This window comes from Urocitellus parryii, chromosome 9, assembly GCF_045843805.1.
Source record: "Urocitellus parryii isolate mUroPar1 chromosome 9, mUroPar1.hap1, whole genome shotgun sequence".
Lineage (NCBI taxonomy): Eukaryota > Metazoa > Chordata > Mammalia > Rodentia > Sciuridae > Urocitellus > Urocitellus parryii.
Genome location: NC_135539.1, coordinates 7,969,171 through 8,105,561, shown reverse-complemented (window position 1 = coordinate 8,105,561; position 136,391 = coordinate 7,969,171). Strand labels below are relative to the sequence as shown.

General features: G+C 54.1%; 8 protein-coding genes and 1 non-coding gene across 17 annotated transcripts in view; 4 read left to right on the top strand and 5 right to left on the bottom strand.

The window, feature by feature from the left end:
• Positions 1-621, bottom strand: part of LOC144256898 (serine protease 29-like) — a 5,783-nt gene extending 5,162 nt beyond the window's left edge. The window contains exon 1 of the mRNA XM_077802675.1: positions 601-621. Within this exon, the coding sequence (XP_077658801.1) occupies positions 601-621 (21 nt within the window). The remainder of the gene's footprint in view (positions 1-600) is intronic.
• A 2,064-nt stretch (positions 622-2,685) lies between these two features.
• On the bottom strand, positions 2,686-9,741 carry LOC113180400 (serine protease 29-like). Its single transcript, XM_026385297.2, has 6 exons — positions 9,694-9,741; positions 4,322-4,382; positions 3,988-4,168; positions 3,546-3,811; positions 2,924-3,090; positions 2,686-2,850 (listed from the first exon to the last, which is right to left on the bottom strand). The coding sequence occupies exons 1-6, from the start codon at positions 9,739-9,741 to the stop codon at positions 2,686-2,688; spliced, it is 888 nt and encodes a 295-aa protein (XP_026241082.2).
• A 3,384-nt stretch (positions 9,742-13,125) lies between these two features.
• Positions 13,126-14,580, bottom strand: LOC113180401 (mastin-like). Its single transcript, XM_026385298.2, has 5 exons — positions 14,520-14,580; positions 14,156-14,336; positions 13,662-13,936; positions 13,402-13,565; positions 13,126-13,296 (listed from the first exon to the last, which is right to left on the bottom strand). Exons 1-5 carry the CDS (start codon positions 14,578-14,580, stop codon positions 13,126-13,128), a joined length of 852 nt encoding a protein of 283 aa, XP_026241083.2.
• Positions 14,581-48,566: 33,986 nt separating this feature from the next.
• On the top strand, positions 48,567-63,016 carry Ube2i (ubiquitin conjugating enzyme E2 I). Of its 4 annotated transcripts, none has more exons than XM_077802358.1 (7): positions 48,567-48,590; positions 53,445-53,521; positions 53,693-53,776; positions 55,037-55,109; positions 58,482-58,591; positions 58,688-58,767; positions 61,269-63,016. In XM_077802358.1, the coding sequence occupies exons 2-7, from the start codon at positions 53,456-53,458 to the stop codon at positions 61,330-61,332; spliced, it is 477 nt and encodes a 158-aa protein (XP_077658484.1). In that variant the 5' UTR covers positions 48,567-48,590; positions 53,445-53,455; the 3' UTR covers positions 61,333-63,016. The 4 variants fall into 4 exon arrangements, with proteins under 4 accessions (XP_077658484.1, XP_026241304.1, XP_026241306.1 ...); XM_026385519.2 differs by lacking the exon at positions 48,567-48,590 and adding an exon at positions 49,171-49,333; XM_026385521.2 differs by lacking the exon at positions 48,567-48,590 and adding an exon at positions 49,543-49,651.
• Positions 63,017-73,051: 10,035 nt separating this feature from the next.
• Baiap3 (BAI1 associated protein 3) lies at positions 73,052-81,481 on the top strand. Of its 4 annotated transcripts, none has more exons than XM_026385372.2 (33): positions 73,052-73,182; positions 73,366-73,453; positions 73,644-73,724; positions 74,033-74,071; positions 74,508-74,567; positions 74,693-74,759; positions 74,845-75,040; positions 75,374-75,418; positions 75,525-75,602; positions 75,701-75,803; positions 76,027-76,134; positions 76,223-76,318; positions 76,426-76,529; positions 76,618-76,738; positions 77,210-77,334; positions 77,411-77,501; positions 77,633-77,689; positions 77,764-77,861; positions 77,965-78,016; positions 78,135-78,265; positions 78,437-78,560; positions 78,638-78,781; positions 78,868-78,960; positions 79,047-79,238; positions 79,325-79,393; positions 79,490-79,569; positions 79,646-79,754; positions 80,072-80,143; positions 80,277-80,357; positions 80,426-80,546; positions 80,612-80,735; positions 80,817-81,022; positions 81,099-81,481. In XM_026385372.2, the coding sequence occupies exons 1-33, from the start codon at positions 73,052-73,054 to the stop codon at positions 81,200-81,202; spliced, it is 3,390 nt and encodes a 1,129-aa protein (XP_026241157.1). In that variant the 3' UTR covers positions 81,203-81,481. The 4 variants fall into 4 exon arrangements, with proteins under 4 accessions (XP_026241157.1, XP_026241156.1, XP_026241155.1 ...); XM_026385371.2 differs by having other exon boundaries at positions 73,964-74,071; XM_026385370.2 differs by having other exon boundaries at positions 73,587-73,724; positions 73,964-74,071.
• Positions 81,482-82,045: 564 nt separating this feature from the next.
• On the bottom strand, positions 82,046-84,295 carry Tsr3 (TSR3 ribosome maturation factor). The gene is made up of 6 exons (XM_026385488.2): positions 84,139-84,295; positions 83,844-84,057; positions 83,434-83,627; positions 82,777-82,953; positions 82,591-82,654; positions 82,046-82,365 (listed from the first exon to the last, which is right to left on the bottom strand). Exons 1-6 carry the CDS (start codon positions 84,248-84,250, stop codon positions 82,200-82,202), a joined length of 927 nt encoding a protein of 308 aa, XP_026241273.2. The 5' UTR covers positions 84,251-84,295; the 3' UTR covers positions 82,046-82,199.
• Positions 84,296-84,382: 87 nt separating this feature from the next.
• Positions 84,383-97,292, top strand: Gnptg (N-acetylglucosamine-1-phosphate transferase subunit gamma). 2 transcript variants are annotated; one of them, XM_026385228.2, is made up of 11 exons: positions 84,383-84,457; positions 84,528-84,585; positions 84,659-84,726; positions 93,544-93,598; positions 93,669-93,752; positions 93,828-93,921; positions 93,994-94,108; positions 94,180-94,262; positions 94,332-94,463; positions 94,541-94,622; positions 94,706-97,291. In XM_026385228.2, exons 1-11 carry the CDS (start codon positions 84,391-84,393, stop codon positions 94,801-94,803), a joined length of 936 nt encoding a protein of 311 aa, XP_026241013.2. In that variant the 5' UTR covers positions 84,383-84,390; the 3' UTR covers positions 94,804-97,291. The 2 variants fall into 2 exon arrangements, with proteins under 2 accessions (XP_026241013.2, XP_026241014.2); XM_026385229.2 differs by lacking the exon at positions 93,669-93,752 and having other exon boundaries at positions 94,706-97,292.
• A 15-nt stretch (positions 97,293-97,307) lies between these two features.
• On the bottom strand, positions 97,308-134,100 carry Unkl (unk like zinc finger). 2 transcript variants are annotated; one of them, XM_026385223.2, is made up of 15 exons: positions 134,018-134,100; positions 132,687-132,896; positions 123,671-123,847; positions 122,650-122,783; positions 120,240-120,375; positions 118,814-118,931; positions 117,484-117,568; positions 116,492-116,577; positions 114,733-114,795; positions 108,688-108,865; positions 100,034-100,126; positions 99,644-99,871; positions 98,551-98,747; positions 98,195-98,449; positions 97,308-97,463 (listed from the first exon to the last, which is right to left on the bottom strand). In XM_026385223.2, the coding sequence occupies exons 1-15, from the start codon at positions 134,098-134,100 to the stop codon at positions 97,308-97,310; spliced, it is 2,199 nt and encodes a 732-aa protein (XP_026241008.2). The 2 variants fall into 2 exon arrangements, with proteins under 2 accessions (XP_026241008.2, XP_026241009.2); XM_026385224.2 differs by lacking the exons at positions 108,688-108,865; positions 114,733-114,795; positions 116,492-116,577; ... (5 more) ...; positions 132,687-132,896; positions 134,018-134,100 and adding an exon at positions 105,292-106,799.
• On the top strand, positions 110,692-110,764 carry Trnaa-agc (transfer RNA alanine (anticodon AGC)). The gene has a single exon. It is a non-coding gene; the product is annotated as a tRNA-Ala (tRNA).
• Positions 134,101-136,391: the final 2,291 nt, after the last annotated feature.

Sequence of the window (136,391 nt, the reverse complement as noted above, 5' to 3'; positions counted from 1 at the left end):
ATCATATTTTGGAATCCCTGGGCCAGTGCTGCCCTGTGGAACTTTCTACAATAACAGGCAACATAACTGCTGTGCAGGCTTGTCGCTACCGCAGCATATAGATGTTGCGGAAATCTCAGTCCTTGTTCCCGTTGTCAATCCAATAATGAGGACATGGTTTTGAGAAAAAGAAGCTTTATTGCTTTGCTAGCCAAGGAGAAACACAGGGGACTCCTGTCCTAAAGGCTGTGATTCTGTCCATCATCAGGAACAAGGTGTTTTTATAGAGGTGATTCAGAGAAAATGAGATTAGGGAGGAGAGATGAGGAAGGAGAAGATCAGGGAGGAGAAGTTTAGGGAAAGGAAGATTGGGAAAAAGAAAAAAAAACTTTTAAGTTTCAAAGCCACAAGGGATATAGTCAAAGCATCAAGTGAACCCCTGTTACATAGATATTGACTGTTGGAAATGCAGCTCATGGGACTGAGCAACTGAAGTTTTAACTTTGGTTAACTTGGAATGAATTTGGACTAAGCAGCCACCTGTAATAGTAGCTCCAGTCAGTCTCCTTGCTGGCATCTGGCAGGATGTGTCCCTGGCTGTCATTCTGAGGAGCAGCATACCAAGAGCACCATTTCTGGCATGTTGGGAGTGCTGGTGAATCTTGTCTCCCTGTCCTGTGTCTAGGTTTCCTCCTGAGCCCGAGAGCCCAATGCTTCAAGAGGAAGGACTTGGAATGCCATCCCAGGTGCCTCGAGGCCAGCCCCACACAGGAGTCCAGCAGGGCAGGTCTTGAGCTCAGAGACAGATTGGATTGAACTTGGTCCCACCCCCCCAGATCTTGCTCACAGAATCTGACTGGTAGAAAACTCAGGGAGAGGGCTATTAAAGGGGCCCTGAGGGACCTTGGAGCAAAGGAGTTGGGGACACCAGACAGAGGTGCTGTGGTCACTCCTCCAGGGGTGCAAGACGGCACAGAAGGTCAGGGACCAGAGGATTCACCCCTTTCTCCCAAGAAGGGGATATGAAAAGCATCGAGGGAGTCACACCCATGGGGAGAGAAAGGGCAGGATCTGCAAAGCCTCAGCACCCGGGTACCCATAGGACTCTGGGGCTTCGCTTCCTCCCTTTGCCGATGACATCATGCCATCTGACCTGGCCTGCCATCACAGGATTGGGCTCCCATAAAGACTTCCCCTTGGCCTCCCACCCTACCTGTCCTGCCAGGATCCTGGAGCCTGGAGCTGGAGAGGGCTGGGCTGGGGTGGAGCCTGCCTGTGGATGGAGGGCCTGCAGGTAGCCTGCAGGTAGGTGGACAGGACCATGGGCTCTACAGGTTCAGGCAGACTGCCACATTGACTGGGTGACTGCCCACCTCCCTGGAATGCCCTCTTCTCCCTCACAGCCCTGCCCAGCTGCAGATAAGAAATGCCACCTCTCTCCTGCCTCCACAGCAGGCCAGGAGCCCTCCAGACTCAGACCTCCCCTTCCAATGCTTCTTCCTCTCATGAGGCCCAATTGACCCCATCCAGCAGCCTGGGATAAATCTCTTCTGGTATTAGTTTAGCTCCTGACAGGCCCAAAGACCACAGGATCCCTGCATGCCGTAGAGCATGCGCCCTGTCACTGTCCCCTGTGCCTTGAGTTTCTTCCTCAAGAGACTCCATTTCCTGGCAGTGACCAAGAAGTGGGTCCTGCAGGCTGGCCTGCCTCCTCTGCCTCTCTCACCAGGCCAGCTTGGAATCTGCAGGAGGGGCTGCATGACTGGCCAAGGATGTAGGTGCTCCCACCCAGCCCCTACTCTCTAGGTTCTGCACAGCGTGGCCAGCCCCGCCCTCCACAGCACGCCCAGGGTCAGGATTGCCCTAAGTGAGGGAAGGCCATACCTCATCAGCCTTCCCCTAGGGCATTAGGCAAGGGGATGGTTGGTGGGAATTCAAGGTAACCACAAGGCTTCAGGAGTAACCTTAAGTACATGATCTGGGTGCTGAGCCGTCCCAGGCCCCATGCAGAATAAACATGGGGGACAGAAGACAGGGAAGTTCTGGTCTGAGCTGGCCCTCAGCTCACTGTCCCTGGTTGATTCTGGACAGGGCCAATCTCTTACCACCACATGGCTCAGACTCAGCATGTCCACCCCACCCCACCCTGTGCATCATGGCCTATCTGGGCTCCAGGATACAGTTGGCAGGCTCTGCACATGAGGGGACAGAGTGACAAGATGAAAGGAGCCCAGAGTTGGGGACAAGGTTGGAGCACCAAGTCTGGAGTGTGCAGACCTAGGGCATCGAAGCCCCACTGGGAAAGTACAAGCATTGTCTCCTTGGCAAAACATCCGCTGAGGATTTCTCCCAGAAAAAGAGGAATTACGCTCACACAAAACCCTGACAGCAAATGTTCGTATAGCATTTTATTCATCGTGGCCACAAAGCACAAACAGCTCGAACGTCCTTCAACTGCTAGACACTAAGCAGAATGGGCACCTGTGCCCTGGAGCACAAGCCCCTCCCCAGGTCCTCTCATTAGAGAGACTGCACAGCAAGCCCAGGCCCCACCCTGCCCATCAACCGCTTGCTGCCAGGGGTCAGAGTGGACCTGGGCACCATAGGCTCAGGGTTAGGGACTGAGGCCAGAGCAGCACACTTGAGAGGTGAGCTGGCTTCTCCTTGGATGGCTTGGCTGACCAGCAGAAGGCCAGTGGCCTGCCCTCAGGTGTACCTCCTCATCTGCTGCTGGATCCATGGCACGAAGGACTGGACCCGAGCATAGACCCCAGGAATGTCACGGAGGGCACAGCCTTTGCCCCAGCTGACCACTCCCACCAAGCTCCAGGAGCCTGTCACCTTGCACACCAGGGGCCCTCCAGAGTCACCCTAGGAGGAAAAGGAGTCACTGGGTATTGGCCCCAAAGGTGAAATGGGGGTGGGCAGGTGGAAAAGGACTTACATAGCAGGCACTGCGGCCCTCACTGCCCGCACACAGCATGTCATCCAAGATGATTCTCTGGTCCCTGTGTCGGTGCCTGCTGGCGTTGTGGTACTGTTGCTCGCAGACTGCATTCTCCACCACCTGCACCTCCACCTGCTGCAGGCAGAAGGGTGGGGGTAGGGAGCCTGGGAGAGGAAAGGGGGTGTGGCAGCACAGGTGTGGCTAAACCCCACCCTTGCCCAAGCCCCTCTTCATCCCTGGCCTCAGCTCCCTCCTGTCACACACTGTGTGGGGACGCAGCTCACCAGGACCATGTCCACCTGAACCCTGGCACTCCACACAGGCACTCTACAGGCCTGCAATTGGGGCACCAGAGAGACAATGAGCAACGCGTTCTTCTGGTGTTTCAAAACCAAATGTTTCCCTTCTCAAAGCACTGAGCTCTGGGCTCAGGCTTTCCCTGTGCAGGTGCTGAGGCTCCCAGGAGACCGCGGTGGGTGGGAGACGATGGGAGTGCCCTGGGTTCCTCGGCCACTCCCTGGATTCCCCCAGAAACCCAGCACCACGCGGCCTCCAACAGTTCTCAGAGCAAGTGTAGGTCCCACGCAAAAACCCTTCCAGCCACACCCTCTGTATGTACCAAACATGCTGATGGCGCCCCAGCCAGTCACCCAGCACTGGTCCCTTGGGGTGACACTATCAGACAGGGAGGAGAGCCTGACGGGCTTGATGTTGGCAGAGCACACTGCAGGTTTCTCCAGACGCAGCAGGGCCACGTCTGAGCCCAAGAAGGCATTCACATAGTCAGGGTGGACGATGACTCGGTTCACACGCAGCAGCTTCATGTCCCCATAAAGGAAAATGTTCCCAGCCTGGACCCGGAAGGCTGATGGGTCAGCATCTTTCCTGGAGTTGGGAAAGAAACCATGGTGGCAACACACTCTAGGTCTCCTGGACATTGCAGAAGGCCAGCAGGCCTAGGAAAAACAAGCGGCCCCACATGTGCAGCCCAGGCCCTGCCCACACCCACTGGTTTAGCCCCCATATCCAACCCAGAGCCAGGCAGAAGGGAGGAGACTCACCGGCCAATGCAGTGGGCAGCAGTCAGCACCCACTGTGGGTGGATGAGGGAGCCCCCACAGATGTGCACCCAGGCAGCCCAGTAGTAGCTGTAGACCCTCAAGCTGACCTGCCACGGCCACCTCCCTTGGGGGGCATTGTGGCCACCCACGATGCCCACCAGGTCGTTCTGAGAGACAGGTGCTAGAAGCAACAGGTGAAGGTCAGGGAGCCTGGCGCACACAGGCCAAGATCCCCAACTCGGGCCTGAACAGGCCGTGCACATGTCCCCAGATCCTGGGGACAGTGCTCAAAGGCGCTTGAGGAAGGGACAGGGTCAAATGGGTCAGGACTCACCCGGGGTCCCAGCACTGGAGGTCCCCACCAAGAGAAGGGTCACAAACCACAGGCTCAGCATCTGCAGAGGACAGACACAGAGGGTGCTGGGCTACCTGAGGCCAGGGGTAGAGCAGGCCAGGGCCAGCCACAGCAGTCTACAGGGACAGCACCCTACCTTGCCAGGGCTCCTGGGCTCCCTCCTCCCTGGGCCTCTCTATCCTTTATCCTCCAGCCACAGGAAGTGGGCAGGGGGCTTGTCCAGTGCTCTGCTTGGAGGAGGGGCAGAGAGGAAGTGGCATTTGGCCTGAGATGCAAAAGGGGCTGGTGACCCAAACACGGGGTTCTAGGTTCTTGCCAGGGTCTGGGTCAGCCAGAGTCAGGATTACTCGGACCTCACCATGATCTTGGAAGAATGTCCCTAGAGGCTGGGGTGGGAGAAGGGCTTGTTGGCTCAGGGTTGGTGCTGAAAGAAGGGCCAGCACCTCCTGAGGTCGTTCAGCACCCTGGCAGGGGACAGGGTAGGTCAGCAGCCTTCCCCAGACATGGAGGTGCTCACTACCAGGTGGCCAAGCTCCCTGGGCTGGGAGCATCTGGGGAGAGGAGGCACGTCCTGGGGAGCTGCTGCTCAGGCTCCTCTGCTGGGCCTCTGTCTTCTGGCACCTCTGTGCCAGGCCAGGCTCTGCTCCTGTCTGGGCTAGTGCAGACCAATCTCTTACCACCAATCTTTCCTACTGGCCACAGGAAAGCTCAGCAGGTGCACTGCCCGAGGCCCCTGAGGGACAGCCCCACATTCAGGGTCAGTCCTGAGGCCCCCATGCACCATCCCCCTGCATACTCCATGACAGACTGGACCTCTCTCTGAGTGGACAGTCCCACTCTGTGGGGAGCCAGCAAGCTGGCCACCTCCTCTCTGGCCATCTCACCCAAGCCCTCAGGCCTCTGCACCCAGCAGGAACCAGCTCCTCCTTGCTCCCCGAGGTGACTGGGACGGAGATTCCTGTCCCTCTCATGACTGGCTGGCCCTGAGCTCCAGATGCAGGCAGGCCTCTAGGGTGGCTGGTGATGCAGGTCACAGTGGCTGTGAGTGACAGGGCTGGCAGTGCCTTGGGAACAGGGACAGTTGCAGAGGGGACCGTGGATACCCATAGCTGGACCAAGGGTCACCTTAGCAGGAGGCATAGGACTGAAGGCCTGAGGCAGGCAGAGGGCCCTGCACAGGACTGGGTGATCCCCGAGAGCCCCATCACCTGGGCCTGGGGGCTCTGGGTCTTGGCTTTCAGAGACCCAAACTGAGCACAGTAGAACCATGCTGTGTCCAGGCAGGGTCTCTGCTGGAATTGGGGCAATGGAGTCCTGGCATCGAGGAGGTGGGGCCCTGGGGTGTCCAGGGAGGCTGAGCTTCACAGGCTATCAGAACCAGCTGGCAAGAGCAGAGAAGGGAGAGGGGCACGTGTTGGGGAAAGCCTCAGGTGAGGCCTGGAGGGAGCACCCAGCCACCCAGGCCCTCCTAAGGGCAGCTGCCATCAGTGGAGAAGGAAGTGGGGCCAGGGATGTGCCCTTGGTGCCCTCCTGGGACAGTGTGGCCCCCCTAAACAGTGACACCAGGGCCATCTCCCTCAGAGAAACACTACACATCCTGCTTCTATTCCAGGCATGGGGCCTGGGCCACTCAGCATGGAGGGGTCCACCTGCGGCCCCCACTACTTGATCAAGACAATGGTTAAGAATCAAGGACTGGGACAGGATATCTGGTCACCCTGATAGGGTCAGGACCAGGCTACCATGAGCACATTCAGCGATAGCATCAGAGAAAAAACCAGGGACCCGGGGGCTCCAGTTGTGTGACCGTTAGGACTGGGGCCAGATGGGCTGTGGCCAGGATGCCTGGGCTCAGGTGAAGGATGTGGCCACCCAGGCAGTGTTGCAAGAGGGCTGCTTGGGCAGAAGGCTGGACAGAGGGATCCAGCACAGGGGCACCAGTGTCTCTGAGCCGAGGGCTCTGAAGGCCTAAGGTCATGGAACCCAGGGAGGAAGGGCCTGGAGCCCAGCCTTGGAGGCCAGTTCAACTCCATCAGGATAAACCAGCTTCCTTGGCTAGAGCTGGGGCTTCCCAGGACCCGAGAGACTGTCCCCAGTGTTTCTGGGATCCTTGGGACCATTTTCTGTTGCACATGGCGTGACAAGTCAGGGTGGGTGTCATCCACTGCCCCTCTGGTGCCCCTCGGATGGAGAGGACAGGCAGGATGCAGGGAGCTGGGGGTGGCTGCAGGGGCTGGAGCTGGCGTAGAGATGTCGCCCAGGCTCTGCGGAGGCCCACCACAGGCAGAAGGGCCAGGTGGGGAGTTAGTGAGAGGCAGGGACAGGGTGTCCTCTGACAGCCTGGGCCTCTCCCAGAGCCAGCCGGCTCCCTGGTTGCTGTAACTGCTGTGGAGCCAGGGCCTGTGCGCTTGTCCCTCAGGGTTCTGCTCTGTACAATCTCTGTGATCTGTGACTGTGGGCATTGTTTCCTTCTCTTGTACCCTGAACTTTTCATGAAAGCCAGCCTCATCCCTGGCAGAAGTACAGAGAGAGGCCACGCCTCCTTCACCTGCCAATCTCACTGAACACAGGTGTTTGATGGGTCCCTTTCTCATCAGAGCCCTGGGGCTAGCGCACCCTGGGAAAGGAGGTTTCCACCTTCCTGCCTCCACAGGACAGAGGGCTTTAGGAGCCCCGAGTGGCTGGCGCTCTTCTCCTGTCGGCAGCTCCCTTATTGAATACCTGAACTCTTTATATATTCTGGACACTATGTTCCTTCCCATGTATGGCTCATCCCCATGTGAGTCTTTGTGTTTCAGTTTTAGACTTAAAGGTGGCTAAAACCATCAATTCTTTCCTTTTATCTGTTTTTTGTTTGTTTGTTTGTTTTTGTTTTTGTTTTTGTTTCTTTGGTACCAGGGATTGAACCCAGGGACCCTTGGCCACTGAGCCACATCCCCAGCCCTGTTTTGTTTTTTAGTTAGAGACAGGGACTCACTGCGCGTTGCTTAGGGCCTCGCCGCTGCTGTCCTTTTATCATTTTTGGTTTTTTTATTCTTTCATTTAAATTTATTTTTTATTTTCTTTCCAGTGCCGAAGATTGAACTCAGGATCTCACACATGCCAGGCAAATGCTCTACCACTAAGCCACCCCGCTGGCCTAGGTTTTGTGCTCTTTTTAAAACAATCTAGGGATGTAATTCAGCATTGCATTGCTTGCCTACCATGCGCAAGGTCTTGGGTCTGATCCCCAACACTGAAAACAAACCAAAAAAATTATTTTTTGTTTACATGAAAATGAAGATAATTCATAATATCCCCCTGTAATGTTCTTTTTGTTTGTTTGTTTGTTTTTGTTTTTGTTTCCTTTTACAAAATAAGACCTTCAGTGTGGGAAGCACTGGCGAGTGACACTGGCCAAACTCCATCTTCCTAGTGTGTCACGTACAAATATGTAACAACAAATCCCACCAACACGTACAACTGCAATGCACCGATAAAAAAGAGAAACTCTCAAAAAAACAAGAAATTCCGCAGGACTGGAGCCTGTGGCAGTGGGTGGCAGGAGGCCCGTGAGGCTGTTTGTCTTCCACCCAGCTAAGCTCTCTGCAGTGCTGCTGGGGAGATGTGCCACCTTCATACGCCCAAGCGCCGTTCCTCTGGGAATTGCTGCTGGGTGGGCTGCCTTCCTGATAGCCTTCCTCCAGATCACCCTGGGTATCGGGGCCTCTACCTCAGAGCCAAGGGGACTGGGAGTTGTGCTTTCCACTTCAAACTGACTTGAGCGCGGTGTTGAGTTTACTTCCACAGCTGGCCCAACTAGCCCAACAGCACAGATGGAAACAGGGCTGGAAACAGGGCTCATACAGAGAGGCTGTTTCTGCTGGTGAGGCTGCAGAGCAGGGCTGAGAGGACGGATGCTCATTTTCATGTGAGCAGATAGGTTTGATTTCTTTCTTTTTTTCTTCTTTCTATTGAGGATTGAACCCAGGGGTTCTCTGAGCTAAAGCCCCAGGCCTTTTTATTTTTTAAATTTTCAGACATAGTCTTGCTAAATTGCTCAGGCTGGCCTAGAGATTGCAATAATCCTCCTGCCTCAGCCTCCTGGGTCACTGGGATTACAGGTGTGCACCACTGTACCTGGCAATACATTTTATTTTTTATGACACATGTAAAATTTATAGATCTTACAATGTACAATTTACAAATGTAAATTTTATAGATTTGAGTGAGCAAAAGCAACTTTCTTTAACAAAAAGGGGAACAAATCCCATTGGTGATGACATTGTAAACAGAGTCATGTAACCCTGTGATTGGTTATAATCCCGGTAGTCACAACAGACATGCCATGTGCTCCTTGATCTCCATTCCTCAGCCTGTGAGAGGGCTGTGAGTACAGGTAACCACGCAGTATAAACTGTAGTCCTTGCCTCATGACCTCTTCCTGTCCAGAAGACAGCCCAGTGTTCTCTATATAACTTCAGCAGGACTGAGCCTGTGGCAGAAAAAAAGAAACAGCAGCTAGGGATGTAGGTCAGTAGTAGAATGTTTGTCCAGCATGCTGGAATCCTTGGGTTTGATCCCCAGTACCACAAAAAATAACAAGGAGATGCAGAGCAGGGCCAGCCAAGCATTTTTATTTCCTAAAGTTTTCATGCCAACCAAATACAATTTATTCAAAAATTCTCTTATCAAATTGAGTCTTATAACCAAAGATTAATTCTCTTTTTTAAAAAATATGAACTAATCGTTTTTTGTTTGTTTGTTTATAGTTGTAAATGGACAGCATGCCTTTATTTGTTTAGTTTTTTTATGCAGTGCTAAGGATCAAACATAGTGCCTCATACATGCTAGGCAAGCGCTCTGCCACTGAGCCCCAGCCCTAGCCAGATTAATTCTCTTTTAATCAACAGTTTGGTGTAACAGTCTACTTGCATAAAGCTGCCCTAAACACGTAAAGACTCAGCTGTCACACTTTAGGAATAATCGGTAGCGATCCCTAATATCGGTAGCCCGGGACGCTGAGTCTCCCTGTCCATGGCCACCCACATGGGACATAGTTAGGCCAAGCTGTCTGGCTGGCTGGCTCCTCTGTGAACCCTCGCCTGCTCTGCCAGACTTTTTTCCAGGTGGCATGCAGTCTCCTGGTTGGGAAAGCACTGTCAGTCCCTCTGCAGTGTCCCAGGCACCCTGGGAGGTCTAGGAAGACTGCTGCTTGGTCCCGGGCAAGGACAGCCTGGCCCCTTCCTGGCCTGGCCTACACCTTCCCCTGGTTTCTCAGCTGGCCTATAGCTCCAGGTCACCTGCCCCACGTAGGGCAGAGGCAAGGAGGTGGCAGGCCCTGAGGGTCCCTGGCCCAGAGGAAGGGCTACCTGCATTTCACCATTAAGTGGAACGTTTGCTGCAGGCTTTGGTGACATCCTGCGAATTTGTCAAGACCTTATCTTTATCCAAATATGTGGTTGAATGTGTCAACCAAAATATTCCAATCCTTTTCCTCATCTGTTGGGTATATCCTATGCCATTTTCCTCTGCTCTGTCCCTTGGTAAATTGCACAATCAGTTCTCTCCTGTAAACCCCATGGTTGGGATCCTGATGGCACTCAGGTGGCCCAGCTGATTCAGAATGCCACCTGCACTCACCAGTGGTTTTCCGGAAGCCTCCTACCCAGCCCCAAGGTGTCTCCTATGCTGGGCTTGGGGCTGGCAGCTGGGCAGCAGATGAAGCTCTCTCCCTTGGGGCTGGAGAGTTTCCCAGGTCAGAGGTGCCCAATGAGAGAAGCATAGAGGACCTTGCTGGAGCAGTCCCTCCCCAGAGACCAGCAGGAGGCCCCAGGTTATGAAGGGACAGGAGGGACACAGAGGTGAGCCCCCACAGCTAGACAAGGGCAGAGCACAGGCTTGGCATCTTCAGTGGGGCTCAGCCATCCCCCAGCCCTCTGCTTGCCCCCACTCCACAGACCCTTGCACCCTAGGAGGGGTGGACAGCGAGTCACTCCTGCTGCTCAGGCAGTAGCCAGTGCCCTCAGGGGCCGACGCAGGGTCCCCACATGTGTTCCCACTGGCAGTGATCTTTGTCCAAGATCCTGACCTGTCAGGGCCACTCTCCTGAAGGTCAAGACCCCACGATGCCCACAAACCCCAACACTGGGCCCTGCCCAGAGCTCACCACTGACAGCTGCCCTGGTGCCTCCCAGGACCCAGGGTGAGCCCGCCAGCCACATGTGGGGTCACCACTCCTCCCAAACCAGTGCAGGCTTGGAGATGGGGACAGGTCCCAGGACAGCGGGAACATTGAATGGGGCCAGGACCCACAGGCACGGAACCCCAGGTGCAGGAGAGACAAGGACACAGTGCAAGTGGGGCCTGGTACCAGCCCTGGAAGCCCGGACAGCGGCATCCTCCACACAGAGCCACCAACAACCCCAGCCCCAGAGAGCCCCAGGGCCCAGACGAGCCACGTGGAGCCCAGAACACCAGAGGACGTGGGAAACAGGCCCCATAGTGAGAGAGCCAGGTCTGTGTGAGCTGGAGCCAGGGACCCACTTCCTACACTCTTCCTGCCTCTCCAGGGGCACTAGACAACTGCCCTTGGGAGAAGAGGGCTTCCTGTCCCTTCAGCTGTCTCCTGGGGCCTAGGCAGCAAGGGCTGGTGAGATGTGAGGTGGGGGCCTACGGTTTGGAAATAAGCTTGGGCAGGTCTGCTCCTCAGAGCCCCAGTGGGCTCCACGGCTCTGGGGACAGGTCCTTGCCAGACACTGAAAAGGAGCTGAGGAACAAGGGCACTGCTGGCTGGCACCAGGATTCCTTGGTGGCCCTGCCTCCCCTGGCGATCCCATTCTTGCCATCCTGGGCCCTCGCCCAACTGTGAATACCTCCACCCCCACCCCAGGAATCCTGCACACAAGGCTCCCCCATTGGCCATGTCAAGTCACTGACCCACAAGACAGAAAGTCCCCACAGGGGGATTCCCCGAACTTAGCACCAGCATTCAGTACCATTCTGCGGCAGACCCTGCCTCCAGGGCAAGAGCCTTGGACACCCATGTGTCATGTCCAAGGGTCCAGGAGGCCCAGACCTAATTGTGGACTCAGGTGCTCAGCAGCTTCTAGGGACATGTGTCTAGTTTTGCAACCTTAGAAGAGCTGGGCCCAGACACAGTGGCACAGGCCTGCCATCCTGGGAGGCTCAGGCAGGAAGATCACAAGTTCAAGGCCAGACCCTGTCCCAAATTAAAATTTAAAAATAAAAAGGACTGGAAATGTAGCTCAGTGGTAGAGTGCTTGCCAAATATGTGCAAGGTCCTGGGTTCAATCCCCAGCACCACAAAAAGAAGAAAAAGACGTGGGGGTTGGGGGGGGTGAAATGAAAACTGTGGACTTTTTAAAGTTTATTTGTTTTTTTAGCAGCTTTATTGAGATAAGACTCACACCATCCACCCACTTAGTGTGTAGTGCGATGGGTTTCAGCACATTCGCAGGGCTGTGCAGCATCTCCAGGGCTGATTTTATAGCATTCACCCCCCCCAAAAAAAAATGCCTGTGCCCTCCAACCCCCCACTAATCCCTACCCCTGGCAGCCACCCTCACTGTCTCTGTGGGCTTTTGAGCATTGCCCCACAAGGTCTTCTGAGACCCACTTCACTCACTTGCTTGCTGCAGATCTGTGGGCTTTTACCTGCGTGGTCCCCTCCCAGTCCCAGGAAGTAGGGGAGGTCCCCCAACCTGAAAGCCAGCTCCCAAGCTTGGAGTCACCTCCTGGCTGAGGCTGTCCCAACCCCTGCTGTGGTCTCAGTGGCTTACTAACTCTGGGTCAGGGTCCAGGTGTCCAAGGACATTCTAGTGAGGGCCCCTTCCTGGCTCATAGACAGCACCTTCTTCTCCCATGTCCTTTAACGAGCTTCCTGGGGTCCCTGTTACGAGGGCACTAATTCCCTCTCTCCCTCCCCAGTGCTACCACACTGGGACTAGGGCTTCAGAATTCACTATGAACTTTGCTGGACTCAGCCATCAACCATGGGAGAGGGTTCCTCCCAGATGTCAGTGGGGACCCGACCCTCCCACTGAATTCAGCTAGATGCTGCCCAATGCAGACTCTGGGTAGGAGGTTGTAGAGTACCACAGTGAAGTCAGCATTCCCATCTTTAGAACTGGAATGGCCGCTTGGGTATCTTGACACCACTGGGTGGGGACTGCAGTGCCGGGTCGGGTAGGTCCTCCAAAGCCAAGCTCTGCCCAAACAGCCAAGTGGATATGCAGCCCACGACTGTTCCCACTGTGGGTCTGCCTCCCTTTGAAGGCCAAGGATCACAAGGTGAATTGAGGCTATCAGAGCCTTCCTCTTGCCAGCATTGTGGCCTTGGGAACACTGACCAAGGACGGCCACTCTGCTGGCTCACCATTGTCCACCTCTGGGCTCCAAGTCCAAACAGAGATCACTTAGACAATGCACATTTTTTTTTTTAAAGAGAGAGAGAGAGAGGAGAGAAAGAATTTTAATTTTTAGTTTTTAGTTTTTGGTGGACCCAACATCTTTGTTGACAATGCACATTTTAATGGGAGACAGGGTGAGCAGGAGGCCTGGGTCCTGCCACCCATCCACACCCACTACACTTTAAGAGATACCAGCTCAGAGTCCCTCTCTCCCGGGATTCAGGGAAGTCCAGGAAACTCTGGGCCAGGAGGGCAGGGGTCTCAGTGCTGAGAAGAGTGAGGAAGTTAGGGAGAATGTAGAACTGGGGAGAAGCAGGGGCATCACAAGGAAGACGGGGGTCACCACCATCGTATAGCCCTGTCCTGGCCTATCTAGCATCCAGGAAACTGGGGGACATGGTGATGGATCCAGGACACGTAGCTCATCACGCGGGTGTAAACCCCAGGTAGGTCGGCATGACCACAGCTATGGCCCCAGCTCACCACCCCAACCTGGATCCAAGTGCAGTTCCACAAGCAGACGAGGGGTCCTCCAGAGTCACCCTGTGGAGAGGCCCGACTCAGTACCTCCAAGATCCCCTGCCTGGAGTGCCTGGGTCCCCACTTCATTGACCACTTGAGGACAGAGACAGGGTGGGTGAGCCTCACCTCGCAGGAGTCCCGGCCCCTGCTGCCTGCACACAGCATGTCCTCCTTGATGACCCTCTCAGAGATGTCTGGGAAGGACATGTTCTGGTACTTCCGGTCACATTCCTGGCTCCCCACTATGGGGACCTCCACCTCCTGCAGGTGGTAGGGCTCAGGCAGTGGTGCTGTGGGGAGGAGCCAGGTAAGCACCTGGGGCTGGGGGCTCCCACCTCACCCCAGCAATGGAGATAGAATGGACACAAGGCCTCCCTGATACCCACTGTAGTCCTTGATGTTGCCCCAGCCAGTCACCCAGCATCGCTTCCTCGAGGAGACCCTCAGGGAGGCAGCTGGGAGGATGACGGGGTGCACCCGCTCAGACAGAGCCATGGGGACCTCCAGCCGCAGCAGGGCGATGTCCCCACCTCCACTGACAGACAGGCTCTCATTGTACTTGGGGTGGCGGACAATCTCAGCCACCTTTGCCAGCTGGTCATCTTCATAGAGCCTCAGCTGCCCCACCTGCACCCTGAAAGCACAAGCCTCCAGCTCCCCCCTGGAAGAGGGGAGCAGGAGCCCCTCAGGGAGGCTGGCCAGGCCCTCAGGGAAGCCAAGCTCCCCAGCAGCCCAGGAATCTGGCCACACCCTCGGGGCCAAGGCTTCCCTGCAGCCCAGGGAGCCCCCCCCCCCAAATCCTGCCTTCCACCCCTGGCCCCTTGGCCCCCTCCTGGTGCCCACCCGCACCCAGCAAAAGAAATGGGTGGGGCCCACTCACGGCTTAACACAGTGGGCAGCTGTCAGCACCCACTGAGGGTGGATGAGGGAGCCTCCGCAGACATGCTCCCACAGTCTCCTACCCATGTTGTAGAACCTCAAGCTGACCTGCCACGGGAACCTCCTGGTTGAGACAGGGCAGCCCCCGACGATGCCCACCAGCTCCAGTCCTGGGCGGGGGTCTGGGGAGGCATGTGGAGGGGCTGTCAGGGACCAGACAAGGGTCTCCCCAGGGCTCAGGAGGCAGCAAGGCTCCTGGCAAGTGAATGATGCCCACACAACCCCAGGAATGGTCCTGTGAGCCCTGGGGGTGGGGACAGGTCCTGGGGCAGGAAGGCATGGAGTAGGGTGGGGTTAGGACTCACCAGGGGTCAGGGGAGTGGAGCCCCCCAGGCAGGGGAGAACCAGGAGCAGCAGCCACAGCATCCTAGGGACCTGAGAACTCCTGGGCCAGGAGTATTGAGGATGGACTGGGATGGCTGGGGCGGTCCTGCTCCCTCCTTGGGTGTCCCCTCAGGCCCCATTTATCCCTCTGCCACAGGATGTGGGCACTGACACACCAGCCCTGTGGGGGAGGGGGCTGGGGGAGTGCTGTGGCCAAGCACTTCTCCAGAAGCTGGGGCCAGGTGGGGTAGGCCCTGGCATATGCCCTGCTCCCCTTGTAGCTGAAGGACACAGACCACGAGTGTGGGAGTGTGGCATTGGAAAGGGAGAGAAATACCGTGAAGGACAAGTCAGAGGTTGGCTCCTCAGGCACTGCCCTTCTGTCCTCAGCGGGGCTGCAGAAGGACCAGGGATACTCCAGCTGTGGTTGTCTCCTCCATAGCCTGGAGGGACTCCTAGCCATAAGCTCAGACACGGGCTGGGGACCTCAGCTAAGGAAAGGCTGTTGGAAGGCCTCCTTGTTATCCAGAGGTCTGTGGAAGGGTCTGTGTGGGTGGGAGGCCCAGGAAGGTGGGCCCTGGCATGCTGACCTCACAGTGACCTCCACAAGCAGGTGAAGATGAAAGAAGAGGGACCCAAGCTCTGTTTGCCACCTCCTTGGGGGCCACCTGGGCAGGACACTGACTGCAGCCAGGACCAGGACCCCTACCCCCCACCCCTACCCCCCTCTGGCTTCCAGCACAGCTGGGTCCCTCCTGTGGGCTGAGCCAGGTGGTGGACAGCACTTAGGCTGGGGAAGCAGGACAGAGACTACACAGGAGGAGAGAGTCTAGGCCTGCCAAGACCCTCAGGGCATTCCCCAAACTTGGAGGGCTCAGGCCTGGGCCCCCAAAGAGTGACAGTTGTCTCCGATGCCTGATGCCTTCCTCAGGCCTCTCTGTGTCCCTAGGCTAAGGTCTGTGTATGGTGGGTGGGTCTCTGGGGGACTGCAATGTCATGGTTCCTGATCAGAAAAAGGGAGCTGTGGGGTCTCCTGGTCTTCCCTCCCATGAGCCTTCTGTGATCCCAAAGCCCGTGCAACCCTGGCTTAAGACACCCTGAATCTGCTTCTACAAGAGTCTGGGAATATGAGGACTTCTTGCCAGGTGTGTGGGGGGTGTGCATTTGAGAGAAGACAGACCCTGAGAGGAAGGGAGGACATCTCTCCTGGTTCCCCAGGAGGCCGTGGGCTCTTCAGGTCCAGCATGGAGTAGCTCCTTGTTATGGGCCAAATTTTGCCCCTTGCCATTGGAAGACAGAGACACTTGTCTGACAGGTCTCTCTGGAGCCCCCTCCCATGCCTGCAGGTGACCCTGGTCCACTAAAGCCACACATCAAGTGGCTTTCAGCCTAGAGGGATCCCTAAATGTGGCAGCAGAACAGATGCCCCCTGTCTGCACACATTGCCATGCCCCTGCAGGCTCTGGATCTCCACAGCCCACAGGAACACTGGGGCTTCAGGCTGAGGACCCAGGCCATCGCCCTGTCCCCCGAACCCTGCCTGCCTAGGTGGCCACTCCTCCTCTTGGGCCTCAGACACTAAAGGGCTGACCACAGTACCCTATGGAAGGGACACTGCCTCCCCACACTGCCCACAAATTTCCATACCCACGAAGAGACCTGCGATCGGCATGGGACACCTACAACAGGGGATGTACACTGTCAGCAGAGCAGCTTCAAATGCTGAGGAAGACACTTAGAGCCTGGACTGTGCCTCCCCAGAACAGCGGCTCAAGCAGGAGGCAGCACATTCTCAGGCAAAGCCAGTGTCAGACCCATGAGACAGCCAAATGAAAAGACGGTTTCAGAAAATGTTGCAAGAGATACAGTCAGCAAAGGAAATCAATGATTAAGGCAAAGGCCACTGTTATCTTCAGAAAACTGGTAGCGCCCAAGAAAAAGAGAAAGCCCTGCCCAGTAACCCAGCACCAACAGTCTAGATGGTATCCATGTGGTGGACGGGGGAGGTCCACGCATGTATTTCTCCAGCACAGAGGCAGGGAGGGAAGAAAGTAAACACAGAAAACAAGTGAATCTACAAAAGAATAAGTCAAGGGGGTGGGAGCAGCCTCCGTGGGTCAGTGGCTCTAACACAGTCCAAATGCAGCCCACAGGTGCATACAAGAGAGGACCCCAAGTGCACTGTTTAGAAAGGAGAGACAAGGACAGGTGTTCACCAAGAGAGCATAAAAATGTTCAGAAATTGATTAATTGATTAATTAAATTAAAAAACTTGCTCCCATCAAAAACCACTTTAGAAGGCTAAGTGGGTATGTGCCAGGCCCTGGGCTCCATCCCCAGCACCAGAAAACAAAGGAGCAAACAAAAGCACTGAAAGGAGGCCTCCAGCTGCCCATGGAGAGAAGCCTCTGCCTCCCAGTGGCAGCCTGAGAGGGCTCCCTGGAAGCCCACACACCCACACAACAGGCAAATCCAGAGGTTCAAACCTTGGTGTCCACTTCAAGGACACCCAGGAAACCCACCAGGCCATCAAGGGTATGCGGGTCCAGAAAGCCACCAAGTGTCCAAAAGATGTGACTTTGAACACACCCAGGTTGAGTCCTATGGGGTCCAGGTAAATTCGCCCGCACAGGAGTCCCCTGCAACATGCAGGTAGGTGATCCTCAGTGAAAAGGAACAGATTGTTCTTCAACCAGGAGAAAAAGATCCTGGAAGAAGCCAGAGAAACAAAAACAAAAATAATAAATTAAAAATAAATAAATAAAATAATTAAATAAGTTTAGCATAAAATAAATGCAAATAGGGCTGGGGATGTGGCTGAAGCGGTAGCGCACTCACCTGGCATGCGTGCGGCCCGGGTTCGATCCTCAGTACCACATACAAACAAAGATGTTGTGTCCGCCGATAACTAAAAAATAAATATTAAAAATTCTCTCTCTCTTTTTTAAAAAAAAAGTATTAGAATCCTTGTAAGAAACTCCAAAATTAGAAAACAAAGACTCAGTTAAAGAAATGGTGCCCGACACTTCCTACAAAAGAAGTCAGAAATTGGCAAAACAAACCCTGAGAGTTCTGAGCATCAGTAGTCATGATACTCCAAGTTACCAGTGATGAGTCCTGCTCCCTCACGTGTTGAAGAACACTAGAGAAGCAAGCCGAGGCAAGCACATAAGGCAGGGTTTATTTAAAAGGGGTCACATAGACTTCTCCTGGCAGGGAGAAGGGGGCCATAGCTGGTATCCTGGTATCCTAAGAAGTGAGAGTGTTCCGTTCTTTTATAAGTCCTAGGCTTCCTTTGTTCTCCTGCTCTCTTCCCCTTATCTCTCCTTCCTGCAAACGGGTCTAGACCCCAGGAGATGCTTGGTGGGATGGCCAAAAGGTGAGAAGTAGGTGGGCTGCAGGGGCCAAGGTGGAGTGATGGGGCAGGAAGAAGGCATAATTAGAAACTCCTTGTAGGGAGGGACAGTCCCTGGAACAGGTTACCTTAGCCAGAGGTTGGAGCCAGGGGCTGATTTTCTTGATAAGGGTGGAGGGAGGGCTCTGCAGGAATTAACATTTCAATCCCTCCATTCTTTGGATCAGACCCTAGCCTATCTGCCTGTCTAATTCTGGCTTCAGCCACAGGACAGAGAGTTGAAGTGGGCACAAGCCTGTTAAATTGGTGGGTTAAGAAGCTGGCAACCCAGCCGGGCACAGTGGCTTGGGGGGCTGAGGCAGGAAAATATCAAGTTCAAACCCAGCCTCAGCAACTCAGTGAGACCCTGTCTCTAAATGAGATACAAAATAGGGCAGGGGATGTGGCTCAGTGGTCAAGTGCCCCTGAGTTCAATCCCTGGTACCCAAAGGGGGGAAAAAAAAAAGAAATCTTATAAAGATCTCAGTAAGTGTGAAAAATTAATCATCAATTCATTATGTAAAATATAAAACTCAGTGAAAAGGAAAGAAAAAAAAATTTATTTGCCTGGTAAAAGATAACTATAAAAATCAGTCCTGGGGCGAGAACAGTGTCCATGCCTGTAATTCCAGTGACTCAGGAGGCTGAAGCAGGAGGATAGCAAGTTGGAGGCCAGCCTCAGCACACAGCAGGCCCTGTCTCAAAAATTTTTTTTTAAAAAAGGTCTAGGGATGTAGCTCAGTGGCAGAGCACTCACCTATTTGCATGGATGAGGCCCTGGCTTCAACTCCCAGCATCACAAAAACAAATACAAAAGATAAAACCCAAGCCAGGCACAGTGGCACATGCCTGTAATCCCAGTGATTTGGGAGGCTGAGTCAGGAGGATCATGAGTTCAAAGCCAGCCTCAGCAAAAGCAAGGTGCTGAGCAACTCAGTGAGACCTTGTCTCAAATAAAATACAAAATTTGACTGGGGAGATGGCTCAGTGGTGCTGCTGAGATAAATCCCTAGCACCAGAAAAAAAGATAAATCCTAGAGGAATCATTATCCCAAATGGAGGTTTGGAAGCATCTTTTAAAAAGACAAAAGAGAGGACTAGGGCTATAGCTCAGTTGGTAGAGTACTTGCTTTGTGTGCACAAGGCCCTGGTTTCTAAGCCCCAGCACCAAAAACAAAAAAGACAACACAGAGTTCCATCTCTACTTTATTCAATGTTTTTAGAGTCCTAACAAGGGTAATGAAAAGAGAAAAAGGAATAAAAAGATTAGATTTGGAAAGAAGATTTTTAAAAGGCTGTCATCATCTTCTTACAGAAATCATGTTCAGCAAGAGACCAAGCACTGGGCTGAGGCTGGGGCTCAGCGGTAGAGCACTCGCCTACCACGTGTGAGGTGCTAGGTTCAACCCTCAGCACCACATAAAAATAAATAAATGAAGTAAAGATATTAAAAGAGAGAGAGAGAGAGAGAGAGCAAGCACTGTTGACAAAACCTCTGTCCTCGTCCCTGATGCCAATAAAAAAACAAGGACATGGTTTTGAGGGAAAGGAAGGTTTGTAGCTTTGCTGGCAAAGGAGAAACACAGGGGACTCCTGTCTCAGACACTGTGATTCTGCCCATCAGTGTGAACAGGGGGCTTTCAAAGAGGTGACTCAAAGACTACATTCCACTGTTCTCTGTCTGGAGGTGTAATTCACTTGTTAATTTGGGAGATAGTCATTTCTGAGATATTCTGGTGCCAACCCCAAAGTCTGGTGAGTGTGTGCTCAGGGACAGATAAATCTACCTAGGATGGGGAAGAAAGTGAAAGGGTAAAGTTTCTAAGCTGCAAAGCCTGAGTTAAAATGTAAAGGACCAGGCATTGTAAACCTGCTTCTAAACTGCAAAGCATGGGTTAAATTCCTGAGGCAGTTAGGACAAGGCCCTACTGGCCATTTAGTTGATTTATGGCCTGGGATCCTGTGTAACTCCTCACGTAAGCATTCAAGACCCTGTGCTGCTTGTCACGTAGACATACAGGGCCCAAACCAATCAGTTTAAATGTAACCCCCTCCTTAGGAATGACCTATCACTCCAGCTCGCCCTGTTCCCGCCAATGAATGTACTAATCAAGTCTAGGAGTTGTTGTTTGATTTTCCCGAGGTGTATGGTGATTTGTTAAAGGAGACTATGATGTATGCAAAGCCCCCGCCCTCCCCAAAAAGTGTACTTAAGCATTGTTCAACCCCTGCTCTGGGCTCTGGGCTGCTTTTCCTTCCTGAGTGAGCCTGGAGCCTCAGCGCGCTGAATCGGGATCCTCAATAAAAATCCCCTTATGCTTATTGCATGAAGCCAGTCTCTTGTGGTCTCTTCCTCCGACGTTTCGCTAGTCCCTTACAAAAGGTAATACTAAATCCACTGCGATTAAGGACAGGGAGTGATTAGGGAGAAGCAGGGAGAGAGGAAGAGAAAGAAACATGCTCATTTTAAAAATAAATAAAAACCACTGTGATTCTGCAATCTGAATACGGGGTAAAAATAGGAGTTCATAATCCACTTGAATCAAATGTATGAAATATGATATATCAAGAGCTTAGTAATGTTTTGAACAACTAATAATAAAAATAAATATAAATAAATAAATAAATAAATTGCAGCGGTGCACGCCTGTAATCCCAGTGGCGCCTGTAATCCCAGTGGCGCCTGTAATCCAGCAGCTCGGGAGGCTGAGTCAAGAGGATGAGAATTCAAAGCCAGCCTCAGCAAAAGCAAAGTGCTAAGCAACTCAGTGAGACCCTGTCTCTAAATAAAATACAAACTGGGGCTGGGATGTGGCTCAGTGGTCGAGTGCCCCTGAGTTCAATCCCCAGTACCCCCAAAAAAATCAGTTGTAGTAGCAGAGCAGCAAGGGCTGCAATCAGAGTAAAAAGTGGACCATTGTTACAGCCTCAGAGGGTGCAGTTGGACACTGGGCACGCCAGAGCAGTGGGTGGACCAATGGACCCTCTGAATGCTCTGCTCTGACAAGGATCCCTTCCAAGTGCCATGAGCATGTACAGGTCCCCAGACACACTGGGATTGAATTTGGGGCCAATCTGAAGTCCAGCTTCCTATGATGCAAAGAATACAGAGTGGTGTGACTGGATATGTGGCTACTCATGGGCTCCCCAGCACAAAACGGAGGCCACACAAGAGACACTCATATTGAAACCAGAATTAGACAGTCAGTGTAGATAGGTAAATCGAGTCAGGTCAGATCCAGGAGGCCAATTTTGAGTGAGTCTGGGAAGTTGGAGACTGTCCCCTGTGGGATCTTATCAAGAACCTGCCCCAGCTCCAACCTGTTGCCCAGGTAACCTGTCCCAGGAATTCCCCCTCCCTACAGGAGCCATAAGGTTGTTAATGTGTCCTTGCCTACTCCATCCTGCCCTTCCCCCTTCAGCCCACCTGTTTCCCACCTTTTGGCCTTCCCACCTAGCATTCCTGGGCCTAGTCAAGTATGCAGGAAGGACAAAGATTAGGGGGAACAGACAGGAGAACAAAGGAAGCCCAGGACCTATAAAAAGAACAGAACACCTCACTTCTTGGGATAACGGGATACCAGCTATGGCCCCCTTCTCCCTCGTGGGAGAAGTCTATGTGACCCCTTTTTAAATAAACCCTGCTTCATATGCTTGCCTTGGTATGCTTCTCTAATGTTCAAACTTCAACATGTGGGAAAGCAGGACTCGTCACCGATAACCGGCAATGCGGTATCAATATCCTGTGCTGGGCCCACCGCGGCCATTGGCCCCATCCTATGCTCCCTGGCCCTGCTGAGCCCAGCCTTGCAAACACAGGTTAATCAGACAAACATCAACCATGGGCATCACCAACCTGAGCCCCAGCCCCAGACCTCCTTTGTACCACAGCAGGCCAAGGAGCCACGATGACCAGGAGACAGTCTAAGGGTAAGGGCAAGGACCCAGGAACTGGCTCAGGACCAAGAACAGAAGCCTGGCCTTTCTCCTCCTGTTCTGCTCTTCCATTCAGAAAATTTGGGGACAGTTAAAGAGAAGCGCCAGGAAAACAGGTGGTACTGCCATTTACCAGTGACCAGTCCTGCTCCCTCACATGTTGAAGTATAACATTAGAGAAGCAGGCCGAGGCAAGCATATAAAGCAGGGTTTATTTAAAAAGGGGTCACATAGGGGCTGGGATTGTGGCTCAGCGGTAGAGCGCTTACCTAGCCTGCTCGGGGCCCTGGGTCCGATCCTCAGCACCACATGAAAATAAATGAATTAAATAAAGGTATTGGGTATCCAACTACAACTAAAAAAATAAATAAATATTTAAAAAAGGGGGGCTGGGGATGTGGCTCAAGCGGTAGCGCACTCGCCTAGCATGTGCAGGACGCTGGGTTCTATCCTCAGCACCACATAAAAATAAAATAAAGATGTTGTGTCCACCGAAAACTAAAAAAATAAATATTAAAAAAAATTCTCTCTCTCTCTCTCTCTCTCTCTCTCTCTCTCAAAAAAAGGGGGGGGGTCCATCACATAGACTTCTCCTGGGAGGGAGAAGGGGGCCATAGTTGGTATCCCAAGAAGTGAGAGCAGTCTGTCTTTTTAAAGTCCTAGGCTTCCTTGGTTCTCCTGTCTCTTCCCCTTATCTCTCTGCTTCCTGTGTACTAGGCCCCGGAGATGCTTGGAGGCATGGCCAAAAGGTGAGAAGCAGAAGCAGATGGGCTGCAGGGGCCAAGCAGGATGGGGGAACAGGGTGCATTAATTAACAACTTTTATAACTTCCTTGGGACAGGTTCTTAGCAACAGGTTGGAGCAGGGGAAGTCTTTCTTGATTAGGGTGGAGGAAGGGCTCTGAAGACATTAATATTTCAATCCCGCTCCAATTTCCCAGACCCTAATTGGCCTCCTTGCTCACTGGATTTGCCTACCTATATTGACAACCTCTTTTAATTCCGCTTCACTGAGACAAGTTGTAAACCGCCATGCCTCCCTGCCTTCTCCCCCACAGCCCAGCAGGCTGGCTTGGCTTGAGGCTTCTTGTCACGAAAGCCATCCCCAGACCCAGGCTTCCCAGCAGGGAGCCCCATAGGCCTCCTGGACCCACTGCTTTGGGTGACCAGTGGACAATGGCACAGGTGTAGCTGGACACAAAGCCTAGGCCAGCAAGGGGGTGTTGGCTGGACAGGTTGACTAAGTGAGGGCATGTGGGCTGTGGCTGCAGATCCCAGGCATGGCCTACCCACACTGCCCCTCTCTGGTGGGAAAAGGCCTGGCTCTGAAGGAATTCAGCCCCTGCTTCCCTGAGAGACGGCATTAGGCCTGAGGCAGGGGCTGAGGGTTCAGATCACACCACAGGGGCGCAGGGCACTCATGCTCAGGACCACATGGGAGGTCTCCCGTGGATTGTAGGGGTAGGAGCCCTGAGCCAGGGTTTCAGACAGCGGTGGCAGAACCAAGCACCCCACTATCCACCCTGGAGGCTCTGCTTCCTTCCAAGGTCAAGAGCCACTGCACATGGATCACAGGAGGAGAAGCTGCAGTTGGAGTCAAGACACTGGTCACCTGGACACACTTGCTGGGCTGAGCGCATCCCTGTGGCCCTATCTCAGTTCTGGCCCAAAGAAGCCTGGCTTGCCATGGTCAGGAGTGTGTGCAGCCCTGAAAGCCCACCCAGGGCCTCACTCCAGGCCATCCTTCGTCCGCACAGAAGTCTCTGCAAGCTGCGCTGCACCCAGGAAGTCTGTGGACCTGGCTCCTATCAGCCACCATGGGGGCTATTCCCTTACCCAGGAGTGGGCAGAGAGGGGAGGGGGCAGAAGGGAAGCCACCAGCCAGGCTGATCTTCGGCATCTCCTTTCCCTATTGGAGCCCTGGACCTCCAGACGGGAGCACACAGGCCCAGGGCATCCTTAGCCCCCTCTCAGCTCCATTCTGCCTCCCTTAAAGGGCCTGAGCCGAAAGACCCCCAGAGGATGGCCCCACATGGACAAATACACTCAGCCACAGGAAGAAGGCTTTGCAGTTTAATGTGATCCAAGGAGAGCAGAAGGCAGGAGACCTTGCAAGTCCTTCCCGGACACCACCGTTGGGGCCTCCCCTGCCTCTCTCCTGAGCACAGGAAGTAGATGAGGCTGAAGACAGTGCTGACATGGAGCAGGGGTGGGAAGGACAGCTGGGTGCTGGCTGGAACATGAGTGACCTGAAGGAGCATCACCACAGAAGGCTGGGTCTCCTCTGCTAGGCAGACCTGGCCCATCTAAGGCCCCGGGAAAGCAGGGAACGGGGTGGTGGATCCAGGGCACCTAGTACTTACCTCAGGGAGGTTGTCATGACCACAGAGGTTCCCCCCCCAGCTCACCATCCCCACCTGGACCCAGGTGCAGTTCTATGTGCAGATGCAGGGCCCCCTGGAGTCACCCTGTGGGGAGTGAATCTGATGGATCCCAATTCCTGGGCCAGGAGGGTACAGAAGAGAGAATCTGGGGTCTCACCTGGCGAGGGCCACAGACCTGGGTCCCAGCCATTAGCCTGTCTTGGTTTTTTTTTTTTAAGAGAGAGTGAGAGAGGGGGGAGAGAGAGAGAGAGAGAGAGAGAGAGAGAGAGAGAGAGAGAGAGAGAGAATTTTTAATATTTATTTCTTAGTGTTCGGCGGACACAACATCTTTGTTGGTATGTGGTGCTGAGGATCGAACCCGGGCCGCACGCATGCCAGGCGAGCGCGCTACCGCCTGAGCCACATCCCCAGCCCAGCCTGTCGTTTTTGATAAACTGGTGAGGAGTGTGGAGGGAAGGCGAAGCCACAGCTCAGACCACAGCTCTTGTTCCCCTTGACCTTCTCCTTCACTTCTGGCAAGTGGAAGGGCAAGGGCAGGGGCTCTGCTGGGAAAAGCAGGGTGGGTCCCAAGTGGGGAGGCAGATGGCCTTGCTAGAGGCCCACAGAGGGGATGTACAATTGGCTCAGAGCTGGGTCTCCCCCACCTTCATCTGGGGGTAGAAGAAGAGCCTGTGGGCCTCTGGGGCAGCATCCTCTGGAGACCACCCTCAGGAAGGGGGGAGTCACCTAGGGCTCTCCCTGGGGTGCACATGGGTGGGAATGAGGCCAGTCACACATTCCCACACATATTCACTTAAGGGACTGGACAGCTGGGGGTCTGGGGCAAAGGACAACCTTCCTGAGTTTGGGGTTCTTTTCTACAAAGTAAGCAGCAGTATCACCAAAATAAGGTTGTGGGGAGTGAATCAGAAGCACATCAAGTGCCCATTGAGGGGTTAGCAGTGCCCCAGAAGACATGTCCTCCTTCTCAGCCACAGTACTGTGGTTGCCCCTGTTTGGAAATAGGGTCTTTTCAGATTTCATTGCGTTAAGATGAGTCACACTGTGGGAGGGTGGGGGACACAGGCAAGCAGGGTCAACTTGACGGAGGCAGAGATCAGGGGGCCGCAAGCCTGTTGGCCCCTGGATTGCCAACAACACCAGGCCCCCCCACCCTCCCCAACCCCCAAACCCCGCCAGCTGTGAGAGAGCATGCTTCTGCACCAGCTGCAGCCCAGGACGCCCAGAGGTCTGCAGCCCAGCTCTGTATGCTGCTGCCACAGAGAGGATCCCAAAGACACACTAGGGGGGATTTCCACTACAGCTACCTATACCCATGTCCCAACTGCCATCCCCACCTAAGCATCTCTTACCCTTTACTTTAGATTCTGCTATTGCCCCAGCAGTTCACCCAGCACATTGTCCCCTGGGAGACTCTCAGGGAGGCAGCCAGGAGGATGACCAGGTACATCTGCTGGTCATGGGGACCTCTAGCTGCAGCAGGGCGATGTCCCCACCTCCACTGACAGACAGGCTCTCATTGTACTTGGGGTGGCGGACAATCTCAGCCACCTTTGCCAGCTGGTCATCTTCATAGAGCCTCAGCTGCCCCACCTTCACCCTGAAGGCACAGCCTCCAGTTGCCCCCTGGGAGAGGGGAGCAGGAGCCCCTCAGGGAGGCTGGCCAGACCCTCAGGGAGGCCAAGCTCTGCAGCAGCCCAGGAATCTGGCCACACCCTCAGGGCCAAGGCTTCCCTGCAGCCCAGGAAGGGGCCCCCAAAATCCTGGCTCCCACTCTTGGCCTCTTGGCCCCCTCCAGGTGCCCATCTTACTGAGCAAAGGAAATGGGTGGGGCCCACTCATGGCTCAACACAGTGGGCAGTTGTCAGCACTCACTGAGGGTGGATGAGGGTGCCGCAGTCCGGCTGGGCAAAATAACCGGGAGGTGACAAGCAACTTGAAGGATGAAGCGGGAACTGTTTTATTGTGGAGGAACTTAGCGGGAACTGAGCGGGAACTCAAAGTAGCGGGAACCCAAGGTAACGGGAACCGCTTTATTGCGGAACAGCAGAGGTGTATATATACCTAACTGATTACACACAGCTTGACTCAATTAGTTTCATCTAGATACAGCAGTCAACCAATAAGGAATCCCCACCATCTTAATGGCTCCGTGACATTGCCTCACAAACCACTCCTGCTGGCAAACTGCCAGGCGCCAACTTGACTTGATTTGCGGTCCCCAACATCCCCCCACCTTTTGTTTTATTAAACAACAAGTGTGTGGTTTAGGGACCGTGCCTGTTTTAGGTTGTCCAATACTACATATGGTCCTTACCCGTCATTGGATGGTCTGACCTCAAATCGTCAGCCTCCTGGCTTAGGTTGGTACCATTGTAATTGGATCTCACCCGTCTTTGACTACCGGCCCAATATATTTAGTGACCATAGTGGTTTACCATAAACAACCTGCCACAAGCAGAAGGAGGAGGATACAAAATGCCATAATACCAAACCATTGACGGCTCCAAGTAAGAAGCCCTTGGAAAAATTGTACCACCGATGACACCGTCAGCAAAGATACCCTGGTACTATTACAATTTGTTGTATCAATAGATTAGTTCATAATGCATATAAGTGATACATAGTCCAGGCAAGTTCTGTAAGCAGCTTAAAGCAGAGGAATCCATTAATATGTCTATTTCTTCCTAAAGTAAATCGACTCTTTGAGCATTACTTGTTGAGTTACATTATTCATTGATGCATCAGTTTCTACAGTTTGTGTGATAGCTGTCGCAGAAACTGCAACAGCAGCAGCAGAAACAGCAACAGCTGTGATGATGGTAGCTATAATTCCGAAGTCTCATTTGATTTTCAGTAATACTGAAAATTCTTCTATTTTTGTCTTAAAGTAGGAATTCTGGCAATAATGGCTAAAGAAAATTGTGTAGCATTCCAGCAGGCACTAAGAAAACAATTTTCTGAACAATTTAGTACATTATCCTGAACAAAATTATTAAACATAATGAAAAGGAAAGGTGAAAGTAAACAAACAGATCTGTTAACCTCCTTTTTTGTTCACATTTTAAAGACATCTTTACTTTCATCTGTTTACCTAATTTAAATTAAACTGTTTAAATCACGTGAATAAAAAATATTTGGATCCATTTTTTTTTTAATTTTCCATGAGTGTTCCTCATAAATGATATATGGACATACACACATACAGACATACAACACATAACACAAGTGTGCACACATAACACAATAGTAGAGGCCTTGTAGCTTTTCACAGGTGAAATCTCCATTGCAATGTTTAAAAACTCCACAGTTGATCAAAAAATAGAACAGATCAGAAAAACATTAACCTAGGTCTGTATGAGCTCAAAAAATAAAATTGAAAAAAGCATCCTGGCTACCACTTGGGTTTGACTCTTCTTTTGATATCTCATCCTTCTTCCTGTAACTTGCATATGGGTTTAAAGGTATTCCCACAAGTAAGCTTCAAGGTTTTTTACATTTGAAATAGGCCTCAATGGTGCTCATTATTCATTAGCCTCCAGGTGTGGGAGAACCTTTGTCACAGATGTAAGGATAGCTAAACTGGAGTTCTGGATATCAGCTGTTATGGATTTGAGCCAAATCATCTTCTTTTTGGTCTGTAGAAGTTGCTTTAGTTAGTCTCTCTGGAATCCAAATCGGCTGCTGTTCTCCCTGTGGAAACACACAAACAGACCCCCGGCTCCAGACAATCACTGGGTCAGGACCTTTAATGATAATAACTGTAAGCTGATGCAGCTGTGGTGAAAGCTGTAAAATACCAAAGCATCTGAAGGTAAATACTATCACCATAATTGAAAACTGGAGTTCTGGATATCAGTTGTTATGGATTTGAGATATTGCTAACTGTGGGGAGCCATTCTCACACGTGACTGGGTGACTCCCGGTTTGGGTCTGAGGCGTTCTGGCTGTGTCGGAGCTTTCCCGGCCCTCTCCTGATGAGAGAACCCGTCCGTGTGGGGGTGTGACTGACCACTGACCCTGGGGACCCAATCACTGACCCTGACCTTGGAGTGCGGCCCCCCCTCAACCTTCATTGGATGGAATTCTCCCCTGAATTTCTTGTTCCCCAATAAAAGGCTACTCCCTGGCGTGCTGGCTCTCTCTCTCCTGCTAGCCCTGAGTAATCCTTGCTGCCCTACTGGTGGTTCGAGGTGGGAGCCAGAGAGGGGAGCCAGGATGATGCAGCTGTGGTGAAAGCTGTAAAATACCAAAGCATCTGAAGGTAAATGCTATCACCATAATTGAAAACTGGAGTTCTGGATATCAGCTGTTATGGATTTGAGATGTTGCTAACCCTGCATTTATAAAGCTCAGAAGGCTTCAGAATGGCAGGTTGTCCCCCCCCCCTTTTTTTTTTTTATAAAGCAGGGCCAATCCTGAAGTGGACCCTGGGGGGAATTTCCTTTGGAGGCTCTTTTCCACCCTCTCAAGGAAGGTGATAAGATCCTTGGTATCTGTCCCCTGGCAACCTACAGCCCCGGAGAGTGTCCCAGACTCGAACTGCCACCGGGCCGCCCGGGCTTGGGCTCGTGGCAGTGGTGTCCTGCTCCCCGGGCGGGGGTGGTGGGGAAGGGCTGGTGACCACTGCTGGCTGGAAAGTCCCTGCTGCGCCTCGACCGGCTTGCACACGCGGCATCTGCTGCACCGCGCCGCGCACTTCACACACCCTCTGGTGAGGAAAAGTGGTTAGTAGCAGCCTTTTGTTGTAACTCCTTCCCTGATAGTCCTTCCTCTTCTGAACTTTCTTCCTCTTTCTGACTAAAGTTCCTGGGCTTTTATCAACGTATGCCCTAACTGTTCTGTTTTACTGGGGTGCCTCCTTCCTTCAGCAATTTACTTAACACCCTTTCGGTTTGATTTTTACTAACTTCTGATCCCATATTTCTGTAACAACACAACACACTAAGATAAAATGAAACAAAATAAAACGAAAACACACTATATCAATTTTTCTATTTTCTTGAAATGGCCAGCCATCCTCTAGCCCTATCTGTTTCCTCAGGGGCGAGCAGCTTTCCTCCTGTCCTATCTATTTCTAGGGACGGGCAGCTTACCTTGTCATTTACCCCCGAGTGTCCTGGAGTTCCCCGTATGGGCCACCATTTGCTGGGCAAAATAACTTGGAGGTGACAAGCAACTTGAAGGTTGAAGCGGGAACTGCTTTATTGCGGAGGAACTCAGCAGGAACTGAGCGGGAACTCAAGGTAGTGGGAACCGCTTTATTGCGGAATAGCAGAGGTATATATACCTAAGTGATTACATACAGCTTGACTCAATTAGCATCATCTAGATACAGCAGTCAGCCAATAAGGAATCCCCACCATCTTAATGGCTCAGTGGCATTGCCTCACAAACCACTCCTCCTGGCAAACTGTCAGGCGCCATCTTGACTTGATTTGCGGTCCCCAACATGAGGGATTCTCCACAGACGTGCTCCCACAGTCTCCTACCCATGTTGTAGAACCTCAAGCTGACCTACCACAGGAACCTCCTGGTTGAGACAGGGCAGCCCCTGACGATGCATACCAGCTCCAGTCCTGGGCGGGGGTCTGGGAAGGCACGTGGAGGGGCTGTCAGGGACCAGACAAGGGTCTCCCCAGGGCTCAGGAGGCAGCAAGGCTCCTGGCGAGTGGATAATGCCCATGCAACCCCAGGAATGGTCCTGTGAGCCCTGGGGGTGGGGACGAGTCCTGGGGCGGGAAGGCATGGGATGGGGTGGGTTTGGGACTCAAGGGGGCCAGAGGAATGGAGCTCCCCAGGAAGGGGAGAGCCAGGAGCAGCAACCACAGCATCCTGGGTGAAGGGCCAGGCTGGGGCCAGAGAAGCACTGGCTCCCAGGGTCTGGGGCCCTCAGAGTAGGGCTGCTTCCTCACTGGACTGGTCCTTCTGCCACCTCCTCCTGGCAGCTCTGGGAGACATTTGTTTTTCATCAAAGGAAGTAGATGGGTGGAGCAGCCCCCGGAAAGGGTGCCGCAGTCTTGGCTGGGCACAAGATCACGAGCCACTCACACCTTGTAGATTCAAACAGCAATTCTTTATTCCCGAACTCACACCGGCCCTGTACAAACACGTTCAGGGAAAATCTCAAATCTGCCCGCACAATTCACGTCCCAAATACTTTCTCAATTCCATGAGAACTCAACGGGAACTCAGGCAACAGGAACGCCCTATTCCCAGCAGCAATAACCTTAAACCTGGAACTTCCTTAAACCCAGATTATCTTAAACCGGGAATGCCCTAAACCCAAGGAGCGGGATACTTCCTCAAACCTGCAGGATACACCTTAAACCTGGATCCACCCTCGTCCTTGAGCAGGGTCACCTTTCTCAAACACACATGCAAGGTCACAGCGGATTTCCAAGGCAAGTCCATTTAACATGGGGTATGCTGGCAAGGAAATTTCGATGTGTCATTCCTACTTGGCAATGGCCCTCAGCAAGAGGGTACTTTGGGGAACAAAGACAGCTCTGTATGAAGGAGACTGGGGGCAGCTGGGCTGCGGAGGAACCTAAAGGTTCCTGGAGGAGCCCAGCCTGCAGCACAGAGGTGCCTGAGCCGGAGAAGGTGGAAAGACTTGAGGAGGGGCCCTGTGCTCAGGGCCAGCCGCATTGACAAGGACGGCTCCTCCTGGTTCTGGTTCCGGGCCAGGCCCCTCCACATCTGGCCTGAGGTGCCCACTGTTCTTGGGAATAAAGGGTTTGCGCTGGGGACCTTGAACCCTCCATGTCCCCCCAGCTGGCTGAGGCTGGGGCTTGAGCTCAGGGAGTGGGGCCACAGCAGGAATCAGAGGAGCAGAGGACAGACTTCCGAAGCAAGGAGCAGTGTGGGTGCTATATCCCCTCTCTGGGATCCTTCCTGCCCTGGGGGGTGGGAATGACTCAGCCTGAAGCTGTCTGCAGCCTGAGGAATGAGGGCTCCAGGTCTAAGTTAATGAGTCCAAGACCTTGAAGCCCCATGTGTTCCTGTTCACCAGGGGCCCTCTGCTCCCTGCACTGGTGTCCCCAGAATGTTAAAATGCCACTGGATTTGACATGACTGTACTGAGCCACCCTGTGGAGACCCATCCTCACCAGTCATCAGCTCCCTCCTGAAAAACCAGCCTCTATCTCAGAGCAAAGCCTGTCCAAGGAAGGGACATGGCCTTTGTCCTTGGAAAAACCCACAGAGCACTCCTAAGCACATTCCCACCCTGCTAAGTTATTTATCTACAAATAACAGAGAGATCTGCTGCTGCGCCAGGTGTCCCTGACTCAGTCAGGCTAGGTGGGGACCCATAGCAGCCCCCTAGCAGCCACCAATCAGCATGAGTCAGGGAAATACCTGGGATGCCAGATGACCCTCCCAGTAGTTTATGGTGGTTGATAACATATTGGGAAACCATGTAGTTCAGCACGTACACCCCTCTTGGCTCAAACCAATCAGTTCAAACGAATACCCCTTTTGTACTGACCAATCACCCCTACCCAACTTGTTCCCAACAGTGAATGAATGTGCTAATCATGTTTTAGAGTTGTTATTTGATTTTCCCACGGTGTGTGATGATTTGCTATGATGTATGTGAAGTCCCTGCCCTCTCCAAAGAATGTATAAAACTGCTGCAAACCCTGGGCTCGGGGCCTCTCAGTGTCACCAGTTGCTGTGTGTGCGTGCAGAGGACCGAGCTAGCTCGCAATAAACACCTCTTTGCTGCTTACGTCGATCTTGGGTCTCTGGGGGTCCCGAATTCGAGCATAACACTCCAATTCCCCTGGCCTTGTTGGGCACAGCCTTGCAAACAGGTTAATCAGACAACGATCAACTGTGGTTGCCACCAACCTGAGCCCCAGCCTGAGTCCTCCTGCAGCAGCGACATTGCATCACAAGGAGCCTACAACCCCCAGGGAGACACTGTGGGGCCCTTGCAGCTCGAGAATACAGGAAGACAGGGGGCCTGACTTGACTAAAGTGGGAGCCTGACTTTCTCTCCCTGTTGGGTCTTTAGCACCCTCCCTGCAGGCCAGGTTAAAATGGGGAATTTGGGATCAGTTAAGAGACCAGCCCTGGGAAAGCAGGGGTGTTATGCTCGAATTCAGGACCCCCAAAGACCACCAGAGACCCAAGATCGATGTAAGCAGCAAAGAGGTGTTTATTGCGAGCTAGCTCGATCCTCCGCACGCACACACAGCAACTGGTGACGCTGAGAGGCCCTGAGCCCAGGGTTTGCAGCATTTTTATACATTTTTTTGGAGAGGGCAAATGTAAGGGTCCGGCGAATCATTGGAGAAAGAGACCACAAGAGACCAGCTTTATGCAATGGGCAGGAGGGAGTTTATTGAAGAGGATCCTAATTCAGCGCGCTGAGGCTCAAGGCTCACTCAGGAAGGGAGAGCGGCCCAGAGCCCCGAGCAGAGGTTCAAGCAGAGCTTAAGTACACTTTTTGGGGAGGGCAGGGGCTTTGCATACATCAGAACAAATCATCATGAGGCAGGGGAAAATTGAACAACAACTCTAAGACGTGATTAGCACATTCATTGGCGGGAACCGGCCAGGCGGGGGTGATTGGTCACTCCTAAGCGGGGTACACATTCAAACTGATTGGTTCAGGCCCTGTATGCTTACATGACAAACTGCACAGGGCCCTAGGCTAAATGGCCAGTAGGGCGTTGTCTTAACTATCTCAGGAATCTGGGTGTAACAGAGGAATTTAATAATACCTAATCTTTTACATTTTAATTCAAGCTTTCCAGCTTAGAAACTTTACCCTTTCACAGGGACTTCACATACATCATAGCAAATCATCACACACCGTGGGAAAATCAAATAACAACTCTAAAACATGATTAGCACATTCACTGGCGCGAACAAGTTGGGTAGGGGTGATTGGTCAGAACAAAAGGGGTATTGGTTTGAACTGATTGGTTTAAGCCAAGAGGGGTGTACGTGCTGAACTACATGGTTTCCCAACATGTTATCAACCACCATAAACTGGGAGGGTCATCTGGCATCCCAGGTATTTCCCTGACTCATGCTGATTGGTGGCTGCTAGGCGGTTGCTATGGATCTCCACCTAGCCTGAGTCAGGGACATCTGGGGCAGCAGATCTCTCCTGTTATTTGTAGATAAACAACTTAGCAGGGTGGGAATGTGCTTAGGAGTGCTCTGTGGGTTTTTCCAAGGACAAAGGTCACGTCCCTTTCTTGGACAGGCTTTGCTCTGAGATAGAGGCTGGTTTTTCAGGGGGAGGGTATTAACACCCAGCTGCCTCCCTAGCAGGCTGGCCCAGTTTCCCATGATACCACTGGTTATCCATGACAGTGAAGTCCTGCTTCCCCACATGTTGAAGTTTGAACATTAGAGTGAAAGGGTAAAGTTTCTTAGCTGGAAAGCTTGAATGTAAAATATTAGGTATTATTAAGTTCCTCTGTTACACCCAGATTCCTGAGATAGTTAAAACAACGCCCTACTGGCCGTTTAGCCTAGGGCCCTGTGCAGTTCCTCACAGGGCCCGAACCAATCAGTTTGAATGTGTAACCCGCTTACGAATGACCAATCACCGCCGCCCGGCCGGTTCCCGCCAATGATTGTGCCAATCACATCTCAGAGTTGTTGTTCAATTTCCCCGCGCCTCATGATGATTTGTTCTGATGTATGCAAAGCCCACCGCCCTCTCCAAAAAGTGTACTTAAGCTCTGCTTGACCTTTGCTCTGGGCTCTGGGCTGCTCTCCCTTCTTGAGTGAGCACAGAGTCCCAGCGCGCTGGAATGGATCCCCAATAAATCCCCTTTTGCCAATTGCATGGAGTAAGTCTCTTGTGTGGTCTCTCCCTCCGACGCTCCGCCGGACCCCTCTTACAAGAGAAGCATGCCGAGGCAAACATATAAAGCAGGGTTTACTTAAAAAGGGGTAAGGAGGGAAAAGGGGGCTGAAAGTGTAAAGTTTCTAAGCTGCAAAGCCTGAATTAAAATGTAAAAGACCGGGCATTGTAAAGTTTCTAAGCTGCAAAGCCTGAATTAAAAAGTGAAAGACCAGGTATTGTTAAGTTCCTCTGCTACACCCAGAACCTGAAATTCCTGAGATAGTTAAGACAACGCCCTACTGGCCATTTAGCCTAGGGCCCTGTGCAGTTTGTCATGTAAGCATACAGGGCCTGAACCAATCAGTTTGAATGTGTACCCCCCCCTTAGGAGTGACCAATCACCCCCGCCCGACTGTTCCCGCCAATGAGTGTGCTAATCATGTATGAGAGTTGTTCAATTTTCCTGAGCCTCATGCTGATTTGTTCTGATGTATGCAAAGCCCCCGCCCTCCCCAAAAAGTGTACTTAAGCACTGCTTAGCCTCTGCTCTGGGCTGCTCTATCTTCCTGAGTGAGCCTGGAGCCTCAGCGCGCTGAATCAGGATCCTCAATAAAAATCCCCTTATTGGGGCTGGAGATGTGGCTCAGCGGTAGCGCGCTCGCCTGGCATGCGTGCGGCCCGGGTTCGATCCTCAGCACCACATACCAACAAAGATGTTGTGTCCGCCGAGAACTAAAAAAAAAATAAATAAATATTAAAAATTCTCTCTTGGACACTGCTACATCGATGTTCATAGCAGCTCAATTCACGATAGCAAGACTGTGGAACCAGCCTAGATGCCCTTCAATAGATGAATGGATAAAAAAAATGTGGCATTTATATACTATGGAGTATTATTCTGCATTAAAAAATGACAAAATCATAGAATTTGGAGGGAAATGGATGGCATTAGAGCAGATTATGCTAAGTGAAGCTAGTCAATATTTAAAAAACAAATACCAAATGACTCCTTTGATATAAGGGGAGTAAACAAGGACAGGGTAGGGACGAAGAGCTTAAGAAGATTTACATTAAACAGGGATGAGAGGTGGGAGGGAAAGGGAGTGAGAAGGGAAATTGCATGGAAATGGAAGGCGATCCTCAGGGTTATACAAAATGTCATATAAGAGGAAAGGAGGGGTAAGACAAGTTAATACAAATGGAAGAAATGATTTACAGTAGAAGGGGTAGAGAGAGAAAAGGGGAGGGGAGGGGAGGGGAGGGGAGGGGAGGGGGGATAGTAGAGAATAGGACAGACAGCAGAATACATCAGAATCTAGAAAGGCAATATGTCAATCAATGGAAGGGAAACTGATGTGATACAGCAATCTGTATACGGGGTAAAAGCGGGAGTTCATAATCCACTTGAATCAAACCGTGTAATATGATGTATTAAGAACTATGTAATGTTATGAACGACCAATAAAAAAAAAAAATTCTCTCTTTAAAAAAAAAAAAAAAATCCCCTTATTCTTATTGCACGAAGCCGGTCTCTTGTGGTCTCTTCCTCCGACGTTTCACCGGTCCCTTACAGGGGCCATAGCTGGTATTCTGGTATCCCAAGAAGCAAGGTGTTCTGCCCGTTTTATATGTCCTAGGCTTCCTGTGTTCTTCTGCCCTTTCCCTGTCTTTCTACTTCCTGCATACATGACTAGGCTAGGCCCAGGAATGCTCGCTGGGATGGCCAAAAGGTGGGAACCCGGTGGGCTGAGGGGGGAAGGGCAGGATGTTGCAACCCGGGACACATTAACAACCTTTTAACTCCTTGTAGGGAGGGGCAATTCCTAGGACAGGTTACCTTGGCAGCAGATTGAAGCAGAGGCAGGTTCTTGATAAGGGTGGAGGAAGGGCTCTGAAGGAATTAACATTTCAATCCCTCAGGGGGCAGTCTCCAAACTTCCTGGACTCACTCAAAATTGACCTCCTAGATCTGACCTGACTCGATTTATCTATCTATACTGACTGCCTGTCTAATTCTGGCTTCACCTGCATACCATCACCAGGGATAAGTTTTCAGGGGCCCTCAACCATGAACAACCTGCAAGACACAGTCCTTTGTCCAATGGCTGCAACCTGGGGAATTTATTTCATAACTAAAATCTCCCTTCCTCTGCAGCCCCTGGTCAGTGCTGCTTAGACCACTAGGTCTGGGTGTTCCCATTAAGGTTCCAGGGACAATTTTGCTGCTTAGGTTTACAAATGAGAAAAAGACATCACACCAAGGAGATGGGGATTGGAGTGCCAAGGAGGTTGTGAGCACTCTGGGCTTACCCACAGCCTGGCTGTGACATTTGGGAAAATCTGCCTTCTCTGACCCACTGGTACACAAGAAGTGACAAGAAAGCAGTGAGGTGGTGAACCCCTACACCCCTTCACAGAGTTAGTTCAGCTTGAAAAGGCCAATGTTGATTTTCAGGAACTTTTAATGGAGTTGTTAAACAGAAGCCAAGAGTGCAAATTAAACCACATCAACTTATAATTAAAAACATTCAATTGAAAAAGAGGCAAAATGGGCTGGGGTTGTGGCTCAGCAGTGGAGCGCTTGCCTTGCACCTGTGAGACCCTGGGTTCAATCCTCCACACCACATAAAAATAAGTGAAATAAAGGTATTGTGTCCGACTACAACTAAAAAATAAATATTAAAAAAGAGGCAAAAATACAATAGATTTTTTTATTCATTTATTTTTTGGTACTGGACCACTGAGCCACATCCCTAGCCCTAGTTTGTATTTTAGTTAGAGACAGGGTCTCACTGAGTTGCTTAGTGCCTTTCCATTGCTGAGGCAGGCTATGAAATCTCAATCCTCTTGCCTCAGCCTCCCTAGCTACTGAGATTACAGACATGTGCCACCACGCCAGCAATAGATGAAAATTTAAAGTCATAGGAAGAAATTAACAGCAGGATGACTGTAGCAAAAGAGAGATAAGCAAAAAGAAAGATATGGCAGCACTTCCTCCTGCCTGCTGGTGTCCAGAAGAGAGAAAAGAAAAAAAATTTTTAATTAATGGATTCTCCTGTCCTGTTTCATATTTTTTATTTCTCTGGGAACAGTGGTTGCAGGACCAGGGAGTTTCTCTTCCTGGGGAAACAGGGAGCTAAGTGTATAGTCCTGTGGGGCCACTATAAGGACCCAACAGAGCTGGTCAGGTTCCTTTACTGGGTAGCAGAGGCCCTACCCGGCTACCACTGGAGACTTTGAAACTGCCTGGTATCATAGACTACTCTGGTCACAGGGACTTCCCAGGCCAAAGGTAGCCTTTGTGCTTTGCCTCAAAATTAATAGGGGCCACCAAGAGATGAATGGCCCTGCCAATATGGCAGCACTTCCTCCTGCCTGCTGATGTCTGACAAAGGGAACTCAAAGTGCCCAGTATCTCTTGCATGTCCTTCCAAGGCTGTGGGGACAGGAAATCCATATAATGTAAACTTGTTGGTTCCTAGATTAGGACATGGACATACTTTTGGACAGCCACTGTTCCCATGATAGTGAAGTAGGTACCATCATTCTGCTCGTGGACAAAGAGGCACAGTCACCTGAAAGAGAATTTAGCCACATTTGTGGATGTTGGCTACATCAGGTTCTCACCTGGGAGCACTACAGAGGAGGGGAGGGCAGCTGAGCTGACTCAGTACCACTTTGGAATGTGAGAAATTCTGAGCACTGTATCTCAACACTGGGAGCCTTTCCCTGGCTCCTTCCCTCTGGGTCTTGGGTCAGGTGGGACTGAGACACCAGTGAACCACCTCTCTTCCAGTGCTCCCTCTGTCTGTCCACCAGGGGTCCCTCCCCTTCTTCTACAGCCCAGCTGGCTGCCCAGCTCCTAATTCCCTCTCCAGGGCTACTCTCACCCCTGACCCCTGTGTGGGACAGAGAGACACTGCAATACTGGAGTCCAAGTGTACAGATGGGACCATGGCCTGAGTCTGTAAGGGTGGTGCAAAGGTGAAAATTCACTTTCCATATTCATAAACCCATTTCCATTTTCTTTTCTTTTTTTTTTTTTTAACACAATGCCTTTATTTTTATGTGGTGCTGAGAATCGAACCCGGGTCGCACCCGTGCTAGGGGAGTGCTCTACGGCTGAGCCACAATCCCAGCCCCACCATTTTCATTTCAAGCTTCTGGTCTAATCCAACCAACTCAGTCCACCCATCTTTAGTTAATGTCCAGTGAGGCACTGGCTGGTTAATTCGTTCCACAAATCATTACTGACCACCCAACACGTGCCAGCTACTGCTCCTGGAACTGAGAGTACATTAATGTCCCTGCTTTCCTGGAGCTGAGAAGAACATGGCCCAGAGAGCTGAGCCACCTGTCCCTCCCAAGGTTAACAAATGATCCAGACAGACTGCACCCCCCAACGGCGGCACTGAGCGAGCATGTGTGCACACACGCATTTATCTGTGCAAAAGTATAAGCCATTTCTGTAGTCTCTTAAGTCCACTTAAGAAGCTTAAGTTTAAAATGTCGGCCTTGCAGGGAATCTACAGCGCCTATAAATCGCGAGCCCAGGGTTACCTGCACTGCATCAGGGGAATAGGTGCGACCTGCAGCCACGCCCCGGCCCCGCCCCTCCCCAGGGCTGTGGCACAGCGCCCCCGTGTGATCAAGAGAAATGACTGCAGGTCCATGGCCATTCACTGGAAATATTAGCCACTGGTCAGTGCCCGCGGCCTGTCCGCGTCCCAACAGGACCACAGCCCACTCTGCAGGTGCGGCTCCGGTCTCAGACACCCGGTGTCCTTGGAAGGGTCTTCGCTGGCTCGGCGCAGAGCTCCCAAGGCCCTGTTGGCCCCGTCGTCCACTCCAGCCCCACCTAGCCCGGATGAGGCCACCAGGGGCGCGGCAGAGAGCGGAAGCTGCAAGCATCCTCTGAGCATGACACGTGGGTGGTCATCAGGCACTGCTTTGCTAGCCCTCCCCAGGAGCCCTTGCCCAACTGGTCATTCAGTCCTGGAAAATGCCTCAAGCGGTTCCTTTGACAAATCTCCGTGGTTTCCTTCCCCTTGAGAGTATGTCTGCTCCTTTGCAGGCTCCTCTGTTGGGCTCTGGGTGCCCTCTGAGAGCCAAACCGACTGGCTCCTGGATGTCCCTTCATCCAAGCCTGGGCACCTGCACTGCGAGCCCACCCAGGTCTATGCTGTCAGCAGTGTCTCTCAGCACCCAGAACCCAGTGTGCCTCAAAAGAGCTCTGACCCTGGCCCCTGCAGACCTCGTTACCTCCATCCTCCAATGGCCCCACTGTCTGCTTTCCACCAAAGTACAGAGGCTGAGAGAGGTGTCACAGAGCCACCAGGCTGTCATTTGAGTAAGGGAGGGCATGCAGGTGGAGGGGACAACACAAGCAAATGCGAGGAGGTAGGAGTGGGCAGAAGTGCAGGGACCTGGGAGTCATCTGAGGGCTGCAGGAAAGAGGCTGGGCCAAGGCTCTGGCAGGGTACAGGGCTGTGGATGTACAGGGAAGGGACACATGCACAGCCTTCTCCCATTCTCCTGAAGGAGCGCTGGGCAGCAAACTGTCCTCAACCCTAAAAGAACACAAACCCGGGCTTGGCCTGAGCTCAGTACTTGGGCAGGGAATGAATGAAAGGCTGGCCAGGTAGGAGCAGACAGGGGGTCACACCCCACACACGAGGATGCTCTTGGTCAGCTGAGGAGGATGCAAAGACGCACAGCTCTGAACCAGACAAAATCAGTGCCCAGGGCCTCCTGCAAGGGAGTGGAGGACCTCCCAACTCTTGCAGGTGACCCCTTTTCCTCTGCCGTGCCCCAGCCAGCCAGCTGTTTCTCACTCCAGCTTCTCAGTTCTCTGTTAGCCAAGACTGAACAGAACTAGAGACATCTGTGGTGGACACAGAGTCCAAGGCAGGACCACAGCCAGGTTCTGAGCACCCAGCCTGATCCTCACCATTCTTCAGCAACACTGGCGACTTGGCAGTTTAATAGTGATGAGCATGTTTGGGGGTGGGAGGGGGTTAGGGCACAGAGTCCTTGGGCAAACCGAGGGCACTCTGGACATTGTACCTGCTCTCTGGGCCCAGTGATACTTGTGATGAATGGGGAGGTTACTTGTCTCTACATGGAAGGAAGGGGATATTGCACCTTCAGCCTGGCCAGCCTCCCTGCTTAGGATGTTACAAGGACAGAGATAGAGGGCCCAGCCCACTGGGGTTAGAGGCTTCCCTCTGAGAAGGCACCATAGGGCCAGGGTCATAGCTACCTGTTATATCTTCTGAAAGTTGGCCTGGCCAGGTGGGGCTGCAGGACAGGGGTGTAGCCCTCATGGGAGCAGGAGGATCTGGATCTGGCGTGGAGAGGGGCAATGTTGTTCTTGTGGGGCTGCAGCTCTGTGCATGTTCTGGATATTAATGTGTTATCAGATGACAACAAGTTTGCAAATGGATCCTCTCTGCACCATGTTTCTCATGCACCCATTTTTCATTTTGTTGAAATCCAATGTATCTAGCTTTGCCTGTTGCCTGGGCTTTCAGTGCCATCTTCTTCTACTTTGAGCTGGTTTTTCCGTGTGGTGTGAGTAAGGGTCCAATTTCACTCTCCTGGGGCTGGGATTGTGGCTCAGTGGTAGAGTGCTCACCTAGCAAGGGCGGGACCCGGGTTTGATCCTCAGCACCACATAAAAAAATAATAAAGGCATTGTGTTGTGTCCATCTACACCAAAAAAATAAATATTAAAAAAAAAATTCACTCTCCTGCATGTGGATCTTCTTTGTTGAAGCCAGACCCTTCTCAGAACCCTGTGGGTGGGTGCAAAACCCTGTCCCAACTGCCTGGGAAGAAACACCCAGGGGAGGGGGTCCTGCCCCTCTTCCAGGCAGCCCACACTCACTGTGCCCCTCCCAAGGGGATTAGGCCAAGGGCAGGTGCAGTAGCTAGAACCCTCCCCAGGACTTTACACCCACTGATTCTGCACAAACTCCTCACATACACACCCCACTGATGTTTCCCCGAATCAAGTCCCTTGTCCTCTGAGAATGTGTGTGCAGGGTACAGGTGCTCACCAAAGGCTGAGGATCCCATATCTAAGGTGGCCCCCTGCCCTCCTCCAGCCCAACACCCCTTCCTCTCTCCCACCAGTCTCCACATCCCTTGCAGCATGAGGGTCTTTGGGCCTCACACCATTGTCCATAAGGAAAAGAGTTCTCTATGCTGTCTGGAACTCAGTAACCAGAGCTGAGGGCCAGTATCTCTTCTATCCCCTTACCACACACAGAACAGGAACCAGAGCCTTGACTTGCTTCTCCTGCTCCATAACATTCTATGGCTCCTCATGGACCATAGGATCAGGTCTAGGCCCTCCACAATCACTCACCATGTCCAGTCTACCTCCCCAAACTACATCCCTCATGACCCCCCAAACCAACCCTGCCCTCTCTTTGACTACAGTTGGTGCTGGACCCTCACTTTCCCTCCAGAAAGCCCCACAGACACTAGCCCAGGACAGGCTCAAATGTGGTGCATGTTAGAAATGCAGGTCCACTCAGGCCCAAGGGCCCAGAGACTGGATGGGGTGTTGCAGTCAACCTGCTGAAGGGACAGTCCCCAGGCCAGGCCCATCCAGGGACCTAGCTCAGTCTGGGAGAGACTTGGAAGCCTTCCATTTGTGGGGGAGGGCAGGGAGCAGACCGACTTAATCCCTCTTCTGGCCCTGAAAGACCCCAGCCCAACAACATCAGGCCTAGTTGCAAAACCACCAAAGCATGTCACAAACCTACGCAGGCACCAGAGGTATTTTTCAGATAATTAGTTAGGTGTAACCGGTTGGGAAAGGACAAAGGACCAGGTCCCTAGGCATGCCTGAATGAGCAGGAACAGGAGGACCAGAGTGCAAATATGTAGCTTTTATGTGGTTCTTTTTTAGTAACATACAGTGAAAAACAACTTTGCCCTTTAGGTAATCTATATGCTGGGTTTAAAATTAACCAATAAGAAACCTATTGTTTATCGTGCATGAAAACTGCCCCTTTACCCTATAAAAATCTCTGTATCCCCAAGCCCGGTGTGCCAGCTCACCGAAGCTCCGGCTGAGGTTCTGCTGAGCACCCGCAGGCGCCTGTGTCCCCCAATAAATCCCTCTTGCTTTTTGCAGCCAGTGTTTTGTGTGATTCTCCTTGGACAGGGAAACGGGGGTCTTTTCATTTGGAGGTTCCACCGAGATAAATATCAGCCCCTCCCCCATCCCGTCCGGATCCCTGCCCAAGGACCACCTGGCATCACTGGGAGGTAAGCTGGCCAGCTCATGTCGTGTCTGTCGTGTTGTCTGGTGTCACTTTTATGTCTGTAATGTTTAGAACTCTTGGCTGATACTTTGTTTCTATGCGCTGCATCTGTACGATTACGCGTAGTCGCTCTGTATTCTGGGCAGCTTGAGAAGGAGTTGACGAACTCGGACTTCTCCCCTGCCACCCTGGGAGACGTCCCAGGGATTTTTGTAGGCAACGGTGGAGCTCCCGCTCCATCTAAGCCATCTGTAGGCAACGGTGGAGCTCCCGCTCCATCTAAGCCATCTGTAGGCAACGGTGGAGCTCCCGCTCCATCTAAGCCATCTGTAGGCAACGGTGGAGCTCCCGCTCCATCTAAGCCATCTGTATCTGTAGGCAATGGTGGAACTTTCGCTCTACCAAAACCATCTGTTTGGAAGTTTCGCAGCGCTCTTTCTCTTTGGTCTGATGGCAGTGTTATTGTGGTTATTGTGTTATTGTTTCTGTCTCTGTATTCAATCCCTTCATCTGAAACTAACATGGGGGCAATCAATTACGATCCCTTTGAGTCTCACCCTCGACCATTAGCAAGAGAACTAATCTCCCAATCTGGTGTTGTCAGACCCAATCTGAGGGGGATGCTCCCCCAATTCGCTTGTCTGAAGGGAAGGCAACCAGTCGGCTTGGGTCCAGCACCCACTTTCATTTTTTGACAATCTGAAAAGGGAATCTATGTCTTTGTGTGTGTCTTTTTGTCTGTGTCTCTGTTAAGTGTGATGGCATTGTTTTAGTTTGACCAATGCAGAGTCCCAGATTCCAATCTGCCTTAGAGGTGTGGAGATAACTTTAGCTAGATTTTAACCTAAATTGTGAGCAAGATTAGGGAAGCAGTGTTTTCTTTTCTTCCTGTAGTTGGCCTGAGTGCACCCGCTGCGATTAAGAAATGCCTGCTGGGGATCAAAGAACTTTGATATTTCGCTTTAACTTTTCTCAAAACCCTGTCCTCATTATTAAATTAGCATTAATTGGCTTCGGGGATGGGAGCCAAACTTTCAGTCATAAATTCTGTCCCAGACTGAGATTCTACACCGAGGTAAGTGCATGCACCCCATGTCTGTTTGAGGTGCATCTTTCTCTCTCTTTCTTTCTGGAGGATAAGGTGGGCACCCGACGGCTACTTAAACGCAATTAGTGCAGCCGCCACTCTTCAAGACTCGGGTGAAAGGTTTCTCGGCCTAAGCAGCTCTCAATCACCTGTTCAGTACAGAGCAGGCATGTTGGGTTCTGCAAAAGCCGTTTCCAACTTTTCTGTCTGGGCCTGGAGAGCAATTGGCGTGAGTACACAGTGTCCGGAATCCCGATCTGCCTCGGATGCGTGGAGGTGGAGGAAAGAGTTTGGAACAACTGAGGAATTCTGGTCTGGGCTACTCTCAGACGAATTCTTAAGGTTCCTTTCTCTTGAGCCCCCTTCCGACAGCCCCCAGGGGTATCTAGGGTGATCGGTAGATGAATGGCACTGAGGGAAAGCCCCAATCACATTTGCCTCCGTATGGGCCATGCAACACTCCCAGCCCCGCATCCATTCCTCCTGGATGCTTCCCTTCCTTCGCAGGTCAGAAATGTTAGCAATTCAGGTTGTAGGACTAAGAAAGACATGAGATAATTAGTAAAATCTGCCCAGGTTCTCTAAGGTACATAGGTAACTTTCAATAGTCTGTTTTAGCCACTGATAAGAGTCATGATTAAATGGAAGTTCAAAACCTAGGAGAGATTTTTTTCCTTATCTGGTCTGTTTTAAGGTTATTATAGATTGTTTCTTGGGGATAATCTAAGTTAAATGTGTGTCTAACAAAAATTAATTTTTTTATTGTAACAATCTGGTATCTGAATGGGTTTCTAAAGTATTGCACTATCTTGCAGTTAAAAGTTAGGGTTAGGTAATTGTTTAGTTTGTGATTTCAGATAATTCATGCCAGAGAACTTAAATACTTAGAATAGAAAATTAAAAGAACTCTACTTCCAAGCTGGCAAGTAACTCCCAATCATTCAGTTTTATTTTTTATCAGTTTTTGAATTGGGTAGCCTAAGGAGATTTCACTAGGTATACAGTGCATTGATTTGGGTAAAGATAGTAAATTATGATTTGGTATCTGTTTCTCTCTGTGTAAAATTTTTAAAAAGTGTTAAATTAAAACGTTGGTCTGGCTTATTGAAATGACATTAATTAGAAACAGTCTTGGAAATTTTCAAAGCTTAATTTTGATATACATGGTGGTGTGTGGTTCTCTTTTAAAATTTTTCAGGCGATTTAATGTAACTTAATATTACTTTAAAAACTTCAGAACAAAGAAAGTAGCTTAATGATCCTGAAGAAACTCCTTCTGATGGTGTCTTTTATATTATCAAGAAAGATCCTATTTTCAGTTTTGTGTGAGCAAATTTTTCTAGTGTAAAAAGATAAATTGTGACTTATGGTTAAAATACCTTAGGCATAAAGTTTCTGCTCAGAATTCCGGTTTTCCCCTTCCAGACCTCAGCCAGGGTTTAAGCTGATATGCAAACAGAAGCAGCTTGGAGCTCAGGCCCAAGGAAAAAAAAAGGGTAAAAGTGTCTTTTTATGGGAACTCAAACCAGATTAAACCAAAGAGTAAATTGTATGGCATTTACTAATTACTGGCCGGTCAATTTTTCTAGGACTTTTGCCTTTTCTTAGATTCTATATTTTTTGAGCTCATGATTTTGTTCCTACAGACAAGTTAATGTTTTTCTGATAAGTTCTATTTTTGATCAACTGGAGTTTTTTTTTTGAAACATTGCAATGGAGATTTCATCTGCGAAAAGCTACAAGGCCTTCACTATTATGTGTGCACACTCTTGTTATGTGTTGTATGTCGGTATGTCTGTATGTGTGTATGTCCATATATCCTGCAGTGATATGACAAATGAGGAGCGCTCATGAAAAAAAATTTAAAAATGGATCCAAATATCTTTGATACACGTGATTCAAATGGTTCAATTTAAATTGGGTAAACAGATGAAAGTAAAGATGTCTTTAAAATTAAGCTTATAAGTTTTTCTAGGTGTTCAAAAAGGCCCTAATAAAATGTTGATATCTATGAAATAATCTGCTTAGATTAAAAGGTTTACAGGTATTGTTTCAAAATGTGAACAAAAGGAGGTTAACAGATAAAAAGAAAAACTAAAAGGTTCTAGATTTCTGGATAAGAGTCTATATGGTTAAATAATTAAAAAGTTTAAGTAAATGATATAAAAAAGGTCTGTGTAAGTTTTTGAACAAGTAATCTTAAAGAAATTAAACAACTGGTTAAACAAGTGCTGTTGTTTTAAAGAATTGTGCTATGTTATTTCTTAAAAGGCTAAACTTGGTTAATATAAAAACATCAATGTAATTGGTGCCATTAATGTGTTCATATCTTCCAGGTATACAAGTCTGTAAGGCAGAAGCTTTAGAAAGAGCATTATATCAAACTGGTGTTCTAAAATTGTGTGGTAATTTTAGGCTTAAAAAAAAAATGTTGAAAATTTATTTATACCATTTGTGCTCTATAACTGTACTTATTATCAATAAGTTATGTAAAGTTCCATACATTTAAATGTATTTTTAAGTTAATGAGAGCCTAATCTATGTAAAGGTTTTATTGCAAAACACAAAAGTACTTTGCTCCTTTTCTACAAAAAGTTAAAAGCTTTCAGCCTTTCTTTAATTCATGTTTTAGATGTGATATTATGTTGTGTTAGCTAATATTCATGTAAATTTGAGGAACAATTTATGTAGGCTTTATAAAATGATGTCTAAAAAGCAAAAGATTAGCTTCAGAACTATAGTATTTAAGACTTATGAAGAGCCCCGCCTTACTTGAGATAAGGCTCTATGTCCCATCTCGTGTGAAAGTGACTATGAAAGAAGTAGGCCAGATTTCATTGCATTTAAGGTTGTGTCCAAAAGTTGGTTTTTGTCACGATTGCCAGGACCTCAAACAGGGAATTATAATGTATAACTCTGCCAAAATTCAAGGTAGCTATTACATAGACTAAATATGTTTTTATCCTAGTTAGTTTTGTTTTGTAGTTTGCTTTTAGATGGTCTAAGGATTGCCTGTTAATGTTTTAAAGAGGTACTGCTTTAAGAACTCACAACTTGGGTTAATTTAAGATAATGAGTTAGCACCTACAGGAAAGAGATAGACATTAAGGCCCAGTACTCTTAATACAAGGCTGTTAAAGTTTATTTGCTGGATGTTTAAGATTAAGTTTTAAAATTAAAGTTAAATTAAAGGGCCAAGAAAACCAATATTTGGCTCTTGCCCTCTGAGTCAGTCTGAATCAGGGATAGGGTACTTCTCCAAAGAGCTAGCTCTGCAACTCTAGGCCACATAACCTCCTGATCAGGGAGATTAATGAGACCAGTGGAGGACAGAAGCCAATCAGTGCATTTGCTGTAAAGAGGAGGGTCATCAAAGAAGGGAGACATCCCTGATGCTTCTGAGGGAAGCCACGTGGTCAAGCAAGGCCTGGACCCATCCTAGCGCAAATGGCACTAGCAGAACTGAGAAGCTGCTGTGAAGTTCCCGAGGACTCCCAGGAGAGATTCAGCTGACTGTTAAATAGGTAGTAACAGAAGTCAGTTTGACTTACTTCATCTTAAACACTTAGCAAAGACAGTTGAAGAGCCAAAACACAGCTATTCCTGGACATTTTAAATGATAATAATAGTTAAATGTAACTTCCAAAAATAAGTAAACTATAACTATCAAAAGGAACTGCCAGAATAGTTTTTAGTTTAAGGCCCACAGATATTTCTGACCTACACAGGTAGGCTTGGTGTTTGCTAGTATGGTTATCCAGCCCTAAGTAACAGAATTAGATTTCTCTATTAGACACAGGTCATACTAGTAAAAGGATTTTGCAAGATCAGATAATATTAAATTATTAAACTGTGTCTTAAGGGGAAGGACATCTGTAACCCTAAAAGTTAAATGATATGTTTACAATCCTGGTAACTGGAGGGAACTTATGTACAGTGACACGTTCCAGCTGCTGCAACACTTATTCAGTACTCGTGGTTTTTGTTTCTCTCATAGAGGTACCCATCCCCAGATGACAACCTGTTTTTCCCCAACCAGACCTCAAATGGAACTGAAAAGGGAACTCATGTCCCCCCATGTCGTCGTTCCCCCTGTCATCGAGCCCCCTCATGTTCGACACCCCTTTTCAGCCTGAAGCAGCCAGAACGAGCCATCGCCCCTTTTCACTCCTTCTCCTTACGGCAATAAAGTTTCTAAAATTAGGGTAAACAAAGCCAGAATAGATAAGTAAATCAGGTCAGGTTGGATCTAGGAGGCCAATTTTAAGTAAGTTTGAAAAGTTAAAGACTGTCCCCTGAGGATTACTGTTTACCAAGATGTAGAGTCTGCCCAAATAGGCCCACAACTGAGGGAACCATGATTGGTTCCCATGTTTCCAGACAAAGGGGGGAATGAAAGACCCCAGCCCAACAACATCAGGCCTAGTTGCAAAACCACCAAAGCATGTCACAAACCTACGCAGGCACCAGAGGTATTTTTCAGATAATTAGTTAGGTGTAACCGGTTGGGAAAGGACAAAGGACCAGGTCCCTAGGCATGCCTGAATGAGCAGGAACAGGAGGACCAGAGTGCAAATATGTAGCTTTTATGTGGTTCTTTTTTAGTAACATACAGTGAAAAACAACTTTGCCCTTTAGGTAATCTATATGCTGGGTTTAAAATTAACCAATAAGAAACCTATTGTTTATCGTGCATGAAAACTGCCCCTTTACCCTATAAAAATCTCTGTATCCCCAAGCCCGGTGTGCCAGCTCACCGAAGCTCCGGCTGAGGTTCTGCTGAGCACCCGCAGGCGCCTGTGTCCCCCAATAAATCCCTCTTGCTTTTTGCAGCCAATGTTTTGTGTGATTCTCCTTGGACAGGGAAACGGGGGTCTTTTCAGCCCCAACTCTCCTTCCAGCCCGGCAGAGACCCACAAGATCTACAGGATGGCTGGGAGCACAGGGGAGCCCTGCACAGATGGCTCATGAGAGTGAGCACTGGGCCAGAGGTGAACCAGCGGACAAGGGACCCGCGGTCCATGCCCTGGGAACTCTGGGGAAGGAAGGAGAGGGATAGGGAAGGAGACCACGAGGAGGGAGGGAGAAGGGACGGGGATAGAGAAAGGAGAAGGAGAAGAGCAAGGAGAGACGGAAGAAAGGAAGAGAGTGAGCGAGTAAGTTAAGAGGGAAGACAGCGGGGAGGAAGGAGGCGGGAGTGAATGAATGGAAGCAGCGGAGGCAGGCCGCTCCCGCTGTCCGGGAGCACATCTCCGTCTCAGCCATCCCAGGAGTCTGGTGCCGAGCTGATCCTGGCGGGGCTCAGACACTTGTCCCTACGGGCGTCCTGCGCCCAGCCGACTCCCAGGGGCCGGGATGTCCCGCACGCGGCGGCCGCCCATTGGACGTGAGCGGCTGGTCAGCAGAGCCACGGAAGGCTCCGGCGGACTCGAGGCGCGGAGCGGGAAGGGTCCCGGTGGACGCGCCCCTCCCCCACCCGGGGCAGACAGCGGGTTAGGGACCGTTCACACGTCTCCGCCCGTCGGTGTGCGTTTGTTCGGGCTTTTGTACGGGCTCAGCTCATTGGGTGGATTCGCGGAATGCCCCACCCATCGCCCCGAGCTGGCCAATTGCAAGGCATGTCACAGGGCACTGAGCTCCGGGGATCGTCACCGTCCTGCGACGATTCGGGGGATACTTAGGCCTCAGCGGTCGTTGTCCCCCGGGTCCGGGCCCTGACCCCAAGGAGACCTCCGAGGCCCATGCCCCGGGAGGTGCCCGCCGGGCATCCGGGCAGCCCTTGGGGGTCTCGGCCTTCAGCTCCCCCCACGGCTCGCCGGTGTGTCCTCGAGTGGACGCACGCACTCCGAAGGGGAGTTTGCAGACGCTCCCTCGCGCCGGGGACGCGGCTCCTTTAAGGGTACGGGCGTCCGTGGCGCCGCCTGCCGAGAGAGGCGGCCCCTGCGCGGACTTCCCGTGCGGCCCCGGACGGCGGGAGCGCGGCGGCGGGGCGCGGGCGACAAGAGACTCGCGACGACAAGGGCGGTGCGGGGCGCGGGGCGGCGGCGGTGGCGCGCGGGGCAGGCGCGCGGCGGGCAGCCCGGCTCAGGCCCCGCCCCGCCCCGCCCGCCGGGGTCCTGCGCTCGGGGCTGCGCGCGGCGGGCGCGGAGGGAAGTCCCGAGACAAAGGGAACGCCGCCGCCTCTGCCGCCGCGACGCGCCGGGCCGCGGCCGCCCAGGTGAGCGCCGCCCGGCCCTGCCGCCGCCGCCGGCCCGCGCCCCCTTCGGCCGCCGAGTGCCGAGCCCGCCGCGGCCTCCCCGTCGGCGAACTCCCTCCCGCCGGGGCCTCCCTGTCCACCACCTCCTTCCCCCGGCGGTCTCTCTGCCTCTCTGTCCGCGAACTCCCAACGCGGCCTCCCTGCCTCCTCGTCCGCGATCTTCCTCCAGATGCGGCCTCCTTCCCCCAGGTCGCGGCCTCCCGCTGCCGCCGGGGTCACGGGCCGCTGCCTCTCCCCGCCCACGGCCTCCTTCCCGCCCGCCCTGCGGTTCTGGGCCACCCGGGTTTGCGTCGCGGTCCACGGGGTGTGCTCTGACCCGACGTCCCGACATCAGACGAGCTGTAGTTTCCCGGCATCCCCCTTAGTATCCGCGGGGCTGCTGGACGGAGGTGGACACTGGTAGTTGGGTGAGCGGGACTCTGGTAAGGCCGTGGTCAGTGGGCCGCGTCGACCTGCGCACCTGGCGGTACAGCAGCTGCCTTAGTTTGTATCCTTGGAGCCAAAGCTTAGTTCCTCCCTCTGGGGAATTGCCGAACCTGTCTTTAGGGTTTTGTTGGTCATTCCTGTGTACGTTAGAGGGTTGGTGCTGTAGCGAACCAACAGGAAACTGGCATAGAGCCGAAATTTACGATGTGCTTCCATAGAGGTCCTCTTTCTGGGGTTTGGAGTGATGGGTGTCTGGCTCCTCTCGGGTTTTGGAACCTTGCTCCAGAAATAGCTTGGGTCCTGGGACAGATCTGATGTGGCTGGGCCTGAGGGCAGAGTGCATGGTGCATGCAGAAGTGCGTCTGGATGGAGAGCCGCCGCCAGAGGTTTCTCCGTGCATGCCATAGTACTACGAGCCCTTGTTACACGCGGGCAGGTGGAGTCTGGGGGAGGTAAGCACCTTACTCAGCCTGTAAGTAGCTCTGCTTTCCCCGCAGTCCACTGTGAGAGCTCCAGGAGAGATGAGGGCAGAGCTCTCATCTCCCCACACTGCATGGGTTTTGTGCCTTGCTTGGTCTTTGATAGTTCTGGGTTATTTTTGTCTTTGTCTCAGAAAACTTTCCTGCTCTATATAGTTAATAACATTTGCTGCTCATCAAGTGATGCTGTTAATTTGGGGAGACAGGTCTGAGTTTAAGTGGGAGTTTGAATGAACAGATTTGCTCTGTGACAGATTGGGTGCTTTCTCCTGGACACCAGGAGGCCAGCAGGAATGGAACTCCCTGTCTTGGGAACCAGGCCTCATTTGGGTCAGTAACTCCCGTGGGCCCACCCCTGATGTCAGGGTGCTCTGGGGCAGAGGACATTAAAGAGGCAGCCAGGCCTTGGGAAGAAGCACAGCCAATCTCATTGGACCACCCCTCAATGCCTTCACACCAATGACTATCACAGTTGGGTACTGGGATAGGTGCCTCTGTGGGTTCCTTTGTCCTGTCCTGGGAGCCAGAGAGGTGTCCTGTGATGGAGTCCTGGCAGCTGTCAGACCCTTGATTTGCTCCCACCATCCCTGCTCCTCCTCTGTCCCTCATGCCCTCCTAAGCAGGCTCTCTGACAGGTGCTCTCCATCTTCACACTTCCTCATCTGTGTCTGTCTCCCCTTTGCTTACAAGAATGCCACTGCCACCCCAATCCTGAGTGTCCTGAAGGGGGAAATGTTCCATTGAGGGGGTGGGGGGCCTTTATGGCAGACCTAGCATCCATGGTTGTTCATAGACGGTATTGTCCTGCTCTGGAGGGAGGAGTTGGCATACAAACACTCTGTGGTGGTGAAGGACAGTTCTGATTTGGGTCTGAGCCTGGTGTGCCTATTATGGATTTAATCTTGAGGCCAGGAAAGGTAGGAGCCTTCAACTATGTGCTCTGGGCTCAGGTGTTGGAGCCAGTGGCCACTGTGGCCTCCTCTTGCCCTAGGGGCCTACCCTTCTTTCTTATGAGACCCAAGTGCACATGACCACTAAAAAATGCCTGTGCCCTGTTGGTAGTTTGTGGTGACCCTAACCAGCTTCCTGAACCCTGGGCACTTGGAGTGATGCTGAAGGCCACCTGGTGGCCTCTAGTGGCTCCCAACCCCCCTTCTTTGCCTATATGGTTAGAGTGTCAGAAGTCATCTAAGAACTGGGCTCAGTGATGCACACCTGTGATCCCAGCAACTCTGGAGGCTGACGCAGGAGGATTCTAAGTTCAAGGCCAGCTTAGGCAACTTAGGGAAACCTTGTCTTAAAGTAAAATTTTTAAAAAGGGATGTGGATGTGGCTCAGTGGTGAAATACCCTTGGGTTTAAAATCTTAAGCAGCCCTCTCCCAATGCCACCTAAAACCCCAGTGTAGAACTCCACCCAGAGCTCAGTGGGCTTGCTTTCCAGGTGGTACTGCTTGTGGGGCCACATTAAGAACAGCTGTGCTCCAAGGGTAGTGAGGGGCTCCTGGTTATGTTGCTGGACCAGCCAGTGGGGTTTGTGGCAGTGTGAGTGATTTGGGGAGGTGGGAGGCTGCCTGGGCTTGTGCTGGGCAAAGGGTTTGATTGCTAAGATATTTGTGGCCTTGTGGGCAAAGTGGGTGGCCTGAGTTGAGGGCATCAGAGGAGCCAGAGGAAGAGAGTGGAAGGTGGGGGCCAGCCAGAGGCTGCAGTGGGAAGCTCCTACCACAAATCAGGCTGGTTTGAGTTGAGACTGTGCCTTGGGCAGGGGTCTGTATGCCCTTTCTCAGTGCTTCACAGCTGTGTTGAAGCTGGGCCCAGCCACAAGGGGACTTTGGGGTTGGCCTAGAGGGAGATGGGTGTTTTCAGCCCAGCACAATCCCACGAGTGGGTTGCTAAGGGCCAAGGTTCATCTCAGTGTGGGCCTTTTCTCTCTAGGACAGGGGAGGCTGCTCTCCACCCCACCCCATGACCCTCAGTGTGGGCCACTTCAGGGAAATGCTCTGGTCTTTTGAGAGCATCGCTTAATGCTTTGGTATGTGTTTGGAGTGTTGGGCTCCCAATGGCTTTGAAGACCTTAGGTTCCAGTGTTCTGGCAAGCTTGGCAGTAGCTGAGTCCTGACTTGTGTGGTAGAGGAAGCAGGTGGCAGCCAGGTGGGGTTAGGGCCTTGGAGGCCCTGTGTGTCCTGGTGTGCTGAAGGACAGACGCTGAGCAGTACAGGCAAGCACTCCCTTGGGACCATCTGTTGCACAGGGTCCTGGGGCAGACTTCCAGACAGGTAGTCAGCACACTTTGGGCAGGCAAGGCTGCAGGAGGGCAGGTAGACTGGCATGCTGAAATGGCTTGTCCTCTTGGCCAGGTCTGAGCTAAGCTGGGGTCCCAGCAGCCCCCCACATCTAGTGCATCATGAGGAGAGGGCCCCATCTCTGTACCATGAGTCTTCAGGTGATACTGTGGGTATCCCTGCCAACCCTACCATTTTCCTGGGAGTCCCAAAGTGGAATGGGGGACAGAAGGAGGACCGGTGTGCTCTGTGTCTGCTGGGGAGTGTGTGTCCTGTGGGCAGAGCAGAGCTATGGCCTTAGACCTCCTTCTCTTTCCAAAAGTGCCCTGGGGAAGGGGCACAGCACTATTGCACTACTTGCCCACCTAGTAGCATCCTGGTGAATATGGAGAGTGTGATGCTGAGTATATTGGGGGTAGCTTGCAGAGGAGACATCCTGCTGGACTGGGTCAGAGCCTTGGTCAGTTGCTCCTTGGACATGGCTTGCCGACTCTTGCCAGTGTGCTGGGAGGTGCAGAGGACCTGAGGTTTGCTTTTGCTAACCCTGTGGTGTGTCTCGTCTATTGCAGGGACTTTGAACATGTCGGGGATCGCCCTCAGCAGACTCGCCCAGGAGAGAAAAGCTTGGAGGAAGGACCATCCTTTTGTAAGGACTCTGTTTCTCTGCTGCCCAGGGCACGGTCCTCATTGCCCTGAGGTCCCTGCATGTGGTCTTGTGGCCTGCTTGTGGCTACTGGGTGGGGTTTTGCAGTTGGTCTTTTGTGCTGATGAGAAGGGCCCATGGTGCTGACTTGGTTCTGTGGCTGTTTTCTCCCAGGGCTTTGTGGCTGTCCCAACTAAGAACCCAGATGGCACGATGAACCTGATGAACTGGGAATGTGCTATCCCAGGAAAGAAGGGGGTAAGAGCTGCTTGAGGACTTGGTCCTGGTTTTTAGCAGGAGCAGAACTTCCAGAAGGGACTCAGGTTTAGGTGTTCACCCTCTGTGGGGGCCCACAGCCCTCAGCATTGTGGGCCTGCCAGTCATATCCATAGCTCTGGCCCGTCCTCAGTCCAGAGGGGACATGAGATCAGAAGGAAGTAGCCACTGGCTAGGTTTGGAGTGGGCATAGCTGTGGGGAATGGTCAGACCCATTGGGTTGTGGGGAGCACAAAGAACCTCCTAGGGCATCATGTTGGAGGACAGGCCCGGGGGCCAGGCCAGGGCCCATGTGAGAGCATGGTGAGGAGCTTCTGGGAGCTGGCTGAGCACTAGGCTCTGGCCCGTCCCTCAGGATGTGGTGAGGTACATGGGACCCCAAGGGCAGGATGAGCCCATCTCATGCGTGCACTCCTGGAGTGTTCCCTCGCATGCAGAACTTGGGTGGTGGCCTCGGCTCACCTGGGTGTCCCTGAGCTCGTTGTCTGTCCTCATTGTGTGTCAGATGGAGATCTGGGTGTGAGGGCCTCCCATGACTCTAATGGCCATCCACACACACAGCACTTGTGAACCCCTGAGGTACTTGGACTGTGCCGGGGGTTGGGGGTGCTTACCACCCAGAATTCGTCCCCTTGAGTTGAGCAAAGCTATCTCTAGTAGGATTTTGTTTTCCTGAACAGAGATGTGTTTGGTCCATTTGTGTGTGGCTCTCTTGAGTGGTACAGGTGGAATCCCCAGCCTTTGTTGAGAATGTCCCTTGCCTGTTGTGTTGGGGTAGGAGGTATACCCTGGTGCTCCCCATGATTCCAGGTTGGGAGGGGTTTCTGGCTGTGGGTCAGCACTACTAGTCCCTGTCCAGGCCAGATGTAAGGCAGGTGGCTTGAAGAATCTGAGGTTGGGGATGCAAGCTGCTGGGCCCAGATTCTCAGGGCTCAACACTGGGAATACAGCTATGCCCCCAGCTGCTCTGCACATGTCCTGCAGTACCTGAGCTCTTTGATGTCCTAGAGCAGCCCATGAGCTGTGGATCCTGACTTCCCTGAGGGCCCCTGCCTTCTGTAGAGCCCAGCTGCTGCCCTTGCTCCTTTCCAGCCCTCCCACTGGTTCAGAGCAAGTCTCCACAATGCCACTGAGGGTGTTGGGTCTCTGGCCCCCGGGAGCTGGTGAGATGAGGAAACCAGCCCTCCTGGGTCTGCCTGCTGCACACAAGCGGCACACCTAATCACGATCACTTCCCCACAGACTCCGTGGGAAGGAGGCTTGTTCAAGCTGCGGATGCTCTTCAAAGATGATTATCCATCCTCACCACCGAAATGTGAGTTCCTACAGAGACCTGTGGTCGTCTTCAGAGTCTTGGGCTGCCCGAGCCATGGTGGCTGCCACCCCGCCCCGGTGCTGTGGTGCAGTGTGGGAGATCAAAGCAGCTCTGGTGGAGTCAGCCTAAGTCTCCTGTGCAGGTTGTAGATTTGAGTCTGTCCAGTCCTGGGGTGGAAAGTGCGTATGATCGGCTTAGTCTCTGATCCCAGCTGATCAGTGGGGAAGCTCCCAGGCCCGGGCTGCCTGCACCCTCTGTGGCTGTCAGCTTTGAGGATCTTCACTTTGTGCCCACAGGCACTCCAGCCCTGGTGGGGACAGGCATACAACAAGATCAGGGCTCAGAATCACACCCTAACCCAGTCTGCTGCCACCCAGCTGTTGTCTGTTAGGGTTCATGTGGCTGTCTGCAGCCTGAGTGACAGAGCACTCAAACTGCTGCTCAGAGAAGCCTGAGCTGAGTTTAAAATGGTGGCCACTGGAAAATTATCTGGATGCAGTTAGGCAAGACCTGAGGGGGAGGGGTCATCAGTCCTGCTCCTGTGGCTAGATACCCATGTATAGCATGGCCAGTGGGTGCTGGGAAGAGCCCTGGCCCAGAGGGGAAGCTCTGGGTGTGAGCTTTGCTGAGAGAAGTCTTCTACATTCTCATAGCCCCACAGAAAAGCTTCAAAATTAACTATTAACAGAACACCAAGTGGAGACTTAACTTTGTTTTAGGTTGTCTTCAGCCTTTTGGATTCCTTTTGTTGGGCACAGTTACTTTGTAATGATTTCTTTTAATTAAGAGGGGAAAATACCTAAAAATGAGACAGACATAGCCATTTCATTTGATACCCTGCTGCAAAATCCAAGCAAATGCATCAAGGTGGGAAAAGCCCCCTAGGAGACCTGGGGAGAAGCGTCCAGGTCACCAGCTGCTTGGGAGGGTTGCTGCCAAACAATTAACCTGCTGAAACCTATTTCCATAGAATTGCAGCTCATGAATGTGTAAAACTAAGCCATCTGCAATAGCATCTGATGCCTTGAAGTGAATCCCACCAGGTGTGGTGAGGTCTCTAGCTGGAAACCAAGGCCTTTCTGGAAGAAGCAAAAGACAGCTAGACAGTCAGCAGGCTCTGCTGTGTGGCCCAGAGGGCTCAACTCTGGGAATGCAACCACATCCCTGGCTGCTCTGCACATGTCATGCAGTCCCCAGAGTCCAGCAGGCTCAAAGTGCATATGGAAATGCAGAGGGCAGGAATGGTCAGGGCTCGTGCAGTCCTGGGGATGTCATGAGACCCAGGTTGAGGCTCTCAGGGCAGAGGGTGCCCAGACCTGTCAATGGATGGGCCAGATGCCATTCATCAGATACTGAGACTTGCCTCAGGGCATGGAAGTCTACATTGGGACAGGTGTGAGGACAGGCAGGCAGACCCACAGAAGAGTGGGTGGACCAGAAAGGCCGTGTAGTGTGTTTTAGGTGTAGTGGGTCTGGCCTCAGGGATGACCAGTGGATAAGAGAGCTGTCTCCTTCTTTGTGGATGACCCTGCCTGCTTCACAGCGCCAGCAGAAGGGGAGGCAAGGAGGCACAGAGGCCGTCTTCTGATCAGGGATCAACGAGAGCACCCAGGAAAGCACAGAACACTGGCCCTTGGGGATCAGCCAGCTGGACTGGCCTGAAGACTCTTCATCAGGAGATACAGGGAGAGGAGCAAACCCCAGAGAAGATGGGACAGGGCAGCTTGGTAGAGCTTGCCTAGCATGGTTGAGGCCCTGGGTTCCATCCCCATTGCTGCAAGGTCCTGTGAGAAAGAAAAGAGAAGAACTCTACAGATCACAAAGAAGGCAAACCACCACGAGGTGGAGCAAGCCCTTCACAGAAGAGCTGTCCAGAGCTGTCTAGTTGGCCAGTCCACACAGGGAAATCCAGCTGCTCATCACCGGAGAGGAGAGGCAGCATCTTGGTTGGATGTTGCTGTCTTACAGAGAAGGGCAGATGCGGCAAGGTGCCGGGCAGTAAGATACCTCACGAGCTTGTTTGAGAGCTTCTCTTTGGAAGGCTGTCTGCCACGACCATTGGAGCTAAACCTGGATACTCCGAGTTGGAGGATACCCAGGAGCGTGTGTGTTCACAGAGGGAGGCCTCAGGAGACCCAGGCAGCCCCATCTATAATAACCAGAGCTGGAGATGGGCCAGGTGTGCATTGGTAGTGGCATGGAGGGGCTATTAACCTTGCACACAGGGCTATATCCTCTCTGTAGGATTCAACAACAGGCCCTGCTCCTTGTGAGTCAAAAGTCAGGAGGACAACTGCTGAGTTTGGAGGGAAGCCAACCAGGGGCAGGGGGCTGGTATTCGTGGTGTGCATTCTTTCTCCATGCAAGTTGTTGATAGAAGTAACGAGGTTGGTAAATCAGATTAAATTAAAATTAGGCATTTAGTTTGCAATAAGGTACATTAAAGGAACAGGAAGGCAAGCCCACAGGGTTCCCAAGACATAGGGGTGAGGAAGGTCTGTGTCCAGAGTGTGTGAGGAGGTACTACCAGGCAGTGGGAGGTGGAACAAGAACTCGGGAGCAGCCAGCGAATGGCGACCCAAGAAAGGGGCTCTGCCTCTGCAGCTCAGGGGAGGCGAAGGGGCACCCAGAGGCCTGGTATTGGCAACTCCTGTTGGTGCTGCCCTGGCCCTGTGCCTGCGCACACCAGAGTTCACGCCCAGCACAGCAGCCTTACTCAGTGGAGCAGCACAAACCTCCTTCTCTGCAGCCTACCGCCTCCATAGCCCCACCTGCTCACGTGCACTGTGGCCGAAGGCAGAAGGCCCAGGAAGCCACCTGCAGGCAGGAGCGGCCTGGCTGGCGAGAGCAGCATTGGGCGGGTACCCGCTGCATTCCTGGGTGCTGGTGGGTTGCTCCTCTCCAGCGACTGACCAGGCTGCACTTGCACTCTGGGTGTGGTCAAATCATAAAATACAGAAAACCAGAAGCAGGTTGCCCAGAGGAAAGATGAGATGCCCTGAAGCGCCACAACCAGCAGGCTTTCCTCTTCCCTGTTTTGGGGGTGTGGTGGGGGGTTGAAGAAAATGGGGAGAGCTCCAGCTGTCCGCCCTCACCTGCTACTGTGCCTCTTCACTCCACACCTTCCCAAGTCCTCTCTGGAGGGGGCCCTGGGCTGAGCTGGCCTGGCCCGCTCCTGGCTGTCTGCCGTCCCTGGAGTTCCTGCCCTGGGAGAGATGTCACATTCTTCAGGCCGGGTTTCTGAGAAGGAAATGTGTGTGCTGCACTCCTGGCCTCGCTTCTCTCCCTGAAAGGCCCAGCACCGGGGAGGAGGGCAGTGGGGAAGCTAAGAGTTGCCTCCCAACAGTGATTCCTTCCTTCCCCTTCATCCAGGTAAATTTGAGCCACCGCTGTTTCACCCAAATGTGTACCCTTCTGGTACTGTGTGTCTGTCCATTCTGGAGGAGGACAAGGACTGGAGGCCAGCCATCACGATCAAGCAGGTATGTGGGCTGGCCGGGCCTGTTGGGCTCATCCTGGCAAAGACCACCTGTCTAGCCACTGAACACACTGTGCCCTCTTGTTTTTGTCTTGCACAGATCTTATTAGGAATACAGGAACTTCTAAATGAACCAAATATCCAAGACCCCGCTCAAGCAGAGGCCTACACGATTTACTGGTTAGTAGTAACTGGCCTGCTGGCTGCAGGCCTTCCCTGAAGTGCAGTCCAGGCCGTCTTTCGGAAGGAGAGCTGGGTGCTGCCGGCAGCCCAGAGTGGTGCCACAGAGGGGAGGATGGGATGGCCACTCGGGGTGGCTAGGTCTATGTGCAGGGTGTGGCATATGTCCATTGCCAGCCCTGTTGATGGCTGAGCTGCATGTGCAGGGGCCATCGGGAGGGAGCACAGCAGCCAGGGCTGGTGGGGCCAGGCACTGCTCGGCCTGGAGGCAGGCGCTAGAGTGGGGTGGCATGAGCTCCTGTGGGCCTGGGAGACAGTGTCTCCTAGCACAGCACACCCTGTCACTGTCGCAGCTCCTCTGGGGATTGTGTCCCAGCGCAGGGGAGCTGCTCAGTGACAGCCTCGCACAGTCCTGGCTTCCACCACGTTTTCCTGTGGTGCTGTCATGGTGGGGTCCCTGGGTCCTGCCTTGTCTGCTGAGGGATCAGGGCCTGGTGTGATTGGGTCTACCAGCAAGAAAGACCTTTGCCCTCAGCAGGGGCCACATTTCTGGTGTCTAGGGCCCCCTAGCCCCTGAGAGCTCCATCCACAGTCTCAGACCCCCAGCTGGTCTAGCATGGGCACCCTCACCAAGAGGAACGGAGTGGAGGGCTTTCTGAGAGCAGCATCCCCCTGTGTCCCTCTTGCTTGGGACCCAGAGGGGCTCTGACCCCTATCACTAGTAGTCTGTTCCTTCCAAGGGCATTTCCTGAATTGGAGCTGGTCAGGAGGGGAATGTGCTGGTTCTTGAGAAATGTGCTTCTCACTGGGTGTATGGCCAGGTGCTATGTGTCTCCCTCCCTGATGGCCTCCAGGCAGTGCCCTGGAGCCTCTGGGATGGCCTCTGTCCGTTTGTGCTGCCACTGTCAACGAGCCCAGCTGTCTGGCTGTGGCTGGCCTCTTGCTGGTGGAGGGTGCGTGCCTGTTGTGGGTGCGCTGCGTGTCCCCTCCGTGGAGGCCTGCGGCTGTGCTGTGTGGCCCCGTGTCCTGTGTCCCTGGGGCTCGTGCTGCTGGCTTGCTGTGTGCGCTTTCTCTCACCTGAGCAAGGTCTCTGTGACACCGTCCCCCAAAAGCACCTTTGGCGAAATGTCCTGAAAGTTTCAGGTCCCTTCCCAGGTTCCAGCAGGCTGGCTTGCTGGGCAGGGGCCTCATCACCCAGCCTCGCTTGGTGAACAGCAGAGCAGGTGAGGGCACCTGGTGGGTCCTGCACTGCTGGGCTGCTGCCCTGGGCCCATCACCTTCCTATTGAACTGTTCCCCATCCCACACCCAGGACTGGCATGCGCATCCTCATTTTCTGCCCTTGCCTGCACTGGTGCTGGGCATTGGGCCTTTCTGGTTGGCCCTGCCGCCAGAGCCTGTCATCAACCCTGGGGATGTCTGAAAAGCCTTGGGCCTGAGCTGCGTGCAGGCTGGGGGCTGGCTCAGGCCAAGAGCAGGGCTGGGAAGAGCTCCAGACCTGTTTCTTGGGGAGCACCCTGGAAGCTCACTTACTCAGACACAGCTGGCGTGGCATGGGGTCTCAAATCAGCTCCCAGTGTTATGAGATTGCTAAGATCCCTGTCCCTAGGAGTCTAGCTTCACAAATGTCGCCAAGGTCACACTACTTCCTGATGTGGGGTTGTCTGCCTGGCCAGCCAGTTTTGCCCAAGTGGGTCATGCAGGCTGGCCCATGTCCTGGGCTGCTCCAGCACTCTGCACAAGGCTGCTTCCTGCACCTTTGTCTGAGCAGAGAGCTACATGGAAAGCCCACCAGAAGCTTGTGTCTAGTTTTAGAAATGAGGAGCAAAAACTAGTGCTTAGCAGTCTCTTGACCACAATTTTTAATGCTATCTAATAATTGCAAACATCTGATTAAGGTACAGTGGAACTATAATCCCTGCTACTTGGGAGGCCGAGGTGGGAGGATCACTTGGGCCTGGAGTTCAAGGCTATATGCAGTGTGCTCATCTGGTGTATGTAGTAAGCTCAGCATCAATGTGGCGATGTTCCCCAAGTGGGGGACCACCAGGCTGCCCATGCTGGTCAGTAATGGGGTTGCACTTGTGAACAACTACTGCACTCTTCAGAAAAGGAAGAGAAAACTGAATTTGGCACAGATTACTATGTTGCAGGCCACCTGCCCCCACCCCTCCTGCAGCCCTCATTGCCTGTGGGGCCTCTCTGCCTACTGCATGGAGGTCCGGTTGGCTATGGAGTCTCCACATGGAGGTTGCTGCTGCTCCCTTTTCGATGGCCTCCTTCCCTGCTCCCACCCTCCATCCAGGAGCTAGTGTGGGTTCCCCACCCAGCTCCCCTGCCTCTGCAGCCTTCCCGCCTTCTGCCACAAGGCTGCACCCCACTGCTGCCCTGCAGTGGCTTGGTGGGTGCTGGCTTCTTCAGGCAGCCTGAGTGGCCCTCCAGCCTGGGAGGTGGGCCACACTGTTGCCTTCTAACTTATCTCTTCTCTTTTGACCTCCTCAGCCAAAACAGAGTGGAATATGAGAAAAGGGTTCGAGCACAAGCCAAGAAGTTTGCACCCTCATAGACAGCGACCCTGTGGCACCGCAAAAGGAAGGGATTGGTTTGGCAAGAACTTGTTTACACCTTTTGCAAATCTCAAGTCGCGCGTGCAGTTACCGGTCGCCTGGGAGGGTTGGGCGGGCGCCATCTTCCATTTCCGCCACTGGCATACAGTTCTCAATTCGCTGAATTGCCCCAGTTTTTCATACAGGGTCTCTTCCTTCAGTCTTTTGTATTTTTGATTGTTATGTAAAACTTGCTTTTATTTTAATATTGATGTCAGTATTTCAACTGCTGTAAAATTATAAACTTTTATACTTGGGTAAGCCCCTAGGAGCTAGTTCCTTTGCTCGGATGCAGGCATGCTTCACCGTTCAGAGCTGTCCCGGCCTCCAGCGGGCTGTGTGGAAGTCCCTGTCCCTCCCTCCCACACCCTTCTCTCAGAACCTGGCTGTTGCTAATGCGCCTCCTATCCAAAGTCAGCAGCGTCTCGACCCGCACCTCTTCCTTTGTGTTTATATGGCGTTTGTCTGTGTTGCTGTTTAGAGTAAATAAACTGTTTATATAAAGGCTCTGTTGCACTATCATCATTACAGGGAGAGGGCACCTGGTGTGCCCAGCCTCCCCAGCCAGTGGCTGCGCCCTTGCTCAGGCCCCTGGCACTATCTTGTCCTGTTGTTTGGATAGGACTATGTGGGGTCTGTCCAAGGTTCCATCCTCCTGTCCCTGGATCTTTGGGCCCTGGAGTGCAGACCTGGTGAAGTCGGAGTCGTGTCCAGACCCTTGTAAAGTGTTCCCACCCAAAGCTGGTGCCTGTGCAGCTGCAGCCGCCAAGGAGGACACAGTGGCTCAGTCCAGCTGCGATCAGCATCTGCCCTTCCCAACTGATTGTGACTGCTGTGGCCCCCCCAGGAGGCAGCCTCAAGCCATGGCCCTCCTGTGCCCAGCTTGCATCTAGCCTGGCAGCCTGAAGGGCCCTTGGCCTGGGTGTGTCTTGTCACAGGAAGCCCTGAGGTGCTGCTGTCCACTGATCCTGCAGGAACTGGAGCCACCAGTGAGGAGGAGCTGCTCCCCAACCATGACCTTGAGCTGCCTGGCAGGGCTAGTCAGGCAAGCCCCTCAGGACAGGGAGATGCAGCAGGCAGAGATGGCCCATTGTCCTGCTCTGAGATCTGGCTGAGGCCTGCAGCCACTCTGCCCTCCCACCTGGAAGACCAAGTGCATCCACGAAGAGGGCAGGGCCAGTGCATTGGGGGACCCCCAGAACCTAAGGAACAGGTGAAAGGAGTGGGCCCTGGAACTGGAGTCCTCAGGTTGGCAGTTAATGAGACAGAGGGCCTTGCCAGGGGAATTCCACTCCCTCATTTGTAGCCTGCTCCTGGAATGTCATTTTGTAACAACTGACTACATTTAGTTATAGTTACACATGTATATGGTTAATATATGGAAATTCAATATATTTTATAGTATTCTAAAGTAACTGATGTTTCTGGCAAATTGTAGTGACTTCGGCTATGAAATGTTCCTTCTGTACCACGGTCCTTGGCTTAACAAAGATGTGACGCGTAACATGAGAACATGCAATGTGATAACTGTGTTCACCTGAGGGAGGAGGGTGTTCCCAGCATGAGGCCCATGCTAGTAAGGAATCGTGGGCAACAGACTAACCACTGTATCCAAGAATCTTCGAATTAAAGCATTTCCACAAACTGTGGCCCTCTGATTGTCCTTTCCTGCCCTGACCCATCCCCTTGGGCTTTAAAGCCTCTTAGGCAGACTCCCCTCCTCCTCGGGGCCCTGTTCTGATCTTTCACCCTGCCCAGCAAGGCCCCCAACGGCCTCCAGCCCCCAGAATCAGACCTCAGCAGCCAGTGATGTCACTCAAGCCAAGGTGGCTGCCCTGTGTCCCCAAGTCTCTCCACACTGTTCTGGGCCCTGAGACCTAGAATTTTGAGCTGTTCCCCTGCTGCCTGGAGTGGGTCTCGGAGAGGGTGCACCAAACTATAGGTTCCCATGTGTGCAGGGGAGAGCTCTCGGCTCAGACCATGACAGGGCTTCTGGGACTCTGGTGTGTCCAGGACTGGCCATGCCAGGAGGGATTCCTGCAGGCAGGCCATTGTGAGTGCAGACAGAGCTGGCCCCAGGGCACCTCCCAGGGGAAACTGACCGTAGGCAGGACAGGAATTTGGGCCATGGCATCCTGTTTGGACCTCCATCTCTAGCCCGTGGGACTTGGGGTCAGCCAGGCTATGGGAGGCACAGAGATCCTGACCACAGCACATGGCTGCTTCCCAGGACTTAGGTAGGGTCTGCGATGGTCCCCTTTGCCTTCTTGGGCTGTCTAACCGAAGCCTTGGTCCAGTTATCATGCCTGTCCCCATAGATATATCCCCAGGCCACCTGGGCTCCCTCTGCAGCCTCTGAGCTGCTGACAGCAGGCCTCCAGCCCAGGGGTCTCCATGGCAACAAGCTGCCAGGTTGGAGGACCCAGCACTGACTTGGACCTGCTGGAACCAGTCTGAGCCAGTCACAGCAGGGAGGGGCCTGAGAAGCTCTGGATTTGGGGACCTGTTCCCTGCAGCTGGTCCTCAGCTTGCCCCTGATACTGGGCGGGCTAGGGACTTCCACAGGGCAAGGAACCCCTCTGGAGGCCTCCAGATACTGCTGACCCCTCTGAGGAAGCCACCGGGCCATGATGGTGACCATGGCTTTGGACCATTGATGGGAAAGGGCTGGAGCCAATGGCCCTATCCATTCTGCCTGTCCTCTGGCCTGACCCAAAGATTGTTTGTCCAGAGGCTGCCATATCTGAGCTCTTGTGGGGAAGAGACAAACAAGACTCCTGGATGCGTGGGATAGGCTTATCTCACTGGGCCTTGCCCTTCCAGGCCAAGCCATCTATGTCCTTCCTTCAGGATGCCCCCTCTTCCACGCCCTTAAAAGGGTCCTCTCTTTGGGCAGGATAAAGGCTCCCGCAGCCCACGTTCTTCATAGGATGATGGGCATGGAGGAGCCCAGTGCACATGTGCCATGTTCAGCTCTGTCTCCTTGTCTCCTCATCCTCTGCCCCTTTAGGTCCCAATAAAGAGCTGAATGCAGGAATGAGCTCTTCCTGGGAAGCAGCACTGCTTGCAAGCAGGCACCAGGATCTCATGCTCCACAGGCCCTCTGCTGCAGGGCCTCACAGGCACTCTGTCCAGAAACATCCTTTGTTTTTCAGTTGACAGGGTCCTATGCTGGTCTATTTCTCTTCCCCCACCCAGGGCTCCTCACAAACTGCAGACCCACCGTGATACCAAGACCTGAGAATGCCCACTGAGCTTCTGATATGGACCCAGGTGACCCCCAGCCCAGGAGATAGCACCTTGGGCAAAAGGCCAGGACTGGGCCAGACCACCACACAACCACCTCTTTTCTGCAATCTTCAGGATCCTCCAGCCCCACAACAACTAGGGTCCTGGCTAGAGACCTTTGTCTATAACCCAAGGTTCTTGGTGCCCCACTTTCCCTGCCTCTGACCCACTTTCCCTGCCTCTGACCCTGAAGGGAGGGGACAGTGGAAGAAGCTTTAACTGTGGGAGCTGTGCCTGTAATTCCAAGGGATGCCACCAGAGGGTGGCCCTGTGATAATTAGCAGGTCACTTGGACTTTGAGAAGCCCTCATGGGTACCCTTCAGCAGCCATGGAGCAGGCAGGCCTTCCTGAGCCTGGTGCTTTTCTCACACTGCCTCAGCCTTTCCAGCCTGAGACCCTGAGTGTGCACACAGCCAGGCTTGTAAGTGATCTACAGGAGCAAACCTCAGCTTCTGCGAGGATTCTTGGGGCAGTAATGGCATCTAGGCAGGGTGTGCCCCTTGGCCCAACACACCTGCATGGAGGCCGTCCTGCACCTGCATGGCCTCTCTCTGCCCCCCACCTCAGAGCACAGCAGCTGTAGGCACTGGTCTGAGAGCATGAGAGCAGGGTCTGGGGCCCAGGCACAAGGAGGGTGGGGACTTGCCTTCCTGTCCTCTTTCTCAGCCACCAGACAACACAAGGATGAGCTTCCACCCCCAACCACAGAGTTGGGAACTGAGTGGGACTCTGCAGTTCTTATCCCACCTGCTGGGGGCGGGGAGACTCCAGCAGACACAGGCCTACCAAGATCCCCCAGTAGCCTCAGGGGTGTAGCTGTTAACTCTTTTTACAGACAAGGGTAACAGAGGCACCAGGCAGTGGAGAAGGTACTGGAGCAGGAGTATCAGGGCCAGGTCCATCTGATCTGGTCTCAGACCCCATCAGGGTAGAATGAAGGAATAGGTCACTGAATGGGATGTCATTCATCCATTCAACACCCTGCTAAACTAATCTGTGGAGGGAAGAGCCCTGGGGGTGATGATTATCACTTGCTTTTACATACTGGGGATTGAACCCTGGGACATTCTACCACTGAGTACATCCCTAGCCCTTTTGCCCCTTTTTAAAATTTTTTATTTTGAGACAGGTTCTCACTAAATTGCTTAGGGCCTCCAGAATTTATTTATTTATTTATTTATTGGTGCAAGGGATTGAACCCAGGGGAGCTCAACTACTGAGCTGCATCTGCAGCCCTTTTTTGTATTAGAGACAGGGTCTAGCTAAGTTGCTGAGGCAGGTTTGAATTTGAAATCCTTCTGCCTCAGCCTCTAGAGTAGCTAGGATTACAGGTATGCACCATCGCACCCAGTAATTCCTTTGGACATTTTTTGGGGAGGTACCAGGGATTGAACTCAGAAGCACTCAACTATTGAGCCATATCCCCAGCCCTATTTTGAATTTTATTTAGAGGCAGGGTCTCACTGAGTTGCCTAGTGCCTCACTAAATTGCTGAGGCTGGCTTTGAACTTGTGATCCTCCTGTCTCAGCCTCCTAAACCACTGGGATTACAGGAGTGTGCCACCGCACCTAGCTCCTTTGGATTTTTGATCCATTTGCCTCAGCCTCTGAGTTGGTAGTGTTACTGATGCACGATACTACTCCTGGTCTGGGGATTTATCTTGTCCTGGGGGAACTGAGACCCAGCCCTGAGTTTGGGACCCTGCCTATTGTTGTGGCCTCGGAGAAACCCCTTCCTATGTCTGGACCTCAGTTTCCCTGTCTGTAGAAGAATGAGGTCTCCAAGGGTCCACCTAGCCCTGCAGAAAGGAGGTTAGTCTGAAGGGCTAGAGGCCCTGCAGTGGCCCTGCTAGGCCCCCTCCCTGGCAGTCGGTAGGTGCCCCCCCCAACTTCCTGTTTACAGCCACTGCAGTCTCATCCCTTCACCCCAAAGCCATTATGATCACCATGACAACCAGACCTGTTTGTTCCAACAAGTTAGCAGAAACTGACGTAAGACTGCAGGGGTGGGGGCACCAGTTCCAGATCCTGGGAGGGAGGTCAGTGCCCCCACACCAACTCCCTCCCCTGCTGAGGACCAGCTGGGGGCACAAGGCTCAGACCCCTCCCCTGCTCACCTGACATCCCTGACCCAAGCGGTTGGTGCATTTCCGAGTTCCCCTGCCATCCCCCATTTGCCTGACTAGGCTGGGTAAGGATGGAGGCAGGGCTGGGGCTAAGGGCCCTAAAGGAGAACCACCTTGCCATCCCTCAGACAAGCACAGAGGGCTGGGCACAGATGTGGGTTGGGATCCAGAAGTCCAGATAGATGGCAATGTCCCTAGACAAGGGGCAAAACCACCTATATCTTCCCTGGACTGGGGAACTGTATCCAGGCTGACCTTTCCTCAGGAGCCCACTTCAGTGACCAGTTATGAGGACCATTGGACAGTCAGGTCAGGGAAGGCTCAGCTATCTGCAAATGTCCACCACTTGCCCCAAGGTCCATTCTGGAGGCCAGTCCCAGCCTTCCCTCAGCTTGGCCACCCCAGCCTTCCTAGAGGGGCCATCCTTGCGGATAGGTCTGAGCTGCACAGGCTCCAGCTCTGCCTCCCTGCTCCTCACCCTGCTGGAGGCCCACTGTTGGGGACTGGCCCTTTGGTAAAAGCTGGACCCCCAGCAGTAAGTTTACCAGTGTTCTGCCAAGCTCAGGGCTAGGTCCCACAGGCCTCCTGTGCCCCTCCAAGTCCAAGCCCCTCTGGGCAGCTCCCTAACTCGACTCCTGGACCCACAGCATGAGGGAACTTGTCAGACATGCAGACCCTCTTCCCCAGCAGTGAGCCAGAAGTCCTGGGCTGGTCCAGCAATGGAAGGAGCCCTCCAGGGATCATGTGTGGTGTGTTCAGATTTGAGAACAGCTGTCTGGAGGCTGAGTGGGAAACCCTGCCCAGAGAGGGACCAGGAGGGTGGGCAGGGAAGAGCACATCGGGGTCCAGCAGGCCCTGATCACCAAGGCCTTCAACCTGGATCTCCCACCCGCATAGCAACCAGGTTTATCGCCTGCAGAGACCCCTTCCGCAGAGTGGACTACACCTCTGGACTACACCGCAGTGGCGAGGTCCCCAGACCCAAGTCCACTAGGGGCCTGGGCTTGGGTGTGTGTGGGTAGGGCAGCACTGGGCTGGGAGTGTGCTTCTGGAGATGGCCATGCAGCCCTTCCAGAAAAGTCTGTGCTGTTCCTGGTGCGTCAGTTGGGTTTCTGCGACTCTGGCTTTCCTGGGGCCCAGGGAGGAGACCCTGCCCACAGCCCCCCTTTATGCTGCCAACCACCTGGGGGGAGGGCGAGGGCGGCCAAGCGGGTGTCCATACACAGCACGGAGCCGGCTTCTTCTCCGCACCCACCTGTGGGTTGATTGACAGCCCCGCACCCTGGGTAGATCTCCCAAGCAGGCCTAGAGACACAGAGACCACAGCTCGGCCCCCAGGCGCGGGGGCGGGAGGGGCGGGCCTGGAGCAGCAAGCTGGGCGCCTGGTCAGGCCCCGCCCCCGCCCGCGCCCCCCGCCCGCGCTGCGCGTCCGCACCGCAGTGCTCAGTCTCCGGCGCGCACGGCTGTGAGCGGTCGCTGTGCCTCACCGTCCCCAGCCCGTACAAGAGCAGTGTCCGCAGGAGCCCCCCCGCGGCCCTGCGCCCTGGCCCACGGTGAGTGCCACAGGCTCGCGCCCGGTGCCGTCGGGCTGCGGTCTGGGCTCAGACCCACACACACCCTGGCGGGCAGACAGTCCGCCCCCTCGGGCACAGGGATCGCGCGAGGAGCCTCAGAGGCTGGGTCAACGGAAAGGTAGCAAAGAAGCGCCCTCGGCCCTGGGGACACTGAGGTCGAATATGTCGGAGGGGCGGGTCGCGGGGCAGTGTTCCTCCAGCTGCCAGCATGAGCCCTGCCATCGGAGCGCGCAGCCTGGGGCGCGGTGGCGGGGTCCGCACTGCGGTGCGCGGGGGAGGGGAGCAGCGCCGCACCTCCGGCTGGGGCACGGGAGCCCGCCACCTGCGGTCCCGCCTGCCAGTCCCCTGGCGACCCACTTCGACCCCGGGGCCCCTTCCTCAGTGGAGGCCAAAGATGGGGGCGGGGCCGAGGACCCAGGAGATGTTTCGCGCGGTTTCCCAGCCACCCTCCCTTGCACGCTGCGCTCCCCAGCCGGTGGGGAGCGCCCTAGTCCCTCCCGCCCTGCGAATACCCTCGTGGGACCCATGCCCCCGAAAATCCCTTCCAGTGCCAGCTGCGCCCTTCCCCTCCCTCGCCTCTAGGGAATTTCAGTCCCACAGCTGAGGGTTTTTGCCTGGATTGGGGTCTGCAGAACAGCTGGTAAAATATCACACACCACACCTGTCCCAAAGTCAGGCTCTGATTGCTCACTTTCCAGTAGAAGAGAGACCCCAATAGAACTGGGGAGCAGGGCTCCTACAGATACCCACACCCGGAACACCCCCCAAAAGTGAGGGAGACAGGTAAGTAAGAGGGGGCCTTAGAGAATAATGAGGTGCCAGGTTCAGACTCTGCCGCTCATGTGGGAGTGCCCCAGCCCTGTTCTGCTGGTCTCAGGTCTAGCCCCTGCAGAGCTTGTTCAAGAGCAAACCCCTTCCAAGGATTAGATTGGGATAAGAACCCCGGAACAGCATTTGTAGCAGGCACTGCCTGGCCAGTGCAGGGAGACTGCTTAGGGACAGGGGGGACCCTGGAGACCCAGGAATCCATGGACACCTGGAGAGGGTCCAAGGAGGTCTGGAGAGGAAGATGGGAAACCAAGAGAGAAGACCAAGGTGGAGGGTGTGGAAAGTCAACACGTGAGACAGACATCTTTCTGCGTGACACACACACACCAGCAAACACCCTGAACACTCTCCAGGGGGCCCAAATGTACTAAGAGTGCATCCCATCTCCTTCCAGTGCTCCTAAGGTGTTTATGATGTACTGGGGACCAGGAGGGCCTTTGGGGCTCAGCTGCCCCCACTCATGGCCTCATTGCCAATAGGCCCCAAATGGACTAGCAAGGACAGCTTGGCCTCAGAGTCCTGGGTTTGAATCCTGTCTCTGGACAAGTTGCTATAGCCCCAGCCCCGAGCTGTCACACAGACCAGTGCCACCCTGCAGTTCTCTCCTGCATCCAGGGCTCAGTGTGGGCTGCTAGGGTTGGCGCAGTCCAGAGCTGGGGTAGCAGAACCTTGGCCTCCCTGGCTTTGCTCACTGCCCTGGGGGCCAGTCATGGGCAAGGGATGTGGCCATGCTTGGCTCTGTGACGCTGTCCAAGCGGACATACAGTGAGATGGAGGTAGAGTCACATCTGGGCCTACCAGAGAGTTGGGGGTCCCTGCACCTGGCTTACCCTGCCAGGACTGACGGAGGCCCACAGGCAGCCAGTGTCTCTGGTGCTGTCACCAAGGGGAGGCAGTCGCGTGCTCACTGGTCATGGCAGTGTGCATGAGGTCCCTCCCGGGGGGTGCGTGGTCACAGCCTCGTTGGCAGGTGGCTCCCAGGGCCTGGACTGTTGGGTCATCACAGTTACCAGCTGCCCAGTCAGGCAGCACAGGGTTGCCACCTTGCATGGACACTGATGCTGAGATTCTGCCCTGTTCTAGCAACAGGCTAGGCAGGAGGCAGCTCATCCTCATCCTCAGGACATGCTAGTTTAGTGCTTGGATGCCTGAGCAAACCTCAGGCCTTCACCTGCTGTCTCTGGAACCTTGGGTGGGTTCCTAAGCCCCACACCTCAGACTGCTCATCTGAGACAAGGGAGACTTGGCACGCCTCTCTAGGCTGCCTGGAGGCTAAACAGGTAAGGTGTCCAGGGCCCAGTGTGGGAGGGGGCGTGTGACCCTCCTTTCTGCCCTGAATGTTTCTGTTCTCACCAGGATGCCCCTCGAGCCTGTGGCTCAGGCTGCTTGGCTCCTGCGTCATGTTTGTCTCTGGCCTGCAAGCCCCCAGTGCCTGTCACACAGCTGCTGCTGGCGGTTGCCCTGGCAACAGCTCAGGAAGCAGCAGCTCAGCTGGCTTTGGGGTTCAGGGGGGGCCATCTTCTCCGCTCAATTGGAGAGGAAAGGGGCTGTGACTCACGGCCCCCTGGGGACCTCCGGACTAGCTGCAGGTGTGTCAGCTTTAGGAAGCGTCCTGCCTGAGCCCCCCAACATTTAGGGGAGGGCATCGGGGGTCACCAATAGGTTTGAAGGCAGTGAGGCCTCATTTCTGGCCCCCAAGTGCAGCCCCTTCATAGGGAACCATGCTTGGAGTGTCAGGGAGCAGGATGAAGTGTGGTTGAGGGTGTTGGCCTGAGCTGGTGGGCACTGGCCAGGATGGAGCCTCCCACCAGAGGCAGCTCCATGGGCAGCAGGAACCTGTTGAGTGTGCAGCCAGGTGTCCTGGGCTGCTCCTGATTGAGCTTACCATTCTAAGGTGGAGCCAGCCTGAATGGGAACTGGCCTGCACAGGCTGCCCGCCCCTGAGGTCTTGGGGAAAGAGTGAAACCCACTGGTCCATTTCTTGTTTTGTGAGATGGAAATTAAGGTCCCCCTTTGTGAGGGCTGACATGTCTGGGTTGATGAGTGAGCATCAGAGAGACCCAGACAGTAAGTGCAAAGGCCCAGTAGTGGCCTGAGTGGGCCCCTGTAAACCTGAGGCCTTTGGGCTGGGACAGGGAGCCTGAGAGGGGGTTCTGTGGGATGGGGACGGCCTGGTAGAAAGACAGTTTTCCTCAGGGGAGAGGGGATCTCCCCGCAACTCTGGGGAAGACACAAGCCCTGACCCAGGACAGAGGTGGGCCCTGGGCTTGGGGTGCAGTGGGAGGGGGCTCTGGGAGCCACAGTGCACCAGCTGCTGTCCTTACCTCTGACTTGGGGTCTGCAGGGGAAACAGCCCCCACCAAAAGGGAGATGCAGGTGTGACCTCAGCTGAGCCTTCCTCCCTGACACGGTGGGTGGGGCCTGTGTACTCCAAGCACATGTGGTGGGATCCAGGGTGCGCCACCTGGAAGGGAGGGCATCCTTCCTAATTTCCAATCCTAGAGCCATGATGTCCCCTTTGCATCCCAGCCCTAGGCAGATGTGCTCATGTGGTCCCCACCCTGGCCCAGCTTTGGAGTAGAGTGACAGGGAGTAGCCTGGGCCTTCCAGAGGGGACAGGACAGGGTCTTCCTCCTGGGCCTAGGGCCACTCTTCCTCGTAGCAGTGACATCTGAGCTGCTCCTGATGTCCATGCAGAATACAGCAGAGTGATTCAGTTGATAAGGACGGACAGAGAGGGGAGCGGAGGGGCCAGCACCCTGCAGCTTCTCCTGTCTGGTCTGCATGCAACGTGCTTTCATGGGATTGATTGACAGACTGCAGTATTGGAGATTGAATCCAACAGCGCTCTTACCATGAGCTGCATCCCCCACACCTTTTAAAATTAAAAAAAAAAATCTTTAAAAAATTTTTTTAGTTGTACATGGACACATTACCTTTGTTTTATTTATTTATTTTTACATGGTACTGAGAATTGAACCCAGTGCCTCACACATGCTAGGCAAGGGCTCTACCACTAAGCCATAACCCCAGCCCCTAAAATTTTAAAAATTTTCAGTCAAGGTCTAGCTAGGTTGTTGAGGCTGGCCTTGAACTTGTGATATTCCTGCCTTAGTCTCCAGGTAGCTGGGATTGCAGGGTGTGCCACCATGCCCATCTCTTGTTATTCTGACTGCGGGAAACAAGCTCCGCTTTGTGGGGATCCTTCCCCCTCCGGTTTTCTAAGCAGCCTGGGGGAAGGATGGGGCATTTCCCCCTGCTATTCTTGATGGATGAGGAATCCCAAGCACCCCCTCCTGATCAACCCCCTCCTGTCCACCCCACCTTGGACTTGTGGGCAGAAGACCCAGGCTATAAGCCCCTTGGCTCTCCAGGCCCATCTCACCTGTGCTCTTCTGTGGCACCAGGGTAATTTTCTGGCCTCTGCAGAGGGCCTGGGTAACAGCTGTCTGCCTAGCCCTGAGTGGGGCTGGGGGAGCTTGGCATCACTCCGCTGTATCTCGGTCCTCTTGAGGAGACCCCAGAGACAAGGACCCCTGCCCTAGACATGGCTGTGCAGAACATCCCCTGTGAAGGTCCAGCAGCTCCAGATGGAACGCCAGTTCTGAGCTGGGCACCTCTACCACCTTTGGTGGCATCTGCTCCCACATCCTCAGAGCCACCCTGCAGAGGACACAGACCTTAATTGGTTACCTGGAAGGAGTCAATGAAGTCCTTGGGGCCCTACCAGACTCCAAAGTGGAGAGCAGGCTCCCAGGCCTCTGCCATCCCTTCTGTTCTCCTTCCCACGCCTCCTTTGGGTGACCTCTGTAAAGTGGATGACCTAGGACTGTGGCCACACTCTCTGCTGCAGGTCCCCACCATGTCAACCTTGCTGGAGATCAAGAGCAGCGTGCTCAGGCAGGTGCAGGTGTGCCCGTCCTTCCGCCGCAAGACGGAACAGGAGCCCGCAAGCACCAGTGTGGACCTGCAGGAGCCTGCCACAGGGGCCTGGTGGGTGCCCAGGGACAGACCCCTGCCAAAGGCCTTCCCACCCGGGTGGGAAGCAGGGACACAGGAAGTCTGAAGTCGAGGCTGTGGGCATCACTAGGCCCCATCCTCCATGTGGGCCCCTTGAGTAGTGGGGCACAGGGCCAGCACCTCCTGGAGCCAAAGCTGACCTGGCCTTTCTCCCAGGAAACCTGGGGATGGCGTGGAGTTCTTTGCCCACATGCGTCTCATCCTGAAGAAGGGGGAAGGCAGACAGGGCCTGCCGTGCCCTGAGGTGAGGACACCCTCCTGCAGGGGCCTGGGTGCTGCAGCCCCACCCAGCATGGGACTTCTGCTTCCTCTGCCCTGTCCACCTCTGGTCTCCACTCTCCTCTCACTCCTTCCCCTGGAGTACCCCTGTCCAGCAGTGGTGGTGGATGCAGGCCCTGCGTGCCCCCAGACCATCACCCATGCACCCCTCGCAGGTCCTCTTACGCAGTGGCTCACCAGCCCCAGCTGAGCCTGTGGACTCCAACCGTGGCCTGAGAGCCCTGACCCAGGAGGAGGTAAGGGAGTGCTGGTCCGGCCCCAGGGGGCTCTGACTCCTGTTCTTAGGTTAGAGCGCCCAGGGTTTCAGGACAGGCTGACAACAGAGATGGATGGGACGGACAGGTGAACAGAGGGCCCCGCGGGTACAAAAGTCCTGAGGAAGGGGCTCTGCTGGACCAGTGGGAGGAGCTGCCTGGGGTGAGGGGCTGGGCTTACAGGGAGTGGACAGCAGAGCCTGAGGTTTAGCACTGTGCAGGTGGAGATGCTGTATGAGGAGGCCCTGTATACAGTCCTCCACCGGGCAGGCACCATGAGTCCTGACCAGGTGGATGATGAAGAAGTCCTTCTGGCCTACCTTCAGCAGGTGAGCCAGCTGCCCTGCCCCCACCCCACCCATCACCTGACTGTAGACAGAATGCACCCCACACCTGCATGAGCAAGCAGGTGTAATGGGCATGTGTGAGCAGACACACAGGCTGGCAGACCTACCCAGCAGGAGGGAAGGGCAGTCACAAAGAAGGTCAGATGGGACAGACAGATGCACAGAGGGTGAACCAATGGATGGACAGCACACCACGACTCTATTTCTTCCCCTGTCCTGGCCATGCAGACCTCACTGCCACATGCCCACAGTGCTTCCTGTTAGGCTCCTGGACAGGGTGGGCAGGCCCACTCCCAACCCCTGCACTGTGAGGTGCAAGGTGGTCATTTCTGACTCTCATGAACCTGAGGCCCCAGAGTCGTAGCCAGCCTCTCCTCAGGGCTCACCTGGGCCCCTCCTACCTGTTTACCACCCACAGGTGTTTGGCACCAACCCAGAGCAGCATGCTGAGGCCATTGAGCGTGTGAAGAAGGCCAAGGTAAGGCTGTGGCCTTCCTGGGTGGAATGACCAGCTGCTGCAGCCTGCGGCAGGCTCGGGGGCGGGTTGATGCTCACACTGGGCTGCCTAGCCCTTTGGGGCTCTCAGCGTCCCTCTGTCCACAGGCCCCCACATATGCCCTGAAAGTTTCTGTCATGCGTGCCAAGAACCTTCTGGCCAAAGACCCCAACGGTGAGTTAGGGCCCCTAGCCATGCCCAGGTCTGCTTGAGCCACGGAGGGTGGGCACGGCACGGTGCTGAGCCTGCTGTGTCTCAGGCTTCAGCGACCCCTATTGCATGCTGGGCATCTTGCCGGCCTCGGGCACCCCTCGGGAGCAGAGTGGGCAGAAGGAGCAGCGCTTCAGCTTCCGTAAGGGCAGCAAGCGCAGCGGCCCGCTGCCAGCCAAGTGCATCCAGGTCACCGAGGTCAAGAGCAGCACTCTGAACCCCGTCTGGAAGGAGCACTTCCTGTTGTAAGGCCCCCACCCCACAGGTGGCCACGTGTCCTGAGGATGATGGTTCACATGGTCCCCATCTCAGTGCTGTCCCAGGCAATTCAAAGGGGTTGGGGTGCTGATTGCAAGCCTCACGTTCTGGTTACATTCCAGAGGAGGGAACAGGCCCAGAGAGGGGCATCAAGCCCCCATGGCCACACAGCTAATAACAGTGCAGAGGCAGATTTGAGAAAGAGGCTGTTTGGAGAGCAGGACCTCGTGGCCACTCCCTGCTGCCCCTAAACTTTCCCTCAGCCCAGCTCTGGCAGAGGCTCACCCAGGACCCTCACCTGCATCTCTCTGTCCCCACAGTGAGATTGAGGATGTCAGCACTGACCAGCTGCACTTGGACATCTGGTACTGGGCCTGAGTCCTACAGGGGAGTGGGTGGCTCTGGTCGGGGAGGGAGTTGGGGGCTTCTGACCTGGGCTGGGAGTGCCAGACAAGCCATGCTGTCCTCCAGGGACCACGATGATGATGTGTCCCTGGCAGAAGCATGCAGGAAGCTGAATGAAGTAATTGGCCTGAAGGGCATGAGCAGGTATGGGATGGGGGCCTTGCACCCTTGAGTCACAGGTGGGACCTGCAGTGGGAACTGGCTCCCAGGGCCACTGGCCTGAGCCCACCCGGTCGTCCCAGGTACTTCAAGCAGATTGTTAAGTCAGCTCGAGCGAATGGCACGGCAGGGCCCACCGAGGACCACACGGATGACTTCCTGGGGTGCCTCAACATCCCAGTGCGGGTACGAACACCTGCCACGTGCATGGGGGCTCTTGCAGTGGCCATGACCTTTGACCCCCAAGGGCCTCCCACCCTCTTTGGGCTGCAGGGAGGGGCTGCCTGAAGTGCCTCTTGCCTTTGGGCACCCCTGAGCCCTCCCACATTCTCCCCAGGGTTCCATGGGTCTGTGGGGGTGGGTGTGGGGGAGAGTTCCCTAGGCCTGACACCCCCCCCACACCCCATAGGAGGTGCCCGTGGCTGGAGCAGACCGCTGGTTCAAGCTGGAACCACGTTCCAGCGCCTCCCGTGTGCAGGGGGATTGTCACCTGGTCCTCAGGCTGATCACCACGCAGGTGGGGTCCCGCAGAAGCCCTGCCCTGCACCCCTGCCCCCTGCCCACCGGACTGGGGCAGAGCTGGTGACAGGCAGGCTCTGTTCCAGAGGGATACCATCATGAGCCAGCGTGGGAGATTCGGCTTCTTGTCCTACCTGTTGCTGCTCAGCCGTGTGCTGCGGTTCGAGCATCGCGTGGAGGAGGTAGTGGACACCTCTGGGAGCCTGGGGCAGCTGGACCAGGTGTCAGAGCAGGGGATAAGGGTGGAGGGTATCTTGGGCCTCTGCCCACCCTCCACCTTTGCTCCCAGCCCAATTCAAGCAGCTGGCATGGCGAGCTCAGCGGGCCTGGGACCACCATCCTCTGTCTGCACGGAGCCCAGAGCAACCTGTCCCCCTTGCAGCTGGCTGTACTGTGAGTGGGCTCTGCAGGGAGTGGGCGGGCGGGCTATGAGTGGGCAGGGCTGGGCAGATGCCTCTGACTATGGGCTGGGCCCCTGCAGGCACTGGCAAGTCAGCAGCCGCCACCATCAGACCCGCACTCTCGACTACGGCTACCTTCTGGGGCTGCTGGAGGACATGCAGGCACACTGGGAGGAGGCACCCCTGCTACCCCAGGAGCAGGTGGGCACAGCAGGGGCCTGCTTATTGTTGGCCATGTCCGTGCTGGGGGCTAGTCCTGCTCTGCCCTCCTGAGCTTAAAGACAGAGGGACCAGGCCCTTGTGTGGGACAGTGCACACTGTACATAGAGGAGGTGGCAGGCTGCACTGGAGTGACCTGGGAAGGAGGCTCTGGGGTCAGACTGGGCTGTGGGCAACAGCAGGAGAGCATGGGCACTGACAGGACAGGGCACAGGGGACAGCAGATGCAGGGGCCCAGGGGTCTTTGGTGTAGTGTGTGGGGTGCTGAGACCAGGACAGGCCAGCAGGGGAGACCACTCTGGGGGAGACCAATGGACAGCATTCCTAGGACAGAACCAGTAGGTAGGGGAACACTGCTGGCCAAGGCAGGGAAGGTGATCCCTAGCATCAGTGAGCAGGGCTACCAGCACTGTTTCCAGCTTCTTTAGCTCTGAAGACACCCCCTTCCCCCAGGAGGAGAGTCTGGCTGACAGCTTTTCTGCTTTCTCTGAGTTCGGGCTGCGACTGCTGCGCCAGCTCCGGGATTACTTCCCTGCCACCAATAGCACAGCCGTGTACCGACTGGAGCTGCTGCTGAAGTGGGTGCAGCTGTGAGCAGGGGTGGGGTGGGGTGGGTGCTGGCTGGGCCCCCGTGAGTGTGCTGTCCTTGCCCAGGTGTCTGGACAAGCTGCAGCTCTTCCAGCCCTCCTTTGAGATCTGCCCCTTTGAGACGGAGCTGAACATGGACATCGCTGCTGCCCTGAAGGTGTGTTTGGACCTGCCTGGGCTCTCCATGGGCCCTGCCCAGCCCAGCCCTGCTTGGACTTGCTGGTCCATGGCCCCTTGCCATCTCTCCCTTCTCTCCAACCCATGCTGCCTTGCTGGCGACCCTTGCAGAGGGGCAACCGTGAGTGGTACGACAGGCTCCTGAGTGCCAAGAGTCCTCGAGAGCTGGTAAGGATCCAGGCGGCCTTGGTCGTGGTGGGCACAGGGGCTGGGAGATCAGTGCAAACCAGGCTTCTTTGCAGCCAGGACCACAGCGCCTGGCCGGGCTTGTCGAACTGGCAGACGTCATCTATGAGGACCTGCAGGCCTGCTATGGCATCTACGCCAGCCTTTTCCATGGGTAGGCCCTGTCCTGAGTGCTGATACTGGCTGGGTACAGGGCAGGGTGGGGGCTGGCTGGCCCCGCTGGTGGGGAGCAGGTGACTGAGTTCTGTCCTTTGTAGCATCCTCAAGGTGGACTTCTTCACCCTTACTTTCCGGCAGCTGGAGCGTCTGGTGAGGAGGGTCCTCAACCCTGGGTGCCCACTGGCTGTGGGGAGTGGGGAGAGACCTCTGGCTGGGCAGGGCTCTAGTTTCCCTGATGGCAGAGGCATGATCCTGCCATCTTGGGCAGGTGGCCGAGGAGGCATGGGTGCTGACGGAGGAGCTGAGCCCCAAGATGACCCTACAAGTGGCCTCGGGGCTCTTTGAGCTCTATCTGACCCTGGCTGACATCCAGCACTTCTGGAGCTACATCCCCGGCCGGTAGGTGCCTCAACACCTGTGCCCCTGGCTCCTCTGGATAGGCTCTGGGACCTGAGATCAGGGCTCTGTGAAGGAGGCTCTCCCGGATGCCCACTTTGGGGCTCTGAACCTGGAACCTGCTGGGCTGGGGAGTCTGCGTCAGGGCAAGTGCTGAGTGAGTTCCCACTGCAGAGACAGTCGCTCCCTGGCGCTGGCCGGCATCCACACCCCATTCCTGCCTGCTGTGAAGCTCTGGCTGCAGGTGCTGCGGGACCAGTCCAAGTGGCGCCTTCAGGGAGCTGTGGATGTGGACACGGTAAGTGTTTGCTCCACCAGAGCACACGGGGTCTCGTCCCATGTCCCCTGCCACTCAGCCCTCCTCCTGCCTTCCAGCTGGAGCCTGTGGATGCCTCGTCCAGGCACAGCAGCTCTGCAGCTACTGCCAGCCTCTGCTTCAGCCACATCCAGGAGCTCTGGGTCCGGCTGGCATGGCCTGACCCTGCCCAGGCCCAGGGGCTGGGCACCCAGCTTAGCCAGGTTTGTCTGCTGGGGTGAGGGGAGCAGGCTATGAGGATATCAGGGCAGAGGAGGGGTCCTGAGTGCCAGCCTGCCTCCCGTCCCAGGACCTGTGTGAGGCTGTCCTCTTCTACACTGAGCTGCTGCGGAAGAAGGTGGATGCCCAGCCTGGAGCTGCTGGCGAGGCTGTGAGTGAGCCGGTGAGTGGCTGGTGGGACAGGTGAGGCCCTGTAGTGGCTGGGTGGGCCCACCTACTGCAGCCACCTGCCTGGCCACTCCTCCCCAGCTCTGTGTGGTGCTCAACAACGTGGAGCTCGTGCGCAGGGCCTCAGGGCAGGCACTGAGGGGCCTGGCATGGCCCGAGGGGGCCTTGGGGCTGGAGGGGGTGCTTCCCCGCCCCCTGCTCAGCTGCATACAGGCCCTGGAGGAGGACCTGCATCGGGAGGCCCACACTGTGACGGCACACCTGACCTCCAAGGTGGGCAGCGTGGCAGAGCCTGGCATCGGGTGTGGAGGCTGTCCCTGGCATCCCCACCCTCATGCTGAGCATTGGCCTCCCCTCAGATGGTGGCTGACATTCGGAAGTACGTGCAACACATCAGCCTCTCCCCTGACTCTATTCAGAATGATGAGGTGCGTGCCGGCCTGGGCAGGAGGCTGTGAGTGTATGCGTGCTTGGGGTGGGTTAGGGTCCAGGCTCAGGCCAGCCCTGAGGACCCCTGCCCACAGGCTGTGGCCCCACTCATGAAGTACCTGGATGAGAAACTGGCCTTGCTGAATGCCTCGCTGGTGAAGGAGAACCTGAGCAGGTTTGCTGGGCAGGTGGGCAGGTTGGGCAAGTGGGGTGGGTCATTCCAGGTACTCATCTAGGCTGTGTGCCTGCAGGGTGCTGGAGGCCCTCTGGGAGCTGCTGCTGCAGGCCATTCTGCAGGCGCTGGGCGCCAACAGTGATGTCTCTGCAGACTTCTACGGGCGCTTCCACTTCACATTGGAGGTAGGGCCATGAGGAGCTCCCCAGGGCCCTCCTCTGATTGGGCCCCTGCTGGGACACCCAGCCTCTGCCTGGCTTCTCCTGTTCCCCACTGGGCAGCACTTCCTCCCCACAGCCTAGATGCCCAGCAGCACCTGGGCCACCTGTTACAACAGAGTCTGGCCTCAGATGCTGGCATTTTCCCTGGTCTCCTGGGACTTCTTGTCCATCCCAGGTGTGATGAGTGGCTCTGCCAAGGTGCCCAAGACCCACCTACTGGGGCTCCACACTCAAATCAGGCCAGACCCCTGATGTATCTCCCTCTTTTTTCTCTGCCCCAGGCTCTTGTCAGTTTTTTCCACGCTGAGGGCCAGGGCCTGCCCCTGGAGAGCCTGAGGGATGGAAGCTACAAGGTGAGGCCCAACCCCTCTGGGGGCCACCACATTCAGCCTACTGCCCCACAGTAGGCCCTGTCCTAGTGCATGAAGCCAGGGGGCCATGAGGGCAGTGGCCTATGTGGCCAGTCACCAGCACCCCTCCTCACAGAGGCTGGAGGAAGAGCTGCGTCTGCACAAGTGCTCCACCCGGGAATGCATTGAGCAGTTCTACCTGGACAAGCTCAAGCAGGTAGGATGGCGGCCATCTGTGTGGCCTTTGCCTGGCTCCCTAGCCCTGCTTACTGGCCTTTCCCGCAGAGGTCGCTGGAGCAGAACCGGTTTGGCCGCCTGAGTGTCCGCTGCCACTATGAGGCAGCCGAGCAGCGGCTGGCCGTGGAGGTGCTGCATGCCGCAGACCTGCTCCCCTTGGACGCCAATGGTGAGGTGCAGCGGTGGCTGGGGGGGGGCTGGGGCTGGGGGCTTGCTGACGGCTGTGCCCCACAGGCCTGAGTGACCCCTTCGTGATCGTGGAACTGGGCCCACCTCATCTCTTCCCACTGGTCCGCAGCCAGAGGACCCAGGTCAAGGCCCGGACATTGCACCCAGTGTTCGACGAGCTCTTCCACTTGTGAGTGCCCATCCTGTCCCTTGTGCCCATCCCAGCCTGGCCCACAGGTCCATGGCTGGCTCTTGACTGCCTCCTCTGCAGTTCTGTGCCCGCAGAAGCATGCCGCCACCGTGGGGCCTGTGTGCTGTTCACTGTCATGGACCATGACTGGCTGTCCACCAATGACTTCGCTGGGGAGGCTGCCCTCAGCCTGGGGAGCGTCAGTGGCATTGCGAGGCCCCAGGTGGGAGCGGGCTCGAGGGCTGGGCAGCCCATCACCCTGCACCTGCGACGGCCTAGAGCCCAGGGTGAGTGAGCGTGGGGTGGTGGTGGGGACACAGGGCAGTGGGCCTGGCTCCCACATGCCCTCTTGTCTACCTGCAGTGAGGTCAGCACTGAGGATGCTGGAAGGTCGCACCAATAAGGAGGCACAAGAGTTCGTCAAGAAGCTCAAGGAACTGGAGAAGTGCATGGAGGCTGACCCCTGAAAACTCCGCTGCCCCCCATATGCCACATTGTGCAGCCAGGCCTCACTGAGGCCCTCAACTGCCATAGCTGACTCTATATGGCTTCCATCTGCCCTGGCTATGTCCCTTTGGTGTGTGCTATGAACCCCTTGTGCCCCAGTACATCCCACCCTGAACACAGGCTAACTTGGAAGGACTGGCCAGCAGCTACATCCTGGAAGCAGAGATTACAATGGGCCTGGTCATTAGGTGGGCAGCTCCCTAGTCTCAGTAGAACCTTGCTCCCCATGGCCATTAGGCATTCTGGAGACACTCTAGGTAGTCAGAACTAGAAAAGACATACTAGTATGAGAGGGTGGGGGCCAGGGATGCTGCTCAGTACCCTCCAGTGCACTCACTGGTCAGCCCCCAAACAAAGAATGGTCTGTCCCCAACTGGCCTGGTGGGCTAGGGTCCAGGCTGACCCTAGCCTGGAGGGTCCTCTCAGAGGAAGCTCTACCCTATCTCTCCCAGGAAGAGTAAGGCCCCTACAGGTTGAGTCAAGTTTAGAGGACCCAAGCTTTGGAGGACAGTAGCTGCCAGGGCTAATAAGTAGAGGGTAGGGTGCCAGCCCTCACCCACAGATGAACAGAGAAGTCTGTGGAAAATCATGTGGGGTTCCAGACCCCACCTGGCTCCTGGGCCTGGCAGGAGGTATATGTCACCAGTGACAGGAGGGTGACAGGGAAGTCAGGGGTTCTGCATCAGCTGGTCAGCTGTCCTTCCCTGCAACACATGCATGACCACATCACTTATCCCATGGCTCAGTCTCTCACAAGCAGTCTCCCAACCCCAGGCTAAGTGCAAAGAACCAGACTCACACCAGGGGCTACTTCTCAACCTGTAGTTTCATTGAGAGTATCTCAAGCAAGGTTATTCCCATGTGGAGAGGAGCACAACGCTGCCAGGCCTGGCTATCTCCACATTCCTGGACTTTGTTATCACACAGTTTCAACAATGTATGTGGTGTCTACAATTCTCAGTCTCCCTGCTGTTTCTTGATTTCTTTCCAAGTCTCAGTTGGGGTCCTGGCCTCAGTCCTTGGTTCTGAAGTCTCCTCCTCTGGAGAGCAGCTACTGCCTCCTTCATCCTCGGCAGGCCCCTGGTCTTCAGACTCGCTGCTGTCATCTATATCCGTGGGCAGCCTGGAAGAGAAGAATGTGTCCCCTCGTGGTGGCACCTAAGGCACTCCTCACTTAGCCCTCACCCTTCATGCACTCATCCCTGGGCTGAGGGCACATTTCTCTTAGGCCCTGCCCTCTCTAGGCCAAATCCTCCCCAGCAGACTTGCACTGTATTCTGTAGTCATCACCCAGGGGTTGCTTAGGACACCATCCTCACATACAGGAGCAGTAGAGGTCAGGACCTACCGGGTGCTGGTCACAGGCCTGTTGAGGTTTGCAAACTCTCGCCCTGAGTCCACATCAAAGGGGTCTAAACCAAGGGAGGAAAGAAAAGAAAGTGACCTCTGAGTGAGCTCTCGAGACCCTAGGCTTTTCAGAAGAACATGCAGGTCTGGAGGGCCTCCCGCAGAGGGCACCCACCTCAGGCCTCACCAATTTCCTCCTCCTGGGGAGTATGCTTGGCACTGGCCAGGTACTCCTGCTCTGCCTGTAGCACCTCCTCTGGTCCACTGCAGGTTGCGTATGTGTCCAGGAGTTGGCGGTTCAGGTCCAAGAAACCCTTGCCCCACTTAAACTTCTGTAGTAAGATGACGGCAAGATCTGAAAAGCCTAACAGCATAGGAAACAAGAACTAGAGATGTCAGCAATCCTTCTAGGGAATGTGTCCTCCTCACCCCAACTGCTGGGTGCAGCTGCCATCCCAGAGAGCTGATGGTTGCCAAACTACAGTCCTGACTGTCCCCCGCCCAATTTCCTTGTCTGTCCCTCTCCTGAGAAATGAACTATCTCATCAAGTCTGTCCCCAGGTCTCATGGGTCTCCATCTGGGCTTCTCCTTGGACCACAAATTCCCTGAGAATGCTGAAAAGAAAGTTTCTCAGGACAGTACTGCCTGTGACAATGAGGACACCTTACTTGCCTTCTGTTTAACTCCACAAGGCCAAGCCTCCAAGCCTGTTGGGGACTGAAACCCTGGGCTATCCTAATGTCCTCCCTGTACACCCCTCCCACTTCTCCAGGGGTCTGATGGGAGAAAATACCATTCTGGGAGCAGAGGCTACTAGGCTGTCCGGACAGGCCTGAAACTCACCTACGATGCAGAAGGCAGCAGCAAAAGCTTCCACGCAGGAAAGTCTGCAGGGCCGGCCATAGTTTACAGGGTTGGCAGCTACCAGGTAGGGAAGCAGCCGCAAGTGGCTCCCTCGCATCTTCCCAAAGGGTGTCTCATCCAACCTGGCCCAGGAGCAGTCTATGACTGCAACCCCAGACTGTGCCACCAGCTGTCTGCCAGGAACAGTATAGGGTAAGTTCTGGGGGTTGGCACCACTTTGGTGATGGCCCCCTAAGTGAGGTATACCCCTGGAACTTGGCCTCCCAAGGGATAGGGAGCGTCCTTTCTTTACCCCAGACACTGGCAAAGGGCTACCTGGGCAAGCTTTTAAGGCAGTAGCTGGAGAAAACTTATTTCCCCTCGCCAGTCCCCAGGTCTCCCGCGCTTACCTGTCTGCGGGGGACACATATTGGGTGCCCATGGGGCTGAGAACCAGGCCGCCGAACCTCTGGCCCAGGCGCAGACAGCGCACCAGGCCCAGCCGGGCCAGCTTGCGGCCGGTGCAACGCCGGGGGTCGCAGTGGCCCAGCTCCCACATAGCCAGCGCGCAGGGCAGCGCCGCCGGGCCCGCGCCGCCCTCGTCCTCCTCGGGCCCCATGGACGCTGCGCAGGGAGAAGAGCGTCCCGGGCCTTAGCGCGGGCTCCAGGGCGCCCCGACCCCCTCTCCCTCCCCCTCGCACTCACCCCGCAAAGCGGCGTCCACCTCCTTGGCGAAGGCCTCCAGGGAGTGGCCCGGGCGACGCCGCGCGTGGGCGCCCTCGGCCCCCGGTCCGCGAACAGCTTTCCTGCGCCCCATGACGGGTGCCGCGCCGACACCACCCGGCCCTGGGCAACTGCGCACGCGCCGGCGCCGCTTCGATCCGGTCGCTCTGGCGACGCCACTTCCGGCCCCGCCCCCACGCGGGCCGCTAGTGTCACGTGACGCGCGGCGGAGCCATGGCGGCCGGAGTGGCCGGCGTGCTGCTGCTGTTGCTGTTGTTGCTCCTCGGGCTCGCGGCGCGCGGTCAGTGGTCCTCCGTCCCCGGCGGCCGCGCGCCCCGCCCCGCGCCCGCTCACTGCCTCCCTTCCCGCAGGGCCCGTGCCAGCGGCTGCGGCCAAGATGAAGGTGGTGGAGGAGCCCAACGCCTTCGGGTGAGCGCCCGGCGGGCGTGCGGGCGAGCGGTGCGGGCGCGCGGCGGGCGGCCCTGACCTGCTATCCCCCTAGGCTCAACAACCCGTTCCTGCCCCAGACCAACCGCCTGCAGCCCAAGCGGGAGCCGTCGCCGCTCTCTGGTGAGTGCAGGGCGACGGGCGGCCTCGAACTCGGGCTCTGCGTCCGCTGGTCCAGAGCGTTCTCGCGCGGGGTTCGGTTCCCCGCTGGCCTCGTCCTTCCCCTCCCTTCCCTGGAGGCGGCGCTGTTAGCGCTTTGGTGTGTGTCTTTCCACAGGCGTCCCCGTGCCTTCATTCCGATAGTGCACACGTACAACCTTACGTAGTAAGGTTTTGCGATCTTTGCTCTTTTGAAAATCTTTTAACAGTAGTACTATAGGAGTATTTGGCTGATGTGTCGTGGTCGCCGTCACTCACTGTATGTCTTCATGGTGATGGGTATAAGTTTTCTTTTCACTTGCTGTTTGGGTAGTCTAAACCTTGGTAGGCTTGCAGGAATTCAGGTGGTTTACATTTTTGATGGTTAGAAATAGTCCCACGCAGAACTTCCTTGTCTCAGGACAGTGCTACCTGTGACAGTGAGGACATCTCACTTGCCTTCTGTTCAACTCCACAAGGCCAAGCCTTCAAGCCAGTTGGGGACTGAAACCCTGGGCTGTTCTGATGGCCTCCTTGTACACTCCTCATACTTCTCCAGGGGTCTGCTGGGAGAAAACACAGAAACCCAAGGATTTTGTTGTTGAACACCTGTGTGTGTCAGGACCTGTGCTGGGATAGCAGAAGTAAACAGCACATACCTGTGCTTGTTCTCATGGAGCTGGCCTTGCAAGTAGGGTGCAGGATGGGCAGTAGACAGGAAGTAAGAAAGACTGTATAGAATGGTCATGGAAAATGCCATGTGGGTGGGGAGCGTTTTCTTCACTGTGACCAAAATGCCCTACAAGAACAACTTAGAGTAGAGAAAACTTATTTGGGGGCTCATGGCCCCAGAGATCTTAGTCCATACATGGCTGACTCTAGCACTGTGGACCCTGGTGAGGTAGGACATAATGGGGGAAATACCCAGTGGAAGAAAGCTGCTCAGCTAAGGTGAGGTCAGGAAGCAGAAGCAAGGTTGAAGAAAGATGCACCCTTCCAGGACATGCCCCCCAGGGGATTGAACTCGGGGCCTTGGGTGCTAGGCAAGAGCTACATTCGCAGCTTTATTATAACCACTTTTAAGTGAGCAGGTTCAGCAGCATTAGGTCCATCAGGTTGCTGTGTAGCCATAACCACCTCCATTTCCAGGACTTTCTCATACTCCCAGCCAGAAACTGCCCATCAAACACTAACTCCCCACCTAGCTCTGGCAGTCATTCTGCTATCTCTGAATTTGATCACTGTAGGTACCTTGTGAGTGGTGGCATACCTGTAATTTGTGTCCTTTTGTGTCTGACATATTGCATTCCAGCATCATGTTCTCAAGGTTTGTATTTTTAATTTTTCTATTGTTTTTTTTGGTGCTGGGGAGAGAACCCAGGGTCTTACATATGCTAAACACATGCTCTACCACTGAGTTACATCCCCAGCCCCTTTTTTATTTGTACATGGAATCATATTGAGCTGACCAGGCTGGCCACAGACTTGGGATCCTGCTGCCTCAGTCTCCCTTGTAATTGACATTAGAGGCATGTGTTACTGTGCACAGCTTGGTTTGCAAATCTTTTCTCCTGTTCTGTGGATTACCTTATATTTGGTTGTGGGGTGTTTTTATTTGTTTTGGTACTGGGGATGGAACCCAGAGACCCACTTATTCTAGCCTAGAGCTCTATCACTGAGCTACAGCCCCAGCATGAATTGCTTTTTTTCTCTGCTGAGTATTTTGCTGCCTCTCCCTTTCTAACACGCCATTGTATACCATAATTTTTCCCATGTTTCCAGTGGATGGCCTTTGGGGTTTGCGTGTAGACTGGTGCTGCAGGTTCTGCTGTAGTGGGGCTTGGTCTGTGCAGCTGCCTAGGTGTGCTCCAGAAGATGTTGTGGAGGCAAATTGCTGGCCCAAGAGTGCCTTCATGGAGCTTTTGCCGTGGATACACTGCCCTCCACAGAAGCTGTGCCATGCCCATACAGAGTACCCATACAGAGTGGCAACACTGTGCTCCACCTATACAACTCCCGGCCACAGATTTGCCAGACAGCAGCCAGAAGCACCATGGCTCTGTGTGCATGTGCAGACATGTGCGCACAGTCATTCCATTTTGTTCTACTTGAGTTTTCATTAATTTGGTGTTTTCTGGGAATTCTGTGTTAGGGACTGTGCCACTTCATTTGGATGTAAGTTACATAATTTTTCCTAGTTCATCAATCTTTTCATTTTGTTATATGGTGTTCTTTTTCCAGAATAGATTTTTCTGTAGCTGTGTAGTCAGATGTGTGCACTTTAATCTTTTCTTGCATTGGCATTCCTTCAACATATGGCAGGTGTGTGTGTTTTAATTGTTTTCTCTTTGACTATAAACCTAGAGCCAGTGCATTGGCAACATGGCACCCCACATACCCCCTTATCACTGAGGGAGGCATTATCTTTTTTAAAATATTTATTTTAGTTATAGGCTGACACAATACCTTTATTTTATTTTTATGTGGTGCTGAGGATTGAACCCAGTGCCTCATGCATGCTAGGTGAGAGCTCTACCTCTGAACCACAACTTCAGCCCAAGGAAGGAGAGAATTAGGCTGAAACGGAAATACATGTGGTCATTGCTGGTGGGCTTGGAGGTCTCAGAAGGAAAGCAGCAGGATATACTGAGGAGGAAGGGGACCCGGGAGCACAGGGGCCAGGGTCCCTACCAACTTTAGGAGCCTTGTGCCCCAGCTCAGCAACAAGATGGGCAGGGGCTGTTGAGGGGATGATCTAGAACTGCTGTGGTGTGGAGAGGCAGATGGGGCACAGCAGATGAGCATGACACCAAGGAATTTGCCTTGGTTTGGTGTTGGTGGGCAGGAGTGGGGGCTGGGAAAGATTAGGTGTTGGCAGGGCCTGACCTTGGATCTGGGGAGGGGGCAAGGCAGAAGCAAGTGGCTGGGAGGATGGCTGAAGGAGCCTTAGAAGTGGGGCCTCTCACTAGGATGGGGTGCCCAAGGCTGGGGGCCAGGCCATGAGCTTGGTTTTGCTCAGGGTGGGGGATATTCATGAAGGAGTTGTGAGTGGGTCCAGTGGGCAGAGTTGTTCAGAAATCCTCAGTGGGTAGGTGGTGGATGTGGGGGAAGTCCCAGCTATGGTTCTTGGAAGGGGGCTGTGGAGAGGAGGAGGAGATGGGTACTCAGGTGTGGGCAGCCAGGTGTCAGCCAGGCCTGGTGCACTCGGGGGCATCTTCAGACCGTTCATGCTGTGCACAAGTCATTGCCCACTCCCTCGCAGCTCCACTGTCTGGACGAGCACCTTATGCTCTAGATGCCGGGGATACTGCTGCTGTGGACATAGTGTGCTGCCATCCCAGCCTCTGCTTCCAGCCCCACCACAGTGGATGTGCTGAATACTGTGGCGACTGTTCAGCTTTCTGAAAGACTGCCAAACTTTTCAGCAGTTCCCACATGCAGCTCAGATGCCAGTTCCTCTACATGCTCACCAGCATTTGCTGCCAGCCGTCCTAACCCCAAAGTAGTTTCCCACTGGGGTGGGTTTTTGGTACTGGGGATTGAACCCAGAGGTGCTCTACCACTGAGCTACATCTCCAGCTCCTTTTTTGAGCAAGGTCTTGCTAAGTTGTCAAGGTTGGCCTAGAACCTGGCTCTTCCTGCCTCAGCCTCCAGAGTGGGTGGTTAGAGGGGTGCACTGCTACTGTGGTTGCACATCCACCTGGGTTTTAGTGGTCAGCACCTTCTCATGTGCCTGTGGGTAGTCTGTGTGGCTCCGTCAGAGAAGTGGCTCTCCAGTCTTGCTGGTCTTTAAATTGGTGGTTTTATTGCTGTTATTCTTCATGGCAAGCTCTTGTCAGGTGGTTTGCAGGTGTCCCCTCCCACTCCATGGCTGGCCCTTCACGTTTCCTCATACCCTTCCGGTTGGGGCTGGTCAGAGCCCAGAGCCTAGCATGTGCCTGGTGCACGTCCGGACAGGCCCCCGATGCCCGCTTCTCGGGTCTGTTGGCCTGACTCTGCTGCTATCATCTGTTTTCAGTGCCAGGTCCAGGAAATCCCTGTTGAGCGTCCCCATCTTCTTCCAGGAGTGTAGTTTTAACCTCGTGGATCCGTCTAGAGCTAGTGTCCATAGATGTTGTGAAGGTCCACCTTCGTTTAGTGCATGGACACCTACCTTCCTAGTGTGCCTCAGAGGGCTTGTCCTTCCAGCTGAGTGGCCTTGGCCCCTTTTGAGACGATTTGGCTGTATGTCCAGGTCCCTTTCTGGGTTACCTGTTCCACACTGTCATATATATGGTTTGTATAAAAAAAAAAAAAAATATATATATATATATATATATATACACACACATACACATACATACATACACACACACACACACACACATTTAGTTACACACAGACACAATCCTTATTTTGTTAACTTATTTTTATGTGGTGCTGAGGATCAAACCCAGAGCCTCGCATGTGCTAGGTGAGTGCTCTGCCACTGAGCCATAGCCTCTCCACACTGTCTTTATGTCACTTAGGGGGAGGTCTTCCAACTTGGTTTTTCTTTCAAGATTTTTTTTTTTTAAGATTCTGTATGAATTTTAGAATGGATATTTCTGCAAAGAAGTCATTAGGATTTTGATAGGAATTACATTAAATCTATATTCTGTTTGAGTAGTGTCATTTTTATTTATTTTATTTTTTTTAGTTGTACCCAGACACAATACCTTTGTTTTACTTATTTTATGTGGTGCTGAGGATGGAACCCAGTGCCTTGCACGTGCTAGGTGAGTGTTCTACCACTGAGACCCAACCCCAGTAGTGTCATTTTAGAAACATTAAATCAGGCCAGGTACAGTTTCTGAGGCAGGAGGATGGTGAGTTTAAAAGTCAGCCCTCAGCAATATAGCAAGACCCTGTCTCTAAATAAAGTATTAAAAAGGTCTGGGCATCTGGGGCTGTGGCTCAGTGGTGGAGAGCTCACCTAGCATGCATGAGGCTCGGGGTTCCATCCTCAGCACCACATAAAAAATAAAATGTATCCACTTAACACTAAAAAATAGCTCAGGAGTAGAGCACCAGTGTTTTCCATGCATGTCTTTAGTTTCTTTTAGCAACATTTTGCAATTTTGGGTATACTTTTTTTTCCCCTCCCCTCCTGGAGGGGATTATTTCTGAACCCCTCCCCTGAATGTTTTGATGCTGTTATAAATGGACTTGGATGGCTCAGTGCAGCTTTGCTCATGTCCACCAGCCCTGGTCAGGCATGTTTGTTTTGGTTGGGGTTTTTGTGCAGTACTGGCATGCTCCACCATCAAGCTGTATCCCCAGCCCCTTTTTGAGACAGGGCATCTCTAAATTGTGCAGCCTGGACTCAAACTTGCCTCCTCCTGACTCAGCCTGTGAGCAGCTGGGAATACTACCATTAGGCTGGCCGGGCAAGTTTTGCTGACACCTAAGGTTTCTTCCTGGAAGCTGTGGCATCTGCAAGCAGGAGACTTCACCCCCGTCCTCCCTCCACTCAGCTGCTCTACTAAGGAGCACCAGGGTAGGGCAGTGCTCAGAGCTCCTCATTCTGCTCCTGGTCTTAAGGAGCTTTCAGCCCTTCACCCTGATGTCAGCTGGGGTGTGTGTCCCAGTCTTTCTCATGAAGTTCCTTCCATTATCCCTGTATTTTCAATTGGGAAAGCATATTAGATTTTGTTAAGTACTTTCACTGTATCAGTTTAAGTCACGGTTTCCCTTCACTCTGTTACATGTGGTATGTTACACTGATTTTCCCCGTGTTGAGAGGAAGGTGACTTCACAGTGTATAATCCTTTAACATACTGGATTCAGTTTGCCAGTGTCTTGTGTGGTGCTGAGGCATGACAAACCCAGCTGCACACGTGAGGCACATGCTGTACCACTGACTTACATAGTTTTGAGACAGGTCTTGCTGTGTTGTCCAGTTGGCCCCAGACTCCTACCTTAGCCTCCCACATGGCTCAGACTACAGATGTGAGCCACTCTACCTGGCTGGTTTCCTAGGCCCCCCACACCCCCCAGGTTTTAGCGTACGCATACATTCAGCATGTTGTTTTGCAGTTTGACATTTGGCATGATGTCTGCTCTGGCTGGAAATACAGGCCGTGCAGAGGGTTAGGAAGTGTTTTAGAAGTCTGGTCACCTATCTCCTTACCAGCCAGGGTGTCCCCAGTGCGGTCCCCTGGGTTGGTGTATGCTGCTGTGTTACTGTCTAGAGTATCCTCTCGCACAACCCTGTTCTGTTTGTGCATTTGGTAGCATAGCTCAACTTCCACTTCTGGTTTGAAGGATTTGAGGCTTCCCTTTGTTTCATTCTAGCTAAAGCTTTGTCAATTTTGTTGACTTTTTCCAAAAGAACTAACTTTTGGTTTATTTTTTGTATTTCACTTAGCTCTGCTTTGATCTTTATTATTTCCTTCCCTTCGTTTCCTGAGGATTTAATTTGCTTTTCTTTTTCTAATTGCTCTAGGCATGTGAAGACAGTATGAGGGGTTTTTGTTTTGGTTTTGGTACCAGGGATTGAACCCAGGGTGTGCTCAGCCACTGAACCACATCCCCAGCCCTTTCCTATCTTTCCTTTATCTTATCCTTTCCTATCAGGGTCTCACTGAGTTGCTAAGGCTGGCTTTGAACTTGCAATCCTCCTGCGCCGCTGGGATCATAGGCCTGTGCCAACGTGCCTGGCTCACTTTGCTTTCTGGCCGAAGCTCTGCAGTTGTCTCTGACTTACTACTTCTGCCACATCCCATAGGTGCCTCCTGTAGGTTCTGGTGTCTTTGTTCATCTCATCTTCTGTGACCCACTGCATAAGAATGTGCTGTTTTCAGTGGGGATAGCAAAAGTGGTCTAGTGGGTGCCTAGCACATCTCAGGCAAACCCGGCACTGCAGAGGAAGCAGCGTTGACTGTCCAGCCTTCTGCTCTTGATTTCTAGTTGCAGTCCAAGTGGAATAGCGCTGGCTTTGTGGTGGGACATGCAGCTTGTTCTTGAAAAACTGTGTGCGCATTGCTGAGGTCCACTGGTTCACAGTGTGGTTCACGTCCCTTAGAAGTGGAATATTGCTGGGTGTTGTGCTACGTGCCTATCATCCCTTGGAAGGCTGGGGAAGGAGGACTGCAAATTCAAGGCCAGCCTCAACAACTGTCTCAAAGTAAGCAAAAGGACTGGGGCTATGTCACAGCTCCAAGGTCAGGGCCCAGTACCTCCCTCCAAGAAAAATAAAGGTAGAAGAATGGTGTCTCCAAGCCTGATGGTGGAACTCTGCCTCCCCATGGTCCCACCAGCCCCAGCGCCACAGCTTGGCCAGCTAACTCTGGGTCCACGTGCAGTGTCGTTTAGCAGTTTCTGAGGTAGTCAGTGCAGCCACCCAGCTCCATGTCTTCCCCATCCCTGCACTTTCAATCTATTTGTCTTTGGAGCTAAAAAAGTCTCTTAAGGCATCAAAGCTCCAGAATATATGCTTGAGTCCAATCTTCAGCACTCCACCAAAAGAGGGTGGGGACATTCCTAGATAAGCAGCACCCTGGAGTTTTGTTATTAGTTGACCCACCTTAGCAGAAATGCCACATGAAACCTGTTGGCTGGAAGTAGAGGCCCTGGCCAGTAGCTGGTGAAGGCTGAAGTCCTCCACTAGAGGTATGTACACGGGCAAACAGGCCCAGGCTGTCCTGTTTTGTATAATTAGAAAACAAATGCATAAAAACTAATTATCCGTCTGTGAGCATAAGTCAAGACGTGAGCTGTAACATAGGTGGCTGAGCCGGGCCTGATGGACCTGTGCAAGAGTAGCTCCTGTTTGTAAGTAAGGTTGAGTTTGTGCAAATTCAAGTCAGATTTATAGCCGTATGTGGTGCACACCTATGATTCCAGTGACTTGGGAAACTGAGGCAAGAGGATTCTAAGTTTGAGGTTAGCCTCGGCAGCTTACAAAGACCCTGTGTCAAAATGAAAAATAAGTGCTGAAGACGTAGCTCAGTGATAGAGCACCTTTGGGTTTAATCCCCAGGACCAAAACAGTGGATGTGTATGACTCAAGGGTGTTCTATGTAGCCTCCATGGTAGTGATAAAATGTGTCGCTATAGGCTAACACAGTGGTGCACACACACATCCCTGCTGCTCTGGAGGCTGAGGCAGGAGGACCACTGGAGCCCAGGAGTGGGAGATCCTGTCTGGCGGGAGAGGCCACTGCTGAAGCACCTAAAAAATGAGGGACAGAAAGCCAGCTGTGCACCTTAGTTGCTTTCTCCTTTTTGGCAGCAACTTCTCGCCAAGATGCAGTTCCTTGTGCACAGAGGGAACCCAGGATGAAGGGGCACACACTACTACTTAGCCACACCCCAGCCCACTCCATTTTCTTCTGGTAGAATTTTCTGTTAGGTAGTCTTTTTCCTGTTTCATTGTATGCCTCATGATTTCTGTTGTTGAAAATTGGTCCTTTGAGAAAGCTCTGCCCATCTCTGTGGACTGGTCCTCCTATCTTCCTGAGCCTGCATCTGCCCTTCAAGTCCTGCACACCAAGGCTTGTTTCCCAGTCCTACCTGGTGTCTCTTTGGGCTGCCACGGGCGTACGGTCCCTGCTTAAGAGTGGCGTTGGGCACAGCACAGCCCTGCTGTCTCTACAGGGACGTGGACACCACAGAACCTGTGTGGCGGGCCTAATGGTACTTTTTGTTGGTGGCAACCTGGAGGCTGTCCCTGGCTCTATGGGGAAAGGAGATTGGTGCTTGCTGGTCCCCTTGCCTGTGTCCCCTGGCTTGGTGGGTGTCGGGTCTGTGCTGGACTCACATAGCCCTCTCCTCCTCCAGGGCCTGCGCATCTCTTCAGACTCTCTGGCAAGTGCTTCAGCCTGGTGGAGTCCACGTGAGTACGGGCAGGCCTGCAGGGGGTGGGTGTTGCAGACCCGAGGATCCCGAACCCCCTCTGCCCCCAGGTATAAGTATGAATTCTGCCCATTCCACAACGTGACCCAGCATGAGCAGACCTTCCGCTGGAACGCCTACAGTGGGATCCTCGGGTGAGCAAGGCAGAGGATGGGGGGGCTCTGCCCTGCCCTGTCCCCACCCCTGCTCACATGCTCCCTCCTCCCCAGCATCTGGCAGGAGTGGGAGATCACCAACAACACCTTCACAGGCATGTGGATGCGGGACGGTGACTCCTGCCGCTCCCGGAGCCGGCAGAGCAAGGTGGGGCTTGAGTGGGTACCCTGGTAGAGGGCCTAGTTCTCCCTCAGCCACCCACTGAGGTTCCCTCCCCAGGTGGAGCTTACCTGTGGGAAGAGCAACCGACTGGCCCATGTGTCTGAGCCAAGCACCTGCATCTATGCGTTGACCTTTGAGACCCCCCTTGTCTGCCACCCCCATTCTTTGTTAGGTAGGACTCAGGATGGGGGCTGGGCTGGGGCATGGGGACTCAGCTGAGCCTGGCTTCTGTTGGGTTCTCAGTGTACCCGACCCTGCCAGAGGCCCTGCAGCAGCGGTGGGGACAGGTGGAGCAGGAACTGGCTGATGACCTGATCACCCCACAGGTGAGTGAGGCTCAGCGGGGCCCCCTGCTGGCCCCCAGTCGGTGCTCCATCTCTTTCCTCCACCTTCAGGGCTATGAGAAATCGCTGAGGGCACTTTTTGAGGATGCTGGCTACTTAAAGGGTCCAGGAGAAAAGGAACCCACCCAGCAAGGAGGAGGGACAACAGGCCTGGGGTTTGAGACCCTGGACAACTGCAAGAAGGTAGAGAGAAAGGGCAGGGTTTCTAGTCTTGGTGTCTCCCACGGGGGTCTCACCTGTCACTGGAACTCTTGTTCCAGGCACACTCAGAACTGTCAAAGGAGATAAAGAGGCTTGCCAGTCTGCTGAGCCAGCACCACATCCCCCACGCCAAGCCCACAGGTCAGCCAGGGCCAGGGCCCCCAGCCCGCCTCAGGTCTGCTGCCCGTGGGGCAGGACCTGACCTCCTGCCTGGTGTCTTGCAGAAACCTCCCACTCTGAGCACCTGGGCCAGCACTCTCCCACAGATGGGGTCTCAGAGCAGCTGAGAGGTGATCCAGGACTACGTGGGAACACCTCCTGACCTGGGCAGCCACGTGGGCAGGAGGAGACAGTGCAGAGCCTCTGTGTCCTGCAGCAGGCAGGCAGAGCCCTGGAGCCCACCTATGCAGGGAAGATGAGGCTCCCCGGGGCCTATCCACCAGGCAGAGGCACCCATGACGACCTGCTGGCCAGGCATTGTGCTCAGAAACACAGACAAAATAAAGATTCAAAGTTTTAATTAATTCCCATACTGATAAAAATAATTCCATGAGTTCTGTAAACCATTGCATATAGTGTAAAAAAATTTAAACAGATGTTAACAACTTTAAATGGTCCTCTACAAGTAAATGATCACACATTATAAATACGACCTTCTGGGTTAGGATAATCCGACTCAGCACATTCAGCTAAGTGCTGGACACACCACCCCATGGCTAGTCAGTCAGTGTGGGACACTGATTGAACACTAGAGGGTGACAGACATCAGGAACACCAGCACAGAGTCACCACAGGGCTTCAGGACCCCACCGCCATCACCTGCCCACGGGACCCTGAGCCTCCCCAACTGCTGTGCTCTTGGGCACCCAGAGCAGATCAGTGGGAGGCATCCTGGGATCCTGCACTGCTGACCCACTCCTGGGCAATTCTTGTTGCATACCTATTTCCAGTGCCCTCCTGATTCCAGAAGAGCCAGTGCACAGAGGCCAGCACCATTGCTGTCCTAGCTGTTGCCTTGTGGCCCCTCACCTCTGCCACCATCCCAACCCCAGAAGCAGCACTGGAACACTGGCCAAATTCCACAAAAAGAGCTGGCCGGAGTAGCTTATTACAGATAAACCATTAAAAACAGCTGAGTTTTAGGTCTATGATTTGAAAATGTTTAGGCTAGACACCAGTAATAAATTTTGTCCTGTTATCTCCAAAAAGACCAAAGGCCCAAAATGGAAACAAGTGCATAAATATTAACAAAAATAAACAGCAAAAACAGTAGCACAAAATATATGTAATGTCTAGGTTCTGAGCTAACAGGTCATCACTGTTAAGAAATAGGAGCGCCACTAACCCACGTCCATAGGTACCTTCTGTAGTGGACTAGCTGTGGGACGTCACGGATTCACTTCCTTTGAAATGACAGAATCTATCGGTTTGTCTTACATTAGAAATTGCTTTTTAAATAGTCTACTGTATTAAATACATTCTAATTTGGTCACTGATAAAAATGTTTACCTAGTCACTTTGCACTTTAGAAAATGCTACTTAAAAGTCTTTGGCAAAGCCCTGGGAGGAGGCACCCAGCCCACAGTGCACCTGACAGATGTCCCTCTGCTCACCCAGGTGAGGTCTGCAAACATGGCAGACTTCTCTTCTCTCCCCAGGCACCTCAGACTGTTCTTAGCAGCATTCCTGCCACAGTCTGAGGCCAGGCTGCCTGGCACCACTGTGGCCCCAGGAGCTGATGAGCAGGGGCAGCATGGCAGAGCTGGGGCTGCGGAGGCACCTTGCTGGTCACATGGATGAGCTCTAATCACAACTGACGAACAACTCAATTGACTGTCACCAATGCCATCACCCTGGCCACCATGCACTGCCATTGCAGTCTCTTGAGTCAGGTCAGCAGGAGTTGTGGGCAGTTGCAGTGTGGGAGGTGCAGGTTTCCCAATTCAAGAAGAACCAGGGTGCCCCAGACATCTGAGAAGCTCCACGGGAACACAGCTATCTACAGCATGGATCTGAGAGTCCTAACATCTACCCCTTCTGGTGCACACTCCTGAGACCACATTGGCCCTCAGAGCCTCCAGGAGAAGACAAAAACCAAAGGAACCGATTCCTTCACTTGTTGTGCAAGGCACAGGCACTTAAAGGGGCCCGAGTGCTTGGGGTTTATTCTGTGCCAGAACAAAGCCAGCTGCACATGCCCTGCACACTTCGGGGAAGAGCTCCTTAGGTAAAGTCGAGAACATCCAAACGAGCATCTCAATAATTACTCTGCTTATAAATACTATGTTTGCACTGATTTGAAAATGTAAAATCCTAGGTTGGCGTTACTACTAGATAAATGTTCATTTCATAAGTAGTTAAGAATAAGAAATCTAATATATTCACCACACTATGAGTTGACAGCAACTGATGGGAAAGTTCAAGTTCACAGTACACATAAAGCTTCATGTTATCATATATTAAAAAACATGGACCTAGAAAGCAGCTTATAAGATTTAAAACTAAATTCCTTGGTTTACAAAGTGCTTTGAAGAGACCCCCCCAGTGGCCTGGCCACTGCAGCATCAGGACCGTGGCACCGAACCTGCTCTGTTCACCAGGCCTCCACGGTTCTTACCACGGGGACAGGAAGAGGGTTCTGCGGTGCTTTAGGGTTTGGAGAATACCTTGAAGACGCCAGTGGGACGTGGTAGGTGATAAAAGTGCCACAAAGGCCACTGGTAGCAACAGGCATGGACTTGCGTCTTGACGGTGGCACCAGACGTGACTGTGGCACTCTGCAGTCTCTGCACCCATGCCCTGGAGGGAACGAGGCCCCACCTCTGGTCACCAGGGGAGGGGCTGACCCTCACAGCAGGGGCACTCAGGCGCACTGGCTGCACATGGCTCGCACAGGACACGGTGCTGGCAGGGCCGTAAGACGGTGCTAGGGGCCTGCTCCTGGCAGGCCACACACTGCTTGGCCTGGAGCTGGAGGATCACCTGTGGAGAAGGCACGGCTGGTTCAGCCTAAGGCCACCTGCCCAGTGGAGCCCAGTGGGCCCAGGGTCTTCCAGGCAGAGGGCAGCTGCGGCTTCAGGATCAGAGGTGTCCAGAACATCAGGGCTGAGTGGACACCTGGCCAGGGGCCCCACAAAGGGGAGCCGCCAGCCGGTCCTGAGCCACTTACAGCTACAGGGGAGGGACTGGCTAGGACGACAACTGGGCCCAGGTGCAGCAGCTTGGTATTCAGTATGTGGGCCAAGCAGGACCCTTGACCAAGCGGGTGCAGCCAGACTGGTGCAATCTGTGGCCTTGGCCACGGTTGGAGGGTGAGGGGAAAGCAGGGCTACAGAACCTGCCAGAGGCTCCACAAGATAACCTGGTGTGAAAGGGGCCACGCTGAATGGGTGAGTTCTGTGCTATGCCAAAAAGGCAGGATAAAAAGTGGGGCCCAGGGACCTGGTGTGATCACTCCTAGGAACGGCCCAGACAGTTCCCATTGCCCCCTGAGGTGGACAGGCCCACTTTCTCCACGGAGGGCACTGCCTCCTGCTTGCCGGCAGGAAGAAACAGGGGAAGAGCATGAAGGTGAAGGACAGGGGCCAGCCTGGCGGGAAAGGAGGTACCCAGGGCAGGGAGGGGGGGGGCAGAAGTAGCACCAGACCCTCACCAGGCAGGCCCCCATCCCTCCAAGAACATAGCTCCTGGCACTGCCACACCCCAGCACTCACCCCGTCAACAGCTTCCAAGTCCAGGCGCAGCTGGCTCTGTAGGGAGTGCAGCTTGGGCAGAGGGATGGCACCCACATCACCACAGCCTCGCAGCCCAGGCAGTGAAGACAGGCCCAGGCCCTCGAGCTCTTCCTGCAGCCGCTGGACCTGGGCCTCCACCTCCTCCTTCCTCCGCAGGGCCAGCTGCCGGTCGCTGTCCGCCATGCGAGCCCGCTCCTGAGCCTCCCGAGCCTCTCGCTGCCACGCGTCACAGGCCTGAAACCCAAGGATGGGTGGAGGCAGCAGGGTGAGCTCTGCCCAGGTGCCCACTGCCTCGCCCACATGGCTGGGCCCAGCCCAAGTGCCTACTGCCTCACCTGCTTCACCTGCTGCCATGACTCCTCCCACTGCCTGATCTTCCTCTTGGCCTCGTCCAGCTGCCGCCTGACCCGGGCCAGCTCCGCACTGTGTGGACTTGCACTTGAGGCAGGGACAGTGTTCAGGATGGGGGATGGACTGGGAGAGAAGCTGCCAGAGACAAAGTCCCAGATGCTCCCAGGAACACCATTCAGACCTGGTATGGAGACAATGGTGCTATGCAGAGACCTGGGAGGTTCTGTGTGTGCTCCTGCCCTCATGGAGCCCAGTTCCAGGACTAGCTCCCCCAGGGGAGGTTCCACCAGCTCAGGACAGGTTCTGGAACTGGCACAGGCCACAGTGCTGGTCACACCAGGCCTTTCCAGCAGGCCTACTTCCCAACCCCTTGGGGAGTCTTTTTGTGGAGTTGGGGGTTGAACCCAGGGCCTTAGTATGCTCAGCAAGAGCTCTGCCACTGAGGCACAGCCCCATCCCTGGGGAGACGAGACAGGAAAGGAACTTAGTTCAGGGCTCCTGTGGACAGCATATGGGGCAGCCATTCTCCAAACACTCCATGTGCAGACCTGACCAAGGAGCTTCTATTTCCCTGGGCCACATATGCTACTCGTGTGGCATCAGAAAGGGGGACCAAGCCACTTAGACACCCACGCTCTACTTTGAGACCCAGACAGGAGGATCCCCGAGGATGAGGCCAGCCTGAACAACATGGCGAGACCTCATCTCAAACTGTGTTCTTTTAAAATGTGGCAGGTCCACAGGACACATCTCTCTTCATGGAGAGGCGAGGGGGTGCTGTTCCCAGGGCTGTTGTCAGGGACCCACCTCCTAGGGACTCAATCCCAGCTCTGCAGCAGACCCCCACCACCGGGGACAGCAGGTCCCTCCTGAGTGAGCCCACCCACTGGCACACAGCCCACACAGCCCACGCAAGCAGCTACCAGCACGCCACGCTGGTTTACTCTCCTGCATGGTGTGGGTTGAGCATAGCATTGCCCCCTCCAGGCAGGTGAGGTGCCCTGTGGTCAAGAGCACCTAAGACATACTCCAAGCACCAGAGCCAGCGGGAGTGATGGTGGGGAAGGGGGCACTCACCTAAGGAGCTGTAGGACGAGGCTGCGGAGCCCAGCATGGCCGGCTCTGACCTGAGGGGCAGCGGCTGCTGGGGGGGCGTCATGGCCGAGGAGACAAGTGGCCCTGGCAGCGACTGGGAGAGTGAGCTGAGCGGGGAGGTGGACAGGGATGAGGATGACTGCAGGGATGGTGAGCGAGGTAGGGAGCCCGGGATGGTGACTGGCGCGGAGCCTGCCAGAGGCCTGGGACCTGACAAACAAGGCCAAGTAAGCACCAGGGAGGTGCTGCCCTGGCAGGAGGCTGTGACTGTGGCAAACCCCACCCTCACCCAGGCCCGCCAAAGGTCAGGAGGCCCCAAGCCAGGTGGACTCTGCAGGTGTGGCAAGGGCAGCTGCAGCTCAGTGTGCCCACCTGACAATCCAAGGTCACAGGGATCCTGCTCGTCCAGGTCTTTATCTAGAGAAGCGATGTTGACGTCGCTGAGACGCAGGTCTAAGGCAGAACCTGTGAGACCAGACCACGTCACTCACAGAACCTTTGGGCCAATGCAGGGATTCACCCTGCCCGCCCTGGAGCAAGACCCAGAGCCCAAGGGCTGCTGGGGGCTGAGCGCCAGTGGCCAGCAGGGCTCATGCTCTCCTCCAGAGCCCAGGCCCTCAGGATAAGGACGCTCCAGCCCCCACACCCAGCTTCTGCCCTCCCGATCCTGCCTCAAATCTGACCAAGATTCAACTCTGAGAGGATCTCCAGGAGGGGGAACTTGAGGCTGATGGCTGCGCGGTGGCCAGGACCCTACACGGGACTGTGGCAGACCGGTGTCCTAGGGGAAGAAGCTGCCCTTGCCACCAACCCACCGGGCAGGGGCAAGGCTGTTAGCTGTCCTCCTCTGAAGCTCCAAGGCCTGCCTGTTAATGGAACAGAGGCACCAACACTAGCAGGGTGTCTGGCCCTCTCCTGCAGGACAGAGTGCCCTGATGCAGGACCGCTGACCCCAGAAACAGCCTGCCCTATGCCAGGGCTCAGCCCCTCCCTCCCTGCCTCCAGGGCTGTGGCCTCCTCCAAGGTCCTCCTCCAAGGCTGCCTCAGTGGCTGGATCAGGTCACTGGCTGAGGGACCACATCTGACTCCCAAGACTGCAGCACATGCAGCACGAGTGGGTGCATCTGGAGGGCTGGCCCTGAGGTCTGACAGCCTTTGCTGCCACCAGAGGGGGCCGCCAGGACACGCCCACAGAGCAGCATCACTGTCCCAGCAGTCACAGCCAAGTCCGCAGAAGAGCTCTGCAAGGAACAGGGCACACAGTGGTCTCGTGGGCACCTTCCTCCTGGCTTATTCTAGGGTCCTATGGGGCCTCAGCTGTGTGGCCCAACCTGTACCCCTGTTGGCTGCAGGACCCCTCAGTCCCCACTAACACCGAATCCCACCCCTAACTGCCTGCCCTGAAGGGCCCCCAACCCTCCTCTCCACAGTGAGGTGACAACCTGGGAACCCTCATCACACCTGCCTGTGGGCACCACTAGGGCAACACAGGGCTCGTGAAGTCATCACCTCAGCCCACCCCTCCAGCGGCCTGGTGCAGGTGTTATCAAGTCCCCTGGGCGTGTCCAACAGTGACATCACATATTACACCCAGAGTAAACAGTGCCTGGTAGAGGACAAGAGTCGGCTACCAACCAACCACAACCCCAGGGCCCAAATGGGCCTGGATCCAACACAGAGCTGGATGGGCCCAAGTGTGGCCAGGATTCTTGGGGAGGCGTGTCCATTCAGAAGGGCCAGTAGATGCCTATTCTATGCACAGGATCATCCCAAGAACCATGGGGGAGGTGAGCCCAAAGCAAGGCTGGGAATGTCCAAAATGCTGGACTCAGGAGTCACATGGAAGACAGATGTCCCACACAGGGACAGAATACCCACAGAATAAGAGATGCCATCCCCACCACCAGCAGGTGCTGCTGGAGTCCCAGCTGTACCCAAGACTGGGCATGGGCTCGGGGCAGGGAGACTTGGGGTCCATCCCTGAGGCAGCTCACTGTCCCTCTGTCATGCTGGTATCCACTTCTCATCCCTCGGCACAGTGGGCACAGGTCAGCCCCCATGAGCCAGCCACAGAGCACCCCTCACTTGATGCCTGGTGCCCAGGAGCCCCACAAAGAGGTGGCCAAACGCTGACAAGTCCAAGCAGCACACAGACCTTATGCCTCGACACTGACCTGTGGCGGACCCAGCATGGCCAAAGTTCCCTCTTGTGTCTGTGAACCTGTCTTTATATCCATACGCAGAGCACAGGGCTTGGCTTGGCTCACATGCAGCCGTGCTGCAAGAAACTGTTCCCTTGGATTCTGCTTTGAGAACTGTCAGGGCACCGAGGCAAAGCTCAGTCACCTGGGAGAAAACTGTCCTCACCACCCTACCACAATGCCAATGAGCCAGAACTATGGTGATCAGGGACCTCATCTCTCAGGGAGGCCTTGTGAGTGGAGGCAGAGGCTGGCCTGCAGCCAAGACCCAGCCACTCCCATGGGAGGGCCACTGGCAGGACAGGTCTAGGACTTAGAATGTCTCATCCAGAGATGGAGGGGCAAGATGCAGGAGGGGCAATGCAGCCCGGGCTTCCACCTTGCTGCCCTGAGGGCCACAGCAGAGGACAGGCATGTTGAGACAGCCTGCCTGCAGAGGCTACAGCAGAGACCCAGTGCAGAGGCCAGAGTAGGGCATGGAGGGCACTGGCTAGAGGCAGCTCCAGGGTGCCACACATCTCCCTGATCAACAGGTCTGTTGCCTCCTGGACGTTTCCCTATGGTGGATACACCTCTGAGCTGTGTTTCTGGGGTCCTTCTGCTCTACAGGGAAAAAGGGCTATTGGTGTCCTGGCCTCAGGTGAGCAGAGGGCCACATACAGGGCTCCCAGCCACAGGAACATGACCTCCCACAGTCCAGAGGCCACCAGTCCAAAGTCAAGGTGTGGGCGAAGTCTGGGGGTAGGGCTCCTCCTACCTCTTCAGCTCCTGAGGGCTCAGGTAGTCCTGGGCTTATGGCCACAGAGTTCCGGTCTCTGCTCCACCCCCAGCCTCTCCTGATTGTCTGCACCCACATATCCTCTAAGGATGCTAGTGACCATGTCAGGGTCCCCTCTATTCTCTTTTCTTGAACTCTGACATCTGCAAAACCCCATTTCTAAATTATGCCACACTCACAGGCACTGGGGCTTAGGACTGGCCATGTCTTTTTGGGGGTCACAACCCAACCTTTACTTGGTGACACTGCTCAACTATGTTCCCCTTCACAGACCCCAGCCCAACACTCCCTCCACCCACGGATCTCCCTCTGTCCCATGCTGTGAGCTCACACCAGGACCAGCTGAACCCCACAGACCCTTCTGCGCTTCCTTGACCAGGCCACCCCAGTCTTCCCTGAGCCTCTCTGTTCATTTCTGCCCCCCAACTGCTCCCCGCCCTGCAGCCATGTGCAGTGAGTGGCCCCTTTACACTGCCACCAGGGCCTAATCCTCCTGCCCACCTCTGGCAAGAGCAACCCCCTCTGCAGAGCTTCCTCACCCCCAGGGCCCACCTCCACATTTCCACCCTCTCCTGCAGCCTGGTCCACATCCAACACAGTGGCTTCTCTAGCCCTAACCCCCAACGCCCTGGACAGTCCCCAGCATGGGTGGGGGCTCCTACCAGGTAAGGCCTGGGGGCTCTGCAGTACCACTGCCATGACTCCTCAGGGGTCTCCAGAGAGCGGGTGCACTGCAGGTCCTAAGGGCTATACCAGCCCAGCCCTGTGGGAATCCTGAGGCATTCCTCCCTCCACCCAAACCAGCCAGGCCAGACTTCACATGGCCAGCTCTGCAGCTGCTCCAAGCCTGCAACCCACAGGGTGACTTGACTTGTTTTTGGTACTGGGGACCAAACCCTGGAGCACTTTACCACTGAACTACATTCCATCCCTTCTTACTTCAAGACACGGTCTTGCCCAAGCTGGCCTCAAACTTGGGATCCTTCTAGATCAGTCTCCTAAGTGGGATCACAGGCGTGCACGACCATGCCCAGCTCTGGGATGACCTTTCTGTGGTGAAACCCATCACATCCAGAGTCCCAACTTTCTAGAAAGAACAGAGCCTGAGCCTAAGCCCCTTAGTGTGCTGGTCCAGGCATTCCGTGGGCCCTCCCTTGATTTTCCACCCTGCTCCCTGTTGAGGGCAGCACCAAACTCAGCTTTACTTAGGAAGAACAACCCCCTAGTCCTAGATCTGCTCAGCATCCAAAACTGCATGGGATGCCCTTGCTTCCATTTCTGCATGCAGCCCTCAACAGCACTGGCTGGAGTGGGCAGGCCGAGGACAAGTGCCCGATCCTTCACAGAGCACACCTGCCTGCCCCCATCTCTCATACTCCAGATGCTGGTAGCCTGGTGGTAGCTTCTGCACCTGAAATCCTGGGATGAGGTGAAAGAGGTCCTGTTGCCCACCCCCATGCTTTACACACCCCCACCCCACCCCCACAGAATTCCAGAAACTTTGATGAACTAAGGCACAAAGGAATGGATGGGGGCTTTCTCCCCCATGAATGATTGAATTGGCCTGGCCACTCCATGACTCAGCAGGAGGGTGCTGGGCCCCCAGGGAGAGGCGGCACAGCTCTCAGCAGGTAACAGAAGAGCCAAACTGGGACAGCCCTCAGCTGCAGTCTAGCTTAGGGAAAGGGTCACCAGCGGACCGGACAGAAGGCGGGGGCCGGGGCCGGGCTGTTCAATCCATGGCCTCCACTGCTCCTTGGAAACTGCTCAGAGCAGCTTGGAGGACACTACCTGGCTAGCGTCCTTGGCAGTCCCACTCCTGCCTTGCCTCTGCTCCCAAGGTCAGACCCACATGGAACATTCTTAAGGACCCACTTTTAAAGACACTGGAACTCCAGGTGAACCTGATGGCAGAAGCCCTGTGAAGCCTGTGTGAGCCACCTGACCCAGAACCAACCTGCTAAACCGCCAGGAGCCGCCTGGGTGCAAGAAGAAGTCAGCAGAAAGCTGCTGAGTAATGGCTCTGGCACCGGCTGTTCCAGAGATGACACAGCATTCACAAGGCACTGCGGGGGGGGGGGGGGGGGCAGGGGCAGGGACAACAGGGACGAGCCACTTAGACCACGCAGTGCTAAAGGCAGAAGGGGGAACCTCCAAAGCTCCAGGTTGCTCCCAGCACCATCCTGGTTAAGCGCAGGCGGCAGACATTTCCGACTAAGGGGTGAAGGAGCCCCAGGCAAGCGCTCACCTGCAGCTGAGCTGCAGCGCAGAGCAACGCGCAGCAGGTCAGGCACGCCTGGGAGAAGGGGTGCAGGCTGGTCCCGGGAGGGCGGAAGGGTCCCGGGGACGCGGCCCCTACAGAAGCATCCCAGCAGAGACAGGCTTCATAAGTGGAAACACGTGTGTGTACCTCGTCGCGCAGCCCCAGGGAAACCTGGCCCTGACCTCGCGGCTCACTCCTGGTCCAGAGACGTGGACCCTACGAGGTGCACCAGGGTGGGGATGCGCACCTGAGAGATACGCCAGTGGAGAAGGGGACGCACCTGGGAAGGAAAGCGCGTCCCGAGAGGAGGAAACGCGCGCGGGGGGGGCGGGGAGATGGTGGCCGGGGAGAAGGACGGGCACGCGGTGGCGAAGGGGGGGACGCGCACCTGGGGAGACGAAGAGCAGCAGCCTGACGGTGCGGAGACGACGGGCACCCGAGGTCCGCCGCCGATGCTGACTCACCGTCCACGGTCGCCCCGCGCCGCCGCCGCCGCCCATTCAAACCCGGCCCGCGCCCCGCCCCGCGCCCACGTGACGGCCCCGCCCCCACGGCGACCCCGCGCCCACGTGACGGCCCGCCCTCACTCGCTCCGCAGCACCTGGCGAGCAGGTGCGCGTGAACGAGCGCTCGCGGGGCACGCCCCGTTCTGCGGAGGCCACGGCGGCCTGGGAGCCCATCGCCTGCCCCGGGGTACACCTGGCCCGCGCGAACCCCACGGGCCGCCCGCCCTTGCTCCTCGCTCCCGGTGCACTGCCTGCGCTCCGCGGTTCTGATCCGAGGCCTATTCATGCGGAGAGTGAAATCTACCCGGCGGCAGGGCCAGCGCCAGACCCCAAACAGGCCATCTGAAAGTAGCAGTCACTCCATAGCTCCTCGTTCCTTTCCCTTTCCTTAACGCGCCACGTGCTTTGAACGAAACCGCCACGGGAAAAAGCCATCCAGCCCACGCTCGCTCTTGGTCCCCAAACTCTCGAGAGCAGCGACCGGTACCACCGAACACAGGAAGGGTCTCAGGCAGCAGGGCTGCGCGTTTTGGGCAGGGGCAGCCTCTCCTGGGCCAAGGCAGCTGAGGATTGGCTACCTTCCAAGACTAGCTCTTGTCAAGATGCAGCAGCACTGAGACCTGGGGTGGTGGTCAGAGGAACAGTGGAAGCGGCACTGGGGAGTAAAAGCTCACTGTAGAGCAAGCACCAAAACGGCGCCAGAGTCAAGATGGGCCTTGAGGAAACACTATCTGCCTCCTTACCTGTGGGTGGTGATTCAGAGACCCTGTGCCAACCTGAGGCCACTACAGGGGTGACGAGGTGGAGCAGACTGAGGCTGAACCCAATGACCAGAAACACACACCTGCCAATCCAAAGTGCTCAGTAGGGCCACCTCTCTGCCCTTTGAAAGTACATGGACACTGGTGCCATTTTTTTACTCAGGTGATCAGCCTCATATGTGGCCTCCATCATCTGGGAGGGAGGATTTAATTTTCCCAAATATTTGCTGTTTTGGTCAAATTTTACCATTACTCCTTTTACACTGGGGATCATAGGCTTTATTTTTAAAATGGAATTTGTGCTTATCTATTTTAAAAATCCCTGAAACATGCCACTTACGCCAATAGGTTTTTGGCTCATTTTTAAGTGGGGGAAAAGAACCCCCACATGCATGTGCCCCACATCCTCTTCTAGACAAAGAAACCTAATTTCCTTGACCTGACTGCCCACACTGAACAGCCCACTGTCTCAGGAGTCTCAGGAGTCTCAGGAGTGTGGAGCAGGAACACTCAACGCAGACTGCTCCTCTTGAACTACTTGGCTCCCACGAAGGGGAAAGGCTGTGTCAGGAGCCAGAGCCTCCTGGGACCTCAGCCTGTATTGTGTTCTGTCATCTTGCAGATTTTGACCTCCTGCCTCATGGCTGACCTCCCAACTTCTGATGGGGACATGTACAGTGAGGGTGCAGCTCAAGGAAGCCCCAGGTCATGTACCATGGCAACTCCATATGAACCATGATGTGAGCATCTTCGTGGTTCAAGAGCAACATGTTTGACCCCAAGATGAGGGTCAAAAGCAAACACAGGTGGGTTTGCTTCTGCTCAGAAGAAAACACTTGGCTGCCACCAGAGGTAACACAGCTCTAAGGAATGCCCACTGACTGGAGCTTACTGTTGCATGGAGGGCCCAGGAGTACAGGGTTCCACACCCCTGGTCTGACCTGCGGGGGCAGAAGCCATTCCTGGCCTTGGAGCTGTGCAATCCACAGGGCACTGGGCCAGCCTGCTGGGGCCCTCACGGAAGGCAACATTGTGGCAGGCCCTCCCAGAACCACTCCAGACCATGCCACCTGCTGAGGATGCTGGGCCTGGGAGCCTCAGCCTCCTGCCCAGACTCAGCAGCAGGGGCCACGGCCTGTGGCTTCATGGGGCTGGGATGAGTCCTGAATTCCAGAAGGATCTTCAGCAGATGAAGCCAACCCACAACAGAGTCCACATAGGATTACCAGGGTTGCTGGGATGATGTGCTGGCCACAGGACGTCCTGGTGACATGGAAAAGGGACCCTTGGAAGGGCCAGACCCTACCCCAAGTGAATGCAGGGTGGGAAGGCCCAGCCTTTGTGAGGTACCAAGAAACTGGGGTGCCCAGCAGAGCTGCATGGGCCCGAAGACGGGGGGCTTAGGACACTTGCCAGCAGGCTTCCCCTGTGGGCACCATGCAAGGCAGGATCGTCTCCACTGTGCCTCTGGGGTCCACAGTCTGTGACCCGAGTGGCAGTTGGAAGGTTCCCTCTTGGCTGCCATGGGGGCATCATCCCTAATCTTCCCACCAAATGGAGCCACAGCGGGGCAGGTGTTTACGGGGGTGGTAACTGAAACGCTTCGGCCGTAGTGACTGCTGTCCCTCTGGGTAAGACACATCTCAGGGCAGGCCACCTGGCCAGCCTGTGCATCCACGTGGGACCTCAACACAGGCACACAAGTGGTCCAGCTCTGCTTCCCCAGCGGGTCTGTGCTGGCCCTTGCTCAAGGGTTGGTGTCCTCCCAGTGCCAAGCCCTCCTCCCTCCTAGCCGGATAGGAAAGGAGGGTCTGGCACGCTCCAGATTCCCCACCATGGCTTGGGCTGGGCCTGCGCCAGAGCCAACCAGGGACAGAGGACTCAGATCACCACAATCACCATCCTTCCCTCTGTCCCTCACTGTTGGGACAAAGACACAGGCTGGGGCCAGTTGGGCACTGGACATCATGAGAAGCAGGGACTCAGAGCATCCCAGTGTCACTCTCCATGGATGCACCACGGTCCATTCAACCAGTCCTGGCCCCGACCCTGGGCAACGGCTCACCCTCTGGCTCTGCACCCTGTGCCCAGGCTCTGGGCTCCGGTTGGGCCTCTGACATTCACCCATTCACTTCCACCACATCAGCCATCAGTCCCCAGACCCCAGTGCTTCAGTTGGCCATGACCTCCCCCAAGCTGGGGCTGAGGCACTGGGAGCTTGTGCACTGGCTGCAGACCTTGTCCTGGCTCCCCTCCCTACTACTGGCACTGCCCGCCTCAGCTGCCCTCCTAGCCACATGCCAGTGCTCATTTCTCTGCAATCTGCAGCAGCCCAGGGCTGGAAGGCACCGTCTGCTCTGGCCCTTTGGTGGCCGCTGGGGCTGAGGCGATGGGCTCCTCCAAAGCCCACAGCACCTCAGCCTCAGGGAGCTGGGGGCCTCTACAGAGAGGCTCCCTGGCCTGTGGACAAAGTGCTGGGCGAGGGGCCTGGAGAGAAGAGCAAAGGTCTGCACTTACCTAGGACTGCCTCCACGGTGCTGCCGGCGGGGTCCAGCGGGAGGGCGCGGGCAGGGAGGGCGGGCACAGCGGTGGGGGAAGAGCTACCTGAGCCAGCGCTGGACGCCAGGCTGGACGCCACACTGGAACTTACGCTGGGGGCCAGCGGGTGAACCACTGCAAACACAGCGAGGTGGTTCTGTTCAAAAACACACAAACAACATGAGCAGGAGCCGCACGTGACATCAGACAGCCTCGGTGCACTCCTCTTGCCAGAGCGAGAAGTGAGGGGTGGGCTCTTCAGCTGTGCACTGTGCACCCCAGTGTGCCCTGCAGGCAGCAAACACACCCAGAGCATGTCTGCTGACTCCTCTGCAGGAAATGATGCTTCAAAGAAGCCTGCAGGTGGGCCTAGCTCCAGCAGGTGCAGAAGCAGTGGAGGCCAGGCTGGGAGGCCACCCCTCCCCACTCTCATGGCCTGGGCCTGCATGCATGCAGGATAATGCCTGGGGATGTAAGTAGAGAGCCATGTGCACCATCCTGTGACCTCTTCCCCTGAGAAAGGGAGACCCAGCCAAGCCACAGCCATTAGATGGGTAGAAGGTAAAAAGCACACCACCAGGCACCTGGCCACACAGAGAACACTCCACGTAAGACAAGACGCCATGATGAGGACCAAGCAGAGTGCGAGGCTGTGTCCACCACAGTGGCCACAGACCCCAGCTACGTCAGGGCCAGTCACACCGACCCTCTGCAGTTAGAACCCAATGCAGCCTGGACTTTGCTTCAAAGGAAAAGTTAACAGGGGGTGGTGCAAAGCTCAGATCACAGGGGGTTTCATTAGCTAAGACAAGCCTGCTAGGTGCAGTGGCCAATTGTAATCCCAGTGACTTGGGAAGCTGAGGCAGGAGAATCACAAGTTCAAGGCCAGCCTCAGCAACTTAGCGGGACCTGGTCTCGAAATTACAAAATAACAATAATAATAAAGGGCTGGGGATGTGGCTTCGTGGTTATGCACAACTGGGTTCAATCCCTCGTTATGTAAGAAAGAGAGAAAAGTAAAAGAAAAACCACAAAGGCTGGGGGTAGCTGCACGGTAGAACACTTGCCCCACTTGAGGGACCCAAGAGGCCCATGTTGCTGAGCCTGCTGGGAGCAGGGAAGCACCTGCTGACTCCAAGCCCTGCGAGATGCCAGGAGACCGCCCCACCCACAAGAACACCCACACCTGTCCTCTTCCCAAAGCAGCAGTGTCAAGGGCAGGGTCCCCTCAACGGGACTCAACAGCAGGCTGGGGCCAGGGAGTAGCTGCCAAGGGATCCCTCCTCCTCACATGGGCTTTATCTTCTGGTTTTTCGTTTGTTTGTTTTTTGTGGTGCAATACACACAGTGCAAGATCTGCCACCCTGACTGTTCCACAGGCACCCTGTGGTGGTGTCATTGCACTGCTGAGCACCCTGCACACCCCCCGCCCAGCTGCAGCTCGCCCCTGAAACCCTGACTGGGGTTCCCATCGCCCACCTCCCCTCTTCTTCCTGCCCCCAGGCACAGCTGCCCGCAGACCTCAGGTTCCAAGGCTGACTTATTTCACTCAGCATGATGTCCTTCTGAGACTGAGGTGTCCACCCAAATTCCCTGTGGACACCCCCAAGGCAACTACTAGCCTGTGAAGAGTAGCTAGGTGAGATGAGGGTACGGGGCGCCCCTGCACAACTGTCCTGATGAGAGAGGCAGGGCCTCAGGATGCACACACAATGGAGATGGGATCTTGGACTTCAGAGCAGTAAGGAAATTAACATCTGTCATCTAAAGCAACCTGTGTGGGCTGGGGGTGTGGCTCAAGTGGTAGTGCGCTCGCCTGGCATGCATGTGGCCCGGGTTCGATCCTCAGCACCACATACAAACAAAGATGTTGTGTCCGCCGAAAACTAAAAAATAAATATTAAAAATTCTCTCTCTCTCTCTCTCTAAAAAAAAAAAAAAAAAAAAAAAAGATTTTCTCTTAAAATAAACATAAAAAGGGCTGGGGATATAGCTCAGTTGGTAGAGTGCTTGCCTAGCATGCACAAGACCCTGGGTTCAAACCCCAGCACCACCAAAAAAAATAAATAAATAAAAATAAACATAAAAAAAATAAAGCAACCCGTGTGTTGTATTTTGTTATGACAGGCCAAGTTAATTCCGTCTCTCAACTTCATCCATATTTCCTTCCTTTTGAAGGCTGAATAATATTCCACTGTATGGACAGACCACATTTTACTCATCCACCAGCAGGTGCTGGAGTCATCTCCACATCTTGGTCCATGTGGACAGTGCTGCTGTGGACGTGGGTGTGGATGCCATGCCAGCCCTGCTCTTGCTCTTCTGGGTGCATGCTCATGGGGAACTGCAGCTCATGCATCTCCACCTTTAATATCTAAGGACCCTGTGCCATTTCCCAGTGGCTGCACCATCGCACACCCCCAGTCCCCCCAAGTCTCTGACTCCACGAGGCTAAGCATCTTGCCACATGCTTCCAGGCCAGTGTCTTTCCTGGAGAAACATCTGCTCAGGTCCTTGGCTGACATGTTACTCAGGCTGTTGTTTCTGTTGCTGTGAAGCTGCTTCCTGTGGCCCTCATCCAGTCCACACCTGGGGATGTGCCCTGCCCCTGGGGTTGCTTTCTGGTGGACAGTCCTTTTGTGCACAAAAGCTCTTCCACTCTGATGACACCTACACCACTCTGTGCTCACTGGTGCTTCTGGGGTCACATCTGAGGAGCCACTCTTAACCCCAGGGTTGGAAGCTTCTCCATTCACTTCTGGGTCCTGTCGGGCTACAGAGGAGCAATGCCCACCGGGGCTGAGCTGGATGGTGACTTGAGGTGATTCTCTGAAGAGCCTGCATGTTAGCTAGGAAACGAGTCTGTGAGGAGCTTAGGGTCGCAAGCCTGACGAGTGTGCTGCCTCCCAGGGCTGCGGAGACGGCGTGCAGGCTCAGCCCCCACCACAGAGATGCAGACCCCACAGCCTCTGGGATACGAATCTGAGTCCCCAAATGGGTCCTGGCATATCACTGGCAGTATCTCAGAAGCCTGCATGGAATGTCAGCAGAGGCCCTGTGGATGCAGCTGCTGGGTGGTCACACCTCGACTCCACAGTGACACCAGGTCATTGTGCTCTGTGCATCCTGCATGCCAGCATGGCCACAGTACAGGCCCATGGACAAGGGGTTTTGAGGCTGCAGGTGGCACTGCCCAGGCAAGGAGGTGTCAGGAAGGGAGATGGCAACTGGGGAGTGGGCTGGACAAAGAGCTCCCCTGAGCCCTACCCAAACAGATGGCTGAGGCCCCAGAAACTGATGGGGGCAGGGACATCAGGACCTGCATGAAACACAGAGGAGACAGGGGTCACAGGGAGGAAAACGCCTTCCCAGCCGTGGCAGGGCCGGTGTGGACAGGCGTCCAGGGAGCCACAGTCCATGCTGTCCACCTGAGAGTCTCAGAGGCTGACCTAGGGGCCATTGACACTCTAGCCTTTCTGTGACCAGAGGCCCCACAACAGCTTGGAGACTGCCATGCTGGCCTGAGGCCCCTGGGGGAACCCCCTCCTGTCTGGCAGCTCTGGGCAGGCAGAGTGGGACTCTGGGTGCAGGTGAGAGATGGCACAGGGGCACCCATGCCACACAGCTGTCCAGGCCAGGCCGCTGGGCCATGCCCGCTTCCGATGACACAGCCCAGAGAGTGGCAGCTGGACCCAGAGCAGTGACCTTGAGGGTCTTCCTGCCCAAGCCTGGGGCTGGTGTGAGAGCTGGCCCCAGCCCGGCTCCCCCAGGACCTAAGATAGAGGAGTGTGGGCTTGTTGACTGCATTTACTGGCAATATTTCACATTTCAGATTCTTAATGCCATGTTGATTTTACTCTGCTTTTTAAAAAATCACAATATAACTAAATTAAGTCGTATTTTACTTTCAACTGTCCTGCTGATTTTTTTAAATGTGGTTCAGAGCTTCCCTTTAGCTAGTAAGTAATGAAGCACAGGAGACCTCAGAGATCCAACACTGTGTGCTAAGCTCCAGACGCCGCTATGAAGCAAAGTCCCAGAAAGGCCCCAAGTCACGGCAAAGTCACAGGAAATTTTGTTTCCCCAGCGCACATATAGTTATGTTTATGCTGTACTGGAGTCCACTGAATATATGATGGACATATAAAAAACACCATGGTTGGGGGCTGTGGCTGTGGCTCAATGGTAGAGTGCTCACCTGGCATGCTGAAGCCCCTGGGTTCAAACCTCAGCACCACATAAAAATAAATAAATTAAATAAAGGTATTCTGTCCATCTATAACTAAAACATACACATTAAAAAAAAAAACACTATAGCTGGGCACAGTGGCACATGCCTGTCATCCCAGCAACTTGGGAGGCTGAGGCTGGAGAATTGTGAGTTCAAGGCTAGCCTCAGGGATTTATTGAGATACTGTCTCAGAGTAAGAAATAAAAAGGGCTGGGGATGTGGTTCCCTGTTAAATACCCTAGGTTCAACCCTGAGAGCAAAAACAACAACAACAAAAAAAACAACCAACAAATGAATCAAGGTATTTACTTTCATTCAAAAAAATATCCAAAGAGGAAAAAGGAATAGAAAGGTGGGGGGGTGAATCTCATGAAAATCAAAGGGAGATCAGCAGAGGAAAGGGACCAAGAGGTGGAGGGAGGAGGGAGGGTGAGTGCTGGGGAGTGGTACTGCCAAACTGTTACATTGTGTCCCATGTGCAGGTAGGAACATGCAACAACAAATCCCAGCAGTATACACAGAACCTGCGCAACAAGGCTGGAGGGGTGGGGGGCGCAGAGACCCATGCCTGCCAGCCAGGTCCTCCAGGCCGAGGTAGAGGATCACAAGTCCCAGGCCAGCCTGGTTTAGCAAGACCGTCTCAAAATAAAAGTGCCGGGATGTGGCTCAGTGCTAAAGCACCCAACTTCAACTCTCAGTATCCCCAAGAAAAAGAAAAATACCTGATGGCTAAAAAATGCTCGTGGTCCATCTGAGCTGTGGGAAGAGGGTGCCGGCCAGCCACTGCTCAGGGGTGCAGGCAGCGGGCCAGCGTGCACCTCCCATGGCTGCTCCAGAGGGCATCAGGGCCAAGGAGGAAGACATGCCTCGCTGAGGACCAAGCCAAGGCACACAGGCAGGAAAGGGAGCGGCCACCAGCTGCCCTGGGCCACGAAGAACTCGGAGGCCAGGCTACCCTAGAACCCCCCCACAGTGCCCACTGCTATCTCACAGTAAAGGAGACCACGTCCCTGAGTCCTCAGGAGGTGGTGTCAGGAAACGTCCCTTCAGCACAAGCAACTGGGTCTGAACCAACGTCAGCTGTGCAGGAGAGGCCTGGGGCTGAGGACACCAAGGCCCGCCACAGCCTCCCGAGGAGGGCGAGAGGAACTTCAGGGGACACACTGACAGGTGCCCCAGGCAGAAAAGTCCCTAGGAGGGGCCCAGGTCTGCTCCCAGGGACCAAGCCAGGCCTGGGAGGGCAGAGCGTGGCTGAATGGCGAACCCCAGCTCCATACTCAGGAGTCCTAGCTCCCAGGAATCTGGACGTGATCTGCTAACAGGGTCATTATTAGGGTAAGGTGAAGCCATATGGGGGGCCCTAGTCCTCATGTATTGGGGTTCTAATGAGAGAGGATCAGGACACAGGCACACCCAGAGGGTAAAGTGCGCGAGGACATGGAAGAGGGCTCAGCAGGAAGCAGCCACCCCGTGCCTTGCCCTCGGACTCAAGCCTCCAGCCTTCAGCTTCCAGGACTGAGAGTCCTAAAGTTCTATAGCATGGGCTGCCCCATCTGTGGTGCTCTGTCACTTTGTCACATGCTGCAGCTGACTGACACCAAGGGGCTCTGATGGCACCTGATTCCCCCAACAGAAAATGTCAGGGGGTTTGGTGGTGGTGTTTTCAAGGTACCATAAAATGTTTTTAAACAGCAAATCAAAGGCCACATAGAGACAGGTAAGAAGAAAATTCTAGAACAGACATTAACCAGTGAGCAAACACCCTGACTGCCGCGTGCACCCTCAGGCTGTACCTGCTTGCTGTCGGGCTCCCCGGCTTTCTGGCTGCCTTCGGTAAGCAGGTCTCTGCGCTTTGGCTGCAACAGAAAAGCCCTGGTGTGGGAAAGGCAGGGAGGGAGCAGGGACTGAAACAGACACAGACGTAAGATTCACTGGGGGTTCGAAAATGCCAGCTCTCAAAGCCTGGTGGGGCAGAAAGGCTCTCCGGAACCCCAGAGACTCCAAGGGCAAGGCCACAGAGCTGTGCCGTAAAGGGCCGAGTTTACAGCCCCAAATGAAGAACAGGGGCTGGGGGGTGGAGCTCAGGGATATGGCGCCCCTTGGTTCCATTCCCTGCACTGGTGGTAGAAGGAGAAAGATGCTGTGGTGCTGGACCCCAAGACCTTTGGGGTCTGCCTGGTGCAAGGGGTGCTGAGTCTGACCCTACACAGGAGGGTAGGTGTTTACCACGATCAGCCCAGCTGTGCTTCCCGAAGGCACCTGCGGTGGGCATTTGAGGCAGCCCTGCAGAGGCCTGCCATGGCCACTGTCTCTGGGGGGAGGGCGTCACAGCACCATGACGTAGCTAAAGTAAGGCCATATGGGGGTGCTGGTAGCAGCCCAGGCCCCAAAGCACAGACCATGCAGGGGACACTGACTTCCAACCCTCCTTGCAGGTGGAGATCCCTGCTGCCCAAGATGGGTGCTTACACTCCAGGGAGGGGCCCCAGGTCCTCCCTCAATGTGCGCGACCTGTAGACCCCAGTGCAGGAGGAGGTACTAGAGGCCATGATGGAGGGTGACCCCCAAGCTCACCCACAGACCCCTCTGCAGCTCAGCTCAGGGGGAAGTCGTAGTACCTGCGGGGTAGACATTGCTAGGATGGGGTGTGGCGCAGGGCTTGCAGAGGATCAGGCACCCAGGGTCCACCCACATTCCACACTCTGGAGAGCCGGCCACTCATGTGTGCCAAGCAGAGCAGCGTAACTGAGCGAGCTGGGGGGTTCCCACATCCCAGCAGGTCTCGGAAGCCAGCGGCAGGTTTTGCTCTATTTTTTTTTTTAATATTTATTTATTTTTTTTTAGTTCTTGGCGGACACAACATCTTTGTTGGTATGTGGTGCTGAGGATCGAACCCGGGCCGCACACATGCCAGGCGAGCGCGCTACCGCTGAGCCACATCTCCAGCCCATGCTCTATTTTTTTAATGCAGTGCTGGGGACGGAACCCAGGCCCTCCACGGGCTAGGCTAGCCTCTATCTGAGCTGTACCCGGCTCATCTTCACTGTTTTTTCTTGGTGCTAAGAACTGAACCCAGAGCTTCATGCATGCTAGGCAAGAGCCCTACTGCTGAGCCACTCCCAGGCCTTTCTGCTCTATTTATGAGACTGGGTTTTAATCCTGTACTGACTGTAGGTGGCCACCACAGGGTCTGTCCTCCACTGACTGCAGTGGTTTCTCTCTAGATAGAAGACCCCCTTCATACAACACCCAGGACACTGAGGTGATGAGGGCGAGATTCCACCCCAGACCACACAGTTTGCTAAAGATCTCCCCCAACCCAGGCTCCTGATGGCACCCATGGGGCTACGCAGAGACCAGAGAGGGTGGGCCTGCTAAGGACGGCCACAGCCAGGTGGCTTGCCCTGCCAGCCCAGGCGAGCGTGTGGGCAGGAGAAGCCACCAACTCCCTGGGCTTTCAGCCACATGGCCCAGATATCACGTCCATCTCTATCCCCAACATTTCAATTGCACCCAATGACATGAGGCCTTCTCCCAGTGCCGTCCACTTACATTTCCAGGCTGGCCGCTGTGGGCCAAGGTGCTATGGGTGGAGTTGAGATCGCGGCAGCCCCAGCCGCTTGCGGTCCCAAGGGTCTCTGCCAAGAAAGAGGAGCAGCGGGCACTGAGGAGCTGCTGGCTGCATACTCCACACACATGGGGTGATGGGCTCTGGTGAGGTAAGGCTGAATGCACACTGGTCAGTAGCAACCATCCTCCTACAGGATGGACAGCAAGACAGCAACAGGCCCTGCCCTCGGGCCTCAGGCCTTTAAGGATGCTAACACCAAAGGAACAGGTAGGAACAGGGGTGGAAGGGGCTCAGCGGCAGGTGCCTGGGTTGAGCCCAGAAACGTAGAGACACAGACACAACTGGGCTCCTGCACAGCGTTGCTGCCCCACTTTATGCCAGTCACCTTAAGTGTCACTAAATCTTTAGAAAAACTAAACCAGGCGAGCTGGAGATGTAGCTCTGTGACAGAGCACTTGCCTAGCATGCTGGAGGCCTGCGTTCAACCCCGAGAACCGCAGAAAACAACACACAAGAGCGAACAGGAAGAGATGTCAAGCCCAGGGTCTCCTGAGGATGGGGTGGACAGACACCCTCTCCACAAGGACACAGCCACTGAGCCCCAGCAGCACGGTAGGCTCAGGGCAAGGTGCAGGGGATCGGTGAACAGCAGTGCATGGTAGAAAGACCTGGCTCCCCAGGAGGCAGCTGGGGGCCCAGCAGGCCTGGATACAGGGAACCTCCTGGGCTTCTCATAGTGCCCACCAGCAGCAGTGCAGAAGACAGGGTGCTGGGCTCACACAGTGCTTACTGGCTTCCACCCTGGGAACCTGAGTGGGCGCCTCCACATGCCCCCAGCCCCCGACCCAGCACTGAGCCCTGCTTTGCTTCTGCAGGCCTCGAGCTTGCTCTGGAAGGCCTGAAACTCCAGCAAGGCCCTGGGAGCCTTGGCACGTGCGTGTGCAGCCCCAGCTGTCCTCAGCTGTGTACTCACTGTCAACGTGTGCAAAAGCGCAGAAAGGACCCCTTGGGCAATAGCCGGTCTGGCGCATGTCATTGCATTTGGTAGATTTGTAGATCTAGAAAACAAAGCATTGAGGCTGGACTAGATCTGGGCTTCCGTGAGACCAGAGCTGACACCATCATGGCACAAAGGAGACTCCAGATCACATCACGACAACGCCCAGGGCAGGTGTGGATGCCCGGCTATGTTTTAGATCTGGAATTTCCCCAGGGCCACATGTTAGAAGGTGTGGTCCCCAGAGAGGTGCTGCTGGCAGGAGGTAGAACCTGGGATGGGGTCTGGTGGGAGGTCCTCAGCTCCCCCCACTCGGCACTTGGCCTCTGGGTGAGTGGTTTTGCTTGGCCATGGCTCCCGTTGTCATGGTGCCCACTACTGGGCCCCGATTAGGCTACATCTCCAAAGCTGACAGAATAAACCTTTCCTCTCTAGTGACAGAAGCTGACATCCTTGGTCCTGAAGCCCCTCCTCCTTGAGAGCTTTCACAGGGGTGTGTGCCTACAAGGCCTTTCCTGTGACCCTGTCTGCTAAATTTCAGGCAGATGGCACTGCACTTGATGTGTCCTGTGAGGGACCCAAGCTCAGTTCCTGGAAGGCAGTAGGTGTTTCCACTCCAGACCCATGGCCACCTCGCTCAGCTGAGTCTCACCCTCAGGGCTGGGGGCAACACAGGGTCCTATGCTGCTGCTCAGGGAAGGAAAGGGACTGGCAATGCCCACCCATTGCCCTTTTGCTCCCCAGCCTGCCTGCACCCCCAATTTCAGGGCCCTGAAGGGTTCTTCTTACACAGACGCAAGTGTGCTCTGCTTGGCAACCGGGCAGCAAGGGTGAATCAGCAGGCCAGGGCCAAACACCCCTGAGGGACTCCAAAGGCCATGTCCTGCCCACTTAGGTGACCTCCACATCCCTGGGGATGGGCCAAGCTGGGCAGGTCACTCACCCAGGATTCAGGGTGCAGCCGTGGGCGTGTGGGCCCTGTGGATCTTTCTTGACTGATTTTAATTTATGTTTTTTTATAACATCTTTATTTATTTTTATGTGGTGCTGAGGATCAAACCCCGTGCCTCACACGTGCAAGGTGGGCGCTCTACCACTGAGCTACAACCCCAGCCCCTTAATCCGTGTTCTTAAGAAGCATACTGTGGACCAACAGGCTCTCTGAGTCTTGGGCCCTTCCAGTGAGTCACAAACCCAAGGGTAGTCTCAGGGACCCCAGATGCAGCCAGAGGGGAGTCGCCCCACCTTTCCCTTCCCAGGCCATGGATGACCCTAGCCAGGGGGCAGGCCCTGCCCTGGCACCTACCTCCGGGTGGAACTGCTGCTCCGTGCGGGAATGGCAATACTGGCAGCTGTCCCCACCATCGCACCGTGAGGGCTCCCCCCACTCGTCCCCATGCTTGACACTGGGGCAGGGTGTGGACCTGGAGACAAGGGCAGTCACTGGAGGACATGTCTCCTGGGCGGAGGGCAGAGTGTCCCTGCAATGCTTCTGCCCTGCTTTGGGACAGAGGAAATCAGGACAAGTACCAACCTGAAGCCAGTAAGGAGGACGGGAGCCTGTCCACTCCCCACAGAATCCCACCAAGCCAGCATGAAAGGCCCGGGAAGTTGCTGGGCCAGCTCATGCCGCTGTTCCAGAGTGGAGTCTCAGAATTTTATATATATATATATATTTTTTTTTTTCTAGTTGTTGATAGACCTTTATTTTATTTATTTATATGAGGTGCTGAGAATCAAACCCAGTGCCTCACACATGCTGGGCAAGTGCTCTGCCATGAGCTACAACCCCAGCCCCCAAGTCTTGAGAATTTTGATCCCTCCACTTGAAAATCCTAAGCAAACAGCTAAGGTACCAGGGCCTCGCCCCCTGGAGCGCCCTCTGGTCAGCGCACCTCACTGCTACTTACTTGGACTTAATGGAAAACTCCCACCCGAGACCTTTCCTTTTTTCTTTCATGATCTCCACCCCTCCCACGAGGGGATGCACAGTTTCTCAGGAGGGCAGGCGGCCAGAGCTTGGGATGGCCGCTCTGTGGCTCCATGTTCAAGTCCCTCTCTGAGCTACTGGGGAAGAGCAACGAACCATAAGCCAACCCCCTCTCTCTCCTGGGCATGCAGGGGCACCGGACTATCACCAGAGGGCACTCTGCAGAAAGAGGCTGAACGTGGGCAATGGGGCTGGAGGCAGGCCCAGGAAGGTTCAGCGGCCCAGACGCCCGTGGGGCCAGGGGTGGGGAAGGCACTGGGAGGGCGGCTGGAAGAAGGCAGCCTGGCCTGGAAAGACAGTAGGGCCGCCCGGTGCCCAGGTCCAGATGGGAACCGAGCTCACAGGCAGGCCAGGGCAGGGGAGCGCTAGGCCAGCCTCAAGGACCCAGCGCTCTGACTGCCAGCCCTGAGGCAGAACCCACCTCCTGGGCCTCCATCCTGCCTCCAACGAGCCCCACCTCAAGACATCTTCCTCTCCCAAGGGCTGAAGCTGCTGCACGCACCCCCACTGCAGGCACTCCCAGAGTGGGAGCAGTGAGGTGGCAACCCACCCCCCACAGAGCAACAGGTGACAGCAGGGACAGAGAGGAGCGGCCACATGCCCCTGTACCTGCGCAGGGTGGCGAGGGGCCCAGAGACTGGGAGCAGCTGGGCTTGACACAGGATGCACGTGCATCTGAAGGGCCCCAACAGGTGCGACACCTGCAAAACAGGCCAGCGTCCCTGGGCCTGGCCTGGCTCACCTGTACTGGAACCTCCTGGGGTTCCGCCGGCGGTCCCTGCTGTTGTGGTAATGTGGGCAGGCATAGCCCTGGCGGCACAGGCGTGGTGGCTTAGGGCACTGCTCAGTCTTGTAGCTGCCCAGCACAAAGTTGGTGTCTGAAACACAGACGCACAGATCCCTGGCCCCACGTGCTCACAGTAACACGAGCACAACAGCAAGGTAGCCAAGTGGCCCATGTGTCCATCCACGTGACGGAACATCACTCAGCCACAAGGAGCCAGACACCGACACCCATGCAAGGAGAATGTCCAAGGACACGGAGGGGTAGAAGCCAGCTGTGGGGCCACACTGAGACCCCATGCATAAAGGTGCACAGAACAGGGAAATGCAGAGGCAGACACATGACCGGCTGCCCCAGCTAGGGAGGGCAGGAGGGTCTGTAGCAGGCCCAGGATTCCGAGTGAGGGGAATTGTTTAAAGTGGACAGAAGTGATGGTCATGGGAATGTGCTAAGAACAACTGACGCGGGCCCTTTGAAATGCTGCCGTTAGCCCTAACACGAACCCAGCTCAGGTGCCAGGATGTACAGGCCTGTGGGTATGGCGGCCATGGGAGGCGATCCACTCTGCGGCCAGCAGTTGGGCAGGGAGCACAGGAAAAATGTGGACCTAAAACTGATCTAAGAAATAACATGTACTTTTTAAAAAAAACGATCGAGTTTATGGCATGCAAATTTTATCTCAAAGGAAGAAAAAAAGCCAGGAGTCATTTAAAAGCAGAAAGTGCTGGGTGAAGGTTTCTGGAAGCCACCTCCTCTCTCTCCTTCCTCCTGCTTAGCCTGAGTCTCTCCCGCTGGAGTCCAGCCTATCCAACAGCCATGTGGGGCCCATCACCTCCCACCCAAGGGACTAGACTAGGTGTCCACTTGGAGTTGGAGTCAGGGTTCTGCCCGAAGGGCAGCTGACAGCAGAACACAAAAGGAACCAGGCAAGTAGACCCAGGCATGGCTTCAGGCCACAGCCTGGCCCCCAGAGCTCAGTTCCAGCATCCATCTCTGACCTGGGGACAGACTTGTCCAGGAATCCCTTTGGGACACAGAGGAGGGTCTCTGGGATGCAGAGCAGGTATCCCTGCTCCCTGCCCAATATCCTCAATGTGCCCTGAGGCCACAGCCTGTCAGCACTGCCCTTGAATTAAAGAGGGAGCTGAACCCACAAAGTCCAGGGGGAGGGCAGCTACAGGGAGGAGGCAGAGTCGGGAGGGGATCAGGAAAAGCCTCCACAATACAGTTACTGATTTACCCCTGGACTCACAGCAGCGAGCCACTTGCCCCTCCAGGGAAGAAATGCGTGTGGAGGAAGAGAACCCGCACTGCTGCTCCAGAGCATCAGCCACGCACAGGAAGCTTCGGCTGCGCAAGGGGGAGGACTGTCAGAACTCAAGGAGACTCCGCTGCCAGCAGGAGCAAGGCATGCCTGTCATCCCAACTACTCAGAGGCTGAGGCAAGAGGATCACAAATTCAGGGCAGCCTCAGCTGGCCTGTGGGTATGGCGGCAAGGCCCTGTCTCAAAATAAAATAAAAATGGCTGCAGGGAGACTGAGGCTTTGGCTCAGTGGTAGAGCGCTTGCCTGGCACATCTGAGGCACTGGGTTCAATCCTCAGCACCATATAAAAATAAATTAATTAATTAAAAGTATTGTGTCCACCTACAACTAAAAAAAAAAAAAAAAAAGAAAAGAAAAAAGGGCTGAGAGTGTAGCACCATGGTAGCATGCTCCTGGGTTCCATCTCTAGTGCCAAAATAAATGGAGGAACTTCACTACCCATATTACATGTTGGAACAGGCAGACCCTGGGAGAGAGAGGTGCAGGCTGGTGGTGCCAGGGCTGGAGGCGGCAGGCTCATGGGCATGTACCTCCAGGTGACGAGAACATCCTGGAACTAAAGGGTAGTGGCACAACACTGTGAGTGTACTAAATGCCACTTTATTTTTTTAATTATTTTTTGTGGCTCTGAGGATGGAAAGGGCCTCACACATGCTAGGCAAACACCCTGCCACTGAGCTGCAGCCCAGCCCTGAACTGCTCACTTTCAAATGGTGAGGTGGAGCTCCAGTCCTGCGTTCTCAATCCTTATCCTATGTGGATTCTAGGTCTGAGGCAGAGCATGAGTAAGAAGAGCCTGGGGTACAGCATCAGAAAGCAATGAAGATACCAATGTTCAAAGTGTTGTGTTAAAGACGTCAGGAGAAATTGAACAAGCTCCCACTGGCCAAAATTGGGGCAATCTGCATATTAATCAAGATAACTAATCAGACTGAAATGCATTATAAAAAATTACCTATATGTATAATCCACCCTGTATGTCACCTTACAAACACAAATGAACCAAGCAGGTCCCAAGTGGAAGGCAGCAGCAAGGGCTTACCTTGCCACCGGGGGTCCTCTCCCAGGATCTTTTCAATCATGGCCTGGCTGGCCAAGACCCCGGGCTGCAGATCAGGCACGCCATCCCCACTGCCAGGTTGACCATTCTGCAGGGCTTCCTGGGCCTGCAGCTCCCTGTAACCAACAGCATAGTGGTCACTTCTCTGCAGCATCCCAAGCCCTTTCATGGGGAGAGGAAGGCAAGAGAATGCCCAGCTCCAGAATCACTGGGCTGCCACTCCATGCATTCTGCCTCTGGACCATTCAGGATGGGGTCGCCACAGCCTTGGGGCTGCTCTCTCCTGGGATGACAGTAGTCCCAACCCAAATCCTAACCACACAAAGGCTATGCTTTGTTTAGGAAGGACTTGCCAGCAACTCAGGAGGCTGAGGCAGGAGGATTGCTAGTTTGAGGCCAGCCTGGGCAACTTACCAAGACCCTGTCTCACAATAAAAAAACAAGGGCTGGGGTTGTGCCTCAGTGATAGAGCACTTGCCTAGCATGTGTGAGGCCCTGGGTTTGATTCTCTTTTTTTTTTAATTTTATTTATTTATTCATTTTAGTTATTGATGGACCTTGATTTTTTTATTTATATATGGTGCTGAGAATCAAACCCAGTGCCTCACACATTCGAGGCAAGCGCTTTACCACTGAGCCACAACCCCAGCCCCTGGGTTTGATTCTCAATACCACATATAAATAAATAAAGATCCACTGACAACCAAAAAATTTTTTTTTAAATAAAAAAACAAAATGGGCTGGAGATGCAGCTCAGAGCATTCTTGGGTTCAATCCCTAGTACCAAAGGGATTGCTAACAAAGGGAGGACTGGCTTTCCTGCAGCAGCCCACACACAAGTGTGAGTTTATGACCTGTCTGCTGAGCACCATAGGATACAGAGGGAAACACCAAGTCTGAAGAGAAGAGCAATTTTCTCATGAGAAATAAACTGGGCTTCAGAAAGAGAGGCTTTGGGCCAGTGATGCTGGAAGCAACAGGAAGGTGAGCTGGTCTCACTCACCTGATGTCACACACAGGCGGCCGCAGATCCAGGGGGCCATGTGCAAAAGCACAATGCAACCCGTTTTTCACACAGTGGCCGCGCGCGTCCGTCTCATGGATACATGTGCCCGTCTTGTAGTAGCGCAGGTGGTACTTGCGTTCTGTGTCCCCCGTTGTTCTGTGCAGGTAAGGACACCTAGAAGCAGAGGGGCAAGCGCTCCGTGTGGCTCCTGTGGGCTGGAGACAACCTGAGCCTCGCTGCCACCTTGTTCAACACCTGGGAGCAGCTGACTCCGTTCTCCTCCAGGCAGACATCTGGTCTGACTGCAAGGAGCTGTGTTCTGGAATGAGCACCTGCTTTCCTATTTTGGGATCCTTCCCTTCAGCACTCCCTTGTGGCAAAACCCTTGGTTATGCACAGAAGAGCAAGTTGAATTTCCATGAAAAGCATCCTTCTTAGTTTTTTTTGTTTTTTGTTTTTGTACTGGGGATTGAACTCAGGGGCACTCGACCACTGAACCACATCCCCAGCCTTATTTTGTATTTTCTTTAGAGATAGGGTCTCACTGAGTTGCTTACCGCCTTGCCATTGCTGAGGCTGATTCTGAACTCTCTATCCTCCTGCCTCAGCCTCCCAAGCTGATGGGATGACAGGCGTGTGCCACCACGCCCGGCTCCTTCTTAGCTTTTACATGAATTCTTTACACTTGAGTTTGCACCTTGCACTCAGGTCATGTCATTTCCCTGACCAGTCATACTGAGAATGGTGGTGGCCTGTGTCCCGGCTCCTGTGCCTTTGGGACTCCAAGATTGAGAGAGGAAAGAGGCCTAGGGAGAAATACAGGGCCCAGCACATGGCAGGGAAGAGGCTCCATGGGAGCCAGGCTGGGAGGGAAGCAGGGGAGTGCAGATGGGGTGATGCCATACATCCCTCATGGCCACACAGCAGGTCTGGGACTACATGCACCAGGCAGCTCCTGCAGCAGGACAGGGTGTGGGAATGGGGTTCACACTGAAGGGGTGGAGCAGGAGCAGAGATGATCTGGAAGGTTCCTGCATTTGTGACGCACAGGGGCTTTGGGCACCTCCAGGTTGGTCCCACCAGAACAGCTTTGCAAACAGGAGAGGAGAGGGAACATGCGAAGGACCTGCTTCCCTCCCAGCCTGGCTCCCGCGGGGCCTTCCCTGACATGACTAGGCCCCGTGCTTCTCCCCAGTGGCCTGAGGAGCAAGGCAGAGAAAGCAGGGGTCCTCATCACAAGCACCCAAATTTAAGGACAAGGATTTTCACCTCTCACTATTGTCCATGTCTACCTTGCCAGGGACAGAGCTGCAGGCCTGAGTGTGGCTGGGGACACCTGGTCTAACCCTCTATGCTACAGGATGAGAAATGGCAGCTTGGCGTTCATGTGCTGCTGCAGGCCCGAGGTGGGGGGCAGCCAGCCCTGCTGTGCCGATGACAGCAGGCCAGGCACAGCATCAGCCTGCGGTGTGAGCTGGCACCACACCAGCCACACCCCTTCCTGGTTCTCATAGGTCACTGCTCAGGGCACTGTTTCTGCACCACACCATTGCTATGGCAACCACAGCACTGGCTGAAGCCTCCCCTCCCCAGCACAGAGGGGCTCCCACCACCTGGCACTACCCTCTGCTGGGCCAGCACCTCTGTTCCTTGCACCACTTCAAAACTTGAGCTGACCTTAAGGGTTGTTTTGTGTTTTTTTGGTTTTGGTACTGGAGATTAAACCCAGGAGTGCTCCACCTCTGAACTACATATTGAAACAAGGTGCTGCTGAATTGCCAAGGCTGGCCTCAAATTTGAGTCCTCCTGCCTCAACCTCCCAAGTTGCTGGGATACAGGCCTGTGCTACTTTGCCTAACTTGACCTTAAGCTTATTTATTTATTTATCTTAAGTGGTTTTACTTATTTATTTTTGTGGTGCTGGGGACTGAACCCAGGTCCTTGTGTATATGAGGCAAGCATTCTACCAACTGAGCTGTATCCCCATCTGACCTTTAATGTAAAGAAAATACCTTGGCCCCAGGGATATCTAAGAAGCAAGAAGGGGGTTGGGGCTGAGGGGGCTGGGGCTGGGGCGGCTTAGTGGCAGTGCACTTGCCTAGCATGTGTGAGGCATTGGGTTCGATCTTCAGCACCACATAAATAATAAAGGTCCACTGACACCTAAAAAACATTAAAAAACAACAACAACAACAAAAAGATGGCAGAGTGGCCCCCTGCTCCCTGGACAACCAGGGAGGAGAAGGAGGGAGCCCCTGGTGTCCTGGTGACAGGTGTGATCTCAATCCCACTCAAAACTGACCAGACTGTGGTTAAAACAGCTGCTGATGTCATGGCACTGTGGTGCCACCAGACATAACTCAGCCACCATGCTCTGGACCATGATCCAGCTCAGGAGGAACAGGGACTCCAGCCAAGTCTCCAGGAGCACAGCAAACAGCCCACTTCCTTCAAAAAACTCTCACCTAGAACAAGGGTGGGTTCCTGGACCCACCCAGCGAGTCTGATCAAGCACAGGGAGGCTTCAGCTCAAGCCAGTGTGCGCCACGCTCCCCAGAGGGCCCGCCAATCAGAACTTCCCAGGAACTGCGCTTGAGAGCCACGGGGCTTTGAGGGACCCGGTGAAGTACGGTGCCCCAGCCTTTAGGAGCACAAGCACAGCTGGCAGCTAAAACACAGCACAGCAACACCAAGGGGCAGTGGCAAGAAAAGGAGAGGCACAGAGAGGAGGAGGAATGGCCTCCCAGCAGCTGCCGAAGGCAAGCCTTGGGAGAGCTGGGGCATCTCAGATCTGCCCTTCCTCTCGAATGCTGGGCAACAGGGTCCTGGGATAAGCCCATGCCCCACACTCCCCCAGCCTCCGGCTTCCAGGGGCTGCTCTTCTCAGTGGGTCAGGGACCTCTCACCAGCCACAGCCCTGCAGCAAGCCCACCTTTGCCCCAGATCCCACAGATCTGATTAGGGAAGGAGGTTTCCCCCCACCCCTCACATTTTTGTGTGGGTTCTTTGGACCTAGGAACCCAATTAAAATAAGAGCCGATTAACCAGAGAAAAGCATATGAGTTTTATTAATGTGTACACGGGATCTTCACAGGAGAGGCTAGTCTGAAAAAATTGCCAGAACACATGCTTCTGCATTTTTCAGACAGAAAATGCATGCATGGAGGAAAGAGAGCACAAATGGGTTCCTGGATGGGGTGGGAAAACTCTAGGGATGCTACTGAGGGACACAGGGTATGGAAGCTCCTGGAAGGTGGGGGCTACTTTGAGCGTGTTTATTCAGAACCATTGAAGCAGGACCCTGACCTTTGGTCTCCAGTGCTCAAGGCAGTTTTCTGGCTTTGGCATGAGAAGGACACCCCTTACCAGCATGTCTTTATGGCAGTGCAGGTAGGAAAGACAGTCCTAATAGTCTTTTCTGGTCACTGTGGCTCAAGAGACTTTAGCTCCAATCAACCAACCTAACATCAACTGGGCATGTCCTGAGATGGCACCACCTTACCTCCCCAGCACCCTCTCCGCACCTGCTATGCTGAGCCCCAGCTTCCTCCAGCTCTGCTCCACCCAGGGTGGGAGGAACTGGAGCACTGTCACTCAGAGGCTCCACACTTCAGCCTCAGGAGATTTATTACAGATCCCAGCTAAGGTGGCTCCTTGTAATTCCCTTAAGCCAAAGGACTGTGTTTCTTCTCTTAAACATTACATTTATGGTTGGGCCTGCCCTTGGCTTCCTCATTTACACTACCATGGCTCATAGACACCTGAAGGGCATGCAGCTCTCATCTAAGCCTCAGGTCCTGTGATTTGTCACATGAAACACAAAAAGGTCTCTCCATAGAAACACTAGGTGCAAGACAAGTATGGTACGAGCCCCAATAGTAGGTCTTTCTTAGAAACTCAGAAAGTAGCAAGGACCTCTCACCAGTTCCTGTAAAATTACACGTGTGAATTCCAGTCTACTCAGAGCCAAGGCTCACCTAGACAAGGCACCCCTGTTCCAGATCCCCAAATGTCAAACCAGGGTAGCCCGGGGAAGGCTACACTGCAGGGCGAGTGAGAAGAGGAGGCCACTCCACTGCAGGAGCCCCCAAACAGGAGGCAGACCTGTGTGCCAACAGCAAAAGTTGAGCCCCAGTGGTTGGTTGAGCCCAATTTTTATTGAAAACAGGAAAAACTGAAGGTGCTCTAGTGGTCCACACCCCTAGGGACAATGGCAAGAGAAAGGTTAACAAAAGGAAGAGGGTTACTTTGTACCTTACAATAGCTGGGGACTATCTGAGTTTTTTCAAACTACAATGGATCTCTGGAGGAGCCCCTCAGTTCCTTTGCTAATTATATAGATCAGAACCAAAAATTATTCAAAAGCAAAAAACAAAGCTGGGACTGTGGCTCAGTGGCAGAGCACTTGCCTAGCATGCATGAGGCACTGGGTTTCAATCCTCAGCACCACATAAACATAAACAAATAAAACAAAGACATTCTGTCCATCTACAATTACAAAAAAAAATTAAATAGATAAAAAAGCAAAAAGCAAAAAAAGCCAGGAATAGTAGCACTGCCCTTTAATATCAGTGAGTTGGAAGGCTGAAGCAGGAAAATGGCAAGTTCCATGAAGCCAGTGGTGGCAACTTGGTGAGACCCTGTGTTAAAAAATAAAAAGGATTGGGGATAGCTGGGCACTGTGGCACACACCTGTAATCCCAGCACCTGGAGAGGCTGAGACAGGAGGATCATGAGTTCAAAGCCAGCCTCAGCAACTTTGCAAGGCACTTATCAACTCAGCGAGAAGCTGTCTCTAATAAAATATTTTAAAAGAGCAAGGGATGTGGCTAAGTGGTAGAGAGCTTGCCTAGCATGCACCAGGCACTGGGTTCTATCCCAGCGCTACAAACAAAAACTAAATAAACAAAATAAAGGTACTGTGTCCGTATACAAGTAAAAATATATTTAAAAAATAAAAAAAGGGACTAGGGATGTGGCTCAGTGGTAGAATGTAGTTCAATCTTCAGTATGGTAAAAAATAAAAAAATGCACCCGCCATTCACCGAAGCGTGCCCACGTGTTCTCGTGCAGGTAGGAGGTGCCAGCCACCGTAGGCTCCAGTGTGAAAACCCGCGTGCGGAGTAGAAGCAGCTCGGGACTGGGGGCCAGGCGCTTGGGCCAAGGCCCTTTCTCGGAAAGCAGCTTGCCGGCTGTAGCTGTGGCCAGACCCCAGAAACTTTCGCAAAAGAGGCGTTTTCCTTATAGTCCGCGCAACACCTGTACAAGGGGGCGCGCGGTGGGGACGCAGACCCCTCGCCAGAACTCGCGCCCCACGGTTCTCGGCCCCACAGCCCACGCGGTCCTCGCGCCACTGGGAGGCTGGTTCCCACGGGGGTGGGGCGTCAGTACACGTGACCCAGGACGGCCAACCATGGCCCGCGCAGGGAAAGGGGCGTGTCCGCCAGAACAAAGGGGACGTAGACCTTTCAGAGGGGCTGCAGGGTCAAAAGCAGGCTGGTGCTGGGGTGGTGACTGTGGGAGAGCCCAAGGGTGGCCCCTATGAAGAGGGTCGTGAGAAGAGAGGCGACAATAAGGGAGTGACTGGTGACAGCAGGAGTGACTGAGGTGGGTGCCCACGAGGGGTATGTGGAAGGACACTCCAGGCACCTTGGAGGGATGACAGGGAGGAGTAAAAGAGGGTGACCACTGAGAAAAGGGGGTGATGGTCGAGGTGATGGTGGGAGTGCCAAAAGAGGAAGGATAACTGAGAAGTGACAGCAGAACTGCCAATCAAGTGACAGCTGGAGTGCCAGCCCTCCTGGGGTTCCCATCCCTCTCTTGCCCCAAGGTGTGCTCAGACAGTGTCAAGAACACTTACTTTGCCTGACACGAGCTGAGGGGTCTTTGCTTTTTGATGCATATTCATGTTTTTAAAATAATAGGTTGGGTGGGGCACAGTGTCCGAGCACTTGTAATCCCAGCGACTCAAGAGGCAGGATGATCAAAAGTTCGAGGCCAGCCTCAGCAACCTAGCAGGACCCTCGGCAACTTGGCAAGATCCTGTCTCAAAATAAAAAATGAGAAACAGCTGGGGATGTAGTTCAGTGGTAAAGTGCCCCTGAGTTCAGTCCCCAGTACTGAAAAGAGTTATAGGTTAGTAATACATATGCCCAAGATAGAAATTTCAAGAACTAATGATCTGAAATAAAAGAAAAGCCCCACCCTTTCTCTGAAAGGTACTATCGATTTACAATTTCCATGGCAACCTTGTGAAACCAGAATATGTAATTCAGTGAGATAAACTGTCTATTCCATGTGTGTACAGGGATGAGAAAGTCCCTCTGCTGTGGATGGAGCAGTAATTACTAAGGAGAGAGTCCCAGGGGGGGCAGCCTGTCAAACACTCTGGAAGGGATAAAGCAAGTCATTTCATGTACTCAACAAAAATTAGAAACAAAACCTTTAATAAAACACACAGAATGCATCCAACACATCAAACCAGCATCCTAGTCCCACTTCTGTGTCTCAGTGATAAACTTCAAGCCTTTTCAGTTGAATATTGATGCATCTGCAATAAGTGCATGTCATCAAATTACTCTTTGAGCACAGCTAATGTTGACAACTTCTTGACAGGTGTCCACTGTAGCACTGTTCATTCCAGTAAGAACTAGACACCACCCAAATGCCCAGAAAAAGACTGAATTAACACTAAGATATCCAAGATCTGGAAACCAAAACTGCTGGTAAAAGGGCACTCTGGGATGGGGATGTAACTCAGTAATACAACACCTGCCTAGTGTGCACAAGTACCTCAGTAGCACACACATACCACACATACATATACACACAAAGGGGGGCTTTTTTACATTAAAATCATCACCAGGAAATAAAACCAAGGAGTTCCCATGCCTGATTTTTGGATGGAGTCAGACAAGCCAGGTACTGACCTGGTCTTTGCACTCCAGTAGATACCAGCTCCAGGCTCAGGCACTAGCGCCCCAAGGAGACCAGGAGAGCTGGGCAATTAGAAACTGAGCCTAGGCCTTAGAAAGTCACCTATTTTCTAAAGGCATATTTGCAGGAAGCAGCTTCTCAAGAAGCAATTAAATAAAACAGTTCTAGAAGAACACCATCTAAACTAGGTGGAGCCAGATACTCTAGCAGGTTAACAGCAACTGTTTAATGACCTGGTGTTCCACTAAAAACATTCAGCCAGTGTTAAAGAATTTATGAGGGCTGGGATGTGGCTCAGTGGTGGAGCACTTGCCTGGCACGTGTGAGGCACTGGGTTTAATCCTCAGCTTCACATTAAATGAATAAATAAATGGTATTGTATCCATCTACAACTAAAAATATTTTTTAAAAAAAAGTTTATGAGGGCTGGGGATATAGCTCAGTTGGTAGAATGCTTGCATCGCATGCACAAGGCCCTGGGTTCAATCCCCAGCACCACACACACACACACACACACACACACACACACACAGTTTATGAGATGATCACCATAGATCAAGTTTACTCTCTAGGTGGGTGAGGGGGCACACACCTGTAATCCCAGCAGAGGGAGGCAGGAGGATTGAAGGTTAGAGGCCAGCCTCAGCAATTTAGTGAGACCCTACCTCAAAATAAGAATAAAAAAATAAATAAGGCTAGGGATGTACCTCAATGGTAAAGTGCCCCTGGGTTCAATCCCCAGTTAAAAAAATTTTTTTTTAACTTCCTGGGGCCTGGTGCTGTAGTACACACCTTAATCCCAGCAATTCAGAAGGTTGAGGCAGGATGATTCTGGTGTCTAGAAATGTGGTTCAGTGGTAGAATGCCTAATGTGAGACCCTGGGTTAGTTCCCCAGCACTGGGCAGGAGCAGGGAGTGTTCCTAGGCAGCTTAGCCAGATCCTGTCTCAAAATAAAATTTTAAGAAAGGGTTTGCCTAGCATGTGCAATGCCCTGGGTTTAAGTCCCAGTATAACGCACACTGAAGTTTACTTTCTAGTCACTGGAAGTAACTTTTTTTTTTTTTTAAATAAAGGGAAACAGATAACACATGGGTCTCTGTGTTGTACCATGAGAGCTATCATCAAAAGAGGGGCACTCCAAAAATCAAAACCCTTCAAAGGGTCAGAAGATGCAGTCTTCAAGACTGACTGTACCTCACCTCCAGTCAGGAATGGACCACCCCTTGCCTTCCCCAAACAAAAGAAGGCCACACCTTCTAATACCACCTTGAACCCTCATGGGAACATACCACCTGGCTTGGACTTCCCCTATTTCCCTATTTCAAAATAAAGACATTTGTTAATAACACCATTAGGAAAGGCATTAAAAAAATCAATCCAAACAAACTCTGATTTCTTTAACTTTCAAACTGTTACATAAACAACAGTCTGCAAATAAAATAATTTCCTATTAACTTTTTAAAAATTAAAGTACCCAAAAAAAAAAAAAATTAAAGTACCCATGTAACCATGTGATACAAGCCTGTATCCTAAGGACTTAAGAGGCTGAGGCAGGAGGATCCCAAATTGGAGGGCAGCCTCAGCAACTTGGTGAGACCCAGCCTCAAAATAAAATAAAAAGGTCTGGGGAGGTAGCTCAGTGATAGAGCACCTGGGTTCAATCCTTAGCACCATTCAGGCACATACAAAAACTAAGCATGTAAAAGGTAAGAAAGGAAACATTCCCCACACCCTCTACAGTGTGAGCAAACATTCTGACACACTCTGACCTAAAGCAACTACTCAAAATGATCCCAAACCTCAAAGCCACATCTACTGTGGGGTGATCCTAAGGAAGGAATGTGGAGAATGGGGAGGAAATCAAGAAGGAGAAGTGAAGCGGATTCAGTTTGAACTACATGAGTCATACCTAAAATGCGCAGGATGCCTCCCCAACTGACCCAAACCCACCCCAACACTGGAAGACTTCAGGGTAAACTCCTCCAAAAGTACCAGGCGCTGAACAGAACCTGGGTGCCTGCTGACAGCACGTCCAGGCCATGTCCAGGCCCGCAGTGCCCACGTGGGCCCACTTACTCGTCACCGTCGGGGCACAGGCCGGTGGCCTCGTCGTACTTCGAGCAGTACACATCAGGGCTGTAGTTGAAGGTGCCATCGCGCCTGCGGAGGGGTCTGCGCCGACGCTGATTTAGGAAATGCCAATGGAAACAGGTGAACGGCCTGTGCTGGCCACACTTGTGCTGTACAAACAGGGAGCACTGCTCTGTCCTAAACTCCTTTAGATACCTGGAAAGACAAACAGCGTTGCGGTCGCCGGTGGGCGGCCCCACGGACTCGTGGACAGGGGCAGGTTCCTTGCCTGGTTGGGGGTGGTGCCACGACCCTCACTGGGCGCCCAGATCCCCACCACCTCTCAGAGCTCAGATGATCCCGGGCGGCCCAACCCGCCTGGGCGCGAACTCTCCGACCCCAGGCACGACTCGCAGATGCAACAGAAAGGATCCCCGCAACCCCATCCAGCTCGGTTCTGTACCCGAGGTGCAGTGGTCCAGCCCCACGCCCCACACCCATTCCCTGCCCCCCAGGCCTATATGACTCCAGGTGACTGAACACGGGGGGGGGGGGCGTTCCCGGGCCCCAGGCGCCAACTCCCAAACCCCAAACGCGGTTCCAATGCCAGGCGCAAAGCCCCTGACTCGTAGCCCAGCTGACCCCAGAGAAGCGTACCCTAGCCCCGCCTGGGAAGGTTCTCCAGTCCCAGGCACGGTCCCCAGAACACAGGCGCGACTTCCCAGACCCACACACAGTCCTCCATCCTCAACCCTAGGCACGCCTCCCCGTTCAGATTCCAGATGGCCCCCAGGCGCTACTCCCCAGACACCAGGCGAAGCTGCCCATCACTAGTGCAGATGCGACCCTCAGCCTTAGGTGCCACACGGCGATCTCAGAGCCGAGATGCCCACTGCGACCCCAGGCGAGGCCTTCCGCCAACAATCCAGGGACCACCCCAAATCCTGGGCGCCGCCTCTCGATTTCTGTCAGCGGCAGCCTGCGTGCAGACAGTCGTGCGCCCATCCAGAGCCCTGGAGCGCCTCAGCACCCTAACCCAGGCCCTATTCCCCGATCCCCAGCCAGCGACGCGTGGACCCCGAGCGCAGGCGTGCGCCCCCGCCCCGCCCAGGGACCACCCCAGGCCCCGGGCGCCGCCTCTCCTCTCGGGCGCCGGCGCTCGCGTGTGGACCGCCGAAGTCCCTTAGTCCAGTGCCGCCGGCCAGGCGGCGGGGGCGCGGGCAGCGGGCGCACCTCGGTAGCGACACCCAGGCCCGGCCGGGCGCGCGCGGACCGCTCCCTGCGCCTCGGCGGCGCGCCAGCATCCAGGAGGCGCGGCCGGGGACCTGGGCACTGACCTGTAGTGGGTCGGCTTCTCGGTCTGCGGGGGGGACCCGTTCAGCGCCGCCGCCGCCGCCGCCGCTTTCGAAACCGACGGCATTTTCAGTCAAAACAATGCAGAGCGCATGCGCCGCGCCGGCGCCCCCGCCCCCGGATCTCCCCCCCGCACTGAGCCCCCCGCGCCCCCCGCCGTGCCGGCCCCGCCCAGGCCCCGCCCCGGTCCGCCCGCAGCGGGTTGCGCCCCCGCACACCGACCCCCGCACGCGCACGCAGCTGTGGCGGTACCTGAGGTCTCACCGTCGGTCGGGGCAGGTCCGGGGCTTGGCTGGGGCGCCCGGGGAGCGACGGGGACGCGGGGACTGCTCGAGGACATGGCTCCTTTTAGCAGGAAAAGGTTTAAAACTGCAGCGTGGCGATGGTCGCCCCTGCGACATACTGGAGATTTTGGAATTGTGTACTTTAAATGGATGAACTGAATCATACATGAATTACATCTCAGTAGAGCTGCTTCCTAAAACAGGAATGCAAGAAGCTGGCAATCAAGGGGCAGATGCGCACAGGATGAGCAGGATTGCATCGGCGGCGGGTTGGCGGGCCCAGGTGGGAAAGTTCAGGAGGGATAGCCCAGGGTTGCGATGCATTGATTTGTAAATACACGTCGTGAGACATTTTATATGCAAGATAAAACAGGGAAGCACCCTTGGCAGGTGGGTCGCTTGGGTTTCTTACTGAACAGCAAACTCTATGCTGGCGACTTGTCCAGAAAGGAAATAGCTCGAGGGCAAAGGGTCCTGACCCTCTGGAAACTAATGTACTCCATTTCTGGGAACAGTGATTAAATGTAAACAACATCAGAATCAGACACCGAATAACATACAAATATAATTTGTCCAAGTATGTAAGTTATTTTTTGAAATACTAATAACACAGTAAATTAAAATTTATCACTTGCTGGTAACTTTTTTTTTTTGGTACCAGGTATGGAACTCAGAGGCACTGAACCACTCAGCCACATCCCCATCCCTATTTTGTATTTTATTTAAAGACAGGGTCTCACTGAGTTGCTTAGTGCCTCATTGTTGCTGAGGCTGGTTCTGAACTTGCGATCCTCCTGTCTCAGCCTTCCAGGTCGTTGGGATTACAGGTATGTGCCACTGCACCGGGCAATATCCTTTTTTTTTTTTTTTTAATATTTATTTTTGGGCTGGGGATGTGGCTCAAGCAGTAGCGCGCTAGCCTGGCATGCCTCCGGCCCAGTTCCATCCTCAGCACCACATACAAACAAAGATGTTGTGTCCGCCGAAAACTAAAATAAATAAATATTAAAAATTCTCTCTCTCAAAAAAAAAAATGCTGGGCTGGGGATGTGGCTCAAGCGGTAGCGCGCTCGCCTGGCATGCGTGCAACTCGGTTCATCCTCAGCACCACATACCAACAAAGATGTTGTGTCCGCTGAGAACTAAAAAATAAATATTAAAAATTCTCTCTCTCTTTCCTCTCTCACTCTCTTAAAAAAAAATGCTTTAATATTTATTTTTATGTGGTGCTGAGGATTGAACCCAGTGCCTCATGCATGCTAGGTTAGTACTCTACCACTGGGCCACAAACTCAGACCAAGAAAACTTTTTTTTTTTTTTTTTTTAGTTTTTTTTTTTAGTTTTTGACGGACACAACATATCTATTTGTATGTGGTGCTGAGGATCGAACCCAGGCCGCACGCATGCCAGGCAAGCGAGATAACCGCTTGAGCCACATCCCCAGCCCAAGAAAACTTTTTTATATGTTCACTTTTCTAAATGAATTATTAACTCTACAAACTTTACATATAAAGTTTAATCTTGAATGAAATTAAGTGGTTTAAAAAAATCAAGAATACGTTAAAAGCAAATCAAGGCAGGTACGGTGGCGCTTGCCTGTAATCCAAGAGTCTTAGGACCTATCAGCAGTTTTGTGAGGCCCTGCCTCTAAATAAAAATATTTTAAAAGGGCTGGGGATGTGGCTTAGTGATAAGTGCCCCTGGTTTCAATCCTCAGTACAAAAAAAAAAAAAAAAAAAGTAAGTCAAGCAGAATGAAGCAGGAAGGCAAGGCCCAAGGATTCCTCAGAGGAACAAACATCTTGCAGTTTGTGAACATGCACAGATGAAAATATCTGGGGTAACTCTAAGCCCTCAAACTTAGGGGCAAAACCTGAGGAGCCTAGGAAGGTAAACTAAGAAGCACACATACAGCCAGAAAAAGGAACTTTGTTGAATGAAGGTCCCTCCTGGAGAAGACATCTTCCTCAAAGACATCAAAGAAAATTGATAGGCTACAACACCAAAAGTATTTCCCATGCTTTTGAAGAATATTCTTTAAAATCTGGGATGGTGACATATTTACACATAAAGTA

Excerpts from the sequence above, each read along its gene's own strand:
- LOC113180400 (XM_026385297.2), bottom strand. The coding sequence starts at position 9,741 with ATGTCACCAAAGCCTGCAGCAAACGTTCCACTTAATGGTGAAATGCAG. Across the intron at positions 4,383-9,693 it reads CACTTAATGGTGAAATGCAG|ATGCTGAGCCTGTGGTTTGT; the intron begins GTAGCCCTTCCT and ends TGTCCTCTGCAG. Across the intron at positions 3,812-3,987 it reads GCTGCCCACTGCATTGGCCG|GAAAGATGCTGACCCATCAG; the intron begins GTGAGTCTCCTC and ends TCCCAACTCCAG.
- Tsr3 (XM_026385488.2), bottom strand. The coding sequence starts at position 84,250 with ATGGGGCGCAGGAAAGCTGTTCGCGGACCGGGGGCCGAGGGCGCCCAC. Across the intron at positions 83,628-83,843 it reads TATGTGTCCCCCGCAGACAG|ACAGCTGGTGGCACAGTCTG; the intron begins GTAAGCGCGGGA and ends TGTTCCTGGCAG. Across the intron at positions 82,954-83,433 it reads TGCTGCCTTCTGCATCGTAG|GCTTTTCAGATCTTGCCGTC; the intron begins GTGAGTTTCAGG and ends CTATGCTGTTAG.
- Unkl (XM_026385223.2), bottom strand. The coding sequence starts at position 134,100 with ATGCCGTCGGTTTCGAAAGCGGCGGCGGCGGCGGCGGCGCTGAACGGG. Across the intron at positions 117,569-118,813 it reads AGCAGCAGTTCCACCCGGAG|ATCTACAAATCTACCAAATG; the intron begins GTAGGTGCCAGG and ends TTTGTTTTCTAG. Across the intron at positions 98,748-99,643 it reads CTCGTCCTACAGCTCCTTAG|GTCTGAATGGTGTTCCTGGG; the intron begins GTGAGTGCCCCC and ends TCTCCATACCAG.
- Ube2i (XM_077802358.1), top strand. The coding sequence starts at position 53,456 with ATGTCGGGGATCGCCCTCAGCAGACTCGCCCAGGAGAGAAAAGCTTGG. Across the intron at positions 53,522-53,692 it reads GGAGGAAGGACCATCCTTTT|GGCTTTGTGGCTGTCCCAAC; the intron begins GTAAGGACTCTG and ends GTTTTCTCCCAG. Across the intron at positions 58,592-58,687 it reads CAGCCATCACGATCAAGCAG|ATCTTATTAGGAATACAGGA; the intron begins GTATGTGGGCTG and ends TGTCTTGCACAG.
- Baiap3 (XM_026385370.2), top strand. The coding sequence starts at position 73,052 with ATGTCAACCTTGCTGGAGATCAAGAGCAGCGTGCTCAGGCAGGTGCAG. Across the intron at positions 76,319-76,425 it reads TCGAGCATCGCGTGGAGGAG|CCCAATTCAAGCAGCTGGCA; the intron begins GTAGTGGACACC and ends CTTTGCTCCCAG. Across the intron at positions 80,736-80,816 it reads TTCGACGAGCTCTTCCACTT|TTCTGTGCCCGCAGAAGCAT; the intron begins GTGAGTGCCCAT and ends CCTCCTCTGCAG.
- Gnptg (XM_026385228.2), top strand. The coding sequence starts at position 84,391 with ATGGCGGCCGGAGTGGCCGGCGTGCTGCTGCTGTTGCTGTTGTTGCTC. Across the intron at positions 93,922-93,993 it reads CCCGGAGCCGGCAGAGCAAG|GTGGAGCTTACCTGTGGGAA; the intron begins GTGGGGCTTGAG and ends TTCCCTCCCCAG. Across the intron at positions 94,109-94,179 it reads CCACCCCCATTCTTTGTTAG|TGTACCCGACCCTGCCAGAG; the intron begins GTAGGACTCAGG and ends TTGGGTTCTCAG.
- LOC113180401 (XM_026385298.2), bottom strand. The coding sequence starts at position 14,580 with ATGCTGTGGCTGCTGCTCCTGGTTCTCCCCTGCCTGGGGGGCTCCACT. Across the intron at positions 13,937-14,155 it reads GCTGCCCACTGTGTTAAGCC|GGGGGAGCTGGAGGCTTGTG; the intron begins GTGAGTGGGCCC and ends CCCCTCTTCCAG. Across the intron at positions 13,297-13,401 it reads GGGGCCGGGACTCCTGCGAG|GGTGACTCTGGAGGACCCCT; the intron begins GTGAGGCTCACC and ends GCCTCTCCACAG.